This window comes from Pyrus communis, chromosome 2 (genome assembly GCF_041283825.1).
Source record: "Pyrus communis isolate YQ-2024b chromosome 2, ASM4128382v1, whole genome shotgun sequence".
NCBI lineage: Eukaryota > Viridiplantae > Streptophyta > Magnoliopsida > Rosales > Rosaceae > Pyrus > Pyrus communis.
Genome location: NC_142566.1, coordinates 11723812 through 11867990, shown reverse-complemented (window position 1 = coordinate 11867990; position 144179 = coordinate 11723812).

The following is a 144179-nucleotide window of genomic DNA, read 5'->3' as shown; positions in this document are numbered from 1 at the left end:
CTCAACATGATTGCCTTGGCAGATTCGAATCCTCCCTTTGGATTGACAATGGTTGAGCTAGGGAGCTTGCCTTTGTCACGGAATTGTCCTACAAACTCCGCAATCTGCCCAATTTGTTTCTCCAAGTGATCCACCCTTTTGTCTTGGTTTTGCATGGCTTTGGTTTGATTCTTTTGCCCCTGAGACAAATTGGTAAGTAATTTAAGAAGTGTTTCATTGTCCGACGACATACCTTGATTGTTTTGGGCAGGTTGTGCTTGGTTTGGATTGGGGCCGAATGGCTTGGTGTAGAACCCCGGGGGTTGTTGTCTAAAGCCTCCTTGTTGTTGAGGTTGTTGAGGCTCCCTCCACTTGAAGTTTGGATGGTCTCTCCAACCCGGATTGTATGTGTTGGAATATGGATCATTCCTTGGTTGATTGTGGTTTGGAAATCCAATGGCATTTGCACTCTCCCATCCCCCATTCTCAATCAATTGAGGGCATCTTTCCGAAGGATGTCCTTGGATAGAACATACACCACATACAATCGGTTCTTGTATCTTCATTCCTTCGGCCATCTGAGACACAATAGAAGTAAGATTAGCTATCTGAGATTGAATATCGGATTGAGAACTTACCTCATTCAAGTGTTGCCGTGGAGGGTCCCTTTGCCCAAGTCCTTCATATTGTTGTGCATTTAGAGCATGGTTTGCGATTAGGGTCTTGGCTGCCATAGGAGTTTTGTCTACCAATGCACCTCCCGCCGAAGCATCGAGCATTTGCCTTTCAATGGGAAGAAGGCCCTCATAGAAATATTGAAGGAGAAGCTCCTCCTTCATTTGATGTTGAGGACATGATGCAACAAGGGCTTTAAAACGCTCGTAGTATGCCGGAAAAGATTCTCCTTGACTTTGTTGGATTCCGCTAATTTTCTTCCTCAAGAGAATGACTCTTAAAGTAGGGAAGAACTTCTCCAAGAACGCTCTCTTCATGCTCTCCCAAGAAGTAACAGTCCCGGGTGCCAATTCATAAAGCCAATCCTTAGCCTTTTCCACAAGAGATAATGGAAAAGCTTTCATCATTAGAATGTTCCCATCGACATTTATGGGTGTCATGCTCGAACAAACAACCTCGAACTCCTTGAGATGCTTGTTGGGATCTTCCATGGAAAGCCCATGGTATTTTGGAATGTGGTGCAACAAGCTTGACTTCAACTCGAATTCATCGGTCTTGCCTTGGGCAGCCGCGGGGTATTGAATGCATAATGGTGCGGCATTGGCCAACCCCGAGGCCGAAAGCTCTTTAATGGTCCGATTGTCCGCTGCCATAACTTCTTCTTCCACACTTTCAAACTCAGATTCGGCCTCTGAACTTGAACTAGGTTCACTAGGTTCACTAGGTTCGGGATGCCTCCTCTTTCTTCTCAAATCACGTTCAAAATCGTCGTTAAAGTCCAAGATATGTGCATGCACAGTTTGAGAACTCCGCGTCATGCACTAGTACCTAAACCAAGAAAACAAAACAAAATAAGAAAACTAGGTAAATTACACTAAAAACATACGGCAAAAACACAAGGGATTAGCAATTTTGCTAATCCCCGGCAACGGCGCCAAAATTTGATGCGTTATTTATGCGCACACAAATTAAACCCTCTTTTTGTCGATTTGTAGTATAAGTATAAGTAGGGATCGTTCTGGACCGGGGATTAGGAGGGATTGCAAATCTCTTGGAAACTGACTCAAAAACGTAAAATAAAGTTTAAAACACTAAACTAGACTCAAAGAATGCAAAATTAAACTTTAAAACACTAAAACAAACCAAAAGACTCAAACAGTACCCAAAGCACTCGAAACTAAAAAAAAACACTTTCTGGGCAGTTTTGAGCACCTTGAGTACTTTGGACGAATTTGGGAAACAAAATGAATCAAAATACTTATAAGCACAAGCTAAATGTATTTCTAACTAATCTAACACTTTAAAATAAATGGGGCATTGGTTTTGGATGAATTTAAACTAAATGCACAGATTCTAATTAAAACAGATTATAAAAACGAAATTGATAAAATAGAATGATGATAAACTAGTTAGAGGGTTCCTTATCCACACATGAACATAAGCATATAATTTGGCTCCCAGTTATGACTTCAACAAACGATGAATGACAATGCTCCAAGTTAATTAGGTCCGCTTAAATTAACCTTCAGATTTCCCTAGATTCATTGGATTGAATGGGATACGCATTACAACCAAATTATTCCTAATCAAAGTCTCTCACATGGAATACGCATGATAGAGACATTCAACAAAGATCATTAAGTTCAACGGAAATCATAAACATCGACTAGGCATTCATAACTATGGGATACGCATGTTAATCCAGCCTAGGGTTTACTAAACACAATCGTGACTAGCGATTTTTACTACTCATGAATATAAGTTCATAACGATTAGGTGAAATTCCCTTATATCCTAGCATCAAGTTTTAGGCATGCAAATTAAGTGTCGACCCTCAACCCACATACATAAACAAGTTCTTAATCAAAACAGGAAAGTAACCCACATCTAAAGTTCATGAATTCATAACTGGAGTAAATCAAATCATAACCAACATATGTCCATGGCTTCAAATTCGCTTCTAACTAAAAAGAAATTAGTTTCACATGTTTAACATAATTGAATAACAAGTTAAATTAAACATGAAAACAGAAACAAGAAAAGAAAGAACAAATGGATGGAATTGAATGGATGGAAAGTTAGCTACGGGGTTCATCTCCACATATGTTATACTTGCATAATAAAACGATTTCCAATTGCATTTCAACAAATCATTAATTCTCAACGCCCCGGGTCAATTAGGTCCGCTTAAATTAACCGTCAAGTTTTCCTTAAGTTAATGAATTGGATGGGTTAGCGCAACGCAATTCACAACATTCTCCAAAAGTCCTTTACGTGAAAAGCACAATAAAGATACAATAAAAAATCATTAAGCATCATGAAAACTTTAAGTGTTGACGAGGCATTCGTTACTATGGAATACGCATGAAACTTATGCCAAGAATTCATTTAACGCGATTGTTTATAAGCAACCTCCACTACTTGTGAATATAAGTTCGTAACTATTAGGTGAAACTCACTTATATTCTAGCGTCATATTCATGCATGAAAATTAAGTGTACACTCTCAATAAACATACATAAATAAGTTATCAATCAAACGGTTAAACAAATTGAACCACAACTTATGAAACACAATTAGAAGTAATCAAATCAAAATGCAAGCATAAACATATATTTCGAATCACCCCCTAGCTAAAGGGGGTTTAGTTTATTATAACTTTGAAATCAAAGAAACACCTAAACATTCCAACAACTCAAACTTGAATTGTATGAACGTTTAGGCACTCTTCTCTTCCATTCCTCGTACGTACAAACAAAGAGAATTGAATTTAAACATTGAAATCAAAGAAACACCTAAACATTCCAACAACTCAAACTTGAATTGTATGAACGTTTAGGCCCTCTTCTCTTCCTCTTTATTGTAGCATAAGGTCTAAGGATAGTTGGTTTGGGGGAATGGAAGTGTGGAATGGAGTGAGGAGTGATGGAAATGGAAAGATGGTTTTGGATTCTAAGGGGACTCACGGCAAAGAGAAGGAATGGAAGTGTTTGTGGTGTGTTGTGTATGAAATGAGATGCAATCTGAAATGGGAGAGCATGTGGGTGGAAATGCATGTGGGTGAATGTGTGGCTGCATGGTTGAATGATTAAAGGGGCATGTGGGTTGGAAATGCATGTGGAGTGGCTGGAATGAAGTGTGTATAAAAGGCTAGAATCTGATTTACTGAGAATGGCATTTGTTTTGAACTTTGTTTCCTTATTTTCCACCTCCAAATCAGGTTTTCATTACTTTAAAATATGGCTGAGAGGATGACAAACAAGGTAAGTGTTTAAGGTAAGTTAAATGGCTCAAATCTGATGTAAATGGTATTTCCACATATGGCATGTGTTTTGAGCGTTTTTTTTCCTTGTTTTCACAACTTGCAAATCAGGTTTACACCTTCTTGCCTTCCAATTGATCCTATTACACACTTGGGTGATAAGTGAATGGTTTGGTCTTCAATTTCGTCCATCTACTTGGCTTTAAGCATATGATATCCATTCCCATCTCTAATTTGCTCCAAAATGCTCCAAAATGCATCTTTTTGCTTCCTTAGCCATATGAACCTAAAAACACACGAAAATGGCTTAAATGACTAAAACAACTATGAATTAACAATATAAATGCACGAAAACAAGCTAAGTAAGTCGCCTAAATATTGCTCCTATCATATATGTTATGCAATTCAATGTCATGCTTTGAATGAAACGGATATAAGTTCTAGTATTTAGTTCTATCATGATACAATTGCATTCTAAGTAGCAACCAAGCAAGGAATAATGAGATCATGCAACAACTTTAGAAAACAAAGAATCACAGAAAATAACTCTCCAAAGAAGGTAATGGCTCGAGTTTCACAGGGTTGTAGTGATTGTTTGAGTTCCTTCCTTCAAGCATGTTACAAAAACGAATTTTTCTTTTATGATTGCATGTGAAGTCATACATTATAACCATAACCAAGCATATACCAAGAGTAAATCAAACTTTTCTCTATGTTTATAACTCTTTTTAACCGTCATGCAATTACAAACCAAATCCTTATCATTGTGTTGGAAGGTACCCTAAGACACAAACACACAAAAACGACTCAAAACACTCTTTTTAGGCTTTTTAAAACATGTTTTTCAAATTTTTCTGTCATTTTCGGAGTTATAAAAACAAAACATACTAAAACACTCTAAAATAACTTAAAAACACCTTAAAATAGCAAGGAACAACATTTTAAGTAATGGGTGATAAAATCCCACGAATTTGCATCAAATATACTTAGTTACCCCCCCCACACTTAAATCAAACATTGTCCTCAATGTTTTAAGCATAGATTCACACAAAACATAAGTAAACACACAAAAAGCACTTAAGCATACTAAACATGGCAGAATGTAATTAACAAAGAGAAGAGTTTAGGGACGCAAATCTGGTTATGGAGTGTAAATTCCATCTTCTCCTTGGTAATTGCATTGAGGCATTGATCTTGGTGATTCCACAGGCTTTCTCTTGAACTGGTTTCTGCCCATCGTTGATTTTCCTTTGTGCTACTCTTGAACTGGGCAGCAGGATTCCTTTGGGTCTCCTCCACTTGTTGATTTTCCTTTGTGCTACTGGGCTGGAGGATTTTTTTGGTCTTCTCCGAAGGTCTGAGCTTACCCCTTTGGTCTGTTTCTTTGTTCAATCTTTCCAATTCGTATTGAAAAGGGTTGGAGGATAACTCAGCCTATGTTTGTCTCCACATGCTTCAATGTATCATTTTCACTTGCCTTACTCGCTCCCCTTTGCAGAAGTGGTCCCTTCTCCGGAAGTGTATCATCGGTTGAAGATGACTACTCGAGAGCAACGCTAGGTAAGCAATCAGGAATAGATTCCAAGCAGTTGGCTCCAGATCGGAAGACTGACTCCAACTGCCGGCTGATTGCTTCTTTTACTTTGCCATGCGAGTAAGAACAAGGACAAAGAAAAAGACAGGGAAAGAGCATGATATGAGATACTTTTGCTTTTGACCTTGATGATATGAGATACCTTTGCTTTTGAAGAAGCGGTGAATGAATCAGCACACTTCAATCCGCCGTTTCCTCCTGGGTCATCTGTACTCCAGGCATCTGGTATCATCTTTGGGGAAGAAGAAAGAATTGAGTATTTCGAAAGGCTTTGCTGGGAGTGCGCCCTCAGAGGTGAGGGAGAGTTGGGCATTTTCTTCAGGTTTGCCTTGCCATAAAAGACGAAGGTCGACATATATAGAGATAATATCAAGTGGTGGTACTGATAGGAGCATATTCATGCGACTTAAATGGCTTGTTCTCGTACATTTACGTTATGTTTCTTTAGTTATTTTAGTTCTTTATGCTTCTTTTGTGTGTTTTCAGGTTCTAAGGGCTTAGGGAGCAAGAAAGTGCATTTTGAGGCCATTTGGAGCATTTTTGGGCATGGATTGGATAGCTTATCCATGGAGCCAAAGTTTGGACGAATTTGAAGGCCTTATTTTCACTTTGGACATAAAACAAAGGGCCTAGCCCATTCTCTCTTATTCTATCCCTTATAGCCATGCAAAGAACCATCCATTCCATCAAAAACAATCCATCAATTCACATGCAAAACCACCATTAACATACATGCACCCAAACAAAGCCAACCTAGCTAACCCTACATGCATTATTTATTAGCATCTTTACAAGACATTATCATTGCATAACATTCCACTTCCACCTCTTTCCAACCTAATTCACATGCATATCAACCCTACATACATTAATTAGTCATTCTTTTCATATTACACTCAAATGCATTCACATGCATTTCAAGAAGCAAAACAACATTGTGCCGTGAGCTTCCCTTGCATTTTCAGCTTTCCTCCTTGCATTCACATGCATAACCAACCTAGTGTCACTCCCATTCATTCCCTTTAATTATTTAGCCATTATCATACATTTATTCTCCCATAAACAACCCAACAATGCCGTGAGTTCCCACTCCCATTTCCAGCTTTCCATAACTTTTCCTAGTTGTTTTATTACATACATTCCCCCTTCATTATTCCAAACACATGCACCCATAATCATTCATCCCCTCCTAGCTGCAATATTCCCTCTTTTGTTCCCCCATTTCACCTATAAATAAGCATCCAACACTCCTCAAAATTCATTCACTCTTCCATACACATTTTCAGTTACAAACACTTCCATTTTCTGTGCAGTTTTTCTCCTTCATTGCAGCCACTATCCAACCACTTCCCATCCCTCCAAAACACTTCACATAATCCCCAAAGCTCACCTCAGACCTTGTGCTACAACAACGAGGAAGAAAAGAGTGCCTAAACGTTCATACAATTCAAGTTTGAGTTGTTGGAATGTTTAGGTGTTTCTTTGATTTCAAAGTTTAAATTTAATTCTCTTTGTTTTGTACGTATGAGAATGGAAGAGAAGAGTGCCTAAACGTTCATACAATTCAAGTTTGAGTTGTTGGAATGTTTAGGTGTTTCTTTGATTTCAAAGTTATGAGGAACTAAACCCCCTTTAGCTAGGGGGTGATTCGAAACTATGTTTATATTTGCAATTTGAATTGATTACGTTTGGTTGGAATTTCATAAGTTGTGGATTCAATTCGTTTAACTGTTTGATTGATAACTTATTTATGTATGTTCATTGAGATTGCAAGCTTAATTTTCATGCATAAATATGACGCTAGAATATAAGTGAATTTCACCTAATCGCTATGAACTTACATTCACAAGTAGTGGAGGTTGCTTATAAACAATCGCGTTAAACGAATTCTTGGCATAAGTTTCATGCGTATTCTATAGTAACGAATGCCTCGTCGATGTTTATGATTTCCGTTGAACTTAATGATCTTTGTTGAATGTCTCTATCATGCGTATTCCATAGTTAGGGACTTTGATTAAGAATAATTTGGTTGTAATGCGTATTCCATTCAATCCAACGAATTTAGGGAAATCTGAAAGTTAATCTAAGCGGATCTAATTAACTTGGAGCATTGAGTTTCACAACTTATCGAAAGACCAACTGAGAATCAATTTTGTTTGCAAGTGTAACATGTGTGGAGAAGAACCCCTTGGCTATTCCATCATCCATATTTTTATCACATTCATATTTACATTTTGCCTTTAATTATATTCTGTCTTTTTAATTTAATATCGTCCAACCACAATTCCCCCCCCCCTTATTTTGTTAAGTCTTAATCATTCGTATTTGTTTTATTTTTGTATCTTTAAGCTTTTGGAGTCATAAACAATTGCAAATTCGTCTAAATCAAGTTCTAGCTTCTATTTGAGTCAATTTGATTGTTTTAGACAATTTAAGTTTTTCAAAGCCATTCTGAGTCATAATAGTCTTGTTAAGAGTATTTTAATTTAGTTTTTATGTTTTTAAGTCAATTTAGAAGGTTTTAGCAAGCCCTCCTAATCCCCGGTCTAGAACGATCCCTCACTTATCCATTCTACTACAATTGTCAAACGAGGGTTTAATTTGAGTGTCAAGTAATTCTCGCATCAAATTTTGGCGCCGTTGCCGGGGATTAGCAACTTTGCTAATCCTTTGTCTTTATTTTTATATTTTGTTTTTCGTGCATTCTTATTTCAGATTCTTAGTTTGTTTGTTTCCTTGTTTTTTAGGTACTGTGTATGACTCGTAGCTCTCGGCCTATTATAGAGAACATCTCCGACTTTGACGGTGATTTTGAACGCACTTTGAGGAGAACGAGGAGTCAACAAGAGCCACCACAACCTCCACCACAACCTGGGCTTGAAGAAGACGAAGTAGGTGTAGAAGAAAAGCCCACGGATCAGATTTTTGAAGAAGAACAAGCCATGGCAGCAGATAATAGAACCATCAAGGAGCTTTCGGCCTCGGGTTTGGATAATGCATTGCCTCTTTGTATCCAATACCCCACGGCTGCAGAGGGGAAGACTGAGGAATTTGAACTCAAGTCCAGTTTGTTACACCATATTCCGAAGTTCCATGGCTTGTCTATGGAAGACCCCAACAAACACTTGAAGGAGTTCGAGGTGGTTTGTTCGAGCATGACCCCCGTCAATGTGGATGGGAGTATATTGAAGATGAAGGCCTTTCCATTTTCACTTATGGACAAGGCCAAAGATTGGCTCTACGAACTAGCCCCGGGAACTGTGACTTCGTGGGAGAGTATGAAGCGTGCTTTCTTGGAGAAATTCTTCCCTACTTCGAGAGTGATTCTCCTACGGAAGAAAATTAGTGGTATTCAACAGAATCATGGTGAGACATTCCCGGCTTATTATGAGCGCTTCAAGGGCCTTGTAGCTTCATGTCCTCAACATCAAATGAAGGAGGAACTTCTCCTTCAATATTTCTATGAGGGCCTCCTTCCTATCGAACGTCAAATGCTTGATGCATCAGCGGGAGGAGCATTGGTGGACAAAACACCAAGGGATGCCAAGATTCTCATAGCCAACCGAGCGCTCAACGCTCAACAATATGAAGGAGTGGGCCAAAGGGAAGCCCCAAGGCAACAAAGTATAAATGAGGTGAGTGCTATTTCTGAAATTCAATCACAACTTGCTAATCTTAATTCTCTTGTTTCTCAGGTTGTGATTGGTCCAAAAGCACAAGAACACCAAGTTTGTGGCGTGTGCTCAATTCAAGGGCATCCATCCGACAAGTGCCCTCAACTAATCGAGAATGGTGGGTGGGAATCTGCCAATGCAATTGGTTTCCAAGGACAAAATCAAAACAACCCATACTCGAACACTTACAATGCCGGATGGAGGGACCATCCAAACTTTAAATGGAGGGAGCCACAACAAGCTGCCCAACAAGGAGGATTTAGGCCAAACCCCCCTGGTTTTTATTCCAAGCCGTATGCACCCCAACAATCCCAACAACCTTCGGCATCATCTCATTCAGGTACGTCTTTGGAAAGTAATCAAGCTATGCAATTACTAACCTCTATTTCGCAGGGGTTGCAAAATCAAAACAACCGGATAGAAAATAACGAGAAGGAGATGATGGATATGAAGAAACAAATAGGGCAGATTTCTAAGTTCCTTGGACAGATTAGAGAGCAAGGAAAGCTTCCTAGCTCAACCACAGTCAATCCAAAGGGAGGATTCGAATCCGCCAAGGCCATCACCCTAAGGGGTGGAAAAGAAGTTGGGACCGAGCCAAACAATCCCAAATCTGCCCAGAAAGTAGATGAAGAGAAGACACAACCTGAGGCAGATCACCCTAACTCGGCCAAATCAGGTAAATTAAGTTCGAATTCATGTACTTCACTTCCTAATCTGCCCAATGTACCTTTTCCTCGCAGGTTCATGCAAGAAAAAAAGGAAGAAAGCGAGAAGGACATTCTTGAAACGTTCCGGAAGGTGCAAGTGAACATACCGCTTCTCGATGCAATCAAACAGGTTCCAAAGTATGCTAAATTCCTCAAGGACCTATGCAATACAAAGAGAAGAAGGGCAAACAAAGAGGTAGTGAAGGTAAGCGAGAATGTATCCGCTGTTTTGCAACGTAAACTGCCTACCAAGTGCAAAGACCCCGGTAGTTTCACGATTCCTTGTGTGATTGGACATAATCGTTTTGAACATGCCATGCTTGATTTAGGTGCATCCATAAATGTCATGCCTTATTCTATTTATGCATCTAGAATTTGGGTGAATTAAAACAAGATGGTGTAATTATACAATTGGCCGATCGTTCTAACGCGTATCCAAAAGGAGTTTTGGAAGATGTGCTTGTGCAGGTGAACCATTTAATTTTTCCGGCTGATTTCTACGTCTTAGACATGGAGGATTCAGCCCATTCTACATCTTTGCCAATTCTCCTTGGTAGGCCATTCATGAAGACGGCCCGAACGAAGATTGATGTATACAAAGGCACCTTGACAATGGAATTCGATGGGGAAGTGATTGATTTTAATATTTCTGAAACTATGAGATATCCCGTTGATGACCATTCTTGTTTTTCCATTGATGTTATCGATTCTTTGGCGCAGGTATACCTTGAAGAATTGAACGAGGACGCCCTGGAAACAACCATCACTAAGGCCATAAAGTGCAAAAATGAAGGATTTTGGCCAATGCAAGGCCACGGCAAGGAGGAGGAATTCTTTGCCATGGGTTCTAGTGAAGAAATAATTGAGGTTGTGGCAGCACTTGAGTCATTGCCACAACAATATGGTAAGGTTCCACTCTCACTTTCAAATTCAGTTTCCACTAAGATGCTACCTTCTGTTGTTCAGGCACCATCGCTTGAACTTAAGCCGTTGCCGGACCATTTGAAGTATGTGTTTTTGGAAGAAGGCGAAACATTGCCCGTCATCATTTCATCAAGTCTCACGGCAATGGAGGAGGAGAAGCTTGTGAGGGTGCTGCGAGAGCACAAAACGGCCATAGGGTGGACTTTGGCCGACATTAAAGGAATAAGCCCTACCACATGCATGCACCGTATACTTCTTGAGGAGGGGGCTAAACCAACTCGAGAGGCTCAACGCCGTCTCAACCCTCCGATGATGGAAGTGGTGAAGAAGGAAATAATCAAGCTTTTGGATTGCGGAGTGATCTACCCTATCTCCGATAGCCGTTGGGTCTCTCCAGTTCAAGTCGTTCCCAAGAAGTCTGGAGTAACTGTTATCAAGAATGATGAGAATGAGCTCGTGCCTACACGCATTCAGACTGGATGGCGAGTATGTATCGATTACCGGAAGCTAAATGCCATGACTAGGAAAGATCACTTTCCTTTGCCATTCATCGACCAGATGCTCGAAAGGTTAGCCGGTCATGCCTTTTACTGTTTTCTTGATGGATACTCTGGATATAACCAAATTGTGATAGCCCCGGATGATCAAGAGAAGACCACATTCACATGTCCCTTTGGAACATTTGCTTATCGTCGCATGCCATTTGGCTTATGCAACGCACCGGCCACTTTCCAAAGGTGTATGGTAAGTATATTTTCCGATTTTGTTGAAAAGATCATTGAGGTTTTCATGGATGATTTCAGTGTATTTGGGAGTTCATTTGATAATTGCTTGGATAATCTGACCTTAATTTTGAAACGATGTGTTGAAACTAACCTTGTCTTGAATTGGGAGAAATGTCACTTTATGGTGAAACAAGGTATAGTTTTAGGACATATTGTTTCAGAAAAAGGAATTGCAGTAGATAAATCGAAAATAGACCTTGTACGTCACTTACCCTCTCCTACTTCGGTTAGAGAGGTACGTTCGTTTCTTGGCCATGCAGGTTTCTATAGGCGTTTTATCAAGGACTTCTCCAAGATGTCCAACCCTCTTTGCCGATTGCTTCAAAAAGATGTGCCATTCAAGTTTGATGAAGAGTGTAATTCGGCATTTAACCAACTCAAGGAGAAGCTAGTCTCGGCCCCCATTATTGTACCTCCAGACTGGAGCCTTCCGTTCGAGCTCATGTGCGATGCATCCGACTATGCATTAGGAGCTGTTCTAGGACAAAGAAGAGACAAGCGGCCGCATGTCATATACTATGCCTCTCGGACTCTCAATGATGCCCAATTGAACTACTCCACGACGGAAAAAGAACTTCTAGCTGTGGTTTTTGCTTTAGATAAATTCCGTTCATATTTAATTGGTACTAAAGTAATCGTTTATTCTGATCATGCAGCTTTGAGGTACTTGCTCACGAAAAATGAAGCAAAGCCGAGGCTTATCCGTTGGATTCTTCTTCTTCAAGAATTTGATATTGAAATCCGGGATAAGAAAGGAAGCGAGAATGTAGTGGCTGACCATTTAAGCCGAATGATCCACGAGGAGCATGAACATGCCGTGCCTATCCCTGAAACTTTTCCCGATGAGCAGCTGCTATCCATTGAGGTAAGTGAACCATGGTATGCAGATTTAGTGAATTACTTGGTGGCTAAACAAATTCCAAATGAACTAAACAAGCACCAACGTGATAAGCTTAAAAATGATGCACGTTTCTATGTTTGGGATGACCCTTATTTGTGGAAGTATTGCTCAGATCAAATTGTACGTAGATGTGTGCATGATTCTGAATTTCACTCAATTCTAAGCTTTTGTCACACATATGCATGTGGTGGTCATTTTGGCACACAACGCACTGCCCTCAAGGTTCTAGAGTGTGGTTTTTATTGGCCGACTATATTTAGGGATGCTAGAACCTTTTGTATGTCTTGTGATCGTTGCCAAAGAATGGGTAACATAGGTATCAAGGACCAAATGCCGCAAACCCCTGTCTTTAATGTTGAAATTTTTGATGTTTGGGGCATTTATTTCATGGGCCCTTTCCCTCCATCTTATGGTTTCACTTATATCTTGCTAGCCGTTGATTATGTTTCTAAATGGGTGGAAGCAAAAGCCACCCGTACTAACGATTCTAAGGTGGTTGCAGATTTCGTGAAAACTAACATTTTTGCTAGGTTTGGAATGCCGAGAGTAATCATAAGTGATGGAGGGTCTCACTTTTGCAATCGGACCATTGAGGCGTTGCTAAGAAAGTACCATGTCAACCATAAGGTCTCCACACCTTACCATCCTCAAACAAATGGCCAAGCCGAGGTGTCTAACCGAGAAATCAAACAAATTTTGGAGAAGACCGTTGGACCAACAAGGAGGGATTGGAGCTTACGTTTAGATGATGCACTGTGGGCATATCGTACGGCATACAAAACACCCATTGGGATGTCACCTTTTCGGCTCGTCTATGGTAAGCCATGTCATTTGCCCGTAGAGTTAGAGCACAAGGCACATTGGGCCGTGAAGATTTTCAACATGGACATAGATGCAGCGGGAGTTCATAGGAAGCTCCAATTGAATGAACTTGAGGAGATTCGGAATGAAGCCTATGAGAATGCCCGGATGTACAAAGCCAAGACCAAAGCATTCCATGATAAAATGATTCGAACCAAGACCTTCACAGTTGGGCAGAAAGTGTTACTTTTCAACTCTCGCCTACGGTTGTTTCCTGGTAAGTTGCGTTCTAAATGGATTGGCCCGTTTGTTGTTACTAATGTTTTCCCTTATGGTGCAGTGCAAATCAAAAGTTCAAGGACGCAGCAAGAATTCAAAGTGAATGGGCATCGGTTGAAGCCCTATTACGAGATGTTTGAGGAGCATGTCGTGGAGGAGGTACCCCTCCATGCCGTGGAACCTAGTCAAGCTTAAACGGAGGTACCGTCCGGCTGCAAGACGTAAAAGAAAGCGCTTCGTGGGAGGCAACCCATGCATCCGAATAGAGAAGAACTTGGAAACCCCTTTAAGAGACTTATTTTTATTCCTTTCTTTTTCTTTACTGCCTTTACTTTGCTTTCTTTCTCGTATTTGTTTATTTGCTTGCTCTGTTGTGACTTTCTGCTTAAAACATTGAGGACAAAGTTTGATTTAAGTGTGGGGGGGTAAACAATTTGTATTTGCATGAATTTCGTGGGATTTATTCACCTTTCACTTAGAATGTTGTTTCTTGCTGTTTTAAGCGTTTTTAGAGTGTTTTAGTGTGTTTTATAGTGCCTTGGTATAAAACTCCGAAAATTTGATAAAAATTTAACTAAAAAAAAAAAAAAAAAAAAAAAAAAAAAAACCTCAAATCCAGATTCCTAAAAAAAAAACTCTTCTCTTTGTTGCTATTTCGTTTCTGCCTTGTTAGGTTGTTTAGTTGTTATTGTTTGTTTGTTTATTAATTGTGTGAGTCTATGATTGTAACATTGAGAAAATGTTTGATTTATTGATAGGCACTGCTAAACAAAGAAAGATGGTGCTTCACAAAGGGTGTTTGCTTGAGGCCCCACTACGTGGCTTTACTCTTGAAGCGGAAGGCATCGGAGCGGAAGGCGTAGGAGCGGAAGGCGTAGGAACGGAAGGCATCGGAGTGGAAGGCGTAGGAACAGATGGCATAGGAGCAGAAGGCATCGAAGATAGAGCATTCCAGGCCTCAATACTTGGCCAAGCGCTGGATGAGCCAGGAAAAAGGTGCCTCTGGAGGAAAGACGAGAACCTTTGACGGTCACTGTGAATCCGACCTTCAGACTCTTGTAGCTCATCAAGCTTCCTCTTCATGCCCGACGAATAGTTGTTTGCAAGCACGTGCAAACTTCTATTCTCATACTTCAGCTGCTGGATCTCCTGCTTGAGACTTTCCACCTCTGCCATCAATGATTCCACCTGACGGGAGCGGGCAAGCAGGCGTTGGCCCATGTTGGACACAGAACTCGCACACTGAACACTAAGTGCGAGGGACTCTTGAACGGCCAACTCATCGGACCGTCCTGACAGCAGCCTACTATCTTTCGGAGTGAGGAGGTTCCTAGCTACTATTGTAGCTGTTGTGGCGTCCTGCATCACAGAGTCTTCACCTGTGAGAGGACCGTTAGAAGAAAAGAAAGAAGGGCGCCATACGTTACCTTGACGCGGCACGCCCGTATCACTGCTAAGGCTCAATTCCAAGCTAAGGTTCGATGAGTTTGCCATTTTTCAAAAGTGTTCAGAAAGAAGGGGTGGATGGAGTTAATTCTCAAAGGGCCGGAGTCGATTTTTCAAGAATGGGATTTCTTCAGAGTGTATTTGTTGGGGTGATCGATAGCTCCATAAAAAGCCATGGCGACGCGTCCACCGATTCAGAGATCCGGATTTTCCTCCGCAAATTTCGACGACGCATTCGCGGCTTTTCAGAAAACGCGTTCAGCTTTGTCAAAAGATATCTGACAAAGCTGATAGCACGTGGAGGCCATCATCTCATTTACACGTCTTTAGCCGACAAGCGCAAAGTTCGGCGACGCTTTCTCTGCTTTTCAGAAAACGCGTGCAGCTTTGTCAAAAGAGCCGCACCCGTGACTACTTTTGCCATGCAGAAATCGAAGAGCCGTTCGTTCAGAAATCGAAGAGACGTCTGTCGACAAAGGGTAAAAGAGCAGTACCACCACTTTCTATTCAGAAAATCCCTATATTTGTCGACCTTCATCTCTTATGGCAAGGCAAACTTGAAGAAAATGCCCACCAACTCTCTCTCACCTCTGAGGGCGCACTCCCAGCAAAGCCTTTTGAACTACTCAAAATTTTCTTCTTCCCCAAAGATGATACCAGATACTTGGAGTACATATGACCCAGGAGGAAATACATGCGCTGATTCCTTCACCGCTTCTTCAAAAGCAAAGGTATCTCATATCATCAAGGTCAAAAGCAAATGTATCTCATATCATGCTCTTTCCCTGTCCTTTTCTTTGTCCTTGTTTTTACTCGCATGGCAAAGTGAAATAAGCAATCAGCCGGCACTTGGAGTCAGTCTTCCGATCTGGAGCCAACTGCCTGGACTCTATTCCTGATTGCTTACCTAGCGTTGCTCTCGAGTAGTCATCTTCAACGGTTGATACACTTCCAGAGAAGGGACCACTCCTGCACAGATTGAACAAAGAAACAGATAAAAGGGATAAGCTCAGACCTTTGGGGAAGACCAAAAGAATCCTCCAGCCCAGTAGCACAAAGGAAAATCAATGATGGGCGGAAACCAGTTCGAGAGTAAGCCTGTGGATTCATCAAGATCAAGCCTCAATGCAATCAACAAAGAGAAGAGGGAATTTACACTCCATAACCAGATTTGCGTCCCTAAACTCTTCTCTTTGTTAATTACATTCTGCCATGTTTAGTATGTTTAGTTGTTGTTTGTGTGTGTACTTATGTTTTGTGTGAATCTATGCTTAAAACATTGAGGACAATGTTTGATTTAAGTGTGGGGGGGTAACTAATGTTGTTAATGCAAATTCGTGGGATTTTATCACCCATAACTTCAAATGTTGTTCCTTGCTGTTTTAAGGTGTTTTTAAGTTGTTTTAGAGTGTTTTAGTATGTTTTGTTTTATAACTCCGAAAATCACATAAAAATTTGAAGAAAATGTTTTGAAAAGCCTAAAAAGAGTGTTTTGAGTCGTTTTTGTGTGTTTGTGTCTTAGGGTACCTTCCAACGTTATGACGAGGATTTGGTTTGTAATTGCATGACTGTTAAAAAGAATTATTAACATAGAGAAAAGTTTGATTTACTCTTGGTTTATGCTTAGTTATGGTTATAATGTATGACTTCACATGCAATCATAAAAGAAAAATTCGTTTTTGTAACATGCCTAAAGGAAGGAACTCAAACAAATGCTACAACCCTGAGAGACTTGAGCCTATAACGTTCTTTGGAGAGTATTTTCTGTGATTCTTTGTTTTCTAAAGTTGTTGCATGATCTCATTATTCCTTGCTTGGTTACTACTTAGAATGCAATTGTATCATGATACAACTAAATGCTAGAACTTATATCCGTTTCATTCAAAGCATGACATTGAATTGCATAACATATATCAAGATGAAGTTGTGTAGTTGCCACCATAACCAAATAGCCTTACTTCCCATATTTCGTATTTATTGTAAGTTTTAACCCCGTTGAGCCTCGTTTAGCCTTTATTCTTTGTTAACCCACATCAACCCTTACCTAGCCTAGAGTAGGACTTTCCTATACCTTTGTTCTTAAAGGATAGTGAGCATGACTTAATTGAATTCCTTTTTATTAATATGTTGCAGAAAATAAGTGTGGGGGAAGGGATTTTTGTGTGTATGTATGTGCCTAAGTCTTAAAGGAGGCACGGAAAAAAAAAAAAAAAAAAAAAAAAAAAAAAAAAAAAAAAAAGAAAAGAAAGAAAAAGAGTGAAAATAAGTGAGAATGAACTCACAAGTGTGATTGTTGATGAAAGGGCCCAAAAAGTTTGAATATGGCCCTAAGTTTTGTGACTTCCCCTTGGGTGTTCAAAGTTAACTTCTGCGTTCTAAAGGGAATTCTAAGTGCCTAATTCAATACTTTGCTCACTATTGCTTTAAGAACGTTTGTGTACTCTACCTTTCTTTGTTAAACCATTACCCTTAGCCCCGTTACATCCCTCAACTTCTATCTTGAGTGTTATGTGTTTCAATTTGCGGAGTTTGAAATTGATATGAGCTTATGGAATCACTGGTTCTCATTCTAAGTAGTAGCATTCCATTCATGAGATCATACCTAAACATGCTTATTAACTCCAGAAATTGCTCTCTTTATGATACATATATGTGAGTGTTCGTTTTCATGTTTACATCAATCTTCTCACATATGACTAGATTAGGGTGTGTAGTTAGAAATTCTGAGTGAAAATCGAGTGCATATCTTGTAAGGAATTGAGCAAATTCTCTAAGGCATGTTACTACATTCAAAACATGGTTTTAAATGCTTAATTGTGAACTAGTATATGGTGACTATGATTAAGAATGTACTTAAGTGTGAAGATGACTAAAAATCTGTGAGAATGATGATTTTTAACATGTCATGTGCATTGGAAATCCCTAAGACGGTTGTTGGAAGGTTTAGGTTGTGTTTTACGTGTTTAGTGTCGTTTTGTTTATTTGTTTTTATTCTGTTTTGCTCGAGGACTAGCAAAAGCTAAGTGTGGGGGTATTTGATAGGAGCATATTCATGCGACTTAAATGGCTTGTTCTCGTACATTTACGTTATGTTTCTTTAGTTATTTTAGTTCTTTATGCTTCTTTTGTGTGTTTTCAGGTTCTAAGGGCTTAGGGAGCAAGAAAGTGCATTTTGAGGCCATTTGGAGCATTTTTGGGCATGGATTGGATAGCTTATCCATGGAGCCAAAGTTTGGACGAATTTGAAGGCCTTATTTTCACTTTGGACATAAAACAAAGGGCCTAGCCCATTCTCTCTTATTCTATCCCTTATAGCCATGCAAAGAACCATCCATTCCATCAAAAACAATCCATCAATTCACATGCAAAACCACCATTAACATACATGCACCCAAACAAAGCCAACCTAGCTAACCCTACATGCATTATTTATTAGCATCTTTACAAGACATTATCATTGCATAACATTCCACTTCCACCTCTTTCCAACCTAATTCACATGCATATCAACCCTACATACATTAATTAGTCATTCTTTTCATATTACACTCAAATGCATTCACATGCATTTCAAGAAGCAAAACAACATTGTGCCGTGAGCTTCCCTTGCATTTTCAGCTTTCCTCCTTGCATTCACATGCATAACCAACCTAGTGTCACTCCCATTCATTCCCTTTAATTATTTAGCCATTATCATACATTTATTCTCCCATAAACAACCCAACAATGCCGTGAGTTCCCACTCCCATTTCCAGCTTTCCATAACTTTTCCTAGTTGTTTTATTACATACATTCCCCCTTCATTATTCCAAACACATGCACCCATAATCATTCATCCCCTCCTAGCTGCAATATTCCCTCTTTTGTTCCCCCATTTCACCTATAAATAAGCATCCAACACTCCTCAAAATTCATTCACTCTTCCATACACATTTTCAGTTACAAACACTTCCATTTTCTGTGCAGTTTTTCTCCTTCATTGCAGCCACTATCCAACCACTTCCCATCCCTCCAAAACACTTCACATAATCCCCAAAGCTCACCTCAGACCTTGTGCTACAACAACGAGGAAGAAAAGAGTGCCTAAACGTTCATACAATTCAAGTTTGAGTTGTTGGAATGTTTAGGTGTTTCTTTGATTTCAAAGTTTAAATTTAATTCTCTTTGTTTTGTACGTATGAGAATGGAAGAGAAGAGTGCCTAAACGTTCATACAATTCAAGTTTGAGTTGTTGGAATGTTTAGGTGTTTCTTTGATTTCAAAGTTATGAGGAACTAAACCCCCTTTAGCTAGGGGGTGATTCGAAACTATGTTTATATTTGCAATTTGAATTGATTACGTTTGGTTGGAATTTCATAAGTTGTGGATTCAATTCGTTTAACTGTTTGATTGATAACTTATTTATGTATGTTCATTGAGATTGCAAGCTTAATTTTCATGCATAAATATGACGCTAGAATATAAGTGAATTTCACCTAATCGCTATGAACTTACATTCACAAGTAGTGGAGGTTGCTTATAAACAATCGCGTTAAACGAATTCTTGGCATAAGTTTCATGCGTATTCTATAGTAACGAATGCCTCGTCGATGTTTATGATTTCCGTTGAACTTAATGATCTTTGTTGAATGTCTCTATCATGCGTATTCCATAGTTAGGGACTTTGATTAAGAATAATTTGGTTGTAATGCGTATTCCATTCAATCCAACGAATTTAGGGAAATCTGAAAGTTAATCTAAGCGGATCTAATTAACTTGGAGCATTGAGTTTCACAACTTATCGAAAAACCAACTGAGAATCAATTTTGTTTGCAAGTGTAACATGTGTGGAGAAGAACCCCTTGGCTATTCCATCATCCATATTTTTATCACATTCATATTTACATTTTGCCTTTAATTATATTCTGTCTTTTTAATTTAATATCGTCCAACCACAATTCCCCCCCCCTTATTTTGTTAAGTCTTAATCATTCGTATTTGTTTTATTTTTGTATCTTTAAGCTTTTGGAGTCATAAACAATTGCAAATTCGTCTAAATCAAGTTCTAGCTTCTATTTGAGTCAATTTGATTGTTTTAGACAATTTAAGTTTTTCAAAGCCATTCTGAGTCATAATAGTCTTGTTAAGAGTATTTTAATTTAGTTTTTATGTTTTTAAGTCAATTTAGAAGGTTTTAGCAAGCCCTCCTAATCCCCGGTCTAGAACGATCCCTCACTTATCCATTCTACTACAATTGTCAAACGAGGGTTTAATTTGAGTGTCAAGTAATTCTCGCATCAGGTACTGTTCTTTTACCCTTGTCGACAAATGTCTCTTCGATATCAGAATGACGCCTCTTCGATATCAGAACGACGCCTCTTCGATTTCTGAGCAGGCGCCCCTTCGATTTCTGAACGACGCCCCTTCTCTTTCTGAACGACACGTGGTAGTGCTGATGCGGCTCCTTTTGACAAAGCTGCACGCGTTTTCTGAAAAGCAGAGAAAGCGTCGCCGAACTTTGCGCTTGTCGGCTAAAGATGTGTAGTTGCGGTGATGGCCTCCACGTGTTGTCTGAAAAGAAGAAATCTTTTGACAAAGTTGAACGCGCCTTCTGAAAAGCCGAGAAAGCGTCGCCTAAATTACGCCGGAAATTCCGGCTTCTTGAATCGGTGGACGCTTGCCTTGGCTTTTATAGAGCTATCGATCACCACAACAAACACACTCTGAAGAATTCCCATTCTTGAAAATCGACTCCGGCCCTTTGAGAATTAACTCCATCCCTTCTCTTTGAACACTTTTGAAAAATGGCAAACTCATCGAACCTTAGCTTGGAATTGAGCCTTAGCAGTGATACGGGCGCGCGCCGCGTCAAGGTAACGTATGGCGCCCTTCTTTCTTCTCTTCTAACGGTCCTCTCACAGGTGAAGACTCCGTGATGCAGGACGCCACAACAGCTACAATAGTAGCTAGGAACCTCCTCACACCAAAAGATAGTAGGCTGCTGTCAGGACGGTCCGATGAGTTGGCCGTTCAAGAGTCCCTCGCACTTAGTGTTCAGTGTGCGAGTTCTGTGTCCAACATGGGCCAACGCCTGCTTGCCCGCTCCCGTCAGGTGGAATCATTGATGGCAGAGGTGGAAAGTCTTAAGCAAGAGATCCAGCAGCTTAAGTACGAGAATAGAAGTTTGCATGTGCTTGCAAATAACTATTCGTCGGGCATGAAGAGGAAGCTTGATGAACTGCAAAAGTCTGAAGGTCGGATTCAAAGTGACCGTCAAAGGTTTTCGTCTTTCCTCCAGAGGCACCTTTTTCCTGGGTCATCCAGCGCTTGGCCAAGTATTGAGGCCTGGAATGCTCTAGCTCCGATGCCTCCCGCTCCGATGGCTTCCGCTCCGATGCCTCCCGCTTCTATGCCTCCCGCTTCTATGCCTTCTGCTTCTATGCCTTCCGCTTCTGCGCCTCTTAGTGGGGCTTCACGTAAACAACCTTTGTGAAGCTCCACCTTTCTCCATGTTTAGTATCCTTTTTTAATAAATGAATTTTTTTTTTTTTTTTTTTTTTTTTTTTTTTTTTTTTTTACATAAATAAAATCAAACGGCATGGAATTGGTCCTTGAATGGAAGGTGATACTTGAAGTGAACCGGCATTGGTTTGAATTCTAGTGTAGGTGCCTGATTCATAAAAAACAGCAAGTTAGTATAAAATGTAATGGAATTTGGAAAAAAAAAACTTACTTGTTTTGTCCGATAAGAACTCAATGACAAACACCACTCCTTTGAAAGTTTCAGGGATATTGGACTTGGCCAGATTGCAAGTGATGGTTATGACTTGTCCAATGTCATCAAATTTAACTTCTTTGGATTTTGTGGTTTCAAGAACGTCCTCTTTGATGAATTCATGACATTCCCTACTTTGCACCTTTGGAAGGGCTTCCAAGATGTCTTTTTCACTTTCTTCTTCCTTGGAATTCATGAACCTGCAAGGAATAGGGATATTTGTTGGAATGGGGTTAGAACTAATTGGAACAACCTTACTTGAATTAGATGGCGTAGGAGCAATAAGTGCTTCTGACAAAGGTGCTTCAAATCCTCCCTTCGGATTTACAATGGTTGAACTAGGGAGTTTGCCTTGGTCGCAAAATTGTCCTACGAACTCCGCTATCTGCCCAATTTGCTTGTCCAAGTGGTCCAACCTTTTGTCTTCTTGTCGAGCCTCATTGTCTTGATTTTGTGAGCCCTGCACCAAACAAATTAATTCGTTAAGCTTTTGATTATAATCTATTGACGAACTTAAATTTGGTTGGGCATATTGAATATGAGGTTCTGGTGGGTGTATAGGTCTTGAATAGAACTCCTCATATGGCTGCCAATATCCTTCTTCTTGAACATGTTGAGGTTCCCACCACATAGAGTTTGAATGATCACTCCAATCTGAACTGTAAGTATTGGAAAACACGTTATTCCTTGATTGAAGATCAAATATATCAACACTTTGCATTTGGGACCTTTCGATGAGCTGTGACAAAAGAGAAGCATTATCAAGTGCCATGTTGTGCTTCTCTAGTACTTAAAATCAATCAAACAAAACACAAATCAAAAACTAAAACAAAAATACATAACAGAAACGAACAATCCAAGAGATTAGCAAATTTACTAATCCCCGGCAACGGCGCCAAAATTTGATGCGTGATTTATACGCACACAAATTAAACCCTCTTTTCGTCAAATTGTAGTATATGTATAAGTAGGGATCGTTCTGGACCGGGGATTAGGAGGGATTGCAAATCACTTGGAAACTGACTCAAAAACGTAAAATAAAGTTTAAAACACTAAACTAAACTCAAAGAATGCGAAGCTAAACGCTTAAAACACTAAAACAAACCAAAAGACTCAAACATCACCCAAAACACTCAAAACTGCCTTAAAAACACAATCTGGGCAGTTTTGAGCACTTTGGTGAATATGGACGAATTTGTGTAATAAATAGAATCAAAACACTTAGAAACATAAACTAAGACACTTTCTAACTAAATTGGACATTAAAGTAAAGGGGGATTGAGGTTTATACGAAATTAAATTAAATGAACAAATTAAACTTAAAACAGAATGTAACTATGAAATTGATGAAATGGAATGAATGGATGATAGAATAGCTAAGGGGTTCATCTCCACATATGTTATACTTGCATAATAAAATGATTTCCAATTGCATTTCAATAAACCATGAATTCTCAACACCCCAAGTTAACCGTGATGCACTAATTAACCTTCAAATCTTCCTAACGTTATTGAATTGGATGATTGCATACGACAACCCAAAACATTCCCCACAAGTCCCCTACATGATTGCATAATAGAGATACAAGCAAGAATCATTACGCTCTATGAAAATTATAAGTGTTGACGGGGCATTCGTTACTATGATTGCATGAAACTTATGCCAAGAATTCGTTTAACGCGATTGTTTATAAGCAACCTCCACTACTTGTGAATATAAGTTTGTAACTATTAGGTGAAACTCACTTATATTCTAGCGTCAAATTCATGCATGAAAATTAAGTGTGCACTCTCAATAAACATACATAAATAAGTTATCAATCAAATAGTTAAACAAATTGAATCCACAACTTATGAAACGCAATTAGAAGTAATCAAATCAAAATGCAAGCATAAACATTTATTTCGAATCCCCCCCTAGCCAAGGGGGGTTTAGTTCCTCATAACTTTGAAATCAAAGAAACACCTAAACATTCCAACAACTCAAACTTGAATTGTATGAACGTTTAGGCACTCTTCTCTTCCATTCCTCATACGTACAAAACAAAGAGAATTGAATTTAAACATTGAAATCAAAGAAACACCTAAACATTCCAACAACTCAAACTTGAATTGTATGAACGTTTAGGCACTATTCTCTTCCTCGTTGTTGTATCACAAGGTCTAAGGTGAGTTTTGGGATAGTGTGAAGTGTTTTGGAGGGATGGGGAGTGGTTGGAGTGGTGTTTGGATTAGTAGGGAAACTCACGGATGATTTCTGGTGGTGTTTTGGATGATTTTCTGAATATGGACGAATTGAATGAGAATGAATGCAATGGATGCTTATTTATAGGTGAAATGGGGGGAACATGACAGCTAGGAGGGAATGTGGCTGCATGTTTGAATGATTAAAGGATGCATGTGGGTTGGAATTGCATGTGCAATGAATATGTGGCTGCATGTGCAAGGGGACAATCTGAAAATGCATGTGAAAGCATGTGTTGGCTGCAATGATGAAATGGATGGGAGTGCATGTGGGTTAATTAATTAAAGGGAGTGCATGTGCACTGTTTTAAAGGATGGAATGCATGTGAATATGATGGAAATCTGATATGGTGATGGGAGATGCATGTGGCTGATTTATGCATGTGATTAAAGGGAGTGCATGTTTGGTTGTTGTTGGTGCAATGATGGAGGAACAAGTGCATGTGGCTGAAATGTGGAAGGTGTGTGGCTACTTCAAGTAGGAATCCTTGTGACATCAACTCTTCAATTTCGTCCATTCCTTTTGCTCCAAGTATAAGTTATCCCTTCCAAGTCCAATTTTGCTCCAAAATGCATCTTTTTGCTTCCTTAGCCACATGAACCTAAAAACACACGAAAATGGCTTAAACGCCAAAAACAACTATGAATTAACAATATAAATGCACGAAAACAAGCTAAGTAAGTCGCCTAAATATGCTCCTATCAATACGACAACCCAAAACATTCCCCACAAGTTCCCTATATGAATTGCATAATAGAGATACAAGCAAGAATCATTAAGTTCTTTGAAAACCATAAGCATTGACGAAGCACTCGTTACTATGAATTGCATGAAACTTATGCCAAGAATATACTTAACGCGATTGAGATCATCAAACTTTACTACTTGTGAATATAAGTTCATAACTATTAGGTGAAACTCACTTATATTCTAGCGTCATATTCATGCATGAAAATTAAGCGTGCACTCTCAATAAATCATACATAAATAAGTGTAATTCACATAGATAAGTAAATTGAATTCACAACTTATGAAACGCAATTAGAAGTAATCAAATCATAACGCAAGCATAAACATGTATTTCAAATCCCCCCCTAGCAAAGGGGGGGTTTAGTTCCTCATGATTACAACAAACTTAGAGAGTAATAACAAAGTAAACATTGAAAACAAGGAAAGGAAGTACACCTAAAAATTCCAACAACTCAAACTTGAATTGTATGAACGTTTAGGCCTCTTCTCCTCCTCTTTGTTGTTGCGGCACAAGGGTTTTTTTGGTGAGTTTTGGGGGTTATGGATGATGTAGAATGATGTGTTTAGGGTAGGGATGGATGTAGGGGAAGGCAAGGAGTGTTTTTGGGCAGAAAATATGAAGAATGGTGAAGTATGGCTGTGTTAGAGAGAGGGAATGAATTTCTGGCGTGAATGGTTGTTGTTGTGAATGGAAGAGTGAATGAATTGTGGCTGCAATGGATGCTTATTTATAGGTGAAAAAGAGGGAACATGACAGCTAGGAACTTGGTGGAAAGCTCAAAATGCATGTGGAGTGTGCTGAAATGGATGTGAATGGGTGATGTGCGCTGCATGGTTGAATGATTAAAGGGTGCATGTGGGTTGGAAATGCATGTGGCTTGGCTGAAATTGTAAGGGGAATGCATGTGGAAATGTTGGAATGTGTTGATGTGCAATGATGAATTGAACAAGTGCATGTGGCTGAATTGGTGGTGAATGATTATGAATGATTATGAATGCATGTGGATAAAAGAGGGGATATGGCTGCAAGGTTAAAGGGCTAGGGTTTAAGTACATAGAATGGGCCTAAAATAGGGTGGTTTCCATGGCAAGGTAAGGGGAGAAGGGATAAGCCATGGCAAGGTTATGAAATTGGGCTAGGGCCATTGTTTTGTGTCCTAAAGTGCCTCAATTTCGTCCAACACCCTGGCTCCAAACATAAGCTATCCATTCCAAGCCCAATTTTGCTCCAAAATGCTCCAAAATGCACCTTTTTGCTTCCTTAGCCATATGAACCTAGAAACACACGAAAATGGCATAAAGGACTAAAATAACTAAAGAAACACAACGTAAATGCACGAGAACAAGCCAATTAAGTCGCATAAATATGCTCCTATCACCAACCACTCCCCAAACTATTCACACCATCAAACTATCCTTAGACCTTGTGCTACAACGAAGAGGAAGAGAAGAGTGCCTAAACGTTCATACAATTCAAGTTTGAGTTGTTGGAATGTTTAGGTGTTTCTTTGATTTCAATGTTTAATTTCAATACTCTTTGTTTTGTACGTATGAGGAATGGAAGAGAAGAGTGCCTAAACGTTCATACAATTCAAGTTTGAGTTGTTGGAATGTTTAGGTGTTTCTTTGATTCCAATGTTTAAATTCAACTAAACCCCCCTTGGCTAGGGGGGAATTCGAAATATATGTTTATGCTTGCATTTCCAATGTTTATTTGATTACTTCTAATTGCGTTTCATAAGTTGTGGATTCAATTCGTTTAACTGTTTGGTTGATAACTTATTTATGTATGTTTATTGAGAGTGCACACTTAATTTTCATGCATGAATATGACGCTAGAATATAAGTGAGTTTCACCTAATAGTTACGAACTTATATTCACAAGTAGTGGAGGTTGCTTATAAACAATCGCGTTAAACGAATTCTTGGCATAAGTTTCATGCGTATTCCATAGGAACGAATGCCTCGTCAACACTTATAATTTTCATAGAGCGTAATGATTCTTGCTTGTATCTCTATTATGCAATCATGTAGGGGACTTGTGGGGAATGTTTTGGGTTGTCGTATGCAATCATCCAATTCAATAACGTTAGGAAGATTTGAAAGTTAATTTAAGCGGACCTAATTAACTTGGAGCATTGAGAATTCATGGTTTATTGAAACGCAATTGGAAATCGTTTTATTATGCAAGTGTAACATGTGTGGAGATGAACCCCTTGGCTAGCATCCATTCATTCCATTTCATCAATTTCATATTTACATCCTGTCTAGTTTATTAACTTGTTTCGTTATTTCAATTTTCGTCAAAACTCAATCCCCCTTTACTTTATTGTCTAATTTAGTTAGAAAGTGTCTTAGTTTGTGTTTTTAAGAGTTTTGATTAAATTTATTGATGCGAGAATTATACGCACACAAATTAAACCCTATTTTTGACAATTGTAATAAGTATGTAAGTAGGGATCGTTCTGGACCGGGGATTAGGAGGGATTGTTAATCACTTGGATTTGACTCAAAAACGCTAAAAACACAATCTAAAACACTATACTAGACTCAAAGAATGCAAAACTAAACTTTAAAACACTAAGACAAACCAAAGACTCAAAATGCTTTAAAGCATAAACTAAATTGATTTCTAACTAAATTGAACAATAAGGTAAAGGGGGATTTAGGTTTTGATTAAACTAAATGACAGATTGTAAATTAAAGCATAAGGAAATGAAGTAAACACAAAATGAATGAATCAACAGCTAATAAAAAGAGATAGCACAAATGGAGATGAAGCTAGAGATTCGATTTCACCATTGCTAAGCCAAGTCCATGCTTGTTAAGTCAGATTATACTCATCCCTCTACTTATTTCTTGGGTTTGTTTCACTTAGATATGATCAGCCATATGATGTGTGGATTTGATCAAATGTCTCTAATCATGAGCCTAATTGTGATGTGCAACTTTGGTTCCTAATCAAGACTATGTAGTGCACAAGAAACTTTCACAAAACCAAAGGGAACACTCGGCAGGATGTTTGCAAAACATTCCCTTCATTCATTCACATATCTACCAAGATTATGCATGATGTGTGCTTTAATCTTGGCTAAACAACCTGTGGTTAATTCAAATGATGATCAAGCATTAAAATCAACACACTAAGTCACAATTAAATCGGAGAATGAAACAAGAAATAGATAGATTAAATGAGAATTCCGAATTAACTACATGGCAATCTTGCAAGGCTACATCGAATCCCTAGAGAGAGATTAGTTACACTTCATGTTTACAAAAGGTTTGACATAAAAATATATAACATGAGTGAACATAGGATTAAGAAGAAAGAACCCTTGAAGCAAAACTGATGCCGAAATCCTTTAAGAAATGGGAGAGTGTATCTAATGGAATGAAGCCGAGAGGAAGTTCCTCATGGTACCAAAACAAAGAGAATCAAAGAAACACCTAAACATTCCAACAACTCAAACTTGAATTGTATGAACGTTTAGGCCCTCTTATCTTCCTCTTCGTCGTAGCACAAGGTCTAAGGGATGTTGTTGGTGTGTTGAATGGATTGGGGAATTATGGAAATGGATGAGGAGTGGTGTTTGGATTATAAGGGAATGGTAGCTCACGGCAATGAGGGAAGATTGGATGTGTTTGTGATGTGTTGTGTATGAAAATGAGATGTGTTTTTTGTGTATGAATGCATGGGTTTTTATAGGGGGAATGGGAGAATAAGTGGGTGATTGTTTAAGAGTGAATGTGGTTGTTATGATTGAGAGTGCATGTGGATGAAATAATGATGGAAAAAGAGCTAGGTTGTTGGTGTGTGAATGCATGTGTTGAATGATTAGAGTGCATGTGGGTGAATATGTGGTTGAAATGATGAAGTAGGAAGGTGGAAATGCATGTGTTGAATTGGTGGTGCAATGATGAAAGAGTAAGTGCATGTGTGTGTGAATGGTGGTACAATGATGAAAAAGTAAGTGCATGTGTGTGTGAATGCATGTGGCTAAGGGTTGTTGATTGGGCTAGAGGTTTTGCATGGCTCAAAGGATTGTTTGATTGGGCTAGGCCCTTTGTTTTATGTCCAAAGTGCATACAAGGCTTTCAAATTCGTCCAACACTTTGGCTCCAAGCATATGCTATCCATTCCAGGCCCAATTTTGCTCCAAAATGCTCCAAAATGCATCTTTTTGCTTCCTTAGCCATATGAACCTAAAAACACACGAAAATGGCTTAAACTACTAAAACAACTATGAATTAACAACATAGATGCACGAAAACAAGCTAAGTAAGTCGCCTAAATATGCTCCTATCATTTATTTCCCAATTTCGTCCAAATTCACCAAAGTGCTCAAAACTGCCCAGAAAGTGATTTTAAGGCAGTTTTGAGTGTTTTGGGTGATGTTTGAGTCTTTTAGTTTGTTTGAGTGTTTTAAAGTTTAGTTTTGCATTCTTTGAGTCTAGTATAGTGTTTTATATTGCGTTTCTACGTTTTTGAGTCAGTTTCCAAGTGATTTGCAATCCCTCCTAATCCCCGGTCCAGAACGATCCCTACTTATACATATACTACAATTTGACGAAAAGAGGGTTTAATTTGTGTGCGTATAAATCTCGCATCAAATTTTGGCGCCGTTGCCAATAGAGAAGCATTATCAAGTGCCATGTTGTGCTTCTTTAGTACTTAAAATCAACAAACAAAACACTAATAAAAAACTAAAACTAAAATACATAATAGAAACGAACAATCCAAGAGATTAGCAAATTTGCTAATCCCCGGCAACGGCGCCAAAATTTGATGCGAGAATTATACGCACACAAATTAAACCAGGTGTTTCTTTGATTCCAATGTTTAAATTCAACTAAACCCCCCTTGGCTAGGGGGGAATTCGAAATATATGTTTATGCTTGCATTTTGATTTGATTACTTCTAATTGCGTTTCATAAGTTGTGGATTCAATTCGTTTAACTGTTTGGTTGATAACTTATCTATGTATGTTTATTGAGAGTGCACACTTAATTTTCATGCATGAATATGACGCTAGAATATAAGTGAGTTTCACCTAATAGTTACGAACTTATATTCACAAGTAGTGGAGGTTGCTTATAAACAATCGCGTTAAACGAATTCTTGGCATAAGTTTCATGCGTATTCCATAGTAACGAATGCCTCGTCAACACTTATAATTTTCATAGAGCGTAATGATTCTTGCTTATATCTCTATTATGCAATCATGTAGGGGACTTGTGGGGAATGTTTTGGGTTGTCGTATGCAATCATCCAATTCAATAACGTTAGGAAGATTTGAAAGTTAATTTAAGCGGACCTAATTAACTTGGAGCATTGAGAATTCATGGTTTATTGAAACGCAATTGGAAATCGTTTTATTATGCAAGTATAACATATGTGGAGATGAACCCCGTAGCTAACTTTCCATCCATTCTATTTCATCACATTCATATTTACATTTTGCTTTAAATTACAATTTGTTCATTTAGTTTAATTTCGTCCAAATTTCAATCCCCCTTTACTTTATTATCCAAATTAGTTAGAAAGTGTCTTAGTTTGTGTTTATAAGTGTTTTGATTCAATTTGTTGCACAAATTCATCCAAGTTCACCAAAGTGCTCAAAACTGCCCAGAAAGTGTTTTTAAGGCAGTTTTGAGTGTTTTGGGTGATGTTTGAGTCTTTTAGTTTGTTTGAGTGTTTTAAAGTTTAGTTTTACATTCTTTGAGTCTAGTTTAGTATTTTATATTGTGTTTTTACGTTTTTGAGTCAAATCCAAGTGATTAACAATCCCTCCTAATCCCCGGTCCAGAACGATCCCTACTTATACTTATACTACAATTTGACGAAAAGAGGGTTTAATTTGTGTGCGTATAATTCTCGCATCAAATTTTGGCGCCGTTGCCGGGGATTAGAAAATTTGCTAATCCCTTGGATTGTTTTATTTTTGTTTGTTTTTATTCCAGATTCTTAATCTTGTTTTGTTTCTTGTTTTAGGTACTAGTTTATGACTCGGAGTTCTCATCCGATTCGTGAACATATCCTGGAGTGATTGGGTTCTTCGTCCGGCTGCAAGACGTAAAAGAAAGCGCTACTTGGGAGGCAACCCAATGCACTGAAAAAAAAAAAAAAAAAAAAAAAATTTCATATATTAAATAAAATACTAAACATGGAGAAAGATGGTGCTTCACAAAGGTTGTTTACATGAAGCCCCACTACGAGGCGTCGAAGCGGAAGGCATTGAAGCGGAAGGCATCGGAGCGGAAGGCATCGGAGCAGAAGGCATCGGAGCGGAAGGCATCGGAGCTAGAGCATTCCAGGCCTCAATACTTGGCCAAACGCTGGATGATCCAGGAAAAAGGTGCCTCTGGAGGAAAGACGAAAGCCTTTGACGGTCCCTTTGAATCCGACCTTCAGACTCTTGCAGCTCATCAAGCTTCCTCTTCATGCCCGTCGAATAGTTGTTTGCAAGCACGTGCAAACTTCTATTCTCGTACTTAAGCTGCTGGATCTCCTGCTTGAGACTTTCCACCTCTGCCATCAATGATTCCACCTGACGGGAGCGGGCAAGCAGGCGTTGGCCCATGTTGGACACAGAACTCGCACACTGAACACTAAGTGCGAGGGACTCTTGAACGGCCAACTCATCGGACCGTCCTGACAGCAGCCTACTATCTTTTGGAGTGAGGAGGTTCCTAGCTACTATTGTAGCTGTTGTGGCATCCTGCATCACGGAGTCTTCACCTGTGAGAGGACCGTTAGAAGATAAGAAAGAAGGGCGCCATACGTTACCTTGACGCGGCGCGCCCGTATCACTGCTGAGACTCAATTCTAAGCTAAGGTTCGATGGGTTTGCCATTTTTCAAAAGTGTTCAAAGAGATGGGGTGGATGGAGTTAATTCTCAAAGGGCCGGAGTCGATTTTCAAGAATGGGAATTCTTCAGAGTGTGTTTGTTGTGGTGATCGATAGCTCTATAAAAAGCCAAGGCGACGCGTCCACCTATTCAAGAAGCCGGAATTTCCGGCGTAATTTAGGCGACGCTTTCTCGGCTTTTCAGAAGACACGTTCAACTTTGTCAAAAGATTTCTTCTTTTCAGACAACACGTGGAGGCCATCATCGCAACTACACATCTTTAGCCGACAAGCGCAAAGTTCGGCGACGCTTTCTCTGCTTTTCAGAAAACGCGTGCAGCTTTGTCAAAAGGAGCCGCATCCGCACTGCTACGTGTCGTTCAGAAAGCGAAGGGGCGCCTGCTCAGAAATCGAAGGGGCGTCGTTCAGAAATCGAAGAGGCGCCACTATTTCAAAAAGCCGGATTTGCGGGATCAAAACGTTTGTCGACAAGGGTAAAAGAACAATACCATCACTTGATATTATCTCTATATATGTCGACCTTCATCTTTTATGGCAAGGCAAACCTGAAGAAAAATGCCCAACTCTCCCTCACCTCTGAGGGCGCACTCCCAGCAAAGCCTCTTGAAATACTCAATTTTTTCTCCCCCAAAGAAGATACCAGAAACCTGGAGTACAAATGAGGCAGAAGGAAACGGTCGATCGAAGCATGTGGAGACAACCACAACAAATACATGTGCTGCTTCATTCGCCGTTTCTTCAAAAGCAAAGGTATCTCATATCATCAAGGTCTAAAGCAAAAGTATCTCATATCATGCTCTTTCCCTGTCCTTTTCTTTGTCCTTGTTCTTACTCGCATGGCAAAGTGAAAGAAGCAATCAGCCGGCACTTGGAGTCAGTCTTCTGATCTGGAGCCAACTGCCTGGAATCTATTCCTGATTGCTTACCTAGCGTTGCTCTTGAGTATGATGCGAGATTTATACGCACACAAATTAAACCCTCTTTTCGTCAAATTGTAGTATATGTATAAGTAGGGATCGTTCTGGACCGGGGATTAGGAGGGATTGTTAACCACTTGGATTTGACTCAAAAACGTAAAATAACAAGATGAAACACTATACTAGACTAAAAAAAAATGCAAAACTAAACTTTAAAACACTAAAACAAACCAAAAGACTCAAACATCACCCAAAACACTCAAAACTGCCTTAAAATCACTTTCTGGGCAGTTTTGAGCACTTTTGTGAATTTGGACGAAATTGGGAAATAAAATGAATCAAAACACTCATAAACACAAACTAAATGTATTTCTAACTAATCTAACACTTTAAAATAAATGGGGGATTGGTTTTGGATGAAATTAAACTAAAATAGAAACTTGGAAACAAAACAGATTGTACAAACGAAATTGATGGAATAGAATGATGAAAAACTAGTTAGAGGGTTCCTTATCCACACATGAACATAAGCATATAATTTGACTCCCAGTTATGACTTCAACAAACGATGAATGACAATGCTCCAAGTTAATTAGGTACGCTTAAATTAACCTTCAGATTTCCCTAGATTCATTGGATTGAATGGGATACGCATTACAACCAAATTATTCCTAATCAAAGTCCCTAACATGGAATACGCATGATAGAGACATTCAACAAAGATCATTAAGTTCAACGGAAATCATAAACATCGACTAGGCATTCATAACTATGGAATACGCATGTTAATCCGGCCTAGGGTTTACTAAACACAATCGTGACTAGCGATCTTTACTACTCATGAATATAAGTTCATAACGATTAGGTGAAATTCCCTTATATCCTAGCATCAAGTTTAGGCATGCAAATTAAGTGTCGACGCTCAACCCACATACATAAACAAGTTCTTAATCAAAACAGAAAAGTAACCCACATCTAAAGTTCATGAATTCATAACTGGAGTAAATCAAATCATAACCAACATATGTTCATGGCTTCAAATTCGCCTCTAACTAAAAAGAAATTAGTTCCACATGTTTAACATAATTGAACAACAAGTTAAATTAAACATGAAAACAAAAACAAGAAAAGAATGAACAAATTGATGGAATGGAATGAATGGAAAGTTAGCTACGGGTTTCATCTCCACATATGTTATACTTACATAATAAAATGAATTCCAATTGCGTTTCAATAAATCATTAATTCTCAATTCCCCAAGTTAACCGTGATGCACTAATTAACCTTCAAATCTTCCTAACGTTATTGAATTGGAGGAATGGAAGGATGGTGTTTGGATTTGTAGGGAAGACTCACGGCACAAAGGGGGTGGTTTGATGGTCTACATTTCTGCAATGGATGAGTTTATGGAAGAGTGTTTGGAATGGGTGAATTTCTGGCACAAAGGCCTTATTTCTGTGGTGAATGGATCCCTCCTTTGTGGCTGATATGGATGCATATTTATAGGTGGAAATGCATGTGGGATGATAGGTGTGAATGATTATTGGTGCATGTGGGTGAAATAGCATGTGAAAAGGCTGGAAATGCATGTGTTTTGGATGGCACAAGGATGGGTTGAGTGTGTGGCTGCATGTGCAAGGGAATGTGCTGAAAATGCATGTGATGAAATAATTAGAGAGTGAGGGTATTGATATGCACGGTTTTGGGAGATTTCTGGTGGTTGTGAGGTAGAAAGCTAGGTGGAAATGCATGTGGATTAAATGGACATGTGGGGGTGGAAATGATGAATGAAATGCATGTGAATGACAGCTAGATATGTTGATGAATGCATGTGACTTGTTTGTGGTGAGTGAATGCATGTGCAAAGCTGGAAATGCAATGGGAACTCACAGCAATGATGGTGATTTTCTGGTGGTGAATGGTAATGCAATGTGTTTGCATGTGAATTAAAGCTATGTGAATGATTAAGGTGAATGTGCATGAGTGCATGTGAAATCTGCCAAGATGCATGTGTTATGAAGTGGATTTTCTGCAAATGCAAGGTGAATGTGCATGGCTGGAATGATTGTGTTTGTTTGAATGTGCATGTGATTAAATTAAAAGATGGAATGCATGTGAAATGCAATGTGTATTATGTTGGAAAGAAGGGGAAATCACGGCACAAGGTAAGGGGATGTTTGTTGATGTAAATGTGCAATGGTTGCAATGATGAAGACATGTGGCTGAAATGAAAGGTGGAAATGGGAAGGAATGTGCACGACAATGATGGTGAATATGAATGCATGTGGCTGATTTATGAAGGATGGAATGATGGAGGAACAAGTGCATGTGAATGCATGTGCAAAAGGGGAATGCATGTGGCTGCAAGGTTTTGTGTTAGGTGATGGGTGCATGTTAAGTGATAAGTGATTATGATAAGTGATATGATAAGTGATGATGTTAAGTGATAAGTGATTATGATAAGTGATATGATAAGTGGTTATGATAAGTGATAAGTGATAAGTGATAAGTGATATGATATGTGGTTATGATAAGTGATAAGTGGTGATGATAAGTAATGGGAGCATGTGAGGGAATGAATAATGAATGCATATGTATGGTTTTGGGAGAAAGGTGGAGATGCACGGCATAAGGGAATTGGAAAGGTTTAAATGTCCTAAAACTAAAGGGAACAAGGTTCCAACACTTTGGTCTTCAATTTCGTCCAACATTTTGGCGCCAAGCATAAGCTATCCATCCTTAGCCCAAAAGTGCTCCAAAAGTCTCCAAAATGCATCTTTTTGCTCCTTTAGCCCTTTGGACCTACAAACACACGAAAATAGCTTAAAGTACTAAAATAACTAAAGAAACATAACGTAAATGCACGAGAACAAGCCATTTAAGTCGCATGAATATGCTCCTATCAGAGTAGTCATCTTCAACGGAGCAAGTAAGGCAAGGGAAAATAGTACATTGAAGCATGTGGAGACAAGCATAGGCTGAGTTATCCTCCAACCCTTTTCAATACGAATTGGAAAGATTGAACAAAGAAACAGACCAAAGGAGTAATCTCAGACCTTCAGGGGAGACCAAAAGAATCCTGCTGCCCAGTTCAAGAGTAGCACAAAGGAAAATCAACGATGGGCGGAAACCAGTTCAAGAGTAAGCCTGTGGAATCACCATGATCAAAGCCTCAATGCAATTACCAAGGAGAAGAGGGAATTTACACTCCATAATGATAGGAGCATATTTACGCACCTTAGTTTAGCTTGTTCTTGTGCATTTATAGTGTTTTTCCTTAGTAAAGTAGTCTTTTAAGCTAGTTTTATGTATTTTCAGGTTTTAAGGGCAAAGTATGCAAAAGGATGCATTTTGGAGCCTTTTGGAGCAAATTAGAGCTTGGAATGGACATCATATGCTTGGAGCCAAGAGGATGGACGAAATTGAAGACTTGAAGATGATGATTCCTACTTGAGCAAGGGTTCCTAGTTGAAGTAGGAAAGTCCCTAATGGAAGATGGTTTCCTAGTTGAATTAGGATTCCTAGTTAAAATGGGTTTCCTAGTTGAATTAGGATTCCTAGAAGAACAAAGTTGCCTACTCAAACAAGGTTTCCTACTTGAAGTAGGAAAGGCAAAGTCCAAATGGTCTCAAGTGAAGCAACAAAGAAGTTTTCCAAGTCCAAGAAGGAAAAGGAGTCCAAGATGAAGAAGGAATGATGAAGACAAGGTTTCCTAATCCTAATAGGCAAAGTTTCCAAGTGCAATGAGGAGTCCTTATCCATTTAGGACACCTTATCCTAATCCTATAGGGATGCCATGCACTTTACCTTATCTTGGAGGGTTTCTAGAAGCCTTAGATGCCCTATCCTATCTTTGCCGTGGGTTTTATCCAAATCCCCTTAGTTTTAGGCTTTCTAGAAGCCCTAACATTATCCCTACAAAGGTGCCGCACCCTTATGCCTTTTTCCCTACAAATTTGGCCCTAAAAGCATGTTCCTAGGAACCTTATCTTATCTCCTACAAAGGTGGCGCCCCAAATCCTTCTAGAAAGCTGATTTCCCTTGCCTTGCAAGGCATTCTAGAAGCCTTATCACCTTATCTCCTTACCTGCCGCACCTAGGAAGCATTATCCCTTTCTATTTCTGATTTCTAAGCCTATTTCCTTGTGGATTTGGGTTATTCAAGTCCATATCTGATTACCCTAGGGTTTTAAGTGCCTATATATACTCATATTAACCCCTAGATCAGATCACCACCTCTCATACACATTCATTAACTCCAGAAATTCGTCCAACCTCTCCACACCCTTGCCGCAGCCACCAAACACCTTTCTCCTTAGTTTTAAGCCTTGCCGCACCATCCCTTTCCCCTAAACACTACTACATCCCTCCATGACCATGCATCCATGCACCTAAGGCCCTAAAACCTGTCCCTAGACCTTTGCCGCACCAAAGAGTAGGAGAAGGAAGCTCGGAAGTTCATGCAATTCAAGTTCGTGTCGCTGGAATTTCTAGGTGTTTCTTTTCCTTGATTTCAATGTTTAATTTCAATTCTCTTTGTTTTGTGCGTATGAGGAACTAAACCCCCCCTTGGCTAGGGGGGGATTCGAAACACATGTTTATGCTTGCGATATGATTTGATTACTTCTAATTGCGTTTCATAAGTTGTGAATTCAATTTACTTATCTATGTGAATTACATTGATTTGTGTGTGTTGGTTGAGAGTGCACGCTTAATTATCATGCATAAATTGGATGCTAGGATATAAGGAAATTTCACCTAATCGTTATGGAATTATATTCACAAGTAGTAAAGGTTGATGATCTCAATCGCGTTAAGTAAATTCTTGGCATAAGTTTCATGCAATTCATAGTAACGAGTGCTTCGTCAATGCTTATGGTTTTCAAAGAACTTAATGATTCTTGCTTGTATCTCTATTATGCAATTCATGTAGGGAACTTGTGGGGAATACTTTGGGTTGTCGTATGCAATCATCCAATTCAATAACGTTAGGAAAATCTGAGGGTTAATTAGTGCAATTCACGGTTAATCTGGGGCGTTGAGAATTCAGTGGTTTATTGAAAAGCAATTAGAGATCGTTTTGTGTGCAAGTATGGCATGTGTGGAGATGAACCCCTTAGCTAGCCTTCATTCCATTCATTAAATCCAAATTCGTTTTACAATCTGTTCTAATTTAAAAAGTTTGTTTTGTTTTTAAATTCGTCCAAAACCAATCCCCCTTTACTTTGTTGAGTCATAGTAGTTAGAAATCACTTTAGTTTGTGTTTTTAAGTGTCTTAGGTCAAAGTAAAACCAATTTTCGTCCAAAGTTGTGTCTAGTGTTCAAAACTGCCCAGATTGTGTTTTTAAGGCAGTTTTGAGTGTTTTGGTGCTGTTTTGAGTCTTTTGGTTTGTTTTGGTGTTTTAAAGTTTAGTTTTGCATTCTTTGAGTCTAGTATAGTGTTTTAAACTTGTTTTTACGTATTTGAGTCAGTTTCCAAGTGATTAACAATCCCTCCTAATCCCCGGTCCAGAACGATCCCTACTTACATTCTTCACTACAATTGATAAAAAGAGGGTTTAATTTGTGTGCGTATAATTTTCGCATCACATAACCAGATTTGCGTCCCTAAACTCTTCTCTTTGTTAATTACATTCTGCCATGTTTAATATGATTAGTTGCTTTTTGTGTGGTTACTTATGTTTTGTGTGAATCTATGGTTAAAACATTGAGGACAATGTTTGATTTACGTGTGGGGGGGGGGGGTAACTAAGTATATTTAATGCAAATTCGTGGGATTTTATCACCCATAACTTCAAATGTTGTTCCTTGCTGTTTTAAGGTGTTTTTAAGTTGTTTTAGAGTGTTTTAGTATGTTTTCTTTTTATAACTCCGAAAATCACATAAAAATTTGAAAAACATGTTTTAAAAAGCCTAAAAAGAGTGTTTTGAGTCGTTTTTGTGTGTTTGTGTCTTAGGGTACCTTCCAACACAATGATAAGGATTTGGTTTGTAATTGCATGACTGTTAAAAAGAGTTATAAACATAGAGAAAAGTTTGATTTACTCTTGGTATATGCTTGGTTATGGTTATAATGTATGACTTCACATGCAATCATGAAAGAAAAAATTCGTTTTTGTAACATGCTTGAAGGAAGGAACTCAAACAAACGCTACAACTGATAGGAGCATATTCATGCGACTTAAATGGCTTGTTCTCGTGCATTTACGTTATGTTTCTTTAGTTATTTTAGTACTTTAAGCTATTTTCGTGTGTTTGTAGGTTCTAAGGGCAAGGTATGCAAAAGGATGCCTTTTGGTGCCTTTTGGAGCAAATTAGAGATTGGAATGGATATCATATGCTTGGAGCCAAGAGGATGGACGAAATTGAAGACTTGAAGTAGGAAAGTTAAATCCTAAAAGACCTCATGTTTGAGCATCATTGAAGACTCCTACGCATTTTAGAACACAAAAACAACATTCCTTGCAACCTTAGGACATTATCGTATGTTTCCTTGTGTCTCCCTTCCTTGCATGGCAAGGAAGGGCTTTGTTCCCTATTTTAAACACTTAAACCATTCACTTAACATATCATTCACCACATATCATACACTTATTATATCATTCACTTATCATATCATACACTTATCATCACCACTTATCACTTATAATAACCACATATCATATCACTTATAACCATACACTTATCACTTATCATACCCATAATCATTCACACCTTGCAGCCACATTCATCACCAAAGAAACCATCATTTCAGCACATTCCCTTGCATTCCAACCAAAACCGTGCACATGCTATCACCATGCATTCACATGCACTTGTTCCTCCATCATTCCATCCTTTAAAACATTGCACATTGATGCGAGATTTATACGCACACAAATTAAACCCTCTTTTTGACAATTGTAGTATAAGTATAAGTAGGGATCGTTCTGGACCGGGGATTAGGAGGGACTGTTAATCACTTGGATTTGACTCAAAAACATAAAAACAAAGTTAAAAACGTTCACAAAGACTCAAAGGACTCAAAACAAGTTCAAAAGACTCAAAACTGCCTAAAAACACTAACTAGGCAGTTTCTGACCTTAAACCCAATGTTGGACGAATTTAAGATTATGGCTTGATTCAAACGTAAAATAACAATATAAAACACTATACTAGACTCAAAGAATGCAAAACTAAACTTTAAAACACTAAAACAAACCAAAAGACTCAAACATCACCCAAAACACTCAAAACTGCCTTAAAATCACTTTCTGGGCAGTTTTGAGCACTTTGGTGAATTTGGACGAAATTGTGTAACAAAATGAATCAAAACACTCATAAACACAAACTAAAACACTTTCTAACTCAAGGAATGTAAAACTAAACACTTAAAACATTAAAACAAACCAAAAGACTCAAACATCACCCAAAACACTCAAAACTGCCTTAAAATCACTTTCTGGGCAGTTTTGAGCACTTTGGTGAATTTGGACGAAATTGGGAAATAAAATGAATCAAAACACTCATAAACACAAACTAAATGTATTTCTAACTAAATTGGACATTAAAGTAAAGGGGGATTGGTTTTGGATGAAATTAAACTAAAATGTACAGATTCGAATTAAAACAGATAGTATATATGAATGTGATGAAATGAATGGATGAATGCTAGCTAGAAGGTTCTTCTCCACACATGTTACACTTGCATAATAAAATGATTTCCAATTGCATTTCAATAAACCATTAATTCTCAACACCCCAAGTTAACCGTGATGCACTAATTAACCTTCAAATCTTCCTAACGTTATTGAATTGGATGATGCATGCGACAATTCAAAATATTCCCCACAAGTCCTCAACATGAATGCATAGAAGAGGTACAAGCAAGAATCATTACGCTCTATGAAAATTATAAGTGTTGACGAGGCATTCGTTACTATGATTGCATGAAACTTATGCCAAGAATTCGTTTAACGCGATTGTTTATAAGCAACCTCCACTACTTGTGAATATAAGTTCGTAACTATTAGGTGAAACTCACTTATATTCTAGCGTCATATTCATGCATGAAAATTAAGCGTGCACTCTCAATAAACATACATAAATAAGTTATCAATCAAACGGTTAAACAAATTGAATCACAACTTATGAAACGCAATTAGAAGTAATCAAATCAAAATGTAAACATAAACATATATTTCGAATTTCCTCATAACTTTGAAATCAAAGAAACACCTAAACATTCCAACAACTCAAACTTGAATTGTATGAACGTTTAGGCACTCTTCTCTTCCATTCCTCATTCGTACAAAACAAAGAGCATTGAAATTAAACATTGAAATCAAAGAAACACCTAAACATTCCAACAACTCAAACTTGAATTGTATGAACGTTTAGGCACTCTTCTCTTCCTCTTCGTTGTAGCACAAGGTCTAAGGATAGTTTGATGGTGTGAATGGTTTGGGGAGTGGTGTTTGGATTAATAGGGAAGGCACGGCACAAGGGTGGTTTGATGTCTACATTTCTGCAATGGATGAGTTTATGGAAGAGTGTTTGGAATGGATGAATTTCTGGCACAAAGGCCTTATTTCTGTGGTGAATGGATTGTATATGAATGAGTGTGAATGAATGAGTATTTATAGGTGAAATGGGGGGAACATGACAGCTAGGTTGCATGTGCACATGTTGGTTGAATGATTATGAGTGCATGTGGCTGAAATAGCATGTGGAATGGCTGGAAATGCAAGGAGAAGGCATGTGCACGGTTTTGGGAGAGAATGGGAGTGCAAGTGGCTGAAATGTTAGAGGAACAAGTGCATGTGCTTTGAATAAGTGGCTGCATGTGCAAGGGGACAATCTGGAAATGAGATGGGAGATGCATGTGGCTGATATGAATGTGTTTGCATGTGAATTAAAGCTTGGGTGAATGATGATAAATGCATGTGGATGGAAATAATGAAGGGTGAATGTGCATGTGCTGCAATGGGTTGGGAAAACATGTGAGGGAATGATTAAGGTGAATGAATAATGAAATGGGAAAGCATGTGCAAAAGGGGAATGCATGTGGCTGCAAGGTTTTGTGCATGTTAAGTGATAAGTGATTATGATAAGTGATATGATAAGTGATGATGATAAGTGATAAGTGATTATGATAAGTGATATGATAAGTGGTTATGATAAGTGATAAGTGATATGATATGTGGTTACGATAAATGATAAGTGGTGATGATAAGTAATGGGAGCATGTGAGGGAATGAATAATGAATGCATGTGTATGGTTTTGGGAGAAAGGTGGAGATGCACGGCATAAGGGAATTGGAAAGGTTTAAATGTCCTAAAACTAAAGGGAACAAGGTTCCAACACTTTGGTCTTCAATTTCGTCCAACATTTTGGCGCCAAGCATAAGCTATCCATCCTTAGCCCAAAAGTGCTCCAAAAGTCTCCAAAATGCATCTTTTTGCTCCTTTAGCCCTTTGGACCTACAAACACACGAAAATAGCTTAAAGTACTAAAATAACTAAAGAAACATAACGTAAATGCACGAGAACAAGCCATTTAAGTCGCATGAATATGCTCCTATCAAATACCCCCACACTTATCTTTTGCTAGTCCTCGAGCAAAACAAAACGAAAGAAACTAAAAACAAACCAAAACACATTCTAAACCTTCCAACATGTATCTCACGGATTTCCAATGCTCATGACAAGTTAAAAATCATTCTTCCCACAGATTTTAGCCATCTTTATACTTAAGTACATTCTTAATCATAGTCACCACATACTAGTTCACATTTAAGCATTTAAAACCATTTCGAATGTAGTAACATGCCTTAGAGAATTTCCTCAATTCCTTACTAGAATGCACTCTATTTTCACATAGATTTTCTGACTACACACCCTACACTAGTTATATGTGAGAGATTGATGTAAACATGAAAGACTAGTATCTCACATATGTTATAACAAAGAAAGCATTTTCTGGATTTACGATAATGACATGAATATGATCTCATGAATGAATGCTACTACTGAGAACCAGTGATTCCATAAGCTCATATCAATTCCAAACTCCACAAATTGAAACACATAACACTCAAGATAGAAGTCACGGGTTGTAATGGGGCTTGGGGTGTGTGGCTAACAAAGAAGGGATATGGAAAACAAAGGTTCTTAAAGAAATAGCGAGCAAAACATTTGAATCATCTTAGAATTCACTTTTGAATGAAAACTCAACTTTTGATCAAAAAGGGATAACAAGCTCTTTCTTTTCTTTTCTGTTTTTCTTTCTCATATGTTTTTCACAATTTTTTTCTTTTCTTTTTCTTTTTCTTTTGAATCTCAAAACATACATATAAACGTAAGAACAAACTTTTACTCCCCCACACTCATTTTCTTGCATAATGTAACTCAAAAGGAATTCATTTAAGTCATGCTCACTATACTTTAAGAACAAAGGTATAGGAAAGTCCTACTCTAGGCTAGGTAAGGGGTGATGTGGTTAGCAAAGAAAATAGGCTAAACGAGGCTCAACATGGTTAAAACTAATATATACGAAATATGGGAAGTAAGGCTGTTTGGCTATGGTGGCAACTACACAACTTCATCTTGATATATGTTATGCAACTCAATGTCATGCTTTGAATGAAATGGATATAAGTTCTAGCATTTAGTTCTATCATGATACAATTGCATTCTAAGTAGCAACCAAGCAAGGAATAATGAGATCATGCAACAACTTTAGAAAACAAAGAATCACAGAAAATAACTCTCCAAAGAAGGTAATGGCTCGAGTCTCACAAGGTTGTAGCGTTTGTTTGAGTTCCTTCCTTCAAGCATGTTACAAAAACGAATTTTTCTTTTATGATTGCATGTGAAGTCATACATTATAACCATAACCAAGCATATACCAAGAGTAAATCAAACTTTTCTCTATGTTAATAACTCTTTTTAACCGTCATGCAATTACAAACCAAATCCTTATCATTGTGTTGGAAGGTACCCTAAGACACAAACACACAAAAACGACTCAAAACACTCTTTTTAGGCTTTTTAAAACATGTTTTTCAAATTTTTATGTGATTTTCGAAGTTATAAAAACAAAACATACTAAAACACTCTAAAACAACTTAAAAACACCTTAAAACAGCAAGGAACAACATTTGAAGTTATGGGTGATAAAATCCAACGAATTTGCATCAACATACTTAGTTACCCCCCCACACTTAAATCAAACATTGTCCTCAATGTTTTAAGCATAGATTCACACAAAACATAAGTAAACACACAAAAAAAAAAAAAAAACTTAAACATACTAAACATGGCAGAATGTAACTAACAAAGAGAAGAGTTTAGGGACGCAAATCTGGTTATGGAGTGTAAATTCCATCTTCTCTTTGTTGATTGCATTGAGGCTTGATCTTGATGATTCCACAGGCTTACTCTAGAACTGGTTGCCGCCCATCGTTGATTTTCCTTTGTGCTACTCTTGATCTGGGCAGCAGGATTCTTTTGGTCTCCCCCGAAGGTCTGAGCTTACTCCTTTGGTCTGTTTCTTTGTTCAATCTTTCCAATTCGTATTGAAAAGGGTTGGAGGATAACTCAGCCTAAGTTTGTCTCCACATGCTTCAATGTATCATTTTCACTTGCCTTACTCGCTCCCCTTGCAGAAGTAGTCCCTTCTCTGGAAGTGTGTCAACCGTTGAAGATGACTACTCGAGAGCAACGCTAGGTAAGCAATCAGGAATCGATTCCAGGCAGTCGGTTCCAGAACAGAAGACTGACTCCAAGTGCCTCTGATTGCTTTCGTTTTACTTAGCCATGCGAGTAATAACAAGGAGAAAGGAAAGGACAGGGAAAGAGCATGATATGAGATACTTTTGCTTTAGACCTTGATGATATGAGATACCTTTGCTTTTGAAGAAACGGCGAATGAATCAGCACATGTATTTGTTGTGGCTGTCTCCACATGCTTCGATCGACCGTTTCCTTCTGCTTTATTTGTACTCCAGGTTTCTGGTATCTTCTTTGGGGGAGAAAAAATTGAGTATTTCAAAAGGCGTTGCTGTGAGAGCGCCCTCAGAGGTGCGGAAGAGTCGGACATTTTCTTCAGGTTTGCCTTGGCATAAAAGACGAAGGTCGACATATATAGAGATAATATCAAGTGGTGGTACTGTTCTTTTACCCTTGTCGACAAACGTCTCTTCGAGCAAACGGCTCTTCGATTTCTGAACGGACGCCCCTTCGATTTCTGCACAGGCGCCCCTTCGCTTTCTGAACGACACGTGGTAGTGCGGATGCGGCTCTGTCAGAGCTCTTTTGACAAAGTCGCACGCGTTTTCTGAAAAGCAGAGAAAGCGTCGCCGAAATTTACGCTTGTCGGCAAAAGTGTAGCTGCGATGATGACCTCCACGTGAACTTTTGACAAAGTTGAACGCGTTTTCTGAAAAGCAGATAAAGCGTCGCCGAACTTACGCCGTAAATTCCGGCTTTTTTGAATTGGTGGACGCGTCGCCTTGGCTTCTTATAGAGCTATCAATCACCACAACAAACACACTCTGAAGAATTCCCATTCTTGAAAATCGACTCCGGCCCTTTGAGAACTAACTCCATCCACCCCATCTCTTTGAACACTTTTGAAAAATGGCAAACTCATCGAACCTTAGCTTGGAATTGAGCCTTAGCAGTGATACGGGCGCGCCGCGTCAAGGTAACGTATGGCGCCCTTCTTTCTTATCTTCTAACGGTCTTCTTACAGGTGAAGACTCCGTGATGCAGGACGCCACAACAGCTACAATAGTAGCTAGGAACCTCCTCACTCCAAAAGATAGTAGGCTGCTGTCAGGACGGTCCGATGAGTTGGCCGTTCAAGAATCCCTCGCTCTCAGCGTTCAGTGTGCAGGCTCTGTGTCCAACATGGGCCAACGCCTTCTTGCTCGATCCCGTCAGGTTGAATCGTTGATGGCAGAGGTAGAAAGTCTTAAGCAAGAGATCCAGCAGCTTAAGTATGAGAATAGAAGTTTGCACGTGCTTGCAAACAACTATTCGACGGGCATGAAGAGGAAGCTTGATGAACTGCAAGAGTCTGAAGGTCGGATTCAAAGCGACCGTCAAAGGTTTTCTGCTTATCTCCAGAGGCACCTTTTTCCTGGCTCATCCAGCGCTTGGCCAAGTATTGAGGCCTGGAATGCTCTATCTTCGATGCCTCCCGCTCCGATGCCTTCCGCTCCGATGCCTTCCGCTTCTATGCCTCCTGCTTCTATGCCTTCCGCTCCGACGCCTCGTAGTGGGGCTTCACGTAAACAACCTTTGTGAAGCTCCAACTTTCTCCATGTTTAGTATCTTTATTTAATATATAATTTTTTTTTTTTTTTTTTTTTTTTTTTTTTTTTTTTTTTTTTTAAACATGCTTTGTTTATTCAGTGCATTAGGTTGCCTCCCAAGTAGCGCTTTCTTTTACGTGTTGCAGCCGGACGAAGAACCCAATCACTCCAGGATATGTTCACGAATCGGATGAGAACTCCGAGTCATAAACTAGTACCTAAAACAAGAAACAAAACAAGATTAAGAATCTGGAATAAAAACAAACAAAAATAAAACAATCCAAGGGATTAGCAAATTTTCTAATCCCCGGCAACGGCGCCAAAATTTGATGCGAGATTTATACGCACACAAATTAAACCCTCTTTTTGACAATTGTAGTATAAGTATAAGTAGGGATCGTTCTGGACCGGGGATTAGGAGGGACTGTTAATCACTTGGATTTGACTCAAAAACATAAAAACAAAGTTAAAAACGTTCACAAAGACTCAAAGGACTCAAAACAAGTTCAAAAGACTCAAAACTGCCTAAAAACACTAACTAGGCAGTTTCTGACCTTAAACCCAATGTTGGACGAATTTAAGATTATGGCTTGATTCAAACGTAAAATAACAATATAAAACACTATACTAGACTCAAAGAATGCAAAACTAAACTTTAAAACACTAAAACAAACCAAAAGACTCAAACATCACCCAAAACACTCAAAACTGCCTTAAAATCACTTTCTGGGCAGTTTTGAGCACTTTGGTGAATTTGGACGAAATTGTGTAACAAAATGAATCAAAACACTCATAAACACAAACTAAAACACTTTCTAACTCAAGGAATGTAAAACTAAACACTTAAAACATTAAAACAAACCAAAAGACTCAAACATCACCCAAAACACTCAAAACTGCCTTAAAATCACTTTCTGGGCAGTTTTGAGCACTTTGGTGAATTTGGACGAAATTGGGAAATAAAATGAATCAAAACACTCATAAACACAAACTAAATGTATTTCTAACTAAATTGGACATTAAAGTAAAGGGGGATTGGTTTTGGATGAAATTAAACTAAAATGTACAGATTCGAATTAAAACAGATAGTATATATGAATGTGATGAAATGAATGGATGAATGCTAGCTAGAAGGTTCTTCTCCACACATGTTACACTTGCATAATAAAATGATTTCCAATTGCATTTCAATAAACCATTAATTCTCAACACCCCAAGTTAACCGTGATGCACTAATTAACCTTCAAATCTTCCTAACGTTATTGAATTGGATGATGCATGCGACAATTCAAAATATTCCCCACAAGTCCTCAACATGAATGCATAGAAGAGGTACAAGCAAGAATCATTACGCTCTATGAAAATTATAAGTGTTGACGAGGCATTCGTTACTATGATTGCATGAAACTTATGCCAAGAATTCGTTTAACGCGATTGTTTATAAGCAACCTCCACTACTTGTGAATATAAGTTCGTAACTATTAGGTGAAACTCACTTATATTCTAGCGTCATATTCATGCATGAAAATTAAGCGTGCACTCTCAATAAACATACATAAATAAGTTATCAATCAAACGGTTAAACAAATTGAATCACAACTTATGAAACGCAATTAGAAGTAATCAAATCAAAATGTAAACATAAACATATATTTCGAATTTCCTCATAACTTTGAAATCAAAGAAACACCTAAACATTCCAACAACTCAAACTTGAATTGTATGAACGTTTAGGCACTCTTCTCTTCCATTCCTCATTCGTACAAAACAAAGAGCATTGAAATTAAACATTGAAATCAAAGAAACACCTAAACATTCCAACAACTCAAACTTGAATTGTATGAACGTTTAGGCACTCTTCTCTTCCTCTTCGTTGTAGCACAAGGTCTAAGGATAGTTTGATGGTGTGAATGGTTTGGGGAGTGGTGTTTGGATTAATAGGGAAGGCACGGCACAAGGGTGGTTTGATGTCTACATTTCTGCAATGGATGAGTTTATGGAAGAGTGTTTGGAATGGATGAATTTCTGGCACAAAGGCCTTATTTCTGTGGTGAATGGATTGTATATGAATGAGTGTGAATGAATGAGTATTTATAGGTGAAATGGGGGGAACATGACAGCTAGGTTGCATGTGCACATGTTGGTTGAATGATTATGAGTGCATGTGGCTGAAATAGCATGTGGAATGGCTGGAAATGCAAGGAGAAGGCATGTGCACGGTTTTGGGAGAGAATGGGAGTGCAAGTGGCTGAAATGTTAGAGGAACAAGTGCATGTGCTTTGAATAAGTGGCTGCATGTGCAAGGGGACAATCTGGAAATGAGATGGGAGATGCATGTGGCTGATATGAATGTGTTTGCATGTGAATTAAAGCTTGGGTGAATGATGATAAATGCATGTGGATGGAAATAATGAAGGGTGAATGTGCATGTGCTGCAATGGGTTGGGAAAACATGTGAGGGAATGATTAAGGTGAATGAATAATGAAATGGGAAAGCATGTGCAAAAGGGGAATGCATGTGGCTGCAAGGTTTTGTGCATGTTAAGTGATAAGTGATTATGATAAGTGATATGATAAGTGATGATGATAAGTGATAAGTGATTATGATAAGTGATATGATAAGTGGTTATGATAAGTGATAAGTGATATGATATGTGGTTACGATAAATGATAAGTGGTGATGATAAGTAATGGGAGCATGTGAGGGAATGAATAATGAATGCATGTGTATGGTTTTGGGAGAAAGGTGGAGATGCACGGCATAAGGGAATTGGAAAGGTTTAAATGTCCTAAAACTAAAGGGAACAAGGTTCCAACACTTTGGTCTTCAATTTCGTCCAACATTTTGGCGCCAAGCATAAGCTATCCATCCTTAGCCCAAAAGTGCTCCAAAAGTCTCCAAAATGCATCTTTTTGCTCCTTTAGCCCTTTGGACCTACAAACACACGAAAATAGCTTAAAGTACTAAAATAACTAAAGAAACATAACGTAAATGCACGAGAACAAGCCATTTAAGTCGCATGAATATGCTCCTATCACACATGCACTTTAATCATTCAACACATGCACTCCCATTCTTTAATCCATGCAGCCACACATTCACCCACATGCATTTCCACCCACATGCTCTCCCATTTCAGATTGCATTTCCATTCACACACCAACACATCCCTTTGTGCCGTGCACTTTAATCATTCAATTCGTCCATATTCAGAAAATCATCCAAAACACCACCAGAAATCATCCCCTTGTGCCGTGAGTATCCCTACTAATCCAAACACCACTCCAACAACTCCCCATCCCTCCAAAACACTTCACACTATCCCAAAACTCACCTTAGACCTTGTGATACAACAACGAGGAAGAGAAGAGTGCCTAAACGTTCATACAATTCAAGTTTGAGTTGTTGGAATGTTTAGGTGTTTCTTTGATCTCAATGTTTAAATTCAATTCTCTTTGTTTTGTACGTATGAGGAATGGAAGAGAAGAGTGCCTAAACGTTCATACAATTCAAGTTTGAGTTGTTGGAATGTTTAGGTGTTTCTTTGATTTCAAAGTTATGAGGAACTAAACCCCCCCTTGGCTAGGGGGGGATTCGAAATATATGTTTATGCTTGCATTTTGATTTGATTACTTCTAATTGCGTTTCATAAGTTGTGGATTCAATTTGTTTAACCGTTTGATTGATAACTTATTTATGTATGTTTATTGAGAATGCGCGCTTAATTTTCATGCATGAATATGACGCTAGAATATAAGTGAGTTTCACCTAATAGTTACGAACTTATATTCGCAAGTAGTGGAGGTTGCTTATAAACAATCGCGTTAAACGAATTCTTGGCATAAGTTTCATGCGTATTCCATAGTAACGAATGCCTCGTCAACACTTATAATTTTCATAGAGCGTAATGATTCTTGCTTGTATCTCTATTATGCAATCATGTAGAGGACTTGTGGGGAATGTTTTGGGTTGTCGTATGCAATCATCCAATCCAATAACGTTAGGAAGATTTGAAAGTTAATTTAAGCGGACCTAATTAACTTGGAGCGTTGAGAATTCATGGTTTATTGAAATGCAATTGGAAATCGTTTTATTATGCAAGTGTAACATGTATGGAGATGAACCCCTTAGCTATTCTATCATCCATTCATTCCATTTCATCAATTTCATATTTACATTCTGTTTTAATTGCAATTTGTTCAATTAGTTTTAATTTCGTATAAACCTCAATCCCCCTTTACTTTAGTGTCCAATTTTGTTAGAAAGTGTCTTAGTTTGTGTTTCTAAGTGTTTTGAATCAATTTATTAACCAATTTCGTCCAAAGTAGTCAAAGTGCTCAAAACTGCCCAGATTGTGGTTTTTAGGTAGATTTGAGTGTTTTGGTGCTGTTTTGAGTCTTTTAGTTTGTTTGAGTGTTTTAAAGTTTAGTTTTGCATTCTTTGAGTCTAGTCTAGTGTTTTATATTGTGTTTTTACGTTTTTGAGTCAAATCCAAGTGATTAACAATCCCTCCTAATCCCCGGTCCAGAACGATCCCTACTTATACTTATACTACAATTGTCAAAAAGAGGGTTTAATTTGTGTGCGTATAATTCTCGCATCAACAACCCTGTGAGACTCGAGACATTACCTTCTTTTGAGAGTTATTTTCTGTGATTCTTTGTTTTCTAAAGTTGTTGCATGATCTCATTATTCCTTGCTTGGTTGCTACTTAGAATGCAATTGTATCATGATAGAACTAAATGCTAGAACTTATATCCGTTTCATTCAAAGCATGACATTGAATTGCATAACATATATCAAGATGAAGTTGTGTAGTTGCCACCATAACCAAATAGCCTTACTTCCCATATTTCGTATTTCTTGTAAGTTTTAACCCCGTTGAGCCTCGTTTAGCCTTTATTCTTTGTTAACCCACATCACCCCTTACCTAGCCTAGAGTAGGACTTTCCTATACCCTTGTTCTTAAAGTATAGTGAGCATGACTTAAATGAATTCCTTTTGAGTTACATTATGCAAGAAAATGAGTGTGGGGGAGTAAAAGTTTGTTCTTACGTTTATATGTATGTTTTGAGATTCAAAAGAAAAAGAAGAAGAAAAGAAAAAAAAAAGGAGTGAAAATAAGTAAGAATGAACTCACGAGCGTTGATGGTTGAAGAAAGGGTCCAAAAAGTTGAATATGGCCCTAAGTTTTGTGTGACTTTCCCTTGGGTGTTCAAAGTTGACTTCTGCGTTCTTAAGGGAATTCTAAGTGCCTAATTCAATACTTTGCTCACTATTGCTTTAAGAATGTTTGTTTATCCTTCACCTTTCATTGTTAGCCAATACCCTAGCCCCGTTACAACCCTTTGACTTCTATCTTGAGTGTTATGTGTTTCAAAATGTGGAGTTTCGAATTGATATGAGCTTATGGTGTCACTGGTTCTCGCATCTAAGTAGTAGCATTCCATTCATGAGATCATATCTAAACATGCTTATTAACTCCAGAAATTGCTTCCTTTGAAATACATATATGTGAGTGTTCGTTTTTATGTTTACATCAATCTTCTCACATATAACTAGTTTAGGGTGTGTAGTCAGAAAATCTGAGTGAAAATTGAGTGCATATCTTGTAAGGAATTGAGCAAATTCTCTAAGGCATGTTACTACATTCAAAATATAGTTTTAAATGCTTAATTGTGAATTAGTATGTGGTGACTATGATTAAGTATGTACTTAAGTGTAAAGATAACCAAAATCTGTGGGAATAATGATTTTTAACATGTCATGTGCATTGGAAATCCCTGAGACGATTGTTGGAAGGTGTAGGTTGTGTTTTGTTCGTTTTGTTTTGTTTTTGGTTTCTTTTGTTTTGTTTTGCTCGAGGACTAGCAAAAGCTAAGTGTGGGGGAATTTGATAGGAGCATATTTAGGCGACTTACTTAGCTTGTTTTCGTGCATTTATATTGTTAATTCATAGTTGTTTTTGGCGTTTAAGCCATTTTCGTGTGTTTTTAGGTTCATGTGGCTAAGGAAGCAAAAAGATGCATTTTGGAGCATTTTGGAGCAAAATTGGACTTGGAAGGGATAACTTATACTTGGAGCAAAAGGAATGGACGAAATTGAAGAGTTGATGTCACAAGGATTCCTACTTGAAGTAGCCAAACACCTTCCACATTTCAGCCACATGCACTTGTTCCTCCATCATTGCACCAACAACAACATTGCACATGCACTCCCTTTAATTAATTAACCCACATGCACCCTTTATTCTTTCATCATTCCAGCCACTCCACATCCCTCACCAAGAAATCATTCAACACATGCATCCATAATCATTTCTCCACACCAAAACCGTGCACATGCATTCCCCTTGTGCAATTCCATCATTCCACACCTCCATGGCAGCCACCAACCAACCTAGCTGTCATGTTTCCCCTTTAATCATTCAAACATTCACCCACATGCATTTCTAACCCACATGCACCCTAGATTCTAATCAGCCATTCACATTTAATCATTCATTCCCATCAGATTTCTAGCATATTCACATGCATTCCATCCTTTAAAACATTGCACATGCACTCCACATGCACTTAACCTAGCTGTCATGTTCCCTCTCCCATCCATTCATCTCCCTATAAAAACCATACACACTTCACACAACATTCATTCACACTCATTCACACCTCAATTCATTCTCATACACTCTTCCATATTCCAGAAATTCGTCAAAACCTCTCCACACCCTCATTGCAGCCACCAAAACACTTTTCTCCTCCATTGCAGCCACTCCAACCACTCCCTGATGCGGGAATTAAACGCACACAAATTAAACCCTCTTTTCGTCAAATTGTAGTATATGTATAAGTAGGGATCGTTCTAGACCGGGGATTAGGAGGGATTGTTAACCACTTGGATTTGACTCAAAAACGTAAAATAACAATATGAAACACTATACTAGACTCAAAGAATGCAAAACTAAACTTTAAAACACTAAAACAAACCAAAAGACTCAAACATCACCCAAAACACTCAAAACTGCCTTAAAATCACTTTCTGGGCAGTTTTGAGCACTTTGGTGAATTTGGACGAAATTGGGAAATAAAATGAATCAAAACACTCATAAACACAAACTAAATGTATTTCTAACTAATCTAACACTTTAAAATAAATGGGGGATTGGTTTTGGATGAATTTAAACTAAAACAGAAACTTGGAAATAAAACAGATTCTAAAAACGAAATTAATGAAATAAAATAATGAAAAACTAGTTAGAGGGTTCCTTATCCACACATGAACATAAGCAAATAATTTGATTCCCAGTTATGACTTCAACAAACGATGAATGACAATGCTCCAAGTTAATTAGGTCCGCTTAAATTAACCTTCAGATTTCCCTAGATTCATTGGATTGAATGGGATACGCATTACAACCAAATTATTCCTAATCAAAGTCTCTAACATGGAATACGCATGATAGAGACATTCAACAAAGATCATTAAGTTCAACGGAAATCATAAACATCGACTAGGCATTCATAACTATGGAATACGCATGTTAATCCAGCCTAGGGTTTACTAAACACAATCGTGACTAGCGCTCTTTACTACTCATGAATATAAGTTCATAACGATTAGGTGAAATTCCCTTATATCCTAGCATCAAGTTTAGGCATGCAAATTAAGTGTCGACCCTCAACCCACATACATAAACAAGTTCTTAATCGAAACAGAAAAGTAACCCACATCTAAAGTTCATGAATTCATAACTGGAGTAAATCAAATCATAACCAACATATGTAAATGGCTTCAAATTCGCCTCTAACTAAAAAAAGAAATTAGTTCCACATGTTTAACATAATTGAATAACAAGTTAAATTAAACATGAAAACATAAACAAGTTAATAAACTAGACAGAAAGTAAATATGAAATTGAAATAGAATGAATGGAATTGAAATGGATGAATGCTAGCTAAGGGGTTCATCTTCACATATGTTACACTTGCATAATAAAATGATTTCCAATTGCATTTCAATAAACCATGAAACTTAACACCCCGGGTTAATTAGGTCCGCTTAAATTAACCGTCAAGTTCTCCTTAAGTTAATGAATTGGATGGGTTAGCGCAACGCAATCCACAACATTCTCCAAAAGTCCTTTACGTGAACAGCACAATAAAGATACAATCAAAGATCATTAAGCATCATGAAAATTATAAGTATTGACGAGGCATTCGTAACTATGGAATACGCATGAAACTTATGCCAAGAATTCGTTTAACGCGATTGTTTATAAGCAACCTCCACTACTTGTGAATATAAGTTCATAACGATTAGGTGAAACTCACTTATATTCTAGCGTCATATTCATGCATGAAAATTAAGCGTGCATTCTCAATAAACATACATAAATAAGTTATCAATCAAACGGTTAAACAAATTGAATCCACAACTTATAAAACGCAATTAGAAGTAATCAAATCAAAATGCAAGCATAAACATATAATCGAATCACCCCCTAGCTAAAGGGGAGTTTTAGTTCCTCATGGTACAAAACAAAGAGAATCAAAGAAACACCTAAACATTCCAACAACTCAAACTTGAATTGTATGAACGTTTAGGCACTCTTCTCTTCCATTCCTCATTCGTACAAAACAAAGAGTATTGAAATTAAACATTGAAATCAAAGAAACACCTAAACATTCCAACAACTCAAACTTGAATTGTAAGAACGTTTAGGCACTCTTCTCTTCCTCTTCGTTGTAGCACAAGGTCTATGGATAGTTTGATGGTGTGAATGGTTTGGGGAGTGGTGGAAATGGAAGGATGGTGTTTGGATTGTAAGGGAGAGCATGGCACAAAGATGGTTTGATGGTCTACATTTCTGCAATGGATGAGTTTATGGATGGAATGGATGGACTTTGTGAAGGGCGCGGCCCCAAGGGACCAATTTCTGTTGTGAATGAATGAATGTGAATGAATGAGAATGCAAGGGTTTTTATAGGAGGAGTGGAGGTGTATATGGCTGTTTGTTTAAAATGCATGTGCTTGGTTAATGATAGAAAACAGCTAGGAAAGCATGTGAAAGATGGAATTGCATGTGTGTGCATGTGAAATCTGCCAAGATGCATGTGTTGAATGATGGAAAGGTAGGGAACTCACGGCATGGGCTTGTTGTTGAAGGGAATGCATGTGATTTGGCTGAATTGAAAGGAGAATGTGCACGGCATTGAAGAGTTTCTGGGTGCATGTGGATTAAAGCTAGAGTGATGATGATGAATGCATGTGCTTTGACAGGAAATGAAGGAGATAATGCACGGTTTTGAGAGGAAATGTGCTGAAAATGAATTAAAGGATGCATGTGCAAGGAAGTGGATTTTCTGATGGTAACTTACGGTCAAGGATTGGTGTGATGGTTGAATGAATGATTAAAGTGCATGTGGGTGGAAATGATGAAATGGATGGGAGTGCATGTGGCTTGGGTGCATGTGGAGTGGCTTGTGCATGTGAAGTGATTGCTGAAAATGAATGTGAAATGAAATGATAATGTTTTGCACGGCTAGGTGTTGTGTTTGTTTGAATGTGCATGTGATTAAATTAAAGGATGCAAAGTGAATGCATGTGGAATGGGATGGGAATGCAAAAAGGGGGGAGATGGAAATGCATGTGTGATGCACGGCTTTTGGGCAGATTGGGTGTTGTTTATGAATGTGTTTGCATGTGGATTAAAGGGGGAAGGCATGTGCAATGAGTGGTGTTGTTGGTGTGTGAAAGTGGCTGAAAATGAATGTGTATGAAATGATAGTGTTTTGCACGGCTAAAGGGATGAAAGAGTGATTATGGGTGCATGTGTTGATTTATGAAGATGCATGTGCTGAAATGATGAAAGAATAAAGGGTGCATGTGCAAAACAGCTAGGTTGGTTGTGGATGAATGCATGTGGATTCAAGAGTGAATGATGGTGGGATGGGTGGATTTCTGGGATGGTAGATGCACGGCACAAGGGGAATGTCTCCTTTGATTTTCAATTTCGTCCATCTACTTGGCTTTAAGCATATGCAACCATTCCAATCTCTTATTTGCTCCAAAAGGCTCCAAAAGACATCATTTTGCAAACTTTGCCCTTAGAACCTGAAAACACACAAAAGAAGCATAAAGGACTAAAATAACTAAAGAAACATAACGTAAATGCACGAGAACAAGCCATTTAAGTCGCATGAATATGCTCCTATCACTCCCCAAACCATTCACACCATCAAACTATCCTTAGACCTTGTGCTACAACGAAGAGGAAGAGAAGAGTGCCTAAACGTTCATACAATTCAAGTTTGAGTTGTTGGAATGTTTAGGTGTTTCTTTGATTTCAATGTTTAATTTCAATACTCTTTGTTTTGTACGTATGAGGAATGGAAGAGAAGAGTGCCTAAACGTTCATACAATTCAAGTTTGAGTTGTTGGAATGTTTAGGTGTTTCTTTGATTCCAATGTTTAAATTCAACTACTTGGCTAGGGGGGAATTCGAAATATATGTTTATGCTTGCATTTTGATTTGATTACTTTTAATTGCGTTTCATAAGTTGTGGATTCAATTCGTTTAACTGTTTGGTTGATAACTTATTTATGTATGTTTATTGAGAGTGCACACTTAATTTTCATGCATGAATATGACGCTAGAATATAAGTGAGTTTCACCTAATAGTTACGAACTTATATTCACAAGTAGTGGAGGTTGCTTATAAACAATCGCGTTAAACGAATTCTTGGCATAAGTTTCATGCGTATTCCATAGTAACGAATGCCTCGTCAACACTTATAATTTTCATAGAGCGTAATGATTCTTGCTTGTATCTCTATTATGCAATCATGTAGGGGACTTGTGGGGAATGTTTTGGGTTGTCGTATGCAATCATCCAATTCAATAACGTTAGGAAGATTTGAAAGTTAATTTAAGCGGACCTAATTAACTTGGAGCATTGAGAATTCATGGTTTATTGAAACGCAATTGGAAATCGTTTTATTATGCAAGTATAACATATGTGGAGATGAACCCCGTAGCTAACTTTCCATCCATTCTATTTCATCACATTCATATTTACATTTTGCTTTAAATTACAATTTGTTCATTTAGTTTAATTTCGTCCAAATTTCAATCCCCCTTTACTTTATTGTCCAAATTAGTTAGAAAGTGTCTTAGTTTGTGTTTATAAGTGTTTTGATTCAATTTGTTGCACAAATTCGTCCAAATTCACCAAAGTGCTCAAAACTGCCCAGAAAGTGTTTTTAAGGCAGTTTTGAGTGTTTTGGGTGATGTTTGAGTCTTTTGGTTTGTTTTAGTGTTTTAAAGTTTAGTTTTACATTCTTTCAGTCTAGTTTAATATTTTATATTGTGTTTTTACGTTTTTGAGTCAAATCCAAGTGATTAACAATCCCTCCTAATCCCCGGTCCAGAACGATCCCTACTTATACTTATACTACAATTTGACGAAAAGAGGGTTTAATTTGTGTGCGTATAATTCTTGCATCAGAGAACCAGGGATACCATATGCTCAAACCAATTTTTAAACTCCACAGATTGAAACACATAACAATCAAGATAGAAGTCAAAAGGGTTGTAACGGGGCTAAGGTATTGGCTAACAAGGAAAGGTAGAGGAAACAAACGTTCTTAAAGCAATAATGAGCAAAGTAATGAATTAGGCACTTAGAATTCCCTTTAGAACGCAAAAATCAACTTTGAACACCCAAGGGGAAGTCACACAAAACTTAGGGCCATATTCAACTTTTTGGACCCTTTCTTCAACAACCAACACTTGTGAGTTCATCCTCACTTATTTTCACTCCTTTTCTTTCTTTTCTTCTTTTTCACAATTTTTTTTTCCTTTTCTTTTCGTTTTTTTTTCTTTCTCTTTCTCGTGCCTCTTTTAAGACTTTGGCACACACACACTCACAAAATCCCTTCCCCCACACTCGTTTTCTGCACAAATGTCACTCAAAAGGAATTCCTTCTAAGTTATGCTCCACTATACTTCAAGAACAAGGGTATGGAAGGTCCTATTCTAGGCTAGGTAAGGATGATGTGGTTAACAAGAAAATAGGCTAAATAAGGCTCAAAGGGGTTTAAACCTACAATACAAATGACAAGGGTGGATTCGGCTATTTGGCTATGGTGATGACTACTACACAACTTCATCTTGTTATTTGTTATGCTAATCAATTTCATGCTTTGAATGAAACGGGTATGAGTTCTAGTATTTGGAACTATAGTGATGAAACGCATTCTAAGTAGCAACCAAGCAAAGAATAATGAGATCATGCAACGACTTTAGAAAACAAGAAATCAAGATTAATAACTCTCCAAAGAACGTTTAGGCTCAAGTCTCTCAGGGTTGTAGCGTTAGTTTGAGTTTCTTCCTTCAAGCATGTTACAAAAACTGATTTTTTCTTTTGTGATTACATGTGAATTTGTAAATGTCAACTACAACTAAGCATAAACCAAAGAGCATATCAAACTTCCATCCATGTTTGTAACTTTCTTTAACAGTCATGCAATTAAAAACCAAATCCTCATCATTGTATTGGAAGGTACCCTAAGACACAAACAAACATAAAAACAAAAACGACTCTAAAAACAACTCTTTTTGGGTTTTTCAAACACTTTTTTCAAATTTTTTTCAAATTTTCGGATTTTCTGATTAAGACACATAAAAATACTTCAAAACACACTAAAAACACTTAAAAACAGTGAAAAACAACTTTAGAAGTATAGGTGATAACATCCAACGAATTTTCATGTAAAAATAACTTGTTTACCCCCCCCCCCCCCCCACACTTAAACCAAACATTGTCCTCAATGTTTTAAGCATAGACTCACAAGCAAATAAACAAATAACGCAACTAACACATGACAAGCATGGCAAGGTAAAAGCAATAAAGAGTAGGGTTTAGGAATGCAAATCTGGTTGTGGAGCTAGAGTTCCATCATCTCCTCGTTCGAACACATGGGTTGCCTCCCAAGAAGCGCTTGCTTTAACGTCTTCCAGCCGGACGATACCTCCTTTTAATCTTTACTAGGGCTCACGGCATGGAGGGGTATATCCTCCATGGTATGCTCCTTGAAATTCTCGTAGTATGGCTCAATGAATGGGAGGGGATAGTGATCCTCCCTGATTGTCAAAATTTGATGCGAGATTTATACGCACACAAATTAAACCCTCTTTTTATCGATTGTAGTGAAGAATGTAAGTAGGGATCGTTCTGGACCGGGGATTAGGAGGGATTGTTAATCACTTGGAAACTGACTCAAATACGTAAAAACAAGTTTAAAACACTATACTAGACTCAAAGAATGCAAAACTAAACTTTAAAACACCAAAACAAACCAAAAGACTCAAAACAGCACCAAAACACTCAAAACTGCCTTAAAAACACAATCTGGCAGTTTTGAACACTAGACACAACTTTGGACGAAAATTGGTTTTAACTTGACCTAAGACACTTAAAAACACAAACTAAAGTGATTTCTAACTACTATGTCTCAACAAAGTAAAGGGGGATTGGTTTTGGACGAATTTAAAAACAAAACAAACTTTTTAAATTAGAACAGATTGTAAAACGAATTTGATGGAATTGAATGGATGGGAAGCTAGCTAAGGGGTTCATCTCCACACATGTTATACTTGCATATAAAACGATTTCCAATTGCTTTTCAATAACCCATGAATTCTCAACGCCCCAAGTTAATTAGGTTCGCTTAAATTAACCTTCAGATTTTCCTAATGTTATTGAATTGGATGATTGCATACGACAACCCAAAACATTCCCCACAAGTCCCCTACATGATTGCATAATAGAGATACAAGCAAGAATCATTAAGTTCTATGAAAACCATAAGCATTGACGAAGCACTTGTTACTGTTAAGTCACATTTTGCATGCATTTATATCTTCTTTATTTGGCATCTTTGTGATTGTTTTGGAGTAAACTAGTTGCGTTTTACATTGTTTTGTGTTAGTGTGCAGCCAAGTGTGTAATAATATCAATCGGAAGGCAAATGATGAAATGTGGTGCAATTCGACCACATTGGATGGTTCTAAACAGAAAGTGATGCATTGGAGTCACTTTGGGTGGTTCTAAACAAGGCAAAAACATGCAATCACATGCATGTCCACAACCTGCCCGTGCACTCCCATTTGGTTCCAAATCAGATTATGCACCTCTAAAACATCAAAACATGCATTCACATGCATGTCACAACCTTGTGCCGTGTATTCCCTTGCTTTGTCCAACTCCCATTACTTAAACCATTCAGCAATATTTACACCAAAACATGCATTCACATGCATGTTCAAACACTTTGCCGAACTCACATGCAATTCCATTTCCCTTTTGCATTCATCTTTACAGAAATTCACATGCATTGTGATTAAACAAGTAATTCCTTGCATCCTTTATTCCAGAAATTCCATTTCATGCCATCATTTCAGAAATCCAACCCATTCCTTTGTCCATGCCGTGTGTTCTTCCCATTTTTAGACTTGTATAAACATTTTCTGGTGCTCCAATTGACCTTTGCAGGTTCCACTCCCTTGTGGCAGACTTTGCACATGCATTTTGATTAAACAAAACACATCCTTGTAGCTCTTGTCCATGCCATGCGTCCACTATCTCAGAAACACAATCATTCCATCACTTATGCACTGCCATCTGAGTTAAACAAAGCCAAGATCCAATCTGATTGTCTCCCCATCATTAGACTCATTCAAAAATGCACCAAGACTTAGGGATTTTCGGACTCAGATCAGGGGGGATCACACACAGCCTATTACACTCCATTTTCTGTCCATAACACTCACTAATCTCCATCTCGGATCCATTCCATTACATACACCATTTTGCTCCATTTTCTGCCCATCATTCACTCTTATTTCCCCTCTCCATTCCATTAGATTCGACACACTCTCCCTCTCTCACGGAAACTATCCATTTTTCAGTCCATTACACACTCAAAAACCTCCCCCATTTCACTCCATTCTCTGTCCATTTCTGTCCTAAGGGCAGAAACCATCCAAACCAAACCAATCTACTTCATCCACACCACATTTGGAGAAGCAACACCAAGGAACTCTTCAAGGACTTCAACATCAGTTTTGCTTCAAGGGTTCATTCTTATCAATTCTATGTTCATTCATGTTTTATACTTTTATGTCAAATCTTTTGTAGACATGAATTGTAACTAAGCTTCCTCTAGGGATTCGATGTAACCTTGCAAAGTTTGCTATGTAATTAAGTTAGAATGCTCAGTTTGTCTACCTAGTTCTTGATTCATTCTCTGTTATAATTGTGAATTTGTGGGTTGATTTGTATGCTTGATCACCATTTGAGTTAACCACAAGTTATTTAGCCAAGATTAAAACATACATCATGTCTAATATTGGTGGGTTTGTGAATGAATGAAGGGAAAGATTGGCAAACATCCTGCCAAGTGTTCCCTTTGGTTTATTGAACGTTTCTTGTGCATTACATACTCTAGATTATGAACCAAAGTTGCACATCACAATTAGGTTCAAGATTATAGACATTTGATCAAATCCACACATCATATGGTTGATCATATCCAAGTGAAACAAACTCAAGAAATTTGTAGATGAATGAGTATAAACTAACTTAACAAACATGGATTTAATTGAGCAATGGTGAAATCGAATCCCTAGTTTCATTTCCATTGATACTATCTCATTATATTGGTTGTTGATTCATTTAGTTGTGTTTACTTCTTTTATTTATGCTTTTAAGTAATAACAACAAATCTGCTCAATTTGATTAGTTTGATTCATTTCATAGAGTTCTTGCAAAACAAGTGATTACATAGGTCCAATTCGTCCCTGTGGATTCGACACCCTTGCTTGTGCCATTATACTAAATATATTCTAGCATTAGGAAGGAAATATACATCAACAGTTACTATGATTGCATGAAACTTATGCCAAGAATTTACTTAACGCGATTGAGATCATCAACCTTTACTACTTGTGAATATAATTCCATAACGATTAGGTGAAATTTCCTTATATCCTAGCATCCAATTTATGCATGATAATTAAGCGTGCACTCTCAACCAACACACACAAATCAATGTAATTCACATAGATAAGTAAATTGAATTCACAACTTATGAAACGCAATTAGAAATAATCAAATCATATAGCAAGTATGTTCATGGTTTCGAATCCCCCCCTAGCCAAGGGGGGGGTTTAGTTCCTCATACGCACAAAACAAAGAGAATTGAAATTAAACATTGAAATCAGAGGAAAAGAAACACCTAGAAATTCCAGCGACACGAACTTGAATTGCATGAACTTCCGAGCTTCCTTCTCCTCCTCCTTGGTGCGGCAAGGGTCTAGGGACAGGTTTTAGGGCCTTAGGTGTATGGATGTATGGTCGTGGAGGGATATAGTAGTGTTTAGGGGAAGGGGATGGTGCGGCAAGGCTTAAAATTAAGGAGAAAGGTGTTTGGACGAATTTCTGGAATTAATGAATGTGTATGAGAGGTGGTGCTCTGATCTAGGGGTTAATATGAGTATATATAGGCACTTAAAACCCTAGGGTAATCAGATATGGACTTGAATAACCCAAATCCACAAGGAAATAGGCTTAGAAATCAGAAATAGAAAGGGATAATGCTTCCTAGGTGCGGCAGGTAAGGAGATAAGGTGATAAGGCTTCTAGAATGCCTTGCAAGGCAAGGGAAATCAGCTTTCTAGAAGGATTTGGGGCGGCACTTAAAGGATAGGGCAGATTTAGGGCTTCTAGAAACCCTCCAATGCAAGGAAAACTCATGGCAAGGATGGATAAGGGTTCTAGAACAAAGATAAGGTTTCTAGAACAAGGATAAGGTTTCTAGAACAAGGATAAGGTGCCCTAAATGGATAAGGACTCCTCATTGCACATGGAAACTTTGTCTATTAGGATTAGGAAACCTTGTCTTTGTCATTCCTTCTTCATCTTGGACTCCTTTTCCTTCTTGGACTTGGAAAACTTCTTTGTTGCTTCACTTGAGACCATTTGGATTTTGACTTTACTTCATCAAGTAGGAAACCTTATTTGAGTAGGAAACTTTGTTCTTCTAGGAATCCTAATTCAACTAGGAAACCCATTTTAACTAGGAATCCTAATTCAACTAGGAAACCATCTTCCATCAGGGACTTTCCTACTTCAACTAGGAAACCTTGCTCAAGTAGGAATCATCATCTTCAAGTCTTCAATTTCGTCCATCCTCTTGGCTCCAAGCATATGATGTCCATTCCAAGCTCTAATTTGCTCCAAAAGGCTCCAAAATGCATCCTTTTGCATACTTTGCCCTTAAAACCTGAAAATACATAAAACTAGCTTAAAAGACTACTTTACTAAGGAAAAACACTATAAATGCACAAGAACAAGCTAAACTAAGGTGCGTAAATATGCTCCTATCAAATTCCCCCACACTTAGCTTTTGCTAGTCCTCGAGCAAAACAAAATGAAACAAAGTAAATAAACGAAGTAAACCAAGTAAAACACAACCTGCACCTTCCAACAATCGCCTCAGGGATTTCCAATGCACATGACATGTTAAAAATCATCATTCCCACAGATTTTAGCCGTCTTTACGCTTAAGCATTTACTTAATCATAGTCACTACTCATTAGTTCACACATAACCAATTAAAACATGATTTTGAATGTAGTAACATGCCTTAGAGAATTTCCTCAATTCCTTACAAGATATGCACTCTATTTTCACTCAGATTTTCTAACTACACACCCTATACTAGTTATATGTGAGAAGATAGATGTAAATATGAAAACGAATGCTCACATATATGTATGACAAAGAAGCACTTTCCGGAGTTAATAACATGTTTAGATATGATCTCATGAATGGAATGCTACTACTTAGATGCGAGAACCAGTGACACCATATGCTCAAACCAAATTCAAACTCCACAAATTGGAACACACAACACTCAAGATTAAAGTCAAGGGTTGTAACGGGGCTTGGGGAGTTCGCTAACAATGAAAGGATAGGGAAAACAAACGTTCTTTAAAGCAATAGTAAGCAACATAATGAAATTGAACTTAGAATTCCCCTTAGAATGCCGAAATCAACTTTTAAACTCAAAGGGAAGGTTCAAGCAATCAATTAGGGCCGAATTCAATGCTTTGGACCCTTCCTTCAACAAACAACACTTGAGAACACTTTTTCACATCTTTTCACTCCTTTTTCATTCTTTTCACAACTTTTCTTTTTTTTCTTCTTATTTTCCACGAAATTTTTTTTTTTTTTTTTTTCTTTTCTTTGCACGAATTTTTCTCTTTTTTTTTTCTTTTTTCCTTTTCTCCTAACCCGTGCCTCAATATGAGTTTGGCACACCCATATATCAAGAATCCTTCCCCCACACTTGTTTTCTACAATGCAATGATCAAAAGGAATTCATCTTTGAGTTATGCTTTTACTATGCTTCAAGAACAAAGGTATGGGTGGTCCTACTCTAGGCTAGGTGAGGATAATTGGGTTAACAAACAACATAGGCTAAACGAGGCTCAACGGGGTTAAACCTACAAAAACACATGCATGGAATGATGGCTTTTTGGCTATGGTGGTAACTACTAACTTCATCTTGAATATGTGTTATGCAATTCAATAACATGTTTTGAATGAAATTGGCATGAGTTCTAGTATTTGGAACTAAATGATGAAACGCCTTCTAAGTAGTAACCAAGCAAAGAATAATGAGATCATGCAACGACTTTAGAAAACAAGAATGCACAGATTTTAACTCTCCCAATAAACGTTTAGGCTCAAGTCTCACAAGGTTGCAGCATTTGTTTGAGTTCCTTCCTTCAAGCATGTTACAAAAACTGATTTTTTTTTTTTTTTCTTCTTTTTGATTACATGTGAAGTCATAAGTTATAACCACAACCAAGCATAACAAAGAGTAAATCAAACTTTCATCCATGTTAATCATTCTCTTTAACAGTCATGCAATTACAAACCGAATCCTCATCATTGTGTTGGAAGGTACCCTAAGACAAAAACAAACACACAAAAACAACTTAAAAACAACTCTTTTTGGGTTTTCAAAACAATTTTTTTTCAATTTTTTCTGGGATTTTCGGATTTTTAGAACAACAAATACTAAAACACACCAAAACAGCCTAAAAACACCTAAAAACAGCAAGAAACAACATTTGAAATTATGGGTGATAAAATCCTACGAATTTGCATCAAAACACTTTGGTTACCCCCCCACACTTAAATCAAATATTGTCCTCAATGTTTCAAACATAGACTCACACAAATAACAAACAACAAACAAAACAACATCTAACAACCTAACATGGCAAAAACAAAATCAATAACAAAGAGAAGAGTTTAGGAACGCAAATCTGGAATTGGAGTGCTTTCTCGGTCTTCCTTTGTTGAATGCATGGGTTGCCTCCCAAGTAGCGCTTGCTTTAACGTCGTACAGCCGGACGAAGACCTCATTCACTCCTTACTAGGGCCCACGACATGGAGTGGGATGTCCTCCACAACTTGCCCTTCAACACTTTCGTGATATGGCTCTATGAATGGGAGGGGATAGTGATCCTCCCTAATGGTGGTATTTTGGTTCCTATAGTTCATGTAGACGCTCCTACCACCTTGAAATCGATTTGGAACCTGCACCAAAGAAGGTAACAACCTATTAGTTGAAATGGGAATTGGAATTGGGATTGGAGACTTACTAGGATGTTGTGGCAATGCCCCTAGGGCAGCCACCATCTCGCAAATTTTATCCTTAGGTACGGCCAGATTGGGTGTTCGTAGGGTAGTGGCGTGCTCCTTGTGCTCTCCTTCAATTCCTTCCTCAATGGTGGTTCTAGACGCATCCTTCTTGATTGGTGTTGAACGTTCCTGCCCTATATTTTTAATTGTACCAATGGCAAAACAAGAACGAACATCATTAGGATTCTCAATGGAGTCATAAACATTGAATTTAATTATATCACCACCAAACTCCATTGTTAGTGCTCCTTTGGCCACATCAATCTTTGTTTGGGCTGTTTTCATGAACGGTCTTCCAAGTAGGAGTGGCAAGGGTGGAGAATGAACCGAATCGTCCATTTCAAGCACATAAAAATCCGCCGGGAATATCAAGTTATTCACCTGCACTAAAACATCTTCCAAAACTCCCTTTGGATAGGCATTAGATCTATCGGCCAATTGAATAATCACACCATCATTTTTCAATTCACCAAGGTTCATTGAAGCATAAATAGAGTAGGGCATGACGTTAATTGAAGCCCCTAAGTCTAACATAGCATTTTCAAACTTAGTTTGACCAATAATACAAGGAATTGTAAAGCTACCTGGATCCTTGCATTTTGGTGGTAACTTCCTTTGTAAAACAGCGGAAACGTTTTCACTTACCCGTACTACCTCTTTATGTGACGCCCTCTTCCTCGTAGTGCACAATTCCTTCAAGAACTTAGCGTATTTGGGCACTTGCTTTATTGCATCCAAAAGGGGGATATTGACTTGAACTTTCCGAAACGTCTCCAAAATGTCCTTTTCCGCTTCTTCTTTCTTTGTTTGCTTAAACCTACTAGGAAAAGGAACATTCGCAGGAAAATCATTAGTAGGAACCGAACTTGACACGTTTTTACCTTTATTGGATGAATTGGGCGACTTGGGATCACTTGGAACTTACGGCACATTTGGTTCCACCTTGGCCGTGAGTGGCCTTTGCTCCTCCTCTTCAATTCTCAACTCGTCCTCCTCGTTGGAACGTGATTTGGATGGTTTGAGGTCAGATCCGACTTGCTTTCCACTTCGCAAATGTATAGCTTTTGCAGATTCGAATCCACCTCTCGGATTGACCACCGTTGAGCTAGGCAACCTTCCTTGCTCAGGAAATTGCCCCATGAATTCGGCAATCTGTCCCACTTGCTTCTCCAAGTTGTCCACCCTCTTGTCTTGGATTTGCCTCTCTTTGTTTTGAGTTTGGACTTCCTGCGTCAAAGTAGTAAGTAATTGAAAAATCTTATCATTATCACTTGAATTACCTACATTGCTTTGGGCAGGTTGTGCTTGGGCTTGTGGTGGTGCCAACGGCTTTTGATAGAAACCCGGGGGTTGTTGCCTAAATCCGCTTTGTTGTTGACCTTGTTGGGGGTCTCGCCATTTGAAATTTGGATGATCACGCCAACCGGGATTGTAAGTATTAGAAAACGGATCACCACGTGTTTGGTATTGGTTGCCATATCCCACGGCATTGAGTGTCTCCCACCCTCCATTCTCGATCAATTGTGGGCACTTGTCCGTAGGGTGTCCTTGCATGGAGCATACGCCACAAGAAGCTACGGTTTTGACTTTTGGACCTTCCACCACCTGAGAAAGCAACGTAGTAAGGTTAGCCATTTGGTTTTGAAGTTCGGTTATGGTACTTACCTCATTGACTTGGTGTTGCCGTGGGGTACTCCTCTGTCCAACGCCTTCGTATTGTTGAGCATTCAATGCTCGATTAGCAATCAAGGTCTTTGCAGCCGTAGGGGTCTTGTCCACCAAGGCTCCTCCCGCTGAGGCATCTAGCATTTGACGTTCAATAGGTAGAAGTCCCTCGTAAAAGTATTGTAGAAGTAGTTCCTCCTTCATTTGATGCTGTGGACATGAAGCAACAAGAGATTTAAAACGTTCATAATAAGTAGGAAAGGATTCACCTTCATCTTGTTGAATTCCACTTATCCTTTTTCGTAGGAGGATGACTCGAGAAGTTGGGAAAAACTTCTCCAAGTAAGCTCGTTTCATGCTTTCCCATGATGTGACAGTTCTGGGAGCCAATTCGTACAACCAATCTTTCGCTTTCTCTTGGAGAGAAAAGGGAAAGGCCTTCATCTTCAAGATGTTTTCATCCACGTTCACCGGAGTCATGCTTGAGCAAACGACTTCAAACTCCTTCAAGTGCTTGTTCGGATCTTCCATGGATAGCCCATGGTACTTCGGAATGTGATGTAACAGGCTTGACTTCAATTCGAACTCGGCAGTCTTGTCTTGAGCTGCCCTTGGGTATTGGATGCACAAGGGTGCGGCATTGGCCAATCCCAAAGCGGAAAGCTCCTTGATTGTTCGGTTGTCCGCTGCCATGTCTTCCACTTCTTCTTCAAATTCAGAAACGGACTCGGAACTTGCACTTGATTCACTAGGTTCCGGGTTCTTCCTCTTACGTCTCAACTCACGCTCAAAATCGTTGTCAAAGTCTAAAATATGTTCGTGAACCGGATTAGAACTCCGAGTCATAAACAAGTACCTAAAACAAGAAACAAAATAACATAAGAATCTGATCTAATAAGAAAAACGAAAATAACAATCCAAGGGATTAGCAAAGTTGCTAATCCCCGGCAACGGCGCCAAAATTTGATGCGAGATTTATACGCACACAAATTAAACCCTCTTTTTATCGATTGTAGTGAAGAATGTAAGTAGGGATCGTTCTGGACCGGGGATTAGGAGGGATTGTTAATCACTTGGAAACTGACTCAAATACGTAAAAACAAGTTTAAAACACTATACTAGACTCAAAGAATGCAAAACTAAACTTTAAAACACCAAAACAAACCAAAAGACTCAAAACAGCACCAAAACACTCAAAACTGCCTTAAAAACACAATCTGGCAGTTTTGAACACTAGACACAACTTTGGACGAAAATTGGTTTTAACTTGACCTAAGACACTTAAAAACACAAACTAAAGTGATTTCTAACTACTATGTCTCAACAAAGTAAAGGGGGATTGGTTTTGGACGAATTTAAAAACAAAACAAACTTTTTAAATTAGAACAGATTGTAAAACGAATTTGATGGAATTGAATGGATGGGAAGCTAGCTAAGGGGTTCATCTCCACACATGTTATACTTGCATATAAAACGATTTCCAATTGCTTTTCAATAACCCATGAATTCTCAACGCCCCAAGTTAATTAGGTTCGCTTAAATTAACCTTCAGATTTTCCTAACGTTATTGAATTGGATGATTGCATACGACAACCCAAAACATTCCCCACAAGTCCCCTACATGATTGCATAATAGAGATACAAGCAAGAATCATTAAGTTCTATGAAAACCATAAGCATTGACGAAGCACTTGTTACTATGATTGCATGAAACTTATGCCAAGAATTTACTTAACGCGATTGAGATCATCAACCTTTACTACTTGTGAATATAATTCCATAACGATTAGGTGAAATTTCCTTATATCCTAGCATCCAATTTATGCATGATAATTAAGCGTGCACTCTCAACCAACACACACAAATCAATGTAATTCACATAGATAAGTAAATTGAATTCACAACTTATGAAACGCAATTAGAAATAATCAAATCATATAGCAAGTATGTTCATGGTTTCGAATCCCCCCCTAGCCAAGGGGGGGGTTTAGTTCCTCATACGCACAAAACAAAGAGAATTGAAATTAAACATTGAAATCAGAGGAAAAGAAACACCTAGAAATTCCAGCGACACGAACTTGAATTGCATGAACTTCCGAGCTTCCTTCTCCTCCTCCTTGGTGCGGCAAGGGTCTAGGGACAGGTTTTAGGGCCTTAGGTGTATGGATGTATGGTCGTGGAGGGATATAGTAGTGTTTAGGGGAAGGGGATGGTGCGGCAAGGCTTAAAATTAAGGAGAAAGGTGTTTGGACGAATTTCTGGAATTAATGAATGTGTATGAGAGGTGGTGCTCTGATCTAGGGGTTAATATGAGTATATATAGGCACTTAAAACCCTAGGGTAATCAGATATGGACTTGAATAACCCAAATCCACAAGGAATAGGCTTAGAAATCAGAAATAGAAAGGGATAATGCTTCCTAGGTGCGGCAGGTAAGGAGATAAGGTGATAAGGCTTCTAGAATGCCTTGCAAGGCAAGGGAAATCAGCTTTCTAGAAGGATTTGGGGCGGCACTTAAAGGATAGGGCAGATTTAGGGCTTCTAGAAACCCTCCAATGCAAGGAAAACTCATGGCAAGGATGGATAAGGGTTCTAGAACAAAGATAAGGTTTCTAGAACAAGGATAAGGTTTCTAGAACAAGGATAAGGTGCCCTAAATGGATAAGGACTCCTCATTGCACATGGAAACTTTGTCTATTAGGATTAGGAAACCTTGTCTTTGTCATTCCTTCTTCATCTTGGACTCCTTTTCCTTCTTGGACTTGGAAAACTTCTTTGTTGCTTCACTTGAGACCATTTGGATTTTGACTTTACTTCATCAAGTAGGAAACCTTATTTGAGTAGGAAACTTTGTTCTTCTAGGAATCCTAATTCAACTAGGAAACCCATTTTAACTAGGAATCCTAATTCAACTAGGAAACCATCTTCCATCAGGGACTTTCCTACTTCAACTAGGAAACTTTGCTCAAGTAGGAATCATCATCTTCAAGTCTTCAATTTCGTCCATCCTCTTGGCTCCAAGCATATGATGTCCATTCCAAGCTCTAATTTGCTCCAAAAGGCTCCAAAATGCATCCTTTTGCATACTTTGCCCTTAAAACCTGAAAATACATAAAACTAGCTTAAAAGACTACTTTACTAAGGAAAAACACTATAAATGCACAAGAACAAGCTAAACTAAGGTGCGTAAATATGCGCCTATCATGGTGTTTGGTGATAGGAGCATATTTAGGCGACTTAACTACCTTATTCTTGTGCATTTGTGCTATTATTTCTTAGTTAATGTCGTATTACAACTCAATTTCGTGTGTTTGTAGGTCCTATGGGTCAAAGTATCAAGAAAGTGCATTTTGGTGCATTTTGGAGCTATTTTGGACACTATGGGGATAGCTTGCATATGGGCTAACATGGATGGACGAATTTGAACTTCAAGAGGCTAGATATGTGATAAGAAGAGGAAGGAACTAAGCTAAGGACAAAGTGGATAAGGAAGGAGCTCAAAAGAGAAAACCTTATCCAAAACATTATCTAAGCATTATCCAACCTTATCCAACATTATCCAATTATCCAAAACATTATCCAAACCTTATCTCATCTTATCTTATCCAAACCTTATCATGTCTTAATCCTAATTGCATGGGGACCTAAATGGATAATTCTAGAACCTATTTCTAGAAGCATCCTATTCTAGAAGGCCCAAATCTGCCACAAAACCTATTCTTTCTATATGCCCTAGAAAAGTGGCGCCCCAATCCATTCTAGAAGGCTTTGGCTTGCCTTGCAAGCCAAGTAACCCTCTCCCCTAAGTCAGCCGCACCTCCCTAGGCCCAATCCCTTTGGGATTCTGATTTCCAAGGCCTAATCCTTGTGGATTTGGGTATACAATTCGTTTTATAAAACTATGTGAATTTCCAAGGCCTAATCCTTGTGGATTTGGGTATACAATTCGTTTTATAAAACTATGTGGGCCAAAAACCTCTTCCTAGGTGGATTTGACAACCCATGGCCGAATTCTAGGGCCCTAATCCACCAAATCTGCTAAGTAAACCCTAATCTAATAAACCCTAGGACTATATAAACATATTTTCAGCCACAAATTCGTACCACCCCCTTATGCTATTCAGAAACCCTTGTGCCGCACCTCCATTCTCCATTCTAAGCCTCCATAGACCTCCCTACACATCCATACACCTCTGCCGCACCTTCCCCACCATAATCAACCATCCTCCATCCCTCTAAACAAGGAAACACCATCCAAAACCACCAATTCCAGCACCCACACTTTGTGCCGCAGCAAGGAGGAGGAAGAGGAGCCAATCTGTGCATCGAATTCATCTTGGATTGCTGAGCACTTAGGTGTATTCTTTCTTATGATTTCAATGTTTAAATTCAATACTTTTTGTTGTGCAAGCATGAGGAACTAATCCCCCCTTTGGCTAGGGGGGAATTTCGAAACCATGGTTATATTTGCATGATGATTTGATTACTTTCAGTTGTGATTTCATGAATGATGAATTCAATTTACTTATCTATTTTAATTAAAACTTGCTTATGTATATGAATTGAGAGTGCACGCTTGATTTGCATGCATAAACATGATGCTAGGATATGAGGGAACTTCACCTAATCGTTGGGAACTCACATCCGTGAATAGTTAAGATTGTTGGTCGCAATTATGTTAAGTAAATTCTTGGCATAAGTATCATGCGCTTTCATAGTTACGAATGCCTCGTCAACACCTATGATTTCCATAGAACCTAATGATCTTTGATTGTCTTTCTATTATGCGCTTTCATATAGAAAACTTTTAAGGAATAATTTGATTGCAATGCGCTAATTCCATTCAATTCAATGACCTAAGGGAAATCTGAGAGTTAATTTAAGTGTACCTAATTAACTTGGGGTGTTGAGGTTCATAAATTCATCGAATAAGCAACTGGAGATTATTTTGTATGCAAGTATGCCATGTGTGGAGAAAAACCTCCTAGCCATCTCACCATCCATTTAATTTCACCAATTTCGTCAGAATCTGCCTATTTTACATATTTGTTTTGTTTGTTTGATTTTCGTCAAAAACCAAATCCCCAATTGTCTTAGAGTGTCTAATTGGTCCAAATATGTTTTAGATTGTGTTTTTAAGAGTTTTGAGTCAAGTTAGAACCAATTTTCGTCCAAAATTGTGTTTAGGCTCAAAACTGCCCAGATTGTGTTTTTAAGGCAGTTTTGAGTGTTTTTAGCCTATTTTGAGTTTTGTGAACGTGTTTGAGTCTTTTTAAGTGAGTTTAAGTGTTTTAAAGATTAAGTTTATTTATTTGAGTCAGTTTAGAGTGTTTAGCAAGCCCTCCTAATCCCCGGTGTAAGAACGATCCCTACTTATTTATATGCTACAATTGTCAAAAGAGTGTTAATTTGTGTGTTAAGTTAATTTTCGCATCATTTGGGTTCCTAAAGCCCATGTAAATGCTCCCACCACCTTGAAATTGATTGGGTACCTGCACCAAAGAAGGTAACAACCTATTAGTTGAAATGGGAATTGGAATTGGGATTGGAGACTTACTAGGATGTTGTGGCAATGCCCCTAGGGCAGCCACCATCTCGCCAATTTTATCACTAGGCACGGCCATATTGGGTGTTTTTAGGGTAGTGGCGTGCTCCTTGTGCTCCACTCCAATTCCTTCCTCGATGGTGGTTCTAGATGCATCCTTCTTGATTGGTGCTGAACGTTCCTGCCCTAAATTTTTAATTATACCAATGGCAAAACAAGAACGAACATCATTATTATTCTTAATAGATTCAGAAACTTTAAAGTTAATCATATCACCACCAAACTCCATAGTTAAGGCTCATTTGGCCACGTCAATCTTGGTGTGGGCTGTTTTCATGAAAGGTCGTCCAAGTAAGAGTGGCGATGGTGGAGAGTGGGTTGAATCCTCCATGTCAAGCACATAGAAATCTGCAGGAAAAATCAAGTGGTCTACCTGCACCAAAACATCTTCCAAAACTCCTCTCGGGTATGCATTAGATCGATCGGCTAATTGAATAATAACACCATCATTTTTAAGCTCTCCTAGATTCATAGATGCATAAACAGAGTATGGCATGACATTAATTGATGCACCTAAATCTAGCATAGCATGTTCGAACCTTGTATTACCAATTACACTAGGGATAGTGAAACTACCTGGATCTTTGCATTTAGGTGGTAGCTTTCTTTGCAATATTGCAGAGACATTCTCACTTACATGTACCACCTCTTTCTCCCGAATCCGTTTCCTTGTTGTACAAATCTTCTTCAAAAACTTAGCGTACTTTGGAATTTGCTTTATTGCATCAAGGAGCGGGATATTGACATGCACCTTCGTAAACGTCTCCAGGATGTCGTTTTCATCCTCCTCTATCTTTGATTGCCTAAACCTACTAGGGAAAGGCACATTTGGTGGAATCACATTAGAAACAATTGAGTTTGGACCTACTGATAGGAGCATATTTAGGCGACTTACTTAGCTTGTTTTCGTGCATTTATATTGTTAATTCATAGTTGTTTTTGGCGTTTAAGCCATTTTCGTGTGTTTTTAGGTTCATGTGGCTAAGGAAGCAAAAAGATGCATTTTGGAGCATTTTGGAGCAAAATTGGACTTGGAAGGGATAACTTATACTTGGAGCAAAAGGAATGGACGAAATTGAAGAGTTGATGTCACAAGGATTCCTACTTGAAGTAGCCACACACCTTCCACATTTCAGCCACATGCACTTGTTCCTCCATCATTGCACCAACAACAACCAAACATGCACTCCCTTTAATCACATGCATAAATCAGCCACATGCATCTCCCATCACCATATCAGATTTCCATCATATTCACATGCATTCCATCCTTTAAAACATTGCACATGCACTCCCTTTAATTAATTAAGCCACATGCACTCCCATCCATTTCATCATTGCAGCCAACACATGCTTTCACATGCATTTTCAGATTGTCCCCTTGCACATGCAGCCACATATTCATTGCACATGCAATTCCAACCCACATGCATCCTTTAATCATTCAAACATGCAGCCACATTCCCTCCTAGCTGTCATGTCCCCCCCATTTCACCTATAAATAAGCATCCATTGCATTCATTCTCATTCAATTCGTCCATATTCAGAAAATCATCCAAAACACCACCAAAAATCATCCGTGAGTTTCCCTACTAATCCAAACACCACTCCAACCACTCCCCATCCCTCCAAAACACTTCACACTATCCCAAAACTCACCTTAGACCTTGTGATACAACAACGAGGAAGATAAGAGTGCCTAAACGTTCATACAATTCAAGTTTGAGTTGTTGGAATGTTTAGGTGTTTCTTTGATTTCAATGTTTAAATTCAATTCTCTTTGTTTTGTACGTATGAGGAATGGAAGAGAAGAGTGCCTAAACGTTCATACAATTCAAGTTTGAGTTGTTGGAATGTTTAGGTGTTTCTTTGATTTCAAAGTTATGAGGAACTAAACCCCCCTTGGCTAGGGGGGGATTCGAAATAAATGTTTATGCTTGCATTTTGATTTGATTACTTCTAATTGCGTTTCATAAGTTGTGGTTTCAATTTGTTTAACTATTTGATTGATAACTTATTTATGTATGTTTATTGAGAGTGCACACTTAATTTTCATGCATGAATTTGACGCTAGAATATAAGTGAGTTTCACCTAATAGTTACAAACTTATATTCACAAGTAGTGGAGGTTGCTTATAAACAATCGCGTTAAACGAATTCTTGGCATAAGTTTCATGCAATCATAGTAACGAATGCCCCGTCAACACTTATAATTTTCATAGAGCGTAATGATTCTTGCTTGTATCTCTATTATGCAATCATGTAGGGGACTTGTGGGGAATGTTTTGGGTTGTCGTATGCAATCATCCAATTCAATAACGTTAGGAAGATTTGAAGGTTAATTAGTGCATCACGGTTAACTTGGGGTGTTGAGAATTAATGATTTATTGAAATGCAATTGGAAATCATTTTATTATGCAAGTATAACATATGTGGAGATGAACCCCTTGGCTATTCTATCATCCATTCATTCCATTTCATCAATTTCATAGTTACATTCTGTTTTAAGTTTAATTTGTTCATTTAATTTAATTTCGTATAAACCTCAATCCCCCTTTACTTTAATGTCCAATTTAGTTAGAAAGTGTCTTAGTTTGTGTTTATAAGAGTTTTGAGTCATTTTGTTACACAAATTCGTCCAAATTTGTGTTTGTGCTCAAATCTGCCCAGAAAGTGGTTTTTAGGCAGATTTGAGTGTGTTTGTGTGTTTTGAGTCTTTTGGTTTGTTTTAGTGTTTTAAAGTTTAGTTTTGCATTCTTTGAGTCTAGTATAGTGTTTTATATTGTTATTTTACGTTTGAATCAACCATAATCTTAAATTCGTCCAACATTGGGTTTAAGGTCAGAAACTGCCTAGTTAGTGTTTTTAGGCAGTTTTGAGTCTTTTGAACTTGTTTTGAGTCCTTTGAGTCTTTGTGAATGTTTTTAACTTTGTTTTTATGTTTTTGAGTCAAATCCAGGTGATTAACAATCCCTCCTAATCCCCGGTCCAGAACGATCCCTACTTATACTTATACTACAATTGTCAAAAAGAGGGTTTAATTTGTGTGCGTATAAATCCCGCATCACCTACCTTACATTTGTTGGACGGCCTAGGAGCTTGAAGTGGTTGCGGCAAAGGTTGCTCCACCCTTGCCGTGGCTTTGCCCTTGCTCTCTTCCTCTTGCAGCAGCCTTTCATCCTCTTCTTGGCTTGATTTTTGTGGTTGTGGGGTGGTTCCAACTTCCTTGCCACTTCTTAAGGTAGTTGCATTGGCGGTTTCAAAGCCTCCCTTCGGATTGACAATTGTTGAACTAGGCAATTTGCCTTGGTCTCGGAATTATCCTACAAACTCCGCTATCTGCCCAATTTGTTTCTCCAACTGGTCCACCCTTTTTTCTTGATTTTGCATCGCTTTGTTTTGATTCTCTTGCCCCTGAGACAAATTGGTAAGTAACTTAAGAAGTGTTTCACTGTCCAACGACGTACCTTGATTGTTTTGGGCAGGTTGTGCTTGGTTTGGATTGGGGCCGAATGGCTTGGTGTAGAACCCCGGGAGTTGTTGTCTAAAGCCTCCTTGTTGTTGAGGTTGTTGAGGCTCCCTCCACTTGAAGTTTGGATGGTCTCTCCAACCCAGATTGTATGTGTTGGAATATGGATCATTCCTTGGTTGATTGTGGCTTGGAAATCCAATGGCATTTGCACTCTCCCATCCCCCATTCTCAATCAATTGAGGGCACCTTTCTGAAGGGTGTCCTTGGATAGAACATACACCACATACAATCGGTCCTTGGATCTTCATTCCTTCGGCCATCTGAGACACAATAGAAATAAGATTAGCTAACTGAGATTGAATATCGGATTGAGAACTTACCTCATTCAAGTGTTGCCGTGGGGGTTCGCTTTGCCCAAGTCCTTCATATTGTTGTGCATTTAGAGCACGGTTTGCAATTAGGGTCTTGGCTGCCATAGGAGTTTTGTCCACCAATGCACCTCCCGCCGAAGCATTGAGCATTTGCCTTTCAATGGGAAGAAGGCCCTCATAGAAGTATTGAAGGAGAAGCTCCTCCTTCATTTGATGTTGAGGACATGATGCAACAAGGGCTTTAAAACGCTCGTAGTATGCCGGAAAAGATTCTCCTTGACTTTTTTGGATTCCGCTAATTTTCTTCCTCAAGAGAATGACTCTTGAAGTAGGGAAGAACTTCTCCAAGAACGCTCTCTTCATGCTCTCCCAAGAAGTAACGGTCCCGGGTGCCAATTCATAAAGCCAATCCTTAGCCTTTTCCACAAGAGAGAATGGAAAAGCTTTCATCTTCAAAATATTCCCATCAACGTTAATGGGTGTCGTGCTTGAGCATACAACTTCAAACTCCTTCAAATGCTTGTTTGGATCTTCCATGGACAGCCCATGGTACTTGGGAATATGATGCAGCAAGCTTGACTTCAATTCGAACTCATCGGTCTTGCCTTGGGCCGCCCTAGGATATTGAATGCATAATGGCATGGCATTATCTAATCCCGAGCCAGAAAGCTCCTTGTTTGTTAGATTCTGCATCGCCATGACTTGTTCTTCTTCCTCCACTTCTTCCTTTTCAGATTCGGCCTCAGAACTAGAACTAGGTGGATTAGGTTCTGGTTGCTTCCTTTTTCTTCTCAAAGTTCGTTCAAAATCGTCGTCAAACTCAAAGATATTCTCATGAACGGGATGAGAACTACGAGTCATACACTTGTACCTAGAACAATGAAGCAAAAGAATTTAGCAACTCTCTAAGAAGCACGGCAAACACACCCAAAACAAGGAATATGTCACGGCACACAAACAAAAGCAAACAGATTATGCACGGCAAACACAAAGAAAATAAAAAGAAAGAACAAATACATACACTAGACTCTTGACCTTAAGACACACTTTGACACGACACAAACACAAGGGATTAGCAAGTTTGCTAATCCCCGGCAACGGCGCCAAAATTTGATGTGAAAATTATGTTAACACACAAATTAAACCCTATTTGTGACAATTGTAGTATATATGGAAGTAGGGATCGTTCTAACCGGGGATTAACTAGGGATGCTAATCAACTCTAAACTGACTTTAAAAACACAAAACAAAGGTTAAAACACTAAACTAGACTCAAAGAATGCAAACTAAACACTTAAAACACTAAAACACACCAAAAGACTCAAAACAGCACCAAAACACTCAAAACTGCCTTAAAAACACTTTCTGGGCAGTTTTGAGCACTTTCATTATTTTGGACGAATTTGGGTAATAACTTGAATCAAAACACTTAGAAACACAAACTAAGACACTTTCTAACTAAATTGGACACTAAAGTAAAGGGGGATTTAGTTTTTGACGAAATTAATTAAAATGGACAGATTACAATTTAAACAAATTAGGCACTAAACTAGGTGAATTGAATGGGAAAAAGGCTAGTTAGGGGGTTCTTCTCCACACATGCACATATGTAACATAAATTGATTTCCAGATTTTATTCCTTTTAAACCATGAATGACAATGCCCCAAATTAATTGTGAAAAGCACAAATTAACTCTCAGATTGTCCTAGTTTCATTGAATTGGATGGAATACGCATCGACAATCAAATTATTCTTATCAAATTCCCTACATGAACTGCATAATAGAGATAGAATCAAAGATCATTAAGCTTTTTGAAAACCCTAAGCATTGACTAGGCATTCGTAACTATGAATTGCATGATACTCTTGCCTAGAATTTACTTAATACAATCATGACTAGTGATTTCCACTACTTATGAATATAAGGTCATAACGATTAGGTGAAATTTCCTTATATCCTAGCCTCAAATTCATGTATGAAAACTAAGTATGCATCCTTAATCAACACACAAGAACAAGTTCTCAATAAATCAATTAAGTAAATCACATCCACAATTCAAGAAACAAAATCTGGAGGTAATCAAATCATATAAAACATATGCCCATGGTTTCGAATTCACCCCTAACTAAGAAAAACTTAGTTACACATGTTCATAACAATTGAAAAGCAAATTAAAATAAACATGGAAACGAAACAAGGGAAGAAAGAACTCTGAAAATCTCCAATGGATGTAGGTTGCTTGCGGCACAAGATGATCCTTCTCCTAGAACTTGCGGCACAAAGTGTGGATGATGGAATTGGGGGTTTTTGATGGTGTTTTTCGTGTTTAGAGGGATGGAGGATGGTTAATTATGGTGGGGAAGGGTGCGGCAGGAGTGTATGGATGTGTAGGGAGGTTTGTGGAGGCTTAGAATGCAGAATAGAGGTGCGGCACAAGGGTTTCTGAATAGCATAAGGGGGTGTACGAAATTTTGGCTGATTTTATGCTTATATAGTCCTAGGGTTAAGTAGATTAGGGTTAGGCTTAACAGATTTAGTGGACTAGGGCCCTAGAATTCGGCTATGGTTAATCAAATCCACTTAGGAGGAAGTTTTGGCCCACATAGTTTTATAAACTGATTTGTATACCCAAATCCACAAGGATTAGGCCTTGGAAATCAGAATCCCAAAGGAATTGGGCCTAGGAAGGTGCGGCTGATTTAGGGGGGAGGGTTGTTTGGCTTGCAAGGCAAGGCAAAGCCTTCTAGAAAGGTTTGGGGCGCCACTTTTCTAGGGTTTCTAGAAAGAATGGTTTTTGTGGCTGATTTGGGCCTTCTAGACTAGGATGCTTCTAGAAATAGGTTCTAGAATCATCCATTTAGGTCCCCTTGCAATTAGGATTAAGACATGATAAGGTTTGGATAGGATAAGATGAGATAAGGTTTGGATAATGTTTTGGATCATTGGATAATGTTGGATAAGGTTTTGGATAATGTTTCCTCTTTTCTTGCACTTTCCTTATCCACTTTGTCCTTAGCTTAGTTCCTTCCTCTTCTTATCACATTTCCAACTTCTTGAAGTCCAAATTCGTCCATCCATGTTAGCCCATATGTAAGCTATCCACATAGTGTCCAAAATAGCTCCAAAATGCACCAAAATGCCCTTTCTTGATACTTTACCCCATAGGACCTACAAACACACGAAATTGAGTTGTAATACGACATTAACTAAGAAATAATAGCACAAATGCACAAGAATAAGCTAGTTAAGTCGCCTAAATATGCTCCTATCAAATTCCCCCACACTTATCTTTTGCTAGTCCTCGAGCAAAACAAATAAACAAGAGAAACAAAACATAACTCTAAACCTTCCAACGTTTGCCTCAGGGATTTCCAATGCAACATGACATATTCAAGATCATCACTCCCAAAGATTTTAGTTATCCCTACCCTCGAGCACATACTTAATCATAGTTACCACTCACTAGCTCGCATTTCATCAATTAAAACCTGATTTTGAATGTAGTAACATGCCTTAGAGAATCCCTCAATTCCTCACAAGATATACTCTCTATTTTCACACAAAACGTTCTTTGGAGAGTTATTAATCTTGATTTCTTGTTTTCTAAAGTCGTTGCATGATCTCATTACTCTTTGCTTGGTTGCTACTTAGAATGCGTTTTATCACTATAGTTCCAAATACTAGAACTCATACCCGTTTCATTCAAAGCATGAAATTGATTAGCATAGCAAATAACAAGATGAAGTTGTTTAGTAGTCACCACCATAGCCAAATAGCCGAATCCACCCTTGTCATTTGTATTGTAGGATTAAACCCCTTTGAGCCTTGTTTAGCCTATTTTCCTTGTTAACCACATCCCCCTTACCTAGCCTAGAATAGGACTTTCCATACCCTTGTTCTTGAAGTATAGTGGAGCATGACTTAGAAGGAATTCCTTTTGAGTGACATTCTTGTAGAAAACAAGTGTGGGGGAAGGGAATTTTGTGTGTATGTGTGTGCCAAAGTCTAAAAGGAGGCACGGAAAAAAAAAAGAAGAAAAAAGAGAAGAAAGAAAAAAAAGGAGTGAAAATAAGTGAGAATGAACTCACAAGTGTTGGTTGTTGAAGAAAGGGTCCAAAAATTTGAATATGGCCCTAAGTTTTGTGTGACTTCTCGTTGGGTGTTCAAAGTTGATTTTTGCGTTCTAAGGGGAATTCTAAGTGCCTAATTCATTACTTTGCTCACTATTGCGTTAAGAACGTTTGTTTCCTCTACCTTTCCTTGTTAGCCAATAGCTTAGCCCCGTTACAACCCTTTGACTTCTATCTTGATTGTTATGTGTTTCAATATGTGGAGTTTAAAATTGTTTTGAGCATATGGTATCCCTGGTTCTCGCATCTAAGTAGTGGCATTCCGTTCATGAGATCATATACATATTGATGCGTGAATTTATACGCACACAAATTAAACCCTCTTTTTGTCAAATTGTAGTAAGTATGTAAGTAGGGATCGTTCTGGACCAGGGATTAGGAGGGATTGTTAATCACTTGGATTTGACTCAAAAACGTAAAAACACAATATAAAACACTATACTAGACTCAAAGAATTCAAAAATACTTTAAAACATAAACTAAACAGATTCTAAGCATTAAAGAATAAGAAAGTAAAGGGGGGGTTTGATTTGACGAAAATTAACTAAAATGCACAAATTGTAATTAAAGGCAAAACGTAAATATGAATGTGATGAAAATATGGATGATGGAATAGCCAAGGGGTTCTTCTCCACACATGTTACACTTGCATACAAGATTGATTCTCAGTTGGTCTTTCGATAAATTATGAAACTCAACACCCCGGGTTAATTAGGTCCGCTTAAATTAACCGTCAAGTTCTCCTTTAAGTTAATGAATTGGATGGGTTTGCGCAACGCAATTCACAACATTCTCCAAAAGTCCTTTACGTGAAAAGCACAATAAAGATACAATCAAAGATCATTAAGCATTATGAAAACTATAAGTGTTGACGAGGCATTCGTTACTATGATGAGCATGAAACTCGTGCCAAGAATTCATTTAACGCGATTGTTTATAAGCAACCTCCACTACTTGTGAATATAAGTTCATAACGATTAGGTGAAATTCACTTATATTCTAGCGTCATATTCATGCATGAAAATTAAGCGCGCATTCTTAATAAACATTCATAAATAAGTTATCAATCAAACGGTTAAACAAATTGAATCCACAACTTATGAAATTCCAACGAAAGTTAATCAATTCATATTGCAAATATAAACATAGTTTCGAATCACCCCCTAGCTAAAGGGGGTTTAGTTCCTCATAACTTTGAAATCAAAGAAACACCTAAACATTCCAACAACTCAAACTTGAATTGTATGAACGTTTAGGCACTCTTCTCTTCCATTCCTCATACGTACAAAATAAAGAGAATTAAAATGAAACATTGAAATCAAAGAATCACCTAAACATTCCAACAACTCAAACTTGAATTGTATGAACGTTTAGGCACTCTTCTCTTCCTCGTTGTTGTAGCACAAGGTTTAAGGATAGGTTGTGTGATGGTATGAAGTGTTTTGGAGGGATGGGAAGTGGTTGGATAGTGGCTGCAATGGAGGATAAAAACTGCACAGAAATGGAAGGGGATTTGCGGCACAAGGGTTGTGTTTGTGTTGTGTGAAGTGTTGTGAATGGAATGAATAAAGATGCATGTGGATGAATTATACAATGGGAAAGTATGTGATTGACAACTAGGGTGAATGATTGAAGTGGGAATGCATGTGCAATTGCAAGGGGGAAAGCTGGAAATGGGATATGAAAGCCACGGCATTGATGGGCTGTTTTGTGTTGGTGGATGATTAAAATTGCATGTGGGTGAATGTGTGGCTGCATTGATGAAAGGCAAAGTGCATGTGCAATGTTGGAGAATGAATGTGTGATGGTGTGATTGAATGATTTAAAGGGGCATGTGGGTGAATTAAAGGATGGAATGCATGTGCAATGAGTGGTGTTGTTGCTTTGAAGTGATTGCTGAAAATGAATGTGTATGAAATGATAGTGTTTTGCACGGCTAGGTGTTGTGGTTTTGGGAGAAAGGTGGATGAATGTGCATGTGGATTAGGTGGAAGAGGTGGGTGTGCATGTGAGTTGAAATGCATGTGTTTAAATGGTTGAAATGTGTAGATGATTATGAGTATGATAAGTGATAAGTGAATGATATGATAAGTGATAAATGAATGATATGATAAGTGATAAATGAATGATATGTTAAGTGATAAATGAATGATTATGATAAGTGATGAATGATATGTTAAGTGATAAATGAATGATTATGATAAGTGATGAATGATATGTGGAAGTGTTTAAGTGTTTAAAATAGGGAACAAAGCCCTTCCTTGCATGGCAAGGAAGGGAGACACAAGGAAACACACGACAATGTCCTAAGGTTGCAAGGAATGTTGTTTTTGTGTTCTAAAATGCGTAGGAGTCTTCAATGATGCTCAAACATGAGGTCTTTTAGGATTTAACTTTCCTACTTCAAGTCTTCAATTTCGTCCATTCTCTTGGCTCCAAGCATATGATATCCATTCCAATCTCTAATTTGCTCCAAAAGGCTCCAAAAGGCATCCTTTTGCATACTTTGCCCTTAGAACCTAAAAACACACAAAAGAAGCATAAAGGACTAAAATAACTAAAGAAACATAACGTAAATGCACGAGAACAAGCCATTTAAGTCGCATGAATATGCTCCTATCAAACTCCCCCACACTTAGCTTTTGCTAGTCCTCGAGCAAAACAAAACAAAAGAAACCAAAAACAAAACGAAACGAACAAAACACAACCTACACCTTCCAACAATCGTATCAGGGACTTCCAATGCACATGACAAGTTAAAAATCATTATTCTCACAGATTTTAGCCATCTTTACACTTAAGTACATTCTTAATCATAGTCACCACATACTAGTTCACAATTAAGCATTTAAAACACATTTCGAATGTAGTAACATGCCTTAGAGAATTTGCTCAATTCCTTACAAGATATGCACTCAGTTTTCACTCAGATTTTCTGACTACACACCCTAAACTAGTTATATGTGAGAAGATTGATGTAAACATAAAAACGAACACTCACATATATGTATTTCAAAGGAAGCAATTTCTGGAGTTAATAAGCATGTTTAGATATGATCTCATGAATGGAATGCTACTACTTAGATGCGAGAACCAGTGATTCCATAAGCTCATATCAATTCCAAACTCCACATTTTGAAACACATAACACTCAAGATAGAAGTCAAAGGGTTGTAACGGGGCTAGGGTATTGGCTAACAATGAAAGGTGAAGGATAAACAAACATTCTTAAAGCAATAGTGAGCAAAGTATTGAATTAGGCACTTAGAATTCCCTTAAGAACGCAGAAGTCAACTTTGAACACCCAAGGGAAAGTCACACAAAACTTAGGGTCATATTCAACTTTTTGGACCCTTTCTTCAACCATCAACGCTTGTGAGTTCATTCTTACTTATTTTCACTCCTTTTTTTTTCTTTTCTTCTTCTTTTTCTCAAAACATACATATAAACGTAAGAACAAACTTTTACTCCCCCACACTCATTTTCTTGCATAATGTAACTCAAAAGGAATTCATTTAAGTCATGCTCACTATACTTTAAGAACAAGGGTATAGGAAAGTCCTACTCTAGGCTAGGTAAGGGGTGATGTGGTTAGCAAAGAAAATAGGCTAAACGAGGCTCAACGGGGTTAAAACTAATATATACGAAATATGGGAAGTAAGGCTATTTGGCTATGGTGGCAACTACATAACTTCATCTTGATATATGTTATGCAATTCAATGTCATGCTTTGAATGAAACGGATATAAGTTCTAGCATTTAATTCTATCATGATACAATTGCATTCTAAGTAGCAACCAAGCAAGGAATAATGAGATCATGCAACAACTTTAGAAAACAAGGCATCACAGAAAATAACTCTCCAAAGAAGGTAATGGCTCGAGTCTCACAGGGTTGTAGCGTTTGTTTGAGTTCCTTCCTTCAAGCATGTTACAAAAACGAATTTTTCTTTTATGATTGCATGTGAAGTCATACATTATAACCATATCCAAGCATATACCAAGAGTAAATCAAACTTTTCTCTATGTTTATAACTCTTTTTAACCGTCATGTAATTACAAACCAAATCCTTATCATTGTGTTGGAAGGTACCTTAAGACACAAACCCACAAAAACGACTCAAAACACTCTTTTTAGGCTTTTCAAAACATGTTTTTCAAATTTTTATGTGATTTTCGAAGTTATAAAAAACAAAACATACTAAAAACACTCTAAAACAACTTAAAAACACCTTAAAACAGCAAGGAACAACATTTGAAGTAATGGGTGATAAAATCCCACGATTTGCATTAAATATACTTAGTTACCCCCCCACACTTAAATCAAACATTGTCCTCAATGTTTTAAGCATAGATTCACACAAAACATAAGTAAACACACAAAAAGCACTTAAACATACTAAACATAGCAGAATGTAACTAACAAAGAGAAGAGTTTAGGGACGCAAATCTGGTTATGGAGTGTAAATTCCCTCTTCTCCTTGGTGATTGCATGGGTTGATCTTGATGATTCCACAGGCTTACTCTTGAACTGGTTTCCGCCCATCGTTGATTTTCCTTTGTGCTACTCTTGAACTGGGCAGCAGGATTCCCTTTAGGGTCTCCCCCAAAGGTCTGAGCTTCCTCCTGTTATCTGTTTCTTTGTTCAATCTTTGCAGGAGTGGTCCCTTCTCTGGAAGTGTATCAACCGTTGAAGATGACTACTCGAGAGCAATGCTAGGTAAGCAACCAGGAATAAATTCCAGGCAGTCGGAACCAGATCGGAAGACTGACTCCAAGTGCCGGCTGATTGCTTCTTTCACTTTGCCATGCGAGTAAGAACAAGGACAAAGAAAAAGACAGGGAAAGAGCATGATATGAGATACTTTTGCTTTTGACCTTGATGATATGAGATACCTTTGCTTTGAAGAAGCGGTGAATGAATGATGCGAACTAATTAAGCACACAAATTAAAACCCTCTTTTGACAATTGTAGTAAAGATGCAAGTAGGGATCGTTCTAGACCGGGGATTAGGAGGGATTACTAAATCACTTGGAAACTGACTCAAAAACGTAAAACAAACGTTAAAAACACTAAACTAGACTCAAAGAATGCAAAACTAAACAAATAAACACTAAAACAAATCAAAAGACTCAAAGAATACAAAACAATTATAAACACAAACTAAGACAATTCCTAACTAAATTAGACACTAAAGTAAAGGGGATTGAGGTTTTGACGCAATTAAACTAAATACACAAATTGTAATTTAAAGGCAGAATGTAAATATGAATGTGATGAAAATATGGATGAATGCTATCAAGAAGGTTCTTCTCCACACATGTCACACTTGCATACAATTTGATTTTCAGTTGGTCTTTCGATGAATTATGAAACTCAACACCCTGGGTTAAATAGGTCCGCTTAAATTAACCGTCAAGTTTTCCTTAAGTTAATGAATTGGATGATTGCATGCGACAACCCAAAGCATTCCCCACAAGTTCCCTACATGAATTGCATAATAGAGATACAAGCAAGAATCATTAAGCATCATGAAAACTATAAGTGTTGACGAGGCATTCGTTACTATGATTGCATGAAACTTATGCCAAGAATTTATTTAACGCGATTGTTTATAAGCAACCTCCACTACTTGTGAATATAAGTTCATAACTATTAGGTGAAATTCACTTATATTCTAGCGTCATATTCATGCATGAAAATTACGTGTGCATTCTCAATAAACAAACATAAATAAGTTATCGATCAAACAGTTAAACAAATTGAATTCACCATTCATGAAATTCCAACCAAAAGTAATCAAATCATATTGCAAGCATAAACATGGTTTCGAATCACCCCCTAGCTAAATAGGGGTTTAGCCTCTCATGTTCACAACAAGAAAAATAAAATTGAATTTAAACATAAAGAACAAAGGATGGATTACACCTAGAACGCCCAACGAATCCACTTGAATTTCTGCACTTCTAAGCCCTCCTTCTTCTTCTCCTTGCTGCGGCAGTGAAAGTCTAGGTGAGTTTTGGATGTTTTTCTGGTTTTGGGATTGGGTTTATGGAGGTTTAGTGGTGCGGCAATGGTGGGGAAGGTGTGGAAGAAGGCACGGCAATAATGGGAATTGGAGAAATATGGAAGGGTGGCTGCGGCTAAAGGACAAAGAAATGGGATTTGCGGATGGAATGGAGAAAAAGGTGAATGGGATTTGCGGCTACTTTTTTTAGAGAATGGAGATGTGTGGCTGAATGAATTAGGGTCCTGGAATTGACGGCTTAGGTCTAAATAAAAATGGGATGGTGGCTGCATGGTAAATAGGGTTATTAGGGTGAATGGCCCATTGAAAATATGAATGAATCCCATAAATTGCTGCGGCAAGATTGATTTTTATGTTTTTTAGGGTGAATGGTAAATGGGGGCCACGGCTTTGTTGTAAAATGTAGGGGAATTAGGGTCAAACTAAAAGGGTACGGCTGAGATGGTTTTTATGAAATAAAATGGAAGGCTACGGATTAAAGGGGGGGATATGGAAAGGTGCGGCTAAGTATGTAAAACCTAGGGTTTGAAATAAGTTTGGTTCCAGAAATTAACCCTAGCTTATTTTTATTAACGAAAATAAATTCAAAGGCTTCTAGAATTTAGGAAATAAAATCAGAAATTAAAGAGGGAAAGATTAAAAGGGTGCGGCTAGGGTTAGGTTAGGAGAGGGAAATAGGGTTTAATTTCACAACATTGGACAAAAGTGCCCCCCCTTGCACGGCAAGGGAAGGGAATTAGAGTTAAGGCACGGCAAGGTTGTGTAATTGGGCTAGGGCCTTTGTTTTGTGTCCTAAAGTGCCTACAAGGCCTTCAAAGTGGCTAGAAAATACGGACGTTTAAGTTTAGGAAAGGTTACCGAAACGGGAAACCTAGGGTTAACTTTCCTACATCAAGTAGGAAACCTTGTTTGAGTAGGATTCCTCGTTTTGGTAGGAATTCATCGTTGGAGTAGGAATTCGTCGTTTCTTCAAGTCTTCAACTCGTTCATTCCTCTTTCGCTCCAAAAGACTCCAATTTGCATCTTCTTGCACACTTTGGCCTTATAATCTGAAAATACACAAAAGTGGCCTTAAACACTAAAATAACTAAGTAAACACAACATAAATGCACGAGAACAAGCTAATTAAGTCGCATGAATATGCTCCTATGAATCAGCACATGCTTCAATCCGCCGTTTCCTCCTGGGTCATATGTACTCCAGGCATCTGGTATCATCTTTGGGGAAGAAGAAAGAATTGAGTATTTCGAAAGGCTTTGCTGGGAGTGCGCCCTCAGAGGTGAGGGAGAGTTGGGCATTTTTCTTCAGGTTTGCCTTGCCATAAAAGACGAAGGTCGACATATATAGAGATAATATCAAGTGGTGGTATTGTTCTTTTACCCTTGTCGACAAACGTTTTGATCCCGCAAATCCGGCTTTTTGAAATAGTGGCGCCTCTTCGATTTCTGAACGACGCCCCTTCGATTTCTGAGCAGGCGCCCCTTTTGCTTTCTGAACGACACGTAGTAGTGCGGATGCAGCTCCTTTTGACAAAGCTACACGCGTTTTCTGAAAAGCAGAGAAAGCGTCGCCGAACTTTGCGCTTGTCGGCTAAAGATGTGTAGTTGCGATGATGGCCTCCACGTGTTTTCTGAAAAGAAGAAATCTTTCGACAAAGTTGAACGCGTCTTCTGAAAAGCCGAGAAAGCGTCGCCTAAATTACGCCGGAAATTCCGGCTTTTTGAATCGGTGGACGCGTCGCCTTGGCTTTTTATAGCGGTATTGATCACCCCAACATACACACTCTGAAGACTGCTGATGCGAGATTTATACGCACACAAATTAAACCCTCTTTTTGACAATTGTAGTATAAGTATAAGTAGGGATCGTTCTGGACCGGGGATTAGGAGGGATTGTTAATCACTTGGATTTGACTCAAAAACATAAAAACAAAGTTAAAAACGTTCACAAAGACTCAAAGGACTCAAAACAAGTTCAAAAGACTCAAAACTGCCTAAAAACACTAACTAGGCAGTTTCTGACCTTAAACCCAATGTTGGACGAATTTAAGATTATGGCTTGATTCAAACGTAAAATAACAATATAAAACACTATACTAGACTCAAAGAATGCAAAACTAAACTTTAAAACACTAAAACAAACCAAAAGACTCAAAACAACACAAACACACTCAAATCTGCCTAAAAACCACTTTCTGGGCAGATTTGAGCACAAACACAAATTTGGACGAATTTGTGTAACAAAATGACTCAAAACTCTTATAAACACAAACTAAGACACTTTCTAACTAAATTGGACATTAAAGTAAAGGGGGATTGAGGTTTATACGAAATTAAATTAAATGAACAAATTAAACTTAAAACAGAATGTAACTATGAAATTGATGAAATGGAATGAATGGATGATAGAATAGCTAAGGGGTTCATCTCCACATATGTTATACTTGCATAATAAAATGATTTCCAATTGCATTTCAATAAATCATTAATTCTCAACACCCCAAGTTAACCGTGATGCACTAATTAACCTTCAAATCTTCCTAACGTTATTGAATTGGATGATTGCATACGACAACCCAAAACATTCCCCACAAGTCCCCTACATGATTGCATAATAGAGATACAAGCAAGAATCATTACGCTCTATGAAAATTATAAGTGTTGACGGGGCATTCGTTAGTATGATTGCATGAAACTTATGCCAAGAATTCGTTTAACGCGATTGTTTATAAGCAACCTCCACTACTTGTGAATATAAGTTTGTAACTATTAGGTGAAACTCACTTATATTCTAGCGTCAAATTCATGCATGAAAATTAAGTGTGCACTCTCAATAAACATACATAAATAAGTTATCAATCAAATAGTTAAACAAATTGAATCCACAACTTATGAAACGCAATTAGAAGTAATCAAATCAAAATGCAAGCATAAACATTTATTTCGAATCCCCCCCTAGCCAAGGGGGGTTTAGTTCCTCATAACTTTGAAATCAAAGAAACACCTAAACATTCCAACAACTCAAACTTGAATTGTATGAACGTTTAGGCACTCTTCTCTTCCATTCCTCATACGTACAAAACAAAGAGAATTGAATTTAAACATTGAAATCAAAGAAACACCTAAACATTCCAACAACTCAAACTTGAATTGTATGAACGTTTAGGCACTCATCTCTTCCTCGTTGTTGTATCACAAGGTCTAAGGTGAGTTTTGGGATAGTGTGAAGTGTTTTGGAGGGATGGGGAGTGGTTGGAGTGGTGTTTGGATTAGTAGGGAAACTCACGGATGATTTCTGGTGGTGTTTTGGATGATTTTCTGAATATGGACGAATTGAATGAGAATGAATGCAATGGATGCTTATTTATAGGTGAAATGGGGGGAACATGACAGCTAGGAGGGAATGTGGCTGCATGTTTGAATGATTAAAGGATGCATGTGGGTTGGAATTGCATGTGCAATGAATATGTGGCTGCATGTGCAAGGGGACAATCTGAAAATGCATGTGAAAGCATGTGTTGGCTGCAATGATGAAATGGATGGGAGTGCATGTGGCTTAATTAATTAAAGGGAGTGCATGTGCAATGTTTTAAAGGATGGAATGCATGTGAATATGATGGAAATCTGATATGGTGATGGGAGATGCATGTGGCTGATTTATGCATGTGATTAAAGGGAGTGCATGTTTGGTTGTTGTTGGTGCAATGATGGAGGAACAAGTGCATGTGGCTGAAATGTGGAAGGTGTGTGGCTACTTCAAGTAGGAATCCTTGTGACATCAACTCTTCAATTTCGTCCATTCCTTTTGCTCCAAGTATAAGTTATCCCTTCCAAGTCCAATTTTGCTCCAAAATGCTCCAAAATGCATCTTTTTGCTTCCTTAGCCACATGAACCTAAAAACACACGAAAATGGCTTAAACGCCAAAAACAACTATGAATTAACAATATAAATGCACGAAAACAAGCTAAGTAAGTCGCCTAAATATGCTCCTATCAAATTCCCCCACACTTAGCTTTTGCTAGTCCTCGAGCAAAACAAAACAAAAGAAACCAAAAACAAAACAAAACGAACAAAACACAACCTACACCTTCCAACAATCGTCTCAGGGATTTCCAATGCACATGACATGTTAAAAATCATTATTCCCACAGATTTTGGTTATCTTTACACTTAAGTACATACTTAATCATAGTCACCACATACTAATTCACAGTTAAGCATTTAAAACTATATTTTGAATGTAGTAACATGCCTTAGAGAATTTGCTCAATTCCTTACAATATATGCACTCAATTTTCACTCAGATTTTTTTGACTACACACCTTAAACTAGTTATATGTGAGAAGATTGATGTAAACATAAAAACGAACACTCACATATATGTATTTCAAAGGAAGCAATTTCTGGAGTTAATAAGCATGTTTAGATATGATCTCATGAATGGAATGCCACTACTTAGAACGAGAACCAGTGATTCCATAAGCTCATATCAATTCCAAACTCCACATTATTGAACACATAACGATCAAGATAGAAGTCAAAGGGGTGTAACGGGGCTAGGGTATTGGCTAACAATGAAAGGTGAAGGATAAACAAACATTCTTAAAGCAATAGTGAGCAAAGCATTTGAATTAACGTAGAATTCACTTTTGAATGAAAACTCAATCTTTTGAACAACAAGGGGGAACAAGCTCTTTTTCCTTTCTTTCTTTTCTTTTCTGTTTTTCTTTTTCATATGTTTTTCACAATTTTTTTTTTTTTCCTTTTCTTTTGACTCTCAAAACATACATAAACACTTAAGAACAAAACATTCTCTCCCCCACACTCATTTTCTTTCATAATGTACTCAAAAGGAATTCATTTAAGTCATGCTCACTATCTTTTAAGAACAAGGGTGTGGACTGTCCTATACTAGGCTAGGTAAGGGGTGATGTGGTTAGCAAAGAAAATAGGCTAAACGAGGCTCAACAGGGTTAAAACTAATATATACGAAATATGGGAAGTGATAGGAGCAATATTTAGGCGACTTACTTAGCTTGTTTTCGTGCATTTATATTGTTAATTCATAGTTGTTTTAGTCATTTAAGCCATTTTGGTGTGTTTTTAGGTTCATATGGCTAAGGAAGCAAAAAGATGCATTTTGGAGCATGTTGGAGCAAATTAGAGATGGGAATGGATATCATATGCTTAAAGCCAAGTAGATGGACGAAATTGAAGACCAAACCATTCACTTATCACCCAAGTGTGTAATAGGATCAATTGGAAGGCAAGAAGGTGTAAACCTGATTTGCAAGTTGTGAAAACAAGGAAAAAAAAAGGCTCAAAACACATGCCATATGTGGAAATACCATTTACATCGGATTTGAGCCATTTAACTTACCTTAAACACTTACCTTGTTTGTCATCCTCTCAGCCATATTTTAAAGTAATGAAAACCTGATTTGGAGGTGGAAAATAAGGAAACAAAGTTCAAAACAAATGCCATTCTCAGTAAATCAGATTCTAGCCTTTTATACACACTTCATTCCAGCCACTCCACATGCATTTCCAACCCACATGCCCCTTTAATCATTCAACCATGCAGCCACACATTCACCCACATGCATTTCCACCCACATGCTCTCCTATTTCAGATTGCATCACACTTCATTCCACCCAAGCCACATGCACTCCCATCCATTTCATCATTGCAGCCACATATCCATCCCACTTCATCATTTCAGTCACCAAAACACTCCACATGCATTTCCAGCTTTCCACCAAGTTCCTAGCTGTCATATTCCCTCTTTTTCACCTATAAATAAGCATCCATTGCAGCCACAAAACATTCACTCTTCCATATTCAGAAAACCATCTCATATTCACATTCATTCACGCCAGAAATTCATTCCCTCTCTCTAACACAATCCATTCACCACAGAAATAAGGCCTTTGTGCCAGAAATTCATCCATTCCAAACACTCTTCCATAAACTCATCCATTGCAGAAATGTAGACATCAAACCACCCTTGTGCCGTGCCTTCCCTATTAATCCAAACACCACTCCCCAAACCATTCACACCATCAAACTATCCTTAGACCTTGTGCTACAACAACGAGGAAGAGAAGAGTGCCTAAACGTTCATACAATTCAAGTTTGAGTTGTTGGAATGTTTAGGTGTTTCTTTGATTTCAATGTTTAAATTCAATTCTCTTTGTTTTGTACGTATGAGGAATGGAAGAGAAGAGTGCCTAAACGTTCATACAATTCAAGTTTGAGTTGTTGGAATGTTTAGGTGTTTCTTTGATTTCAAAGTTATGAGGAAATTCGAAATATATGTTTATGCTTCCATTTTGATTTGATTACTTCTAATTGCGTTTCATAAGTTGTGATTCAATTTGTTTAACCGTTTGATTGATAACTTATTTATGTATGTTTATTGAGAGTGCACGCTTGATTTTCATGCATGAATATGACGCTAGAATATAAGTGAGTTTCACCTAATAGTTACGAACTTATATTCACAAGTAGTGGAGGTTGCTTATAAACAATCGCGTTAAACGAATTCTTGGCATAAGTTTCATGCAATCATAGTAACGAATGCCTCGTCAACACTTATAATTTTCATAGAGTGTAATGATTCTTGCTTGTACCTCTTCTATGCATTCATGTTGAGGACTTGTGGGGAATGTTTTGAATTGTCGCATGCATCATCCAATTCAATAACGTTAGGAAGATTTGAAGGTTAATTAGTGCATCACGGTTAACTTGGGGTGTTGAGAATTAATGGTTTATTGAAATGCAATTGGAAATCATTTTATTATGCAAGTGTAACATGTGTGGAGAAGAACCTTCTAGCTAGCATTCATCCATTCATTTCATCACATTCATATATACTATCTGTTTTAATTCGAATCTGTACATTTTAGTTTAATTTTCGTCAAATCAAAACCCCCCTTTACTTTCTTGTTCTTTAGTGTTTAGAATCTGTTTAGTTTATGTTTTAAAGTGTTTTGAATCAAGCCATAACCTTAAATTCGTCCAAAATTGTGTTTAAGGTCAGAAACTGCCTATTTAGTGTTTTTAGGCAGTTTTGAGTCTTTTGAACCTATTTTGAGTCCTTTGAGTCTTTGTGAACGTTTTTAACTTTGTTTTTATGTTTTTGAGTCAGTTTAGAGGTTTTAGCAAGCCCTCCTAATCCCCGGTCTAGAACGATCCCCACTTGCATCTTTACTACAATTTGACAACAAGAGGTTTAATTTATGCGCGTATAAATCTCGCATCAAATTTTGGCGCCGTTGCCGGGGATTAGCAAAATTGCTAATCCCTTGTGTTTTTGCCGTATGTTTTTAGTGTAATTTACCTAGTTTTCTTATTTTGTTTTGTTTTCTTGGTTTAGGTACTAGTGCATGACGCGGAGTTCTCAAACTGTGCATGCACATATCTTGGACTTTAACGACGATTTTGAACGTGATTTGAGAAGAAAGAGGAGGCATCCCGAACCTAGTGAACCTAGTGAACCTAGTTCAAGTTCAGAGGCCGAATCTGAGTTTGAAAGTGTGGAAGAAGAAGTTATGGCAGCGGACAATCGGACCATTAAAGAGCTTTCGGCCTCGGGGTTGGCCAATGCCGCACCATTATGCATTCAATACCCCGCGGCTGCCCAAGGCAAGACCGATGAATTCGAGTTGAAGTCAAGCTTGTTGCACCACATTCCAAAATACCATGGGCTTTCCATGGAAGATCCCAACAAGCATCTCAAGGAGTTCGAGGTTGTTTGTTCGAGCATGACACCCATAAATGTCGATGGGAACATTCTAATGATGAAAGTTTTTCCATTCTCTCTTGTGGAAAAGGCTAAGGATTGGCTTTATGAATTGGCACCCGGGACTGTTACTTCTTGGGAGAGCATGAAGAGAGCGTTCTTGGAGAAGTTCTTCCCTACTTCAAGAGTCATTCTCTTGAGGAAGAAAATTAGCGGAATCCAACAAAGTCAAGGAGAATCTTTTCCGGCATACTACGAGCGTTTTAAAGCCCTTGTTGCATCATGTCCTCAACATCAAATGAAGGAGGAGCTTCTCCTTCAATATTTCTATGAGGGCCTTCTTCCCATTGAAAGGCAAATGCTCGATGCTTCGGCGGGAGGTGCATTGGTAGACAAAACTCCTATGGCAGCCAAGACCCTAATCGCAAACCGTGCTCTAAATGCACAACAATATGAAGGACTTGGGCAAAGGGACCCCCCACGGCAACACTTGAATGAGGTAAGTTCTCAATCCGATATTCAATCTCAGATAGCTAATCTTACTTCTATTGTGTCTCAGATGGCCGAAGGAATGAAGATACAAGAACCGATTTTATGTGGTGTATGTTCTATCCAAGGACATCCTTCGGAAAGATGCCCTCAATTGATTGAGAATGGGGGATGGGAGAGTGCAAATGCCATTGGATTTCCAAACCACAATCAACCAAGGAATGATCCATATTCCAACACATACAATCCGGGTTGGAGAGACCATCCAAACTTCAAGTGGAGGGAGCCTCAACAACCTCAACAACAAGGAGGCTTTAGACAACAACCCCCGGGGTTCTACACCAAGCCATTCGGCCCCAATCCAAACCAAGCACAACCTGCCCAAAACAATCAAGGTACGTCGTCGGACAATGAAACACTTCTTAAATTACTTACCAATTTGTCTCAGGGGCAAGAGAATCAAACCAAAGCCATGCAAAACCAAGACAAAAGGGTGGATCACTTGGAGAAACAAATTGGGCAGATTGCGGAGTTTGTAGGACAATTCCGAGACAAAGGCGAGCTCCCTAGCTCAACCATTGTCAATCCAAAGGGAGGATTCGAATCTGCCAAGGCAATCATGTTGAGAAGTGGTAAGGAGGTCGGAACCACCCCAAGCACGTCCAAAACAAGTCAAGAAGAGGACGTGTTGCTGCAAGAAGAGGAGGAACAAGGAATAAAGGCCACGGCAAGGGTGAAAGAATCTTTGCCGCAGGCCCCTATTGTGCCAAAACCGTCCAACATGCCTAAGGTAAGTCCAAATTCGACTTTGTCAAGTTCTATTCCACTAAACGTGCCCTTTCCTAGCAGGTTTAGGCAATCAAAGAAGGAGGAGAGTGAAAAGGACATTTTGGAAACCTTTAGGAAAGTTCAAGTCAACATTCCGCTCCTTGATGCAATCAAGCAAGTCCCTAAGTATGCCAAGTTCTTAAAAGAGCTTTGCACAACGAGGAAGAGGATTTCAAACAAGGAGGTGGTCCAGGTAAGTGAAAATGTCTCTGCTGTGTTACAAAGGAAATTACCCCCTAAATGCAAAGATCCGGGTAGTTTTACAATTCCGTGCGTTATTGGTAATACTAAGTTTGAACAATGCATGTTAGACTTAGGGGCTTCAATTAATGTTATGCCATACTCTATTTATGCATCTATGAACTTAGGTGAGCTTAAAAATGATGGTGTGATAATTCAATTAGCCGATCGTTCTAATGCATATCCAAAGGGTGTTTTGGAAGATGTTTTGGTACAGGTTGATAACTTGATTTTTCCAGCGGATTTCTACGTGCTTGACATGGAGGATTCACCCCATTCCACCCCATTACCGATTCTATTAGGGAGGCCCTTCATGAAAACAGCCCGCACCAAGATAGATGTGTTTAAAGGAACTTTAACGATGGAATTTGATGGGGAAGTCATTGATTTCAATCTTTCTGAAAGTATTAAATTTCCTAAGGACGATCATTCTTGCTTTTCTATTGATATAATTGATGATTTGGCGCAGGAATTTCTCGATTCTTTGGAGAGGGATACACTTGAAACAACAATTGCACAAGGAATTGGGCAAAAATCTGGTTTTGCCGTGCCAAGAAGTGAAGATGAGGCCGAGATGGTTGCTGCACTTGAGTCATTGCCACAACACTTTGGTAAGCCTCCAAACCCGAGTCCAATTCCTGTTTCGACTAACAAGTTGTTACCTTCAGTGATTCAGGCACCCATTCTTGAGCTTAAACCATTGCCGGATCATTTGAAGTATGTCTATTTGGGAGACAATGAGACGTTGCCCGTCATAGTTTCCTTATCCCTCACAGCAATAGAGGAGGAGAAATTGATTCGGGTGTTGAAAGAGCACAAGACGGCCATAGGATGGACCTTGGCCGACATAAAGGGTATTAGTCCTACAACTTGCATGCATCGCATACTTTTAGAGGAGGGGGCTAAACCAACTAGAGAGGCTCAACGCCGGCTCAACCCTCCAATGATGGAAGTTGTGAAAAAGGAGATTATCAAGCTTCTAGATTGTGGGGTGATCTATCCTATCTCGGATAGCCGTTGGGTTTCACCGGTTCAAGTTGTGCCAAAGAAATCCGGAGTGACTGTGGTGAAGAATGAAGAAGATGAACTTGTGCCTACACGCATTCAAACCGGTTGGAGGGTGTGCATTGACTATAGGAAGCTAAATGCCGCAACAAGGAAAGATCACTTCCCTTTGCCATTCATTGATCAAATGCTTGAAAGGTTAGCCGGTCATTCTTTTTATTGCTTTCTTGATGGTTATTCGGGTTATAATCAAATTGTCATAACGCCGGATGATCAAGAAAAGACCACCTTTACTTGTCCATTTGGTACTTTTGCATATCGTCGTATGCCATTTGGTTTATGCAATGCACCGGCCACTTTCCAACGATGCATGGTAAGTATCTTCTCTGATTATGTTGAAAAGATAATTGAAGTATTTATGGACGATTTTAGTGTGTTTGGAGACTCATTTGATGTTTGTTTGCATAATCTCACTTTAATCTTGAAAAGATGCATGGAAACTAACCTTGTTTTGAATTGGGAAAAATGTCATTTTATGGTTAAACAAGGTATAGTTTTGGGTCATATCATCTCTGAAAAAGGAATTGAAGTTGATAAGTCTAAAATAGATCTTGTACGTCACTTACCCTCTCCTACTTCGGTTAGAGAGGTCCGTTCTTTTCTTGGCCATGCAGGATTCTATAGGCGATTTATCAAGGATTTTTCTAAGATTGCACAACCACTATGCCGTCTCCTACAAAAAGAAGTGGCGTTTGAATTCACTAAGGAATGCACGGCATCATTCAACCAACTCAAGGAGTTGTTGACCACGGCACCCATTATTGTTCCCCCGGATTGGAGCCTCTCGTTCGAGCTTATGTGTGATGCGTCCGATTATGCTTTAGGGGCTGTTTTGGGACAAAGAAAGGACAAGAGGCCGCATGTCATCTACTATGCCTCACGGACGTTGAATGATGCTCAACTTAATTATTCCACAACCGAAAAAAAACTCTTGGCTATTGTATTTGCATTAGATAAGTTTAGATCATATCTTCTTGGTACTAAAGTAATTGTTTTCACTGACCATGCAGCCTTGAAGTATCTTCTCACCAAAAAGGAGGCTAAGCCAAGACTCATTCGTTGGATGCTCCTACTTCAAGAGTTCGATCTTGAAATCCGAGACAAGAAAGGGTGTGAAAACGTGGTGGCTGACCACCTAAGTAGAATGGTGCGTGAGGAAGAGTCCACCCCCATTTTAGAAACGTTTCCGGATGAGCAACTTCTGTCCATTAAGGTAAGAACCCCTTGGTATGCCGATTTGGTCAATTTCTTGGTGTCTAAGCAAGTTCCTAGTACCCTAAACAAGTTCCAACGTGATAAACTTGTTCATGATGCACGTTTTTATGTTTGGGATGATCCATATTTATGGAAATTCTGCCCAGATCAGATTGTGCGTAGATGTGTGCCCGAATCTGAATTTAATTCCATTCTTACATTCTGCCATACTTATGCATGTGGGGGACATTTTGGCACCCAAAGGACAGCCCTAAAGGTGTTACAATCTGGATTTTATTGGCCTAATCTCTTTAAAGATGCTAAAATGTTTTGTGTAACATGCGATAAGTGTCAAAGAACAGGTAACATAGGGCCTAAGGACCAAATGCCGCAACAATCTCTCTCCTTTGTGGAAATTTTTGATGTTTGGGGTATTGATTTCATGGGCCCCTTCCCTCCATCTTTTGGTTTCACTTATATCTTGCTAGCTGTCGATTATGTTTCCAAATGGGTGGAAGCCAAAGCCACCCGTACTAACGATTCTAAGGTTGTTGCAGATTTTGTGAAATCTAATATTTTTGCTAGGTTTGGGATGCCACGAGTTTTAATTAGTGATGGGGGTTCTCACTTTCGTAACCGCACCATTGAAGCTTTGCTCAAGAAGTACAACGTTACTCATAAGGTTTCCACACCTTATCACCCTCAAACTAATGGGCAAGCGGAGGTTTCAAATAGGGAGATCAAACAAGTCCTAGAGAAAACCGTGGGACCCTCAAGAAGAGATTGGAGTTTGCGCCTGGACGATGCATTGTGGGCCTATCGTACGGCTTACAAAACTCCCCTTGGCATGTCACCTTTTCGGCTTATATATGGTAAGCCATGTCATTTGCCCGTTGAGTTAGAGCACAAGGCACATTGGGCTGTGAAAACCTTCAATTTGGACATAGACGCTGCTGGAGTTCATAGGAAGCTCCAATTAGATGAACTTGAGGAGATTAGGAACGAGGCTTACGAGAATGCTCGCATCTACAAGGACAAGACGAAGGCTTATCATGATAAGATGCTTCGTACCAAAACGTTCTCCAAGGGGCAGAAAGTGTTGCTTTTTGATTCAAGACTTCGGTTATTCCCTGGTAAGTTACGTTCTAAATGGATTGGACCTCTTGTTGTTACTAATGTTTTTCCTCATGGTGCAGTCCAAGTCCAAAGCTTAAAAAGTGGCCACGAGTTCAAGGTGAACGGACATAGATTGAAGCCATACTATGAGAACTTTGTGGAGCATGTTGTGGAAGAGCTTCCCTTGGGTGCCGTGGGCTCCAATCTGGAGTGATTGGGTTCTTCGTCCGGCTGTACGACGTTAAAGCAAGCGCTACTTGGGAGGCAACCCATGCATTCAACAAAGGAAGACCTAGAAAGCACTCCAATTCCAGATTTGCGTTCCTAAACTCTTCTCTTTGTTGCTATTTCGTTTTTGCCATGTTAGGTTGTTTAGTTGTTGTTTTGTTTGTTTGTTTGTTAATTGTGTGAGTCTATGCTTGAAACATTGAGGACAATGTTTGATTTAAGTGTGGGGGGGTAACTAAAGTGTTGTGATGCAAATTTGTAGGGTTTTATCCACCATAACTTCTAATGTTGTTTCTTGCTGTTTTTAAGTGTTTTTAAACTGTTTTAGTGTGTTTTGACTTAAAAATTCGAAAATCCCATAAAAATTTGAAAAATTGTTTCAAAAAACCCAAAAAGAGTTGTTTTTGTGTCTTAGGGTACCTTCCAACACAATGATGAGGATTTGGTTTTAATTGCATGACTATTAAAGAATGTTGTAAACATGGCTGGAAGTTGATTTGTGCTTTGGTTTATGCTTGGTTATGGTTATAGCTTATGAATTCACATGTAATCACAAAAAGAGAAAATCAGTTTTTGTAACATGCTTGAAGGAAGAAACTCAAACTAAAGCTACATCCTTGTGAGACTTGAGCCTATAACGTTTTTTGGAGAGTATAAATCTGTGATTTCTTGTTTTCTAAAGTCGTTGCATGATCTCATCATTCTTTGCTTGGTTGCTACTTGGAATGCATTTCATTATAGTTCCAAATACTAGAACTCATGCCCATTTCATTCAAAGCATGATATTGATTGCATAACATACAATAAGATGAAGTTGTTAGTAAAGCCAAAGCCAAAAAGCCTATCCCTTTTCACATGTATTGTAGGATTACCCCTTTTTGAGCCTTTTCAAGCTTATTTTCTTTGTTAGCCACATTATCCTTACCTAGCCTAGATTAGGACTTCCCATACCCTTGTTCTTAAAGGATAGTGAAGCATGATTTAGAATGAACTCCTTTTGATCAATATATTGCAGAAAATGAGTGTGGGGGAAGATAATAGGGCACGGCCAAAGAATGAAAAAAAAATAAAAAAATAAAAAAATAATAATAATAAAAAGAAAATAGAAAAGTGTTGAAAAGAAAGAAAAAGAGTTGAAAAATATGTGAGAATGCTCTCACAAGTGTTGGTTATTGAAGGAAGGGTCCAAAAGAGTGAATTTGACCCTAATTGTGCATGAATCTTCCCTTATGTTTAAAAGTTGATTTCTGCCATTAAAAGTGAGTTTAAGTGTCAATTTCATTACTTTGCTTCCTATTGCTTTAAGAACCTTTGTTTGTCCTTTGCTTTTCCTTGTTAGCCATTACCCTTAGCCCTGTTACAACCCTCAACTTCTATCTTGATGTTATGTATTCAATATGTGGAGTTTGAATTTGGTATGAGCATATGGAATCATTGGTTCTCCTTCTAAGTAGTAGCATTCCATTCATGAGATCATATTCATGTCATTATCGTAAACCCAGAAAATGCTTTCTTTGATATAACATATGTGAGTGTTAGAATTCATATTTACATCAATCTTCTCACATATACCTAGTGTAGGGTGTGAAGTTAGAAAATCTGTGTGAAAATAGAGTGCATTCTAGTGAGGAATTGAGGAAATTCTCTAAGGCATGTTACTACATTCCAAATGTGTTTTAGTTGATTAAATGCGAACTAGTGAATGGTAACTATGATTAAGTGTTTGTTGAAGTGTAAAGAAAGCTAAATGTTGTGGGAATGATGTTCTATATTATGTCATGTTCGTTTGAAATCCCTGAGATACATGTTGGAAGATTTAGATTGTGTTTTGTTTTGCTTTTGGTTTCTTTCGTTTTGTTTTGCTCGAGGACTAGCAAAAGCTAAGTGTGGGGGAATTTGATAGGAGCAATATTTAGGCGACTTACTTAGCTTGTTTTCGTGCATTTATATTGTTAATTCATAGTTGTTTTAGTCATTTAAGCCATTTTCGTGTGTTTTTAGGTTCATATGGCTAAGGAAGCAAAAAGATGCATTTTGGAGCATTTTGGAGCAAATTAGAGATGGGAATGGATATCATATGCTTAAAGCCAAGTAGATGGACGAAATTGAAGACCAAACCATTCACTTATCACCCAAGTGTGTAATAGGATCAATTGGAAGGCAAGAAGGTGTAAACCTGATTTGCAAGTTGTGAAAACAAGGAAAAAAAAAGGCTCAAAACACATGCCATATGTGGAAATACCATTTACATCGGATTTGAGCCATTTAACTTACCTTAAACACTTACCTTGTTTGTCATCCTCTCAGCCATATTTTAAAGTAATGAAAACCTGATTTGGAGGTGGAAAATAAGGAAACAAAGTTCAAAACAAATGCCATTCTCAGTAAATCAGATTCTAGCCTTTTATACACACTTCATTCCAGCCACTCCACATGCATTTCCAACCCACATGCCCCTTTAATCATTCAACCATGCAGCCACACATTCACCCACATGCATTTCCACCCACATGCTCTCCTATTTCAGATTGCATCACACTTCATTCCACCCAAGCCACATGCACTCCCATCCATTTCATCATTGCAGCCACATATCCATCCCACTTCATCATTTCAGTCACCAAAACACTCCACATGCATTTCCAGCTTTCCACCAAGTTCCTAGCTGTCATATTCCCTCTTTTTCACCTATAAATAAGCATCCATTGCAGCCACAAAACATTCACTCTTCCATATTCAGAAAACCATCTCATATTCACATTCATTCACGCCAGAAATTCATTCCCTCTCTCTAACACAATCCATTCACCACAGAAATAAGGCCTTTGTGCCAGAAATTCATCCATTCCAAACACTCTTCCATAAACTCATCCATTGCAGAAATGTAGACATCAAACCACCCTTGTGCCGTGCCTTCCCTATTAATCCAAACACCACTCCCCAAACCATTCACACCATCAAACTATCCTTAGACCTTGTGCTACAACAACGAGGAAGAGAAGAGTGCCTAAACGTTCATACAATTCAAGTTTGAGTTGTTGGAATGTTTAGGTGTTTCTTTGATTTCAATGTTTAAATTCAATTCTCTTTGTTTTGTACGTATGAGGAATGGAAGAGAAGAGTGCCTAAACGTTCATACAATTCAAGTTTGAGTTGTTGGAATGTTTAGGTGTTTCTTTGATTTCAAAGTTATGAGGAAATTCGAAATATATGTTTATGCTTCCATTTTGATTTGATTACTTCTAATTGCGTTTCATAAGTTGTGATTCAATTTGTTTAACCGTTTGATTGATAACTTATTTATGTATGTTTATTGAGAGTGCACGCTTAATTTTCATGCATGAATATGACGCTAGAATATAAGTGAGTTTCACCTAATAGTTACGAACTTATATTCACAAGTAGTGGAGGTTGCTTATAAACAATCGCGTTAAACGAATTCTTGGCATAAGTTTCATGCAATCATAGTAACGAATGCCTCATCAACACTTATAATTTTCATAGAGCGTAATGATTCTTGCTTGTACCTCTTCTATGCATTCATGTTGAGGACTTGTGGGGAATGTTTTGAATTGTCGCATGCATCATCCAATTCAATAACGTTAGGAAGATTTGAAGGTTAATTAGTGCATCACGGTTAACTTGGGGTGTTGAGAATTAATGGTTTATTGAAATGCAATTGGAAATCATTTTATTATGCAAGTGTAACATGTGTGGAGAAGAACCTTCTAGCTAGCATTCATCCATTCATTTCATCACATTCATATATACTATCTGTTTTAATTCGAATCTGTACATTTTAGTTTAATTTTCGTCAAATCAAAACCCCCCTTTACTTTCTTGTTCTTTAGTGTTTAGAATCTGTTTAGTTTATGTTTTAAAGTGTTTTGAATCAAGCCATAACCTTAAATTCGTCCAAAATTGTGTTTAAGGTCAGAAACTGCCTATTTAGTGTTTTTAGGCAGTTTTGAGTCTTTTGAACCTATTTTGAGTCCTTTGAGTCTTTGTGAACGTTTTTAACTTTGTTTTTATGTTTTTGAGTCAGTTTAGAGGTTTTAGCAAGCCCTCCTAATCCCCGGTCTAGAACGATCCCTACTTGCATCTTTACTACAATTTGACAACAAGAGGGTTAATTTGTGTGCTTAACTATTTTCGCATCAGGAAGTAAGGCTATTTGGCTATGGTGGCAACTACACAACTTCATCTTGATATATGTTATGCAATTCAATGTCATGCTTTGAATGAAACGGATATAAGTTCTAGTATTTAGTTCTATCATGATACAATTGCATTCTAAGTAGCAACCAAGCAAGGAATAATGAGATCATGCAACAACTTTAGAAAACAAAGAATCACAGAAAATAACTCTCCAAAGAAGGTAATGGCTCGAGTTTCACAGGGTTGTAGTGTTTGTTTGAGTTCCTTCCTTCAAGCATGTTACAAAAACGAATTTTTCTTTTATGATTGCATGTGAAGTCATACATTATAACCATAACCAAGCATATACCAAGAGTAAATCAAACTTTTCTCTATGTTTATAACTCTTTTTAACCGTCATGCAATTACAAACCAAATCCTTATCATTGTGTTGGAAGGTACCCTAAGACACAAACACACAAAAACGACTCAAAACACTCTTTTTAGGCTTTTTAAAACATGTTTTTCAAATTTTTATGTGATTTTCGGAGTTATAAAAACAAAACATACTAAAACACTCTAAAATAACTTAAAAACACCTTAAAACAGCAAGGAACAACATTTTAAGTAATGGGTGATAAAATCCCACGAATTTGCATCAAATATACTTAGTTACCCCCCCACACTTAAATCAAACATTGTCCTCAATGTTTTAAGCATAGATTCACACAAAACATAAGTAAACACACAAAAAGCACTTAAGCATACTAAACATGGTAGAATGTAATTAACAAAGAGAAGAGTTTAGGGACGCAAATCTGGTTATGGAGTGTAAATTCCATCTTCTCCTTGGTAATTGCATTGAGGCATTGATCTTGGTGATTCCACAGGCTTTCTCTTGAACTGGTTTCTGCCCATCGTTGATTTTCCTTTGTGCTACTCTTGAACTGGGCAGCAGGATTCCTTTGGGTCTCCTCCACTTGTTGATTTTCCTTTGTGCTACTGGGCTGGAGGATTCTTTTGGTCTTCCCCGAAGGTCTGAACTTACCCCTTTGGTCTGTTTCTTTGTTCAATCTTTCCAATTCGTATTGAAAAGGGTTGGAGGATAACTCAGCCTATGTTTGTCTCCACATGCTTCAATGTATCATTTTCACTTGCCTTACTCGCTCCACTTTGCAGAAGTGGTCCCTTCTCCGGAAGTGTATCAACCGTTGAAGATGACTACTTGAGAGCAACGCTAGGTAAGCAATCAGGAATAGATTCCAAGCAGTTGGCTCCAGATCGGAAGACTGACTCCAAGTGCCGACTGATTGCTTCTTTTACTTTGCCATGCGAGTAAGAACAAGGACAAAGAAAAAGACAGGGAAATAGCATGATATGAGATACTTTTGCTTTTGACCTTGATGATATGAGATACCTTTGCTTTTGAAGAAGCGGTGAATGAATCAGCACACTTCAATCCGCCGTTTACTCCTGGGTCATCTGTACTCCAAGCATCTGGTATCATCTTTGGGGAAGAAGAAAGAATTGAGTATTTCGAAAGGCTTTGCTGGGAGTGCGCCCTCAGAGGTGAGGGAGAGTTGGGCATTTTCTTCAGGTTTGCCTTGCCATAAAAGACGAAGGTCGACATATATAGAGATAATATCAAGTGGTGGTACTGTTCTTTTACCCTTGTCGACAAATGTCTCTTCGATATCAGAACGACGCCTCTTCGATTTCTGAGCAGGCGCCCCTTCGATTTCTGAACGACGCCCCTTCTCTTTCTGAACGACACGTGGTAGTGCAGATGCGGCTCCTTTTGACAAAGCTGCACGCGTTTTCTGAAAAGCAGAGAAAGCGTCGCCGAACTTTGCGCTTGTCGGCTAAAGATGTGTAGTTGCGGTGATGGCCTCCACGTGTTGTCTGAAAAGAAGAAATCTTTTGACAAAGTTGAACGCGCCTTCTGAAAAGCCGAGAAAGCGTCGCCTAAATTACGCCGGAAATTCCGGCTTCTTGAATCGGTGGACGCGTTGCCTTGGCTTTTATAGAGCTATCGATCACCACAACAAACACACTTTGAAGAATTCCCATTCTTGAAAATCGACTCCGGCCCTTTGAGAATTAACTCCATCCCTTCTCTTTGAACACTTTTGAAAAATGGCAAACTCATCGAACCTTAGCTTGGAATTGAGCCTTAGCAGTGATACGGGCGCGCCGCGTCAAGGTAACGTATGGCGCCCTTCTTTCTTCTCTTCTAACGGTCCTCTCACAGGTGAAGACTCCGTGATGCAGGACGCCACAACAGCTACAATAGTAGCTAGGAACCTCCTCACTCCAAAAGATAGTAGGCTGTTGTCAGGACGGTCCGATGAGTTGGCCGTTCAAGAGTCCCTCGCACTTAGTGTTCAGTGTACGAGTTCTGTGTCCAACATGGGCCAACGCCTGCTTGCCCGCTCCCGTCAGGTGGAATCATTGATGGCAGAGGTGGAAAGTCTTAAGCAAGAGATCCAGCAGCTTAAGTACGACAATAGAAGTTTGCATGTGCTTGCAAATAACTATTCGTCGGGCATGAAGAGGAAGCTTGATGAACTGCAAGAGTCTGAAGGTCGGATTCAAAGTGACCGTCAAAGGTTTTCGTTTTTCCTCCAGAGGCACCTTTTTCCTGGGTCATCCAGCGCTTGGCCAAGTATTGAGGCCTGAAATGCTCTAGCTCCGATGCCTCCCGCTCCGATGGCTTCCGCTCCGATGCCTCCCGCTTCTATGCCTCCCGCTTCTATGCCTTCTGCTTCTATGCCTTCCGCTTCTGCGCCTCGTAGTGGGGCTTCACGTAAACAACCTTTGTGAAGCTCCACATTTCTCCATGTTTAGTAACCTTTTTTAATAAATGATTTTTTTTTTTTTTTTTTTTTTTTTTTTACATAAATAAAATCAAACGGCATGGAATTGGTCCTTGAATGGAAGGTGATACTTGAAGTGAACCGGCATTGGTTTGAATTCTAGTGTAGGTGCCTGATTCATAAAAAACAGCAAGTTAGTATAAAATGTAATGGAATTTGGAAAAAAAAACTTACTTGTTTTGTCCGATAAGAACTCAATGACAAACACCACTCCTTTGAAAGTTTCAGGGATATTGGACTTGGCCAGATTGCAAGTGATGGTTATGACTTGTCCAATGTCATCAAATTTAACTTCTTTGGATTTTGTGGTTTCAAGAACGTCCTCTTTGATGAATTCATGACATTCCCTACTTTGCACCTTTGGAAGGGCTTCCAAGATGTCTTTTTCACTTTCTTCTTCCTTGGAATTCATGAACCTGCAAGGAATAGGGATATTTGTTGGAACGGGGTTAAAAATAATGAAATTTGGAACAACCATACCTGAATTAGATGGCATAGGAGCAATAGGTGCCTCCGGTAAAGGTGTTTCCACCCTTTCCGTGGGTTGGGTGTATTCCTCTTCCTTGTGATTTGATTTTGATGGTTGAGGGTCCGTTCCAACCTCTTTGTCACTTCTCAACATGATTTCCTTAGCAGTTTCAAATTCTCCCTTCGGATTTGCAATGGTTGAACTAGGGAGTTCGCCTTGGTCTCGAAACTGTCCTACGAACTCCGCGATCTGCCCAATTTGCATTTCCAAGTGGTCCAACCTTTTGTCTTGATTTTGGCCCTCCTTGACTTGATTTTGTGAGCCCTGCACCAAACAAATTAATTCATTAAGCTTTTGATTATAATCTATTGACGAACTTGAGTTTGGTTGGGCATATTGAATATGAGGTGGTTGCCAATATCCTTCTTGTTGAACATTTTGAGGTTCCCACCATATAGAAGTTGAATGATCACTCCAATCCGAATTGTAAGTATTGGAAAACATGTTATTCCTTGATTGAAGATCAAATATATCAATGCTTTGCATTTGGGACCTTTCCATGAGCTGTGACAAAAGAGAAGCATTATCAAGTGCCATGTTATGCTTCTCTAGTACTTGAATTCAATAAACAAAACACAAATCACAAACTAAAACTAAAATATATAACAGAAACGAAAACTAAAACTAATAAGAAAACGAAAATAACAATCCAAAGGATTAGCAAAGTTGCTAATCCCCGGCAACGGCGCCAAAATTTGATGCGAGATTTATACGCACACAAATTAAACCCTCTTTTTGACAATTGTAGTATAAGTATAAGTAGGGATCGTTCTGGACCGGGGATTAGGAGGGATTGTTAATCACTTGGATTTGACTCAAAAACATAAAAACAAAGTTAAAAACGTTCACAAAGACTCAAAGGACTCAAAACAAGTTCAAAAGACTCAAAACTGCCTAAAAACACTAACTAGGCAGTTTCTGACCTTAAACCCAATGTTGGACGAATTTAAGATTATGGCTTGATTCAAACGTAAAATAACAATATAAAACACTATACTAGACTCAAAGAATGCAAAACTAAACTTTAAAACACTAAAACAAACCAAAAGACTCAAAACAACACAAACACACTCAAATCTGCCTAAAAACCACTTTCTGGGCAGATTTGAGCACAAACACAAATTTGGACGAATTTGTGTAACAAAATGACTCAAAACTCTTATAAACACAAACTAAGACACTTTCTAACTAAATTGGACATTAAAGTAAAGGGGGATTGAGGTTTATACGAAATTAAATTAAATGAACAAATTAAACTTAAAACAGAATGTAACTATGAAATTGATGAAATGGAATGAATGGATGATAGAATAGCTAAGGGGTTCATCTCCACATATGTTATACTTGCATAATAAAATGATTTCCAATTGCATTTCAATAAATCATTAATTCTCAACACCCCAAGTTAACCGTGATGCACTAATTAACCTTCAAATCTTCCTAACGTTATTGAATTGGATGATTGCATACGACAACCCAAAACATTCCCCACAAGTCCCCTACATGATTGCATAATAGAGATACAAGCAAGAATCATTACGCTCTATGAAAATTATAAGTGTTGACGGGGCATTCGTTACTATGATTGCATGAAACTTATGCCAAGAATTCGTTTAACGCGATTGTTTATAAGCAACCTCCACTACTTGTGAATATAAGTTTGTAACTATTAGGTGAAACTCACTTATATTCTAGCGTCAAATTCATGCATGAAAATTAAGTGTGCACTCTCAATAAACATACATAAATAAGTTATCAATCAAATAGTTAAACAAATTGAATCCACAACTTATGAAACGCAATTAGAAGTAATCAAATCAAAATGCAAGCATAAACATTTATTTCGAATCCCCCCCTAGCCAAGGGGGGTTTAGTTCCTCATAACTTTGAAATCAAAGAAACACCTAAACATTCCAACAACTCAAACTTGAATTGTATGAACGTTTAGGCACTCTTCTTTTCCATTCCTCATACGTACAAAACAAAGAGAATTGAATTTAAACATTGAAATCAAAGAAACACCTAAACATTCCAACAACTCAAACTTGAATTGTATGAACGTTTAGGCACTCTTCTCTTCCTCGTTGTTGTATCACAAGGTCTAAGGTGAGTTTTGGGATAGTGTGAAGTGTTTTGGAGGGATGGGGAGTGGTTGGAGTGGTGTTTGGATTAGTAGGGAAACTCACGGATGATTTCTGGTGGTGTTTTGGATGATTTTCTGAATATGGACGAATTGAATGAGAATGAATGCAATGGATGCTTATTTATAGGTGAAATGGGGGGAACATGACAGCTAGGAGGGAATGTGGCTGCATGTTTGAATGATTAAAGGATGCATGTGGGTTGGAATTGCATGTGCAATGAATATGTGGCTGCATGTGCAAGGGGACAATCTGAAAATGCATGTGAAAGCATGTGTTGGCTGCAATGATGAAATGGATGGGAGTGCATGTGGCTTAATTAATTAAAGGGAGTGCATGTGCAATGTTTTAAAGGATGGAATGCATGTGAATATGATGGAAATCTGATATGGTGATGGGAGATGCATGTGGCTGATTTATGCATGTGATTAAAGGGAGTGCATGTTTGGTTGTTGTTGGTGCAATGATGGAGGAACAAGTGCATGTGGCTGAAATGTGGAAGGTGTGTGGCTACTTCAAGTAGGAATCCTTGTGACATCAACTCTTCAATTTCGTCCATTCCTTTTGCTCCAAGTATAAGTTATCCCTTCCAAGTCCAATTTTGCTCCAAAATGCTCCAAAATGCATCTTTTTGCTTCCTTAGCCACATGAACCTAAAAACACACGAAAATGGCTTAAACGCCAAAAACAACTATGAATTAACAATATAAATGCACGAAAACAAGCTAAGTAAGTCGCCTAAATATGCTCCTATCAACTGCCCATTCTTGATAATCGTCTCCGGCCTTTTGAAATTTTACTCCATCCAACCCTTCTCTCTGAACACTTTTGAAAAATGGCAAACCCATCGAACCTTAGCTTAGAATTGAGTCTCAGCAGTGATACGAGCGCGCCGCGTCAAGGTAACGTATGGCGCCCTTCTTTTTTATCTTCTAACGGTCCTCTTACAGGTGAAGACTCCGTGATGCAGGACGCCACAACAGCTACAATAGTAGCTAGGAACCTCCTCACTCCAAAAGATAGTAAGCTGCTGTCAGGACGGTCCGATGAGTTGGCCGTTCAAGAGTCCCTCGCTCTTAGTGTTCAGTGTGCGAGCTCTGTGTCCAACATGGGCCAACGCCTGCTTGCCCGCTCCCGTCAGGTGGAATCATTGATGGCAGAGGTGGAAAGTCTTAAGCAAGAGATTCAGCAGCTTAAGTACGAGAATAGAAGTTTGCATGTGCTTGCAAATAACTATTCGTCGGGCATGAAGAGGAAGCTTGATGAGCTGCAAGAATCTGAAGGTCGGATTCACAGTGACCGTCAAAGGCTTGCGTCTTATCTCCAGAGGCACCTTTTTCCTGGGTCATCCAGCGTTTGGCCAAGTATTGAGGCCTGGAATGCTCTAGCTCCGATGCCTTCCGCTCCGATGCCTTCCGCTTCTATGCCTCCCGCTTCTATGCCTTCCGCTCCTATGCCTTCCGCTTTTATGCCTTCTGCTTCTATGCCTTCTGCTTCGACGCCTCGTAATGGGGCTTCACGTAAACATCCTCTGTGAAGGCTCCATCTTTCTCCATGTTTAGTATTTTATTTAATAATTTTTTTTTTTTTTTTTTTTTTTATGAATAAAATCAAACGGCATGGAATTTATCTTTGAATGGAAGGTGATACTTGAAGTGAACCGGCATTGGTTTGAATTCTAGTGTAGGTGCCTGATTCATAAAAAACAGTAAGTTAGTATAAAATGTAATGAAATTTGGAAAAGATGACTTACTTGTTTTGTGCGACAAGAACTCAATGACAAACACCACTCCTTTGAAAGTTTCAGGGATATTGGACTTGGCCAGATTGCATGTGATGGTTATGACTTGTCCAATGTCATCAAATTCAACTTCTTTGGGTTTTGTGGTTTCAAGAACGTCCTCTTTGATGAATTCATGACATTCCCTACTTTTCACCTTTGGAAGGGCTTCCAAGATGTCTTTTTCACCTTCTTCTTCCTTGGAAGTCATGAATCTGCAAGGAATAGGGATACTTGTTGGAACGGGGTTAAAAATAATGAAATTTGGAACAACCATACCTGAATTAGATGGCATAGGAGCAATAGGTGCCTCCGGTAAAGGTGTTTCCACCCTTGCCGTGGGTTGGGTGTATTCCTCTTCCTTGTGATTTGCTTTTGATGGTTGAGGGTCCTTTCCAACCTCCTTGTCACTTCTCAACATGATTTCCTTGGCAGTTTCAAATTCTCCCTTCGGATTTGCAATGGTTGCACTAGGGAGTTCGCCTTGGTCTCGAAACTGTCCTATGAACTCCTCGATCTGCCCAAATTGCTTTTCCAAGTGGTCCAACCTTTTGTCTTGATTTTGGCCCTCCTTGACTTGATTTTGTGAGCCCTGCACCAAACAAATTAATTCATTAAGCTTTTGATTATAATCTATTGACGAACTTGAGTTTGGTTGGGCATATTGAATATGAGGTGGCTGCAAATATCCTTCTTGTTGAACATTTTGAGGTTCCCAACACATAGAAGTTGAATGATCACTCCAATCCGAATTGTAAGTATTGGAAAACACATTATTCCTTGATTGAAGATCAAATGTACCAACGCTTTGCATTTGGGACCTTTCCATGAGCTGTGACAAAAGAGAAGCATTATCAAGTGCCATGTTGTGCTTCTCTAGTACTTGAAATCAACAAACAAAACAAAAATCAAAAACTAAAACTAAAATACATAACAAATTTGCTAATCCCCGGCAACGGCGCCAAAATTTGATGCGTGAATTTATACGCACACAAATTAAACCCTCTTTTTGTCAAATTGTAGTAAGTATGTAAGTAGGGATCGTTCTGGACCGGGGATTAGGAGGGATTGTTAATCACTTGGATTTGACTCAAAAACGTAAAAACACAATATAAAACACTATACTAGACTCAAAGAATTCAAAAATACTTTAAAACATAAACTAAACAGATTCTAAGCATTAAAGAATAAGAAAGTAAAGGGGGGGTTTGATTTGACGAAAATTAACTAAAATGCACAAATTGTAATTAAAGGCAAAACGTAAATATGAATGTGATGAAAATATGGATGATGGAATAGCCAAGGGGTTCTTCTCCACACATGTTACACTTGCATACAAGATTGATTCTCAGTTGGTCTTTCGATAAATTATGAAACTCAACACCCCGGGTTAATTAGGTCCGCTTAAATTAACCGTCAAGTTCTCCTTTAAGTTAATGAATTGGATGGGTTTGCGCAACGCAATTCACAACATTCTCCAAAAGTCCTTTACGTGAAAAGCACAATAAAGATACAATCAAAGATCATTAAGCATTATGAAAACTATAAGTGTTGACGAGGCATTCGTTACTATGATGAGCATGAAACTCGTGCCAAGAATTCATTTAACGCGATTGTTTATAAGCAACCTCCACTACTTGTGAATATAAGTTCATAACGATTAGGTGAAATTCACTTATATTCTAGCGTCATATTCATGCATGAAAATTAAGCGCGCATTCTTAATAAACATTCATAAATAAGTTATCAATCAAACGGTTAAACAAATTGAATCCACAACTTATGAAATTCCAACGAAAGTTAATCAATTCATATTGCAAATATAAACATAGTTTCGAATCACCCCCTAGCTAAAGGGGGTTTAGTTCCTCATAACTTTGAAATCAAAGAAACACCTAAACATTCCAACAACTCAAACTTGAATTGTATGAACGTTTAGGCACTCTTCTCTTCCATTCCTCATACGTACAAAACAAAGATAATTAAAATGAAACATTGAAATCAAAGAATCACCTAAACATTCCAACAACTCAAACTTGAATTGTATGAACGTTTAGGCACTCTTCTCTTCCTCGTTGTTGTAGCACAAGTTTAAGGATAGGTTGTGTGATGGTATGAAGTGTTTTGGAGGGATGGGAAGTGGTTGGATAGTGGCTGCAATGGAGGATAAAAACTGCACAGAAATGGAAGGGGATTTGCGGCACAAGGGTTGTGTTTGTGTTGTGTGAAGTGTTGTGAATGGAATGAATAAAGATGCATGTGGATGAATTATACAATGGGAAAGTATGTGATTGACAACTAGGGTGAATGATTAAAGTGGGAATGCATGTGCAATTGCAAGGGGGAAAGCTGGAAATGGGATATGAAAGCCACGGCATTGATGGGCTGTTTTGTGTTGGTGGATGATTAAAATTGCATGTGGGTGAATGTGTGGCTGCATTGATGAAATGCAAAGTGCATGTGCAATGTTGGAGAATGAATGTGTGATGGTGTGATTGAATGATTTAAAGGGGCATGTGGGTGAATTAAAGGATGGAATGCATGTGCAATGAGTGGTGTTGTTGCTTTGAAGTGATTGCTGAAAATGAATGTGTATGAAATGATAGTGTTTTGCACGGCTAGGTGTTGTGGTTTTGGGAGAAAGGTGGATGAATGTGCATGTGGATTAGGTGGAAGAGGTGGGTGTGCATGTGAGTTGAAATGCATGTGTTTAAATGGTTGAAATGTGTAGATGATTATGAGTATGATAAGTGATAAGTGAATGATATGATAAGTGATAAATGAATGATATGATAAGTGATAAATGAATGATATGTTAAGTGATAAATGAATGATTATGATAAGTGATGAATGATATGTGGAAGTGTTTAAGTGTTTAAAATAGGGAACAAAGCCCTTCCTTGCATGGCAAGGAAGGGAGACACAAGGAAACACACGACAATGTCCTAAGGTTGCAAGAAATGTTGATTTTGTGTTCTAAAATGCGTAGGGGTCTTCAATGATGCTCAAACATGAGGTCTTTTAGGATTTAACTTTCCTACTTCAAGTCTTCAATTTCGTCCATCCTCTTGGCTCCAAGCATATGATATCCATTCCAATCTCTAATTTGCTCCAAAAGGCTCCAAAAGGCATCCTTTTGCATACTTTGCCCTTAGAACCTAAAAACACACAAAAGAAGCATAAAGGACTAAAATAACTAAAGAAACATAACGTAAATGCACGAGAACAAGCCATTTAAGTCGCATGAATATGCTCCTATCACATATACATGTTAATAATTCCAAAAATTGCTTTCCTTGTTATAACTTATGTGAGTGTTCGTCTACATGTTTACATCAATCTTCTCACATATACCTAGTGTAGGGAGTGTAGTCAGAAAATCTGTGTGAAAATAGAGAGTATATCTTGTGAGGAATTGAGGGATTCTCTAAGGCATGTTACTACATTCAAAATCATATTTTAATTGATGAAATGCGAGCTAGTGAGGGGTAACTATGATTAAGTATATGCTTGAGGGTCGGGATAACAAAAATCTATGGGAGTGATGATCTTGAATATGTCATGTTGCATTGGAAATCCCTGAGGTAATGTTGGAAGGTTTAGGTTGTGTTTTGTTTGTTTTGTTTATTTCGTTTTGCTCGAGGACTAGCAAAAGCTAAGTGTGGGGGAATTTGATAGGAGCATATTTATGCTACTTAGTTATGTTATTTCCTTACATTTAGTGAGCTAATTACTACTTATTATAGTGTTTTGAGCTATTTTCGTTTGTTTGTAGGTCCTAATGACAAACTTGGCAAGAAAAGGCAATTTTGAGCCTTTTAGAGCAGTTTTGGGCCTATTTTGGTTAGCTTGTATATGGAGCAACATGGATGGACGAATTTGGAGTCAAAAGAGGTTAGAAACATGCTACAAATCAGAAAAGGAAAGTTCATGACAAGGAAGATAAGGAAAGTGCAAGAAAAGAGGAAACATTATCCAAAACCTTATCCAACCTTATCTTATCCAAACCTTATCCTATCTTATCCTAACCTAATCTTGTTCCACCTTAATCCTAGCTGCAAGTGGACATAAAAACCTAATTTCTAGAAGCCCTATCTGACCCTAAAAAGGTGCCACACCTTCCCCCCTTTTTAGGCCTTCTAGAACACCCAAAATCAGCCATAAAACACTTAGTTTCTAGAAGGCCCAATTTTGGACGAAAATTCTTAAACCTATTTCTGATTGGATTCTGATTTTATTTGGCCCTTTTTCTCTTGGATTTGGATTGTATAAGTCCATATCTGAGATTGATTGGGCTAGGATTTAATTCCCAAACCCTTGCCGCAACCTAGGGGCCCTAAACACTTATATTGGCTAGGTTTAACCCTAAATCTGATTGCTAGGGTTTTGCCATGCTATATATATATATAAAACTTAAAGTTGCCGCACCCTTAGACACCCTAGGCAGCCATCCATCCTTCAATTCATCCATCCATTCACAGCTGCCACCATTTATTCAAAAAACACATCTTGTGCCGCAAATCCTAGGGAGAAGAAGGAGTGCCATGGCTTCCATAGGAGGAGGAGACCTTGTGCTGCAAGAAATCTGCATCCATTGGAGACTTTGGGAGTTCTTTCTTCCCTCGTTTCGTTTCCATGTTTATTTTAATTTGCTTCTCAATTGTTATGAACATGTGTAACTAAGTTTTTCTTAGTTAGGGGTGAATTTGAAACCATGGGCATATGTTTTATATGAATTGATTTCCTCCAGATTTTGTTTCTTGAATTGTGGATGTGATTTACTTAATTGATTTATTGAGAACTTGTTCTTGTGTGTTAATTAAGGATGCATACTTAGTTTTCATACATGAATTTGATGCTAGGATATAAGGGAATTTCATCTAATCGTTATGACCTTATATTCATAAGTAGTGGAAATCACTAGTCATGATTGTATTAAGTAAATTCTAGGCAAGAGTATCATGCAATTCATAGTTACGAATGCCTAGTCAATGCTTAAGGTTTTCAAAAAGCTTAATGATCTTTGATTTTATCTCTATTATGCAGTTCATGTAGGGAATTTGATAAGAATAATTTGATTGTCGATGCGTATTCCATCCAATTCAATGAAACTAGGAAAATCTGAGAGTTAATTTGTGCTTTTCACAATTAATTTGGGGCATTGTCATTCATGATTTAAAAGGAATAAAATCTGGAAATCAATTTATGTTACATATGTGCATGTGTGGAGAAGAACCCCCTAACTAGCCTTTTTCCCATGCAATTCACCTAGTTTAGTGCCTAGTCTGTTTAAATTGCAATCTGTCCATTTTAATTAATTTCGTCCAAATCAATTCCCCATTTTATTAAGTGTGTTAGATTAGTTAGAAAAGTGTTTGAATCTGTCCAGATTAGTGTTTTGAATCTAAGTTAGTTAAATTTCGTCCAAATCACCCTTTAGAGTCTAGTTTGAGTCTATTTGAGTGTTTTGGGCTGTTTTGAGTCTTTTAAAGTTGTTTTGAGTCATATAGGTCTAGGTAAGTGTTTTAAAGTTTAATTTTGTGTTTTTAAGTCAGTTTAGAGTTGATTAGCATCCCTAATTAATCCCCGGTTAGAACGATCTCTACTTGCATATATACTACAATTGTCACAAATGGGGTTTAATTTGTGTGTTAACATAATTTTCACACCACACAAGGAATGGTAAAACTACCCGGATCTTTGCATTTGGGGGGTAGTTTGCGTTGCAAGATGGCCGAGACATTTTCACCTACCTTTACCACCTCTTTGGTCGAAATCCTCTTCCTAGTGGTGTAAAGCTCCTTTAAAAACTTGGCGTACCTCGGGACTTGCTTGATTGCATCCAAGAGGGGTATGTTAACTTGAACTTTCCGAAATGTCTCAAGGATGTCCTTCTCGGCTTTTTCTTTCTTTGTTTGCAGGAACCTACTAGGAAAAGGCACATTCGAAGGAAAAACATTATTAGGAACCGAATTTGACACATTCTTACCCTTTTTGGACAAATTGGACAGTTTGGGGTCACTAGAAGCTTGCGGCAAAGGTGTTTCCACCTTTGTCGTGGGTTGGCTTGATTCCTCCTCTTCAATTCTCAGTTTTTCATCCTCGTTGGGACCTGATGGTGATGGTGTAGGACCTGCCCCAACTTCTTTTCCACTTCTCAAGAGTATGGCCTTTGCACTTTCGAAGCCTCCCTTTGGGTTTGGAGTGGTAGAACTAGGAAGTTGGCCTTGGTCACGAAATTTCCCCACAAAATCTGCAATCTGCCCAATTTGTTTCTCCAATTGATCCACCCTCTTGTCTTGGTTTTGCATGGCTTTGGCTTGATTCTCTTGCCCCTGAGACAAATTAGTTAGTAACTTAAGAAGTGTATCATTGTCTAGGGATGTACCTGAAGCATTTGGGGCAGATTGTTGTGGAGCATGTGTGGGTGCGTATGGCTTAGTAAAGAAACCCAGGGGTTGTTGTCTAAAGCCTCCTTGTTGTGGTGGTTGTTGGGGCTCTCTCCACTTGAAGTTTGGGTGGTCTCTCCAACCTGGATTATATGTGTTAGAATATGGATCGTTCCTTGGTTGGTTTTGGCCTTGAAATCCAATTGCATTTGCGCTTTCCCATCCACCATTTTCCATTAGTTGTGGGTACTTCTCAGAAGCATGTCCTTGGATAGAACACACTCCGCATACAATTGGTCCTTGCATCCTCATTCCTTCGGCCATCTGAGACACAATGGAAGTAAGATTAGCTAATTGTGAATGAATGTCGGGTGTGGAACTTACCTCATGAACTTGCTGCCGTGGGGGTCCTCTTTGGCCTACTCCTTCGTATTGTTGAGCATTCAACGCTCGATTAGCAATTAAGACCTTGGCAGCCATGGGTGTCTTGTCCACCAATGCTCCACCCGCCGAGGCATCGAGTATTTGAAGTTCAATTGGTAGGAGCCCCTCGTAGAAGTATTGTAGAAGTAACTCCTCCTTCATCTGATGCTGTGGACAAGAAGCAACAAGTGATTTAAAACATTCATAATATGTAGGAAAAGATTCACCTTCTTCTTGCTGAATTCCACTTATCCTTTTACGTAAAAGGACGATTCGAGAAGTTGGGAAAAACTTCTCCAGAAATGCCCTTTTCATACTCTCCCATGATGTGACGGTTCCGGGAGCTAATTCAAACAACCAATCTTTGGCTTTGTCCATTAAAGAGAATGGAAAAGCCTTCATCTTCAAAATACTTCCATTGACGTGGACGGGAGTCATGCTTGAACACACCACCTCGAATTCTTTCAGATGCTTGTTCGGATCCTCCATGAACAACCCATGGTATTTTGGAATGTGGTGGAGCAAACTTGACTTCAACTCGAACTCTTCGGTCTTACCTTGGGCAGGTGGGGGATATTGGATACACAAAGGTGCGGCATTATCCAATCCCGAAGCAGAAAGCTCCTTGAGTGTCCGGTTGTCCATGGCCATGCCTTGTGTTTCTTCAAAATTCCTTGCCGTGGCCCCTTCTTCCTCTTCTAGGACTTGTTCTTCGAGGTCAGGTTCCGGGCTTGGTGGATTTGATTCGTGTTGCTTCCTCTTTCGTCTCAAAGTCCTCTCAAAATCACGGTCAAAGTCCAAGATATGCTCACGAATCGGTTGACAACTCCGAGTCATACACTAGTACCTAAAACAAGAAAAACAAAACAAGGTCAGAAACTTTAACAAACTAAACTAAACAGAAAGTAAACAATCCAAGGGATTAACAAAGTTGCTAATCCCCGGCAACGGCGCCAAAAATTTGATGCGAAATATATAAGCACACAAATTAAAACCCTCTTTTGACAATTGTAGTATATGTATAAGTAGGGATCGTTCTAAACCGGGGATTAGGAGGGATTGTTAAAACACTTGAAAACTGACTCAAAAACATAAAATAAAGGTTAAAACACTAAACTAGACTCAAAGAATGCAAAACTAAACCCTGAAACACTAAAACAAACCAAAAGACTCAAAACAGCACCAAAACACTCAAAACTGCCTTAAAAACACAATCTGGGCAGTTTTGTCCACAACTTATGAAACGCAATTAGAAGTAATCAAATCAAAATGCAAGCATAAACATATATTTCGAATCCCCCCCTAGCCAAGGGGGGGTTTAGTTCCTCATACGTACAAAATAAAGAGAATCAAAGAAACACCTAAACATTCGAACAACTCAAACTTGAATTGTATGAACGTTTAGGCACTCTTCTCTTCCATTCCTCATTCGTACAAAACAAAGAGTATTGAAATTAAACATTGAAATCAAAGAAACACCTAAACATTCCAACAACTCAAACTTGAATTGTATGAACGTTTAGGCACTCTTCTCTTCCTCTTCGTTGTAGCACAAGGTCTAAGGATAGTTTGATGGTGTGAATGGTTTGGGGAGTGGTGGAATGGCTGAATTTCTGATGGTGTTTGGATTAATAGGGAACTCACGGCCAAAGGGCAGTTTTGATGTGTGAATGGGTGAATTTCTGAAATGGAAGAAGTGAATGAGAATGAATGAATGTTGTGTGAAGTGTGTATGGTATTTATAGGGAGAAAGAGAGGGAACATGACAGCTAGGAACTTGGTGGAAATCTGAAATGGTGATGGGAGATGCATGTGGTTGATTTATGCATGTGATTAAAGGGTGGGAATGCATGTGCTTTGACAGAAATGAAAGGGAATGCATGTGCAATGAGTGTGGAGGGAATGATTGAATGCATGTGGCAGATTTATGAAGAGTGAATGCATGTGGCTGATGCGAGATTTATACGCGCATAAATTAAACCCTCTTTTTGACAATTGTAGTATAAGTATAAGTAGGGATCGTTCTGGACCGGGGATTAGGAGGGATTGTTAATCACTTGGATTTGACTCAAAAACGTAAAAACAAAGTTAAAAATGTTCACAAAGACTCAAAGGACTCAAAACAAGTTCAAAAGACTCAAAACTGCCTAAAAACACTAACTAGGCAGTTTCTGACCTTAAACCCAATGTTGGACGAATTTAAGATTATGGTTTGATTCAAACGTAAAAACACAATATAAAACACTATACTAGACCCAAAGAATGCAAAACTAAACTTTAAAACACTAAAACAAACCAAAAGACTCAAACATCACCCAAAACACTCAAAACTGCCTTAAAATCACTTTCTGGGCAGTTTTGAGCACTTTGGTGAATTTGGACGAATTTGTGTAACAAAATGAATCAAAACACTTATAAACACAAACTAAGATACTTTCTAACTAAATTGGACAATAAAGTAAAGGGGGATTTGGTTTTTGATGAAATTAAATAAAATGCACAGATTTAAATTAAAACAGATAGTAAAGATGAATTTGATGGAATGGAATGAATGGATGATAGAATGGCTAAGGTGTTCATCTCCATACATGTTATACTTGCATAATAAACGATTTCCAATTGCATTTCAACAAATCATTAATTCTCAACACCCCAAGTTAACCGTGATGCACTAATTAACCTTCAAATCTTCCTAACGTTATTGAATTGGATGATTGCATACGACAACCCAAAACATTCCCCACAAGTCCCCTACATGATTGCATAATAGAGATACAAGCAAGAATCATTACGCTCTATGAAAATTATAAGTGTTGACGGGGCATTCGTTACTATGATTGCATGAAACTCATACCAAGAATTCGTTTAACGCGATTGTTTATAAGCAACCTCCACTACTTGTGAATATAAGTTCGTAACTATTAGGTGAAACTCACTTATATTCTAGCGTCATATTCATGCATGAAAATTAAGCGCGCATTCTCAATAAACATACATAAATAAGTTATCAATCAAACGGTTAAACAAATTGAATCCACAACTTATGAAACGCAATTAGAAGTAATCAAATCAAAATGCAAGCATAAACATATATTTCGAATCCCCCCCTAGCCAAGGGGGGGTTTAGTTCCTCATAACTTTGAAATCAAAGAAGCACCTAAACATTCCAACAACTCAAACTTGAATTGTATGAACGTTTAGGCACTCTTCTCTTCCATTCCTCATACGTACAAAACAAAGAGAATTGAATTTAAACATTGAGATCAAAGAAACACCTAAACATTCCAACAACTCAAACTTGAATTGTATGAACGTTTAGGCACTCTTCTCTTCCTCGTTGTTGTATCACAAGGTCTAAGGTGAGTTTTGGGATAGTGTGAAGTGTTTTGGAGGGATGGGGAGTGGTTGGAGTGGTGTTTTGGATGATTTTCTGAATATGGACGAATTGAATGAGAATGAATGCAATGGATGCTTATTTATAGGTGAAATGGGGGGAACATGACAGCTAGGAGGGAATGTGGCTGCATGTTTGAATGATTAAAGGATGCATGTGGGTTGGAATTGCATGTGCAATGAATATGTGGCTGCATGTGCAAGGGGACAATCTGAAAATGCATGTGAAAGCATGTGTTGGCTGCAATGATGAAATGGATGGGAGTGCATGTGGCTTAATTAATTAAAGGGAGTGCATGTGCAATGTTTTAAAGGATGGAATGCATGTGAATATGATGGAAATCTGATATGGTGATGGGAGATGCATGTGGCTGATTTATGCATGTGATTAAAGGGAGTGCATGTTTGGTTGTTGTTGGTGCAATGATGGAGGAACAAGTGCATGTGGCTGAAATGTGGAAGGTGTGTGGCTACTTCAAGTAGGAATCCTTGTGACATCAACTCTTCAATTTCGTCCATTCCTTTTGCTCCAAGTATAAGTTATCCCTTCCAAGTCCAATTTTGCTCCAAAATGCTCCAAAATGCATCTTTTTGCTTCCTTAGCCACATGAACCTAAAAACACACGAAAATGGCTTAAACGCCAAAAACAACTATGAATTAACAATATAAATGCACGAAAACAAGCTAAGTAAGTCGCCTAAATATGCTCCTATCAAATTCCCCCACACTTAGCTTTTGCTAGTCCTCGAGCAAAACAAAACAAAAGAAACCAAAAACAAAACAAAACGAACAAAACACAACCTACACCTTCCAACAATCGTCTCAGGGATTTCCAATGCACATGACATGTTAAAAATCATTATTCCCACAGATTTTGGTTATCTTTACACTTAAGTACATACTTAATCATAGTCACCACATACTAATTCACAATTAAGCATTTAAAACTATATTTTGAATGTAGTAACATGCCTTAGAGAATTTGCTCAATTCCTTACAATATATGCACTCAATTTTCACTCAGATTTTCTGACTACACACCTTAAACTAGTTATATGTGAGAAGATTGATGTAAACATAAAAACGAACACTCACATCTATGTATTTCAAAGGAAGCAATTTCTGGAGTTAATAAGCATGTTTAGATATGATCTCATGAATGGAATGCCACTACTTAGAACGAGAACCAGTGATTCCATAAGCTCATATCAATTCCAAACTCCACATTATTGAACACATAACGATCAAGATAGAAGTCAAAGGGGTGTAACGGGGCTAGGGTATTGGCTAACAATGAAAGGTGAAGGATAAACAAACATTCTTAAAGCAATAGTGAGCAAAGCATTTGAATTAACGTAGAATTCACTTTTGAATGAAAACTCAATCTTTTGAACAACAAGGGGGAACAAGCTCTTTTTCCTTTCTTTCTTTTCTTTTCTGTTTTTCTTTTTCATATGTTTTTCACAATTTTTTTTTTCTTTTCCTTTTCTTTTGACTCTCAAAACATACATAAACACTTAAGAACAAAACATTCTCTCCCCCACACTCATTTTCTTTCATAATGTACTCAAAAGGAATTCATTTAAGTCATGCTCACTATCTTTTAAGAACAAGGGTGTGGACTGTCCTATACTAGGCTAGGTAAGGGGTGATGTGGTTAGCAAAGAAAATAGGCTAAACGAGGCTCAACAGGGTTAAAACTAATATATACGAAATATGGGAAGTAAGGCTATTTGGCTATGTTGGCAACTACACAACTTCATCTTGATATATGTTATGCAATTCAATGTCATGCTTTGAATGAAACGGATATAAGTTCTAGTATTTAGTTCTATCATGATACAATTGCATTCTAAGTAGCAACCAAGCAAGGAATAATGAGATCATGCAACAACTTTAGAAAACAAAGAATCACAGAAAATAACTCTCCAAAGAAGGTAATGGCTCGAGTTTCACAGGGTTGTAGTGTTTGTTTGAGTTCCTTCCTTCAAGCATGTTACAAAAACGAATTTTTCTTTTATGATTGCATGTGAAGTCATACATTATAACCATAACCAAGCATATACCAAGAGTAAATCAAACTTTTCTCTATGTTTATAACTCTTTTTAACCGTCATGCAATTACAAACCAAATCCTTATCATTGTGTTGGAAGGTACCCTAAGACACAAACACACAAAAACGACTCAAAACACTCTTTTTAGGCTTTTTAAAACATGTTTTTCAAATTTTTATGTGATTTTCGGAGTTATAAAAACAAAACATACTAAAACACTCTAAAATAACTTAAAAACACCTTAAAACAGCAAGGAACAACATTTTAAGTAATGGGTGATAAAATCCCACGAATTTGCATCAAATATACTTAGTTACCCCCCCACACTTAAATCAAACATTGTCCTCAATGTTTTAAGCATAGATTCACACAAAACATAAGTAAACACACAAAAAGCACTTAAGCATACTAAACATGGTAGAATGTAATTAACAAAGAGAAGAGTTTAGGGACGCAAATCTGGTTATGGAGTGTAAATTCCATCTTCTCCTTGGTAATTGCATTGAGGCATTGATCTTGGTGATTCCACAGGCTTTCTCTTGAACTGGTTTCTGCCCATCGTTGATTTTCCTTTGTGCTACTCTTGAACTGGGCAGCAGGATTCTTTTGGTCTTCCCCGAAGGTCTGAGCTTACCCCTTTGGTCTGTTTCTTTGTTCAATCTTTCCAATTCGTATTGAAAAGGGTTGGAGGATAACTCAGCCTATGTTTGTCTCCACATGCTTCAATGTATCATTTTCACTTGCCTTACTCGCTCCCCTTTGCAGAAGTGGTCCCTTCTCCGGAAGTGTATCAACCGTTGAAGATGACTACTCGAGAGCAACGCTAGGTAAGCAATCAGGAATAGATTCCAAGCAGTTGGCTCCAGATCGGAAGACTGACTCCAAGTGCCGGCTGATTGCTTCTTTTACTTTGCCATGCGAGTAAGAACAAGGACAAAGAAAAAGACAGGGAAAGAGCATGATATGAGATACTTTTGCTTTTGACCTTGATGATATGAGATACCTTTGCTTTTGAAGAAGCGGTGAATGAATCAGCACACTTCAATCCGCCGTTTCCTCCTGGGTCATCTGTACTCCAGGCATCTGGTATCATCTTTGGGGAAGAAGAAAGAATTGAGTATTTCGAAAGGCGTTGCTGGGAGTGTGCCCTCAGAGGTGAGGGAGAGTTGGGCATTTTCTTCAGGTTTGCCTTGCCATAAAAGACGAAGGTCGACATATATAGAGATAATATCAAGTGGTGGTACTGTTCTTTTACCCTTGTCGACAAATGCCTCTTCGATATCTGAACGACGCCTCTTCGATTTCTGAGCAGGCGCCCCTTTCGATTTCTGAACGACACGTGGTAGTGCGGATGCGGCTCTGTCAGAGCTCTTTTGACAAACTCGCACGCGTTTTCTGAAAAGCAGAGAAAGCGTCGCCGAAATTTACGCTTGTCGGCAAAAGTGTAGCTGCGATGATGACCTCCACGTGAACTTTTGACAAAGTTGAACGCGTTTTCTGAAAAGCAGAGAAAGCGTCGCCGAACTTCCGCCGGAAATTCCGGCTTTTTGAATCGGTGGACGCGTCGCCTTGGCTTTTTTATAGAGCTATCGATCACCACAACAAACACACTCTGAAGAATTCCCATTCTTGAACATCGTCTCCGGCCCTTTGAAATTTAACTCCATCCACCCCTTCTCTTTGAACACTTTTGAAAAATGGCAAACCCATCGAACCTTAGCTTGGAATTGAGCCTTAGCAGTGATACGGGCGTGCCGCGTCAAGGTAACGTATGGCGCTCTTCTTTCTTATCTTCTAACGGTCCTCTTTCAGGTGAAGACTCCGTGATGCAGGACGCCACAACAGCTACAATAGTAGCTAGGAACCTCCTTACTCCAAAAGATAGTAGGCTGCTGTCAGGATGGTCCGATGAGTTGGCCGTTCAAGAGTCCCTCGCACTTAGTGTTCAGTGTGCGAGCTCTGTGTCCAATATGGGCCAACGCCTGCTTGCCCGCTCCCGTCAGGTGGAATCATTGATGGCAGAGGTGGAAAGTCTCAAGCAAGAGATCAAGCAGCTGAAGTATGAGAATATAAGTTTGCACGTGCTTGCCAACAATTATTCGACGGGCATGAAGAGGAAGCTTGATGAGCTACAAGAATCCAATGGTCGAATGCAAAGTGACCGTCAAAGGCTTGCGGCTTACTTCCAGAGGCACATTTTTCCTGGCTCGTCCAGCGTTTGGCCAAGTATTGAGGCCTCGAATGCTCTAGCTCCGATGCCTCCTGCTTCGATGCCTCCCGCTTCGATGCCTCCCGCTTCGATAGTTGTCCCAAGTAGTGGGGCTTCAAGTAAACGACCTTTGTGAAAGTTACATTCTGCCATTTCTTTTTTTTTCTTTTTTTTTTTTTTCTTTTTTTTTCAACTTATTTATTTCACGGCATGGAATTTATCTTTGAATGGAAGGTGATACTTGAAATGATCCGGTAATAGTTTAAATTCAAGATTGGGTGCCTGAATCATTAACAACCTATTAGTAATAAAGAAAATTGAAATTCGGGGAGGCGGCTTACCTGTGTGCTCCGACATGAACTCAAGGATAAACACATCTTCTTTGAACATTGTAGGACCAGAAAATCCAACGTGTTTGGGAATTGTTGTCTCAAGTATATCCTTTTTAACGAATTCATGATATTCCATACTTTGCACCTTTGGAAGGCCTTCCAAAATGTCTTTTTCACCTTCTTCTTCCTTGGAAGTCATGAACCTGCAAGGAATAGAAATCTTTGTTGGAACGGGGTTAGAAATAATGAATTTTGGAACAACCTTACCCGAATTAGATGGCATAGGAGCAATAGGTGCCTCCGGCAAAGGTGTTTCCACTCTTGCCGTGGGTTGGGTGTATTCCTCTTCCTTGTGATTTGATTTTGATGGTTGAGGGTCCGTTCCAACCTCCTTGTCACTTTTCAACATGATAGCATTGGTGGTTTCAAATTCTCCCTTCGGATTTTCAATGGTTGAACTAGGGAGTTCGCCTTGCTCGCAAATTTGTTCTACAAACTCCGCTATCTGCCCAATTTGCTTTTCCAAATAGTCCAACCTTTTGTCTTGATTTTCCCTCTCTTTGTTTTGAAGTTGGAGTCCCTGCGTCAAAGTAGTAAGTAATTGAAAAATCTTATCATTATCACTTGAATTACCTACATTGCTTTGGGCAGGTTGTGGTGGCTGCATAGGCGTTGAATAGAATTCCTCATATGGCGGCCAATATCCTTCTTCTTGAACATGTTGAGGTTCCCACCACATCGAGTTTGAATGATCACTCCAATCTGAATTGTAAGTATTGGAAAACATGTTATTCCTTGATTGAAGATCAAATGTACCAACGCTTTGCATTTGGGACCTTTCCATGAGCTGTGACAAAAGAGAAGCATTATCAAGTGCCATGTTGTGCTTCTCAAGTACATAAAATCAACAAACAAAACACAAATCAAAAACTAAAACTAAAATACATAACAGAAATTAAAACTAAAACTAATAAGAAAACGAAAATAACAATCCAAAGGATTAGCAAAGTTGCTAATCCCCGGCAACGGCGCCAAAATTTGATGCGAGATTTATACGCGCATAAATTAAACCCTCTTTTTGACAATTGTAGTATAAGTATAAGTAGGGATCGTTCTGGACCGGGGATTAGGAGGGATTGTTAATCACTTGGATTTGACTCAAAAACGTAAAAACAAAGTTAAAAATGTTCACAAAGACTCAAAGGACTCAAAACAAGTTCAAAAGACTCAAAACTGCCTAAAAACACTAACTAGGCAGTTTCTGACCTTAAACCCAATGTTGGACGAATTTAAGATTATGGTTTGATTCAAACGTAAAAACACAATATAAAACACTATACTAGACCCAAAGAATGCAAAACTAAACTTTAAAACACTAAAACAAACCAAAAGACTCAAACATCACCCAAAACACTCAAAACTGCCTTAAAATCACTTTCTGGGCAGTTTTGAGCACTTTGGTGAATTTGGACGAATTTGTGTAACAAAATGAATCAAAACACTTATAAACACAAACTAAGATACTTTCTAACTAAATTGGACAATAAAGTAAAGGGGGATTTGGTTTTTGATGAAATTAAATAAAATGCACAGATTTAAATTAAAACAGATAGTAAAGATGAATTTGATGGAATGGAATGAATGGATGATAGAATGGCTAAGGTGTTCATCTCCATACATGTTATACTTGCATAATAAACGATTTCCAATTGCATTTCAACAAATCATTAATTCTCAACACCCCAAGTTAACCGTGATGCACTAATTAACCTTCAAATCTTCCTAACGTTATTGAATTGGATGATTGCATACGACAACCCAAAACATTCCCCACAAGTCCCCTACATGATTGCATAATAGAGATACAAGCAAGAATCATTACGCTCTATGAAAATTATAAGTGTTGACGGGGCATTCGTTACTATGATTGCATGAAACTCATACTAAGAATTCTTTTAACGCGATTGTTTATAAGCAACCTCCACTACTTGTGAATATAAGTTCGTAACTATTAGGTGAAACTCACTTATATTCTAGCGTCATATTCATGCATGAAAATTAAGCGCGCATTCTCAATAAACATACATAAATAAGTTATCAATCAAACGGTTAAACAAATTGAATCCACAACTTATGAAACGCAATTAGAAGTAATCAAATCAAAATGCAAGCATAAACATATATTTCGAATCCCCCCCTAGCCAAGGGGGGGTTTAGTTCCTCATAACTTTGAAATCAAAGAAGCACCTAAACATTCCAACAACTCAAACTTGAATTGTATGAACGTTTAGGCACTCTTCTCTTCCATTCCTCATACGTACAAAACAAAGAGAATTGAATTTAAACATTGAGATCAAAGAAACACCTAAACATTCCAACAACTCAAACTTGAATTGTATGAACGTTTAGGCACTCTTCTCTTCCTCGTTGTTGTATCACAAGGTCTAAGGTGAGTTTTGGGATAGTGTGAAGTGTTTTGGAGGGATGGGGAGTGGTTGGAGTGGTGTTTTGGATGATTTTCTGAATATGGACGAATTGAATGAGAATGAATGCAATGGATGCTTATTTATAGGTGAAATGGGGGGAACATGACAGCTAGGAGGGAATGTGGCTGCATGTTTGAATGATTAAAGGATGCATGTGGGTTGGAATTGCATGTGCAATGAATATGTGGCTGCATGTGCAAGGGGACAATCTGAAAATGCATGTGAAAGCATGTGTTGGCTGCAATGATGAAATGGATGGGAGTGCATGTGGCTTAATTAATTAAAGGGAGTGCATGTGCAATGTTTTAAAGGATGGAATGCATGTGAATATGATGGAAATCTGATATGGTGATGGGAGATGCATGTGGCTGATTTATGCATGTGATTAAAGGGAGTGCATGTTTGGTTGTTGTTGGTGCAATGATGGAGGAACAAGTGCATGTGGCTGAAATGTGGAAGGTGTGTGGCTACTTCAAGTAGGAATCCTTGTGACATCAACTCTTCAATTTCGTCCATTCCTTTTGCTCCAAGTATAAGTTATCCCTTCCAAGTCCAATTTTGCTCCAAAATGCTCCAAAATGCATCTTTTTGCTTCCTTAGCCACATGAACCTAAAAACACACGAAAATGGCTTAAACGCCAAAAACAACTATGAATTAACAATATAAATGCACGAAAACAAGCTAAGTAAGTCGCCTAAATATGCTCCTATCAGTGGCTGATAGGTATGAATGATTATGGTTGCATGTGGGTGGAAATGCATGTGGGAATGCATGTGCAAAGCTGGAAATGGGATGGGAACTCACGGCATGGGCAGATTTCTGGTGGTTGTTTGGGTGTATGTTTGAATGGTGCATGTGGGTGAAGGTGTGGCTGCATGGTTGAATGATTAAAGTGCATGTGGGTGGAAATGCATGTGGAATTAAAACTAGAGTGAATGATGATGAATGCATGTGGATTAAAGAGAGAGAATGTGGTGTAATGATGAAGTGGAATAAGTGCATGTGGATGTGGCTGATTTGATTTATGGAAGATGCATGTGGATTAAAGATGAGTGAATGATTATGGGTGCATGTGGATGAATGTGCATGTGCAAGGTTGTTGTTGTGATAAGTGATAAGTGTATGATATGATAAGTGAATGATATGATAAGTGAATGATACGATAAGTGAATGATATGATAAGTGAATGATAAGATAAGTGAATGATATGATAAGTGGATGATAAGATAAGTGAATGATATGATAAGTGGATGATATGATAAGTGGTGAATGATAAGTGGTGAATGATATGTAATGATATGTGGGAGTGTGGCTGAAATGAAGGAGTGGAATGTTGGAATGTTATGCACGGCTAAGGATATAGGAAAGGTTTAAATGTCCTAAAACTAAAGGGAACAAGGTTCCAACACTTTGGTCTTCAATTATGTCTTCAATTTCGTCCAACACTTTGGCTCCAAGCATAAGCTATCCATCCTAAGCCCAAAAGTGCTCCAAAAGTCTCCAAAATGCATCTTTTTGCTCCTTTAGCCCTTTGGACCTACAAACACACGAAAATAGCTTAAAGTACTAAAATAACTAAAGAAACATAACGTAAATGCACGAGAACAAGCCATTTAAGTCGTATGAATATGCTCCTATCAAATACTTATGATTTTCTTAGAACGTAATGATCTTTGATTGTATCTCTATTATGATGTCATGTAGGGAATTTTTGAAGAATGCTTTGGGTAGTCGTATGATGTTATCCAATCCAATAACTAAAGGAAAATCTGAGGGTTAATTAGTGATGTCACAGTTAATCTGGGGTGTTGAGGTTCATGGTTTATCGAAAAAGCAACTGGAAATCAATTTGTGTTCAAATGTGTCATGTGTGGAAAAGAATCCTCTAGCTAGCTAATCACCCATCCATATCCCCAAATTCGTCCAAAGTTTATTTAAGTCTTTTAGTTACTTGTTTTTATCTTAAATTCGTCAAAAACCCAATCCCCTTTATTTAGTTGTGTCAAATCTGTCCTAATTAGTGTTTTTGAGTGTTTTGTGTCAAAACCAATTCTATTTTCGTCCAAATTGAGTCCTTGTGTCTAGTTTGAGTCTTTTTTATTGTTTTGTGTTGTTTTGAGTCTTTTAAGTTTGTTTTGAGTCATATAAGTTTAGTTAAGAGTCTTTGAGTTTATTTAAGTGTTTGAAGCATATTTTTATATCTTTGAGTCAAATTTCATTAGATTAGCAATCCCTCCTAATCCTCGGCCTAGAACGATCCCTACTTATATCTATACTACAATTGTCAAAAAGAGGGTTTAATTTGTGTGCTATTATATATCACATCAAATTTTTGGCGCCGTTGCCGGGGATTAGCAACTTTGCTAATCCCTTGTTGTTTCCCTTTGTTTCTGTTTATGTATTTTAGTTTTAGTTTCTGATTTGTGTTTTGTTTTGTTTTGTTTTGTTGCTTTTAGGTACTAAAGAAGCACAACATGGCACTTGATAATGCTTCTCTTTTGTCACAGCACATGGAAAGGTCCCAAATGCAAAGTGTTGGTACATTTGATCTTCAATCAAGGAACGAGGTGTTTTCCAATACTTACAATTCGGATTGGAGTGATCATTCAAACTCTATGTGGTGGGAACCTCAAAATGTTCAACAAGAAGGATATTGGCAGCCATATGAGGAGTTTTATTCAAGACCTATGCAGCCACCACAACCTCATATACAATATGCCCAACCAAACTCAGGTTCGTCAATAGAAAGAATAGGGCACGAAAGAAAAAAAAAATCGTGAAAAAGAAGAAGAAAAAGAAGAATAGGAGTTGAAAATAAGTGAGAATGAACTCACAAGTGTTGATTGTTGAAGAAAGGGTCCAAAAGTTTGAATTTGACCCTAAGTTTTGTGTGATTCTTCCCTTGGTGTTCAAAGTTGGTTTTTGCATTCAAAAGTGAATTCTAAAGTGTTTATTACTTTGCTTACTATTGCTTTAAGAACTTTTGTTTATCCTTACCTTTCTTTGTTAGCCAAATACCTTAGCCCTGTTGATAGGAGCATATTTAGGCGACTTACTTAGCTTGTTTTCGTGCATTTATGTTGTTAGTTCATAGTTGTTTTAGTAGTTTAAGCCATTTTCGTGTGTTTTTAGGTTCATATGGCTAAGGAAGCAAAAAGGTGCATTTTGGAGCATTTTGGAGCAAAATTGGGCTTGGAATGGATAGCTTATGTTTGGAGCAAAAGGAATGGACGAAATTGAAGACCTAATGAAGTTAGGATTCCTAATCACAAGGGGATTCCTAATCACAAGAGGATTCCTAATCACAAGAGGGTTCCTAATCAAATGAGGAATCCTAGTCAAAGAAGGTTTCCTACTTGAAGTAGGAAAGTTAAGCCAAGGTTTCCTATTTTGGTTTAATCTTTCCTAATCCTTAAAGACTCCATATTTCAGCAAGATCAAAGGCTCCTACCTATTCTAGGTCAGAAAAACAACATCCCTTGCAACCTTAGGACATTGCTGTGTGTTCCCTTGTGTTTCCCTTCCTTGCCGTGCAAGGAAGGGCCTTGTTCCCTATTTTAACTACTTAAACACCTTCCTTTTTCATACCAATCTCAGCCATAACTCACATACCCTTTTATATTCCTAAATCCTTGCCTAAATTCAGAAATAAATGACATTCCCTTTCTCTCTAACCTTTGCCGCAAGTCACATTCCTATTCCTTTCAATTTCTGATTTTGTGTTTCCTATTCTTCAAAGATTTAGAATTAATTCCTTTCCTAAACTAAGTAATAAAGCCTTTAGGTCTTTTCTTCCTTATAAATACCATTGTGCCGCAACCTTATGGACCTAATCCCCCCTTCCACACACCCTGCCTTCATTCACAAACACATCCAGCCTTGCCGCAGCTTTCCATCCAAATTTCCACCATCCTTCGACTCTCAAACCTTCGTCCAAACCACCTTACACCACCACTAAGCCTTGCCGCATCACCATACCTCCATAAACCCAACTCAAACCCAAAAACTCATCCATAAAACCACCTTAGCACTTGTGCCGCGAACTAGCAAAGAAGAGGAGAAAGAAGACGAAGCCTTGGACGTTTATGCATTTGAGTTGGAGTGTTGGAAAGCTTCTAGGTGTAATCTATCTTTTGTTTTCAATGTTTAATTCTAATTTCCTTTGTTTTGTTATGAACATGAGAGGCTAAACTCGTTTTAGCCTAGGGATGCTTTAAAGCCATGATTACGTTTATAATATGAGTTGATCAATTCCAGTTGTGATTTCATAAATTGTGAATGCAATTTACTTAACCGTTTCATGGATAACTTATTCTTGTATGTTTATTAGGGAGGCCTATTTAATTTGCATGCTTGAATTTGGTGCTAGAATATAAGGGAGTTTCACATAATCGTTTCAACCTTATATTCACAAGTAGTTAAGGTTGTTTTCACAATCATGTTAAGTAAATTCCAAGCATGCGTATCATGATGTCATAGTTACAAGTGCTTTGTCAATACTTATGATTTCCATTGAACGTAATGATCTTTGATTGTATCTCTATTATGATGTCATGTAGGGGACTTTTGAAGAATGCTTTGGGTTGTCGTATGATGTCATCCAATCCAATAACTCAAGGGAAATCTGAGGGTTAATTAGTGATGTCACGGTTAATCTGGGGTGTTGAGGTTCATGGTTTATTGAAAAGCAACTGGAAATCAACTTATGTTTGAATGTATCATGTGTGGAGAAGTATCCCTTGGCTAGTCCATCATCCATTGGTTTTACTTAAATTCATCCAAAAATCTGTTTTAAGTTTTAAGTTACTTGTTTTCTTTTAAATTCGTCCAAAAACAAATCCCCTTTTCTTACTTGTTCCAAATCTGTCCAAAAGTGTGTTTTTAAGTCTTTTTGAGTCAAAACTAAATCCCCCTTCACTTTAGTGTTTCAATTCAGTTAGAAAGTGTCTTAGTTTGTGTTCCTAAGTGTTTTGATTCAAGTTATTACCCAAATTCGTCCAAATTAGTGTTAGGTGTTCAAAACTGCCCAGATTGTGTTTTTAAGGCAGTTTTGAGTGTTTTGTTGCTGTTTTGAGTCTTTTGGTTTGTTTTAGTGTTTTAGTGTCTAGTTTTGCATTCTTTGAGTCAAGTTAGTGTTTTAACCTTTGTTTTACGTTATTGAGTGATAGGAGCATATTTAGGCGACTTACTTAGCTTGTTTTCGTGCATCTATGTTGTTAATTCATAGTTGTTTTAGTAGTTTAAGCCATTTTCGTGTGTTTTTAGGTTCATATGGCTAAGGAAGCAAAAAGATGCATTTTGGAGCAAAATTGGGCTTGGAATGGATAGCATATGCTTGGAGCCAAAGTGTTGGACGAATTTGAAAGCCTTGTATGCACTTTGGACATAAAACAAAGGGCCTAGCCCAATCAAACAATCCTTTGAGCCATGCAAAACCTCTAGCCCAATCAACAACCCTTAGCCACATGCATTCACATGCATCACAACCCCAAAACCATCAAGAAACACCATTCACACACACATGCACTTACTCTTTCATCATTGCACCACCATTCACACACACATGCACTTATTCTTTCATCATTACACCACCATTCACACACACATGCACTTACTCTTTCACACACACATGCACTTACTCTTTCATCATTGCACCACCAATTCAACACATGCATTCACACACCAACAACCTAGCTCTTTTTCCATCATTATTTCATCCACTTGCACTCTCAATCATAACAACCACATTCACTCTTAAACAATCACCCACATATTCTCCCATTCCCCCTATAAATACCCTTGCATTCATTCATTCAAGCATCATCTCATTTCATACACAACACACCACAAACACTTCCATTCCTTCTCTTTGCCGTGAGTCCCCTTAGAATCCAAAACCATCTTTCCATTTCCATCACTCCTCACTCCATTCCACACTTCCATTCCCCCAAACCAACTATCCTTAGACCTTATGCTACAATAAAGAGGAAGAGAAGAGGGCCTAAACGTTCATACAATTCAAGTTTGAGTTGTTGGAATGTTTAGGTGTTTCTTTGATTTCAATGTTTAAATTCAATTCTCTTTGTTTGTACGTATGAGGAATGGAAGAGAAGAGTGCCTAAACGTTCATACAATTCAAGTTTGAGTTGTTGGAATGTTTAGGTGTTTCTTTGATTTCAAATTTATAATAAACTAAACCCCCTTTAGCTAGGGGGTGATTCGAAATATATGTTTATGCTTGCATTTTGATTTGATTACGTCTAATTGCGTTTCATAAGTTGTGGTTCAATTTGTTTAACCGTTTGATTGATAACTTATTTATGTATGTTTATTGAGAGTGTACACTTAATTTTCATGCATGAATATGATGCTAGAATATAAGTGAGTTTCACCTAATAGTTACTAACTTATATTCACAAGTAGTGGAGGTTGCTTATAAACAATCGCGTTAAATGAATTCTTGGCATAAGTTTCATGCGTATTCCATAGTAACGAATGCCTCGTCAACACTTAAAGTTTTCATGATGCTTAATGATTTTTGATTGTATCTTTATTGTGCTTTTCACGTAAAGGACTTTTGGAGAATGTTGTGAATTGCGTTGCGCTAACCCATCTAATTCATTAACTTAAGGAAAACTTGACGGTTAATTTAAGCGGACCTAATTGACCCGGGGTGTTGAGAATTAATGATTTGTTGAAATGCAATTGGAAATCGTTTTATTATGCAAGTATAACATATGTGGAGATGAACCCCGTAGCTAACTTTCCATCCATTCAATTCCATCCATTTGTTCTTTCTTTTCTTGTTTCTGTTTTCATGTTTAATTTAACTTGTTATTCAATTATGTTAAACATGTGAAACTAATTTCTTTTTAGTTAGAAGCGAATTTGAAGCCATGGACATATGTTGGTTATGATTTGATTTACTCTAGTTATGAATTCATGAACTTTAGATGTGGGTTACTTTCCTGTTTTGATTAAGAACTTGTTTATGTATGTGGGTTGAGGGTCGACACTTAATTTGCATGCCTAAAACTTGATGCTAGGATATAAGGGAATTTCACCTAATCGTTATGAACTTATATTCATGAGTAGTAAAAATCGCTAGTCACGATTGTGTTTAGTAAACCCTAGGCTGGATTAACATGCGTATCCCATAGTTATGAATGCCTAGTCGATGTTTATGATTTCCGTTGAACTTAATGATCTTTGTTGAATGTCTCTATCATGCGTATTCCATGTGAGAGACTTTGATTAGGAATAATTTGGTTGTAATGCGTATCCCATTCAATCCAATGAATCTAGGGAAATCTGAAGGTTAATTTAAGCGGACCTAATTAACTTGGAGCATTGTCATTCATCGTTTGTTGAAGTCATAACTGGGAGTCAAATTATATGCTTATGTTCATGTGTGGATAAGGAACCCTCTAACTAGTTTTTCATCATTTTATCAATTTCGTTTTTATAATCTGTTTTAATTAGAATCTGTGCATTTAGTTTAAATTCATCCAAAACCAATCCCCCATTTATTTTAAAGTGTTAGATTAGTTAGAAATACATTTAGCTTGTGCTTATAAGTATTTTGATTCATTTTGTTTCCCAAATTCGTCCAAAGTACTCAAGGTGCTCAAAACTGCCCAGAAAGTGTTTTTTTTAGTTTCGAGTGCTTTGGGTACTGTTTGAGTCTTTTGGTTTGTTTTAGTGTTTTAAAGTTTAATTTTGCATTCTTTGAGTCTAGTTTAGTGTTTTAAACTTTATTTTACGTTTTTGAGTCAGTTTCCAAGAGATTTGCAAACCCTCCTAATCCCCGGTCCAGAACGATCCCTACTTATACTTATACTACAAATCGACAAAAAAGAGGGTTTAATTTGTGTGCGTATAATTCTCGCATCAAATTTTGGCGCCGTTGCCGGGGATTAGAAAATTTGCTAATCCCTTGGATTGTTTTATTTTCGTCTGTTTTTATTTTATTCTAGATTCTTAATCTTGTTTTGTTTCTTGTTTTAGGTACTTGTTTATGACTCGGAGTTCTCATCCGATTCGTGAACATATCCTGGAGTGACTGGGTTCTTCGTCCGGCTGCAAGACGTAAAAGAAAGCGCTTCTTGGGAGGCAACCCAATGCACTGAATAAAACAAAGCTTGTTCATAAAAAAAAAAAAAAAAAGATACTAAACATGGAGAAAGGTGGAGCTTCACAAAGGTTGTTTACGTGAAGCCCCACTACGAGGCGCAGAAGCGGAAGGCATAGAAGCGGAAGGCATAGAAGCAGAAGGCATAGAAGCGGGAGGCATCGAAGCGGAAGGCATCGGAGCGGGAGGCATCGGAGCTAGAGCATTCCAGGCCTCAATACTTGGCCAAACGCTGGATGACCCAGGAAAAAGGTGCCTCTGGAGACAAGCCGCAAGCCTTTGACGGTCACTGTGAATTCGACCCTCAGATTCTTGCAGCTCATCAAGCTTCCTCTTCATGCCCGACGAATAGTTATTTGCAAGCACATGCAAACTTCTATTCTCGTACTTTAGCTGCTGGATCTCTTGCTTAAGACTCTCCACCTCTGCCATCAATGATTCCACCTGACGGGAGCGGGCAAGCAGGCGTTGGCCCATGTTGGACACAGAACTCGCACACTGAACACTAAGTGCGAGGGACTCTTGAACGGCCAACTCATCGGACCGTCCTGACAGCAGCCTACTATCTTTTGGAGTGAGGAGGTTCCTAGCTACTATTGTAGCTGTTGTGGTGTCCTGCATCACGGAGTCTTCACCTGTAAGAAGACCGTTAGAAGATAAGAAAGAAGGGCGCCATACGTTACCTTGACGCGGCGCGCCCGTATCACTGCTAAGGCTCAATTCCAAGCTAAGGTTCGATGGGTTTGCCATTTTTCAAAAATGTTCAAAGAGATGGGATGGAGTTAAATTTCAAAGGGCCGGAGTCGATTTTCAAGAATGGGAAATCTTCAGAGTGTGTTTGTTGTGGTGATCGATAGCTCAATAAAAAAGCCAAGGCGACGCGTCCACCGATTCAAAAAGCCGGAATTTCCGGCGTACTTTAGGCAACGCTTTCTCGGCTTTTCAGAAGACGCGTTCAACTTTGTCAAAAGATTTCTTCTTTTCAGACAACACGTGGAGGCCATCATCGCAACTACACATCTTTAGCCGACAAGCGCAAAGTTCGGCGACGCTTTCTCTGCTTTTCAGAAAACGCGTGCAGCTTGTCAAAAGGAGCCGCATCCGCACTACTACGTGTCGTTCAGAAAGCAAAGGGGCGTCGTTCAAAAATCGAAGGGGGCGCCTGCTCAGAAATCGAAGAGGCGTCGTTCAGATATCGAAGAGACATTTGTCGACAAGGGTAAAAGAACAGTACCACCACTTGATATTATCTCTATATATGTCGACCTTAGTCTTTTATGGCAAGGCAAACCTGAAGAAAATGCCCAACTCTCCCTCACCTCTAAGGGCGCACTCCCAGCAAAGCCTTTCGAAATACTCAATTCTTTCTTCTTCCCCAAAGATGATACCAGATGCCTGGAGTACATATGACCCAGGAGGAAACGGCGGATTGAAGCATGTGCTGATTCATTCACCGCTTCTTCAAAGCAAAGGTATCTCATATCATCAAGGTCAAAAGCAAAAGTATCTCATATCATGCTCTTTCCCTGTCCTTTTCTTTGTCCTTGTTCTTACTCGCATGGCAAAGTGAAAGAAGCAATCAGCCGGCACTTGGAGTCAGTCTTCCGATCTGGTTCCGACTGCCTGGAATTTATTCCTGGTTGCTTACCTAGCGTTGCTCTCGAGTAGTCATCTTCAACGGAGCAAGTAAGGCAAGGGAAAATGATACATTGAAGCATGTGGAGACAAACATAGGCTGAGTTATCCTCCAACCCTTTTCAATACGAATTGGAAAGATTGAACAAAGAAACAGACCAAAGGGGTAAGCTCAGACCTTCGGGGAAGACCAAAAGAATCCTGCTGCCCAGATCAAGAGTAGCACAAAGGAAAATCAACGATGGGCGGCAACCAGTTCGAGAGTAAGCCTGTGGAATCATCAAGATCAAGCCTCAATGCAATCACCAAGGAGAAGAGGGAATTTACACTCCATAACCAGATTTGCGTCCCTAAACTCTTCTCTTTGTTAATTACATTCTGCCATGTTTAGTATGTTTAGTGCTGTTTGTGTGTTTACTTATGTTTTGTGTGAATCTATGCTTAAAACATTGAGGACAATGTTTGATTTAAGTGTGGGGGGGTAACTAAGTTTGTTGATGCAAATTCGTTGAATTTTGTCACCCATAACTTCAAGTGTTGTTCCTTGCTGTTTTAAATGTTTTTAAGTTGTGTTTTAGAATGTTTTGTTTTTATAACTCCGAAAATCACATAAAAATTTAAAAAAAAAAAAAAAAAAAACATGTTTTGAAAAGCCTAAAAAGAGTATTTTAAGTCGTTTTTGTGTGTTTGTGTCTTAGGGTACCTTCCAACACAATGATAAGGATTTGGTTTGTAATTGCATGACTGTTAAAGAGAGTTATAAACATGGATGAAAGTTTGATTTACTCTTGGTATATGCTTGGTTATGGTTATAATGTATGACTTCACATGCAATCATAAAAAAAAAAAAAAAAAAAAATTTGTGACATGCTTGAATGAAGGAACTCAAACAAACGCTACAACCCTGTGAGACTCGAGCCATTACCTTCTTTGGAGAGTTATTTTCTGTGATTCTTTGTTTTCTAAAGTTGTTGCATGATCTCATTATTCCTTGCTTGGTTGCTACTTAGAATGCAATTGTATCATGATAGAACTAAATGCTAGAACTTATATCCATTTCATTCAAAGCATGACATTGAATTGCGTAACATATATCGAGATAAAGTTGTGTAGTTGCCACCATAGCCAAATAGCCTTACTTCCCATATTTCGTATTTGTTGTAAGTTTTAACCCCTTTGAGCCTTGTTTAACCTATGTTATCCTTACCTAGCCTAGAATAGGACCATTCATGCCTTTATTCTTAATGCATAGTAAGCATGACGGAAAATGAATTCCTTTTTGATTAATATGTTGCAGAAAATAAGTGTGGGGGAAGGATTATTGATGAGAGTTGTTGTGCCATAGGCACGGCTAAAAAACAAAAAAAAAAAAAAAAAAAAAAAAAAAAAAAAAAGGAGATAAAAAAAAAATTGAAAAAAAAAATGAAAAAGAAAAGAAAAATAAGAGTTGTTTGAATTTCCCCTATTAGTCTAAAAGTTGTTTTCCGCGCTCTAAAAGGAATTCTAAGTGCCTAATTCAATACTTTGCTCACTATTGCTTTAAGAATGTTTGTTTATCCTTCACCTTTCATTGTTAACCAGTACCCTAGCCCCGTTACACCCCTTTGACTTCTATCTTGATCGTTATGTGTTCAATAATGTGGAGTTTGGATTTGATATGAGCTTATGGTGTCACTGGTTCTCGCGTCTAAGTAGTAGCATTCCATTCATGAGATCATATCTAAACATGCTTATTAACTCCAGAAAATGCTTTCCTTGTTATAACATATGTGAGTGTTCGTCTACATGTTTACATCAATCTCTCACATATAACTAGTGTAGGGTGTGTAGTCAGAAAATCTGTGTGAAAATAGAGTGCATTCTAATAAGGAATTGAGGAAATTCTCTAAGGCATGTTACTACATTCAAATCATGGTTTTAAATGCTTAATTGTGAACTAGTATGTGGTGACTATGATTAAGAATGTACTTAAGTGTAAAGATGGCTAAAATCTGTGGAAATAATGATTTTTAACTTGTCATGTGCTTTGGAAATCCCTGAGACGATTGTTGGAAGGTTTAGGTTGTGTTTTACTTGTTCAGTGTCGTTTTGTTTTTGGTTTCTGATGCGAAAATTAACTTAACACACAAATTAACCCTCTTTTGACAATTGTAGCATATAACTAAGTAGGGATCGTTCTTACACCGGGGATTAGGAGGGCTTGCTAAACACTCTAAACTGACTCAAATAAATAAAACTAACCTTTAAAACACTTAAACTCACTTAAAAAGACTCAAACACGTTCACAAAACTCAAAATAGGCTAAAAACACTCAAAACTGCCTTAAAAACACAATCTGGGCAGTTTTGAGCCTAAACACAAATTTGGACGAATTTGGGTAACAACTTGAATCAAAACACTCAAAAACACAATCTAAAACATATTCTAACTAATTAGACACTCTAAGACAATTGGGGATTTGGTTTTGGACGAAAATCAAACAAACAAAACAAATATGTAAAATAGGCAGATTCTGACGAAATTGGTGGAATTAAATGGATGGTGAGATGGCTAGGAGGTTTTTCTCCACACATGGCATACTTGCATACAAAATAATCTCCAGTTGCTTATTCGATGAATTTATGAACCTCAACACCCCAAGTTAATTAGGTACGCTTAAATTAACTCTCAGATTTCCCTTAGGTCATTGAATTGAATGGAATTAGCGCATTGCAATCAAATTATTCCTTAAAAGTTTTCTATATGAAAGCGCATAATAGAAAGACAATCAAAGATCATTAGGTTCTATGGAAATCATAGGTGTTGACGAGGCATTCGTAACTATGAAAGCGCATGATACTTATGCCAAGAATTTACTTAACATAATTGCGACCAACAATCTTAACTACTCACGGATATGAGTTCCCAACAATTAGGTGAAGTTCCCTCATATCCTAGCATCATGTTTATGCATGCAAATCAAGCGTGCACTCTCAATTCATATACATAAGCAAGTTTTAATTAAAATAGATAAGTAAATTGAATTCATCATTCATGAAATCACAACTGAAAGTAATCAAATCATCATGCAAATATAACCATGGTTTCGAAATTCCCCCCTAGCCAAAGGGGGGATTAGTTCCTCATGCTTGCACAACAAAAAGTATTGAATTTAAACATTGAAATCATAAGAAAGAATACACCTAAATGCTCAGCAATCCAAGATGAATTCGATGCACAGATTGGCTCCTCTTCCTCCTCCTTGTTGCGGCACAAAGTGTGGGTGATGGAATTGGTGGTTTTGGATGGTGTTTCCTTGTTTAGAGGGATGGAGGATGGTTGATTATGGTGGGGAAAGGTGCGGCAGAGATGTATGGATGTGGAGGGAGGTCTATGGAGGCTTAGAATGGAGAATGGAGGTGCGGCACAAGGGTTTCTGAATAGCATAAGGGGGTGGTACGAATTTGTGGCTGAAAATATGTTTATATAGTCCTAGGGTTTATTAGATTAGGGTTTACTTAGCAGATTTGGTGGATTAGGGCCCTAGAATTCGGCCATGGGTTGTCAAATCCACCTAGGAAGAGGTTTTTGGCCCACATAGTTTTATAAAACGAATTGTATACCCAAATCCACAAGGATTAGGCCTTGGAAATCAGAATCCCAAAGGGATTGGGCCTAAGGAGGTGCGGCTGACTTAGGGGAGAGGGTTGCTTGGCTTGCAAGGCAAGCCAAAGCCTTCTAGAATGGATTGGGGCGCCACTTTTCTAGGGCTTATAGAAAGAATAGGTTTTGTGGCAGATTTGGGCCTTCTAGAATAGGATGCTTCTAGAAATAGGTTCTAGAATTATCCATTTAGGTCCCCATGCAATTAGGATTAAGACATGATAAGGTTTGGATAAGATAAGATGAGATAAGGTTTGGATAAGATAAGATGAGATAAGGTTTGGATAATGTTTTGGATAATTGGATAATGTTGGATAAGGTTGGATAAGGTTGGATAATGTTTAGATAATGTTTTGGATAAGGTTTCCTCTTTTCTTGCACTTTCCTTATCCACTTTGTCCTTAGCTTAGTTCCTTCCTCTTCTTATCACATTTCCAACTTCTTGAAGTCCAAATTCGTCCATCCATGTTAGCCCACATGCAAGCTCACCACCTAGTGTCCAAAATAGCTCCAAAATGCACCAAAATGCACTTTCTTGATACTTTAACCCATAGGACCTACAAACACACGAAATTGAGTTGTAATACGACATTAACTAAGAAATAATAGCACAAATGCACAAGAATAAGCTAGTTAAGTCGCCTAAATATGCTCCTATCAAATTCCCCCACACTTATCTTTTGCTAGTCCTCGAGCAAAACAAATAAACAAAAGAAACAAAACATAACTCTAAACCTTCCAACGTTCGTCTCAGGGATTTCCAATGAAACATGACATGTCAAAGATCACCACTCACATAGATTTAAGCAATCCTTACCCTCGAGCATACTTAATCATAGTCACAATTCACTAGCTCGCATTTAATCAATTAAAACAACATTTTGAATGTAGTAACATGCCTTAGAGAATTTCCTCAATTCCTCACCGGATATACTCTCTGTTTTCACTCAGATTTTCTGACTACACTCCCTACACTAGGTATATGTGAGAAGATTGATGTAAACATGTAGACGAACACTCACATATGTTAGAACAAGAAAAGCATTTTCTGGAATTATTAACATGTATGTATATGATCTCATAAATGGAATGCTACTACCTAGACACGAGAACCAGGGATACCATATGCTCAAACCAATTCTAAACTCCACATATTGAAATACATAACAATCAAGATAGAAGTCTAAGGGTTGTAACGGGGCTAAGGTATTGGTTAACAAGGAAAGGTAGAGGAAACAAACATTCTTAAAGCAGTGAGCAAAGTAATGAATTAGGCACTTAGAATTCCCTTTAGAATGCAGAAGTCAACTTTGAATACCCAAGGGGAAGTAACACAAAACTTAGGGCCATATTCAAACTTTTTGGACCCTTTCTTCAACAATCAACACTTGTGAGTTCTTTCTCACTTCTTTTCTTTATTTTCTTTTTTCACGATTTTTTTTCTTTCTTTTTCTTTCGTTCCTTTTTTTTTTCTTTTTTCTTTCTTTTTCCCGTGCCCCTTTTAAGACTTTGGCACACACACACTCACAAAATCCTTTCCCCCACACTTGTTTTCTGCAAGAATGTCACTCAAAAGGAATTCCTTCTAAGTTATGCTCCACTATACTTCAAGAACAAGGGTATGGAAAGTCCTATTCTAGGCTAGGTAAGGATGATGTGGTTAACAAGAAAATAGGCTATATAAGGCTCAAAGGGGTTTAATCCTACAATACAAATGACAATGGTGGATTCGGCTATTTGGCTATGGTGGTGACTACTACACAACTTCATCTTGTTATTTGTTATGCTAATCAATTTCATGCTTTGAAGGAAACGGGTATGAGTTCTAGTATTTGGAACTATAGTGATGAAACGTATTCTAAGTAGCAACCAAGCAAAGAATAATGAGATCATGCAACGACTTTAGAAAACAAGAATGCACAGATTAATAACTCTCCAAATAAACGTTTAGGCTCAAATCTCTCAGGGATGTAGCGTTTGTTTGAGTTCCTTCCTTCAAGCATGTTACAAAACTGATTTTATCCTTTATGATTACATGTGAATTCGTAAACTATAACTAAAACCAAGCATAAACCAAAGAGCAAATCACACGTCCATCATTGTTGTAACTCTCTTTAACAGTCATGCATTAAAAACCAAATCCTCATCATTGTGTTGGAAGGTACCCTAAGACACAAACAAACACACAAAA